This window comes from Antedon bifida, chromosome 6 (assembly GCF_963402885.1).
Source record: "Antedon bifida chromosome 6, ecAntBifi1.1, whole genome shotgun sequence".
Classification (NCBI taxonomy): Eukaryota; Metazoa; Echinodermata; class Crinoidea; order Comatulida; family Antedonidae; genus Antedon; species Antedon bifida.
Genome location: NC_136231.1, coordinates 10,902,247 through 11,046,425, shown reverse-complemented (window position 1 = coordinate 11,046,425; position 144,179 = coordinate 10,902,247). Strand labels below are relative to the sequence as shown.

Here is a 144,179-nt window from a genome sequence, read left to right as displayed (position 1 = left end):
CCTCTGAATTAACTTCTAATGGCTCTTGATCTATAAAAAAATAATTTTATATTTAAAACAGAAAATACAAAATAACTAACTTAAAATAAGCACATAGAATAGAAAGTCACTAATTATTAATTGAGTATTAAGAACAATATAAATAGTGGCCTAGTAGTAGTACTACTATATTATTACAGTGAGTAGCGGTCATGAACTATGTAACCTTACCTAAATAAATTAAGTATTTAGTTTATATTTATTAATATAATAACAACTGTATAAAATATTTAGAAAGGATCCAAATTGATGATATAGATTTATGGTATAATATAATTTTGGCTTAGCCTAGGCCTAGGAAGAGTAGTAGGGCCTGCCCTGGTCTGGGCGAGTAGAGCTAGAGTAGTTAGGCCTAGTTATAATAGGTACCGTAGACTAGTAGTGAGTGACAACAGTAACTTTGCTAGACTTACCCACGACTGTATCATCTTCTGCATCATCTCCAGCTTCATCTTCATCATCTGGGCTTACAATAGATTCTAGAACTCGGACAGGTTGGGCACATGGCCTGTGTCCCCAAATTGCATCGCACAAATCATAATATGGCCAAGTATGCTTTTGCTTCCCAGACCTGTTGTTTTTGTCTTTAATGACATGGTACCTGGCCTTTAACGTTTTCAGTTTGCTTATGTCTTGTTTTTTTGTTCGTTTTACGCCAACCACAGCCAGCTTACAAACAATATTAACGTAAACAGCTCCCGACCTTATTGTCCCATCTGTCTACAAATTTCTTCTTGTCCCCTTATTTCAAGAAGCTCCCTAATCTCGTTATTCCTCCAGTTCGACATTTTGACAATTGAATTGAATCGGCGCCAAAGTGATACACTTGACCGCGCACAAGGTGTCAAAGCCCCGCGACGGGGAATATAACTGCGTTACGCTCTCACGGAATGCCCGTCTCGCATTGCGGGGAATATCCCTAGTAATATTACTAGGTATAAAGCAGGTCATGTCGATGCCAAGACGACCCGTTCTCACACATTCCTGGCACACAGCTCTGTGAGAAAGGGACTTTATAGAGCCATAGCAACTAGTTATGTCAGAAAATAAAAACGTCTACTTTTCGCAAATTTCCCTGTACTATAAAACAGAGATTTTTTAGAAAAATGGGCAAAATTTCTACTTTTTTAAATTCAATAATTATGCCATAATATTGCCACTAATGCACATATTGTGTTAACATGATCTTATAGAGCCATAGCAACTAGTTATGTAAAAAAAAATAAAAGGTTCGAAATTTGGCTATTTTTCGCAAATTTCTCTGTACTATAATACTAAGTACAGAGATTTTTTTTCGAAAAATTGGCAAAATTTCTACTTTTTTTAATTCAATAATTGTGCGATGATATTGTCATTTATGCACATAATATTGCGCTCACATCATCTTATAGAGCCATAATAACTAATTATGTCAAGAAGTGTCGACAATTGGCCATTTTTCGACAAATTTACCAACGGGGGACCAAAGGATTTTTTTTTTGGAAAAATTGGCAAAATTTCTACTGTTTTAAATTAAATAATTACGCGATAATATTGACACTAATGCACATATATTGTGTTAACATTATCTTATAGAGCCATAGTAACTAGTTAAATGTCAAAGAATAAGAGGGTCGAAATTTGGCCATTTTTCGAAAATTTCACTGCGGGGGACCATAGAAATTTTTTTTCGAAAAAAAGCCAAAATTTCCTCTTTTTTAAATTCAATAATTATGCTATAATATTACAATGTATGCACATAAATTGTGTTAACATCATCTTATAGAGCCATAGTAACTAGTTATGTCAAAAAAATAAAAGGGTCATAATTTGGCCAATTTTCGAAAATTTCACTGAGTGGGACCAAAGGAATTTTTTCGAAAAATGCAAAAATTTCCACTTTTTAAAATTCAATAATTAAGCTATGATATTTCCATTTATGCTTTTTTTTTCTCTTTTGTGGCGTTAACCACTATTTATTCATATCATTTCATCAACAGATTAATACAATTATTTCTAATAATAATAATAACTATTCATTGTTATTCTTACTTTTGTTTGGTTTACATATATATATATATATATATTTTTTTTTATTTTTTTAAAAATTTTATCAACGTTACTGTTCTTGGAATCAGAACATTAATATTTCTGTTATCCACCTTTTTTCATAATTTTCTAGTATTTTTTGTTTGTTCTATAATTCTCACCATATAAAATTGTGAACACTTAACTAATAAATGTACTGTAGGAGATACATTTACTAATGTTATATAATTATTTTCGGTAGTATTTTTTGACAGATGATTCATTTATACCCTATATACAGATTATATACATTATTTTAAAATACAAATATAAAAAAAAAACAACAAAAACAAAAATATTAAAAATGCTTTTCTTACTCCTGTGTCTAGTTTTATGTCTCATGGTTATATTTGTTTGCTTATCTTCTCGTGCGTTACTTATGTTGCGTTACGTTTCTTTTTTTGTTTTCAATATTAATTTATACAATTTTTTTTTTAATTCATATTTCATATAAGATAAAATTAAACTGCCTATGTGTATTATACAACATTATTATGTAATATATTTTAAATAATCAGATTCACATCAATACAAATTATAATAGGTGGTTAAGGTAAGATCTTTTGTTTTTTTCCGCCATAAAAAGACGAGACAGTGATCCGGTCCATTTGTTTACATTTTTCAAAGTATGTGCCTTGTAAACGCAGAAGCATCCAATAGAGAACATGTGGTCTACATATTTGTTTCCTGTACCTAGCACAATGTTTCGGTAATTTGCCTCGATCCCAAATTTGTGCATGGTGTAAACGTTAATATATTCCCATAAGGGTTTTACTTCAATGCACTCATAAAAGAAATGGGCATCATCCTCTACTACGTTGCATTGTAGGCAAGTATCTGTGCTTATTTTCCATTTTAACAGCCTTCTTTTGGTAGGTGTTATACAATGCAATAGTTTGATGTTCAACTGTTTAAGTTTATTATCTTTAATATCTTTAATTTTTCTTTTCCATGTTAGAGACCAATCGTTCTTCATGTTAAAATATGTTTCCCATTTTGTTTTACTTTTGGATGGTTCTAGACATTTTTCCTTAATAAAGAAAGAACATATTTGTTTGCTACTCATATTCAAACATCGAACGTGTGTTGTTTTTGAGTGCTTTTGGTTTTTATCTCTTAAAAAGATGTTCTCTTTCCATTCTTTTGGAATTGCGTTTAATACAATTTGCCATTCAGCAATCCAGTTTGATTTATACCTAAGCATATCAAGTAATTCATTTGCGTTAATGAACCTATTCTCAATTACAATATCCTTAATATTTCGCACATCTGACCTTATCCAGTTTCTAAAAAATAATGACATGTCATTGTATAAAATCATTTTGTTATACCAGAGTTGTTGATGCAATATATCATCATAACATAATTGATATTTAGTCATACCACTATTAAGTTTGACTAAAATACAGTCATAGTATAGATTTATAGAAATCGGGTATGGCTTTAAAAATAGCATTTTTCTTATCAATATATGATATGTTTTCAATAATATCTTTTGGGCCTATTCTATTAAAGTACGTGTTTGGCAGACATTTCCACTTTGAATCCTCATTGTTATACAATCTTTTAAGCCAAGATATTTTTAAAGATTTAACCTGTGACCTGAAATCAGGCGCTTTAACACCACAACTTTCATATTCGTTTATAAGAACTACTCTTTTAACCTTTTCTCTTTTTCCATCCCACAAAAAGTCAAAAATTATGTTATCAACACGTTTTAGAACACTTTCAGGCGTGTCTATAATACTTGCAACATAAACAAGTTTCGACAGGCCAAGCGTCTTTAAGATAATTATTTTTCCAAAAATGGTCAGATTTCTTTTTCGCCACGATTTAAGCGTGTTTTGTAACGAATAGATTTTTTCGGACCAATTTTTAGCAAAACAAAATTCTTTGTCATGGCCAATATAAATACCTAAAACTTTATAACCGTCAGAAATCCAATTAATGTCCAATAGGTTGTCCTTTTTCTTCCATTTTCCAAGCCACATGGCATTTGTTTTTTCTTTGTTAAGTCTTAACCCAGATACACTACCAAATTTGATAACAAAGAAGTGAATTGACCTTAGCTGAGCTTACAAATGCACTCAACAAAATGAAAAACAACAAATCACCTGGAACAGACGGCTTTACGTCTGAATTTTTCAAGATTTTTTTGGGGAAACTGGGTGCTCTACTTCTTCGTTCTTTGAAATATGGCTTTAAAACTTGTAACCTTTCAGTCACTCAAAAACAGGGAGCAATCACTCTAATCCCAAAGGCGAATAAATCAAGAAAAGAATTAAAAAATTGGCGTCCTATATCTTTATTAAATGTTGCTTACAAAATTGCTTCATCGGCCATAGCAGAGAGGCTAAAATCTGTCTTTCCAAATATCATTAATGAAAACCAAGCGGGATTTATAAAAGGTAGATATATTGGAGAAAATGTTCGTATTTTATATGATATCCTCTCACTCTATGACGAACAAAACCTACCTGGTCTCGTATTACTGGTAGATTTCGAGAAAGCTTTTGATTCCCTGGCGTTCAAATTTATTGATAAGTGTTTGACCTTCTTTAATTTTGGACCAACTCTTAAGAAATGGTGTAGAAATAAGCAAAATGACTAAAATAAATGTTGAAGAGATAACGGGTAAAATTAGGTCTACTATCAATGTGTGGCGTAAGAGAAATCTTACTGTGTTGGGAAGATTAACTGTGTTAAAATCTCTAATATTATCAAAACTTAATTATATTTTTACAATGTTGCCAAACCCTACTACAGCTTATCTAAGTGAACTTAATAGGATGTTTTTTAATTTTGTCTGGAAGGGAAAGGATAAAATCAAAAGAAAAAAGCTAATTAGAGAGTATAAGGATGGCGGAATTAACATGATTGATATCTTCAGTTACATAAAGGCAGTTAGTTGGATGCGAAGAATTCGTAACAACACTGGAATTCTCAATGTAGTTTTCAACAAAATATGCCATGGTAAAAAAACTGAATCAATCTTTGAATACGGCTCATGCATGATTCAAAGGCTGTCGAAAAATACGAACAATTTGTTCTGGAGAGATGTTCTCCATTCATGGTCCGAGTTTATTGCTATTCATAATTCAACAGCATCTGCAAACTATAACGTACTAAAAGAACCAATATGGTTGAATGATTCGATTCTAATCAATAACTTTCCAATTTTTTACACCAATTATTATGAGTGTGGCGTAAGGTTCATAAATGATTTAATCTCAGATAGAGGAACCTTGCTTAGTTATGAAAACTTCAAAACACACTATAAGGTGAAAAAAAATAATTTCCTTAAATACTATGGATTATTTGATGCAATTATAACTAAATACCCTTCTTTGGGTACAGAAATAAATACTAAATTACAAAACCCAATAAATTTACCCATACTTGAAACCATAACCAAACCCCAAACAGGATGTAAAGCTTTTTATAGTAAGTTTATTCAAAACAAAGACTTTAACTGTAAAGCTAAACAAAAGTGGGGTAAAATCTTAAATGTTGAATTCTCGGAACATGAATGGGAAGGAATTAATTTTGCAATTTTTAATGTGACCGACAACATAAAATTACGATGGTTCCAATACAGACTTAACAACAGTATCCTCACAACTAAAGTCTACCTTAAGATTATTAAGTACATCGACGAAGATAACTGCTCTTTTTGTAACATTAGAAGAGAAACAGTTTATCATTTATTCTGTAAATGTAATATCAGTAGATGGATAAGCAATTTTTTTTTTCAATGGTGTTCTCGAAATCTTGATATTCGCATATGTGTTTCGGAAAGTGAACTGCTTTTTAGTAATACACCATCCAATAGGATTAATTTACTTTTGTCAATACTAAAGTTGTATATATATAAGAGTAAGTTTTCGGGCCTTCTCTCACCCACCGGCCTCATAAGCTTTGTAAAATATTACTTTACAATTAAAAAGTTTAGATGTTTGATTAATAATAGAGCCGAAGAATGGGAAGAGTGGAGTGCCTGGGATAATCTTCTGTAACATAGATTTGTATCACTCTACTGACTTGATGTACACAACTGTATTTATTTTATAAGTAATACACCATCCAATAGGATTAATTTACTTTTGTCAATACTAAAGTTGTATATAAATAAGAGTAAGTTTTCCGGCCTCCTCTCACCCACCGGCCACTTACGCTTTGTAAAATATTACTTTACAATTAAAAAGTTTAGAGGTTGATTAATAATAGAGCCGAAGAATGGGAAGAGTGGAGTGCCTGGGATAATCTTCTGTAACATAGATTTGTATCACTATTTTCTGACTTGATGTGCACAACTGTATTTATTTTATAAGAAGGTGTTTATATAGGAGAATTGATTATGTATAATTTTTCTATTTTTACTCTGTCTGCTTTTTTTTTGTATTCCGATGTATTAAAGAAAGATTGAAAATAAAAAAAATAAAAAATAAAAAAAATAAAAAAATTTGATAACAACATCAATACACTTTTTTATGCGGTTCTCATCTTTCATAAATAAGACCGTGTCGTCTGCAAGTTGTGCAATTTTGACCTCGACAACTGGGTTTGGTAAAAGTTTATCCTGTTTTATCTTTAACGCCATAATTTCAGCGACCAAGATGAACAGAAGTGCGGATAAAAGACAACCTTGTCTTATACCTTTTTATAGCTTTTTGAGCACCATCCATTATTTAAAATAATACATTCTGTTTCAGCATATAGAACTCTGACCCATGCAATAAAAGACGGTCCAAAATTGAAATGGTACAAAGTGTTAACAAGAAAAGTTCTGTCTACTGTGTCAAAAGCTTTTCTAAAGTCTAAACTTAATAATGCCCCTGATAACTTGCTAGTATCCATATATTCAATTACATCTTCGATCAATCTGATGTTTTCACCACCAAAACGACCTCTAATGTACCCTTTTTGATCATTACTCACAATTGTTTTAATAACATTTTGTAGCCTTTTTGTTAAAACAAAGGCGGCAATTTTATAGTCAGTGTTTAAGAGAGTTATGGGTCTCCAATTGTTTAGGTCTTTGTGATCACCTTTTTAAAATAATAAGTTTATTACTCCCCTTTTTTGCGTATTTGATAGTGCTCCATTCTTTAAACATAGATTGAGAGCATTGCAGACTAATACGCCAACCTTGGGCCATAATGTCTGATAGAATTCTACCGTGAGACCATCGGTACCGGGCGCTTTATTTAGTTTCATACTCCGTATCGCTTCTTCGCATACTACGGAGGTTAATTCTCCTTCACATAACCCCTTTTCAAGATGTGTTAACTTTGGAACGTCTATTAAATTTAAATAATTTTGAATATCATTTGCTTGTATGTCCTCTTTTGCATACAACTTTTCAAAGTGTTTGACTTCTTCAATCAGGATATCTTTAGTTTTTGTGGCGCATGTTCCGTCAGATTTTTTTAATCTTTTTATTTGTTTTTTTTTCCCGTTATTTTTTTCCAGACCAAGGAAGTATTTGGAATTCTTTTCTCCTTCTTCTACCCATTTCGCTCTTGGACGAATTTGAGCCCCTTTTGCCTCATAGGCATATATATCCTCTAATTCTTTAGATTTAATTTCAATTTCTGCATTCACATATTCATCTTTATCGTTGTTCATTAGTTTAGCGTTTAGTTGTTTCTTTTTGTAAATTTTCTATATTTCTATTTATATTTTTTTATTTTAGTTTGCCAAAGTTGATTGAAAATTCTTTGATTTTGACTTTAATTAGTTCCCAGATTTCTATATTATTAAGAAAATAGAACTGCTGTGAACAGCTATCTATTATCTGATTAATTTTGTTGAGAAATTGTTCGTCCTGTAAGTAATCGGAATTTAATTTCCATAATCCTGGACCACGAGAGTCTTGAAATATATTTATCTTAATGGAAACTCCTTGGTGATCAGTAGAAATCGCTGGTCTAATATCGCACGAGACAATGTTTCCTGTATCATGCAAACTTTTTGATACAAACCAGTAATCTAGACGTTTAAAAAGGTTGGCCGATTTCCTACACCAAGTAAATTGTGATTTTAATTTGTTTAGAAGTCTCCAACTATCTACTAGTTTCAGTTTATTTATAAGATGTTTAATTTTTAAGACAGATTTATCAGTTTTCATTTTGCTACCTTTTTGATCGAGTAGCTTATCCTGAATACAATTCATATCTTTCCATTTATGCTTTGATGTTTTTGTCTAACCAAAATTCATCGAAATGCATAAAATGGTCTAAAACGTTTCCAAATGCGATTTGAAGCTATTCTAAGCACTTTGGTGTTTTTATGTTAAAAAGTTTTGTCGAAATTCTCAATATGGTCTAAAACGTCTCCAAATGCGATTTGAAGCTATTCTAAGCACTTTGGTGTTTTTATGTTAACAAGTTTTGTCGAAATGCACAAAATGGTAAAAAACTGTTTCAAATGTGATTTGAAGCTATTCTAAGCACTTTGGTGTTTTTGTGTGAAAAGTTTTATCGAAATGCTCAAAATGGTCTAAAACTGTTTCAAATGTGATTTTAAGCAAGGTTTTTGTGTAACCAGGTTTCATCGAAATGCACAAAATTGTCTAAAACGTCTCCAAATGCGATTTGAAGCTATTCGAAGCACTTTGGTGTTTTTGTGTGAAAAGCTTTATCGAAATGCTCAAAATGGTCTAAAACGTCTCCAAATGCGATTTGAACCTATTGTAAGCACTTTGTTGTCTTTGTGTAAAAAGCTTTATCGAAATGCACAAAATGGTCTAAAACGTCTCCAAAAGCGATTTGAAGCTATTCTAAGCACTTTGGTGTTTTTGTGTGAAAAGCTTTATCGAAATGCTCAAAATGGTCTAAAACGGTTTCAAATGTGATTTTAAGCACTTTCATGTTTTTGTGTAAAGGCTGAGTACTGATTGAAGATATTTGGTTCGTTTGAGGTAAAGCAGGATATTTGTTGAATGTTTACAAATCAGTGATATTCTATTTGGGGATATTGTATGTTGGGCTGGGCTGGGAATATCAGTAAGGGGATAAAGACCGAATTGAGACGGTGCTGCGTACAGCGTTATCGTACAGCGTTTTAATAACGGTCTTTTATGTCTTGGTGCAAGGTAATTTCCCATAAAAATTCTCACAATTGGTAATTATTTCGTTATATTAACGTTCTGATTTCGTTATTCTGTTTGACAGACTTTTAGTGTAGTTTTTCATTCGTTATTATAACATTTTGATGCAAACGTTAGAACATTTATTTCTACACAGAAGCGTTTAAAAAACGTGTTTCAAACGTTTTAGAAAAACTGTTAAGTGTTTACTGGGAACAAAATGGTACAGATTCATTGGCATAATTATATGTTTATTTGTTTTACTAATAATCAGTAAGTGATAGATTGTATTAAATGTACTCTACTGTCATCTTTAATGTGCTACTGTTATCAGCTCCGTATCGCTTCTTCGCATACTACGGAGGTTAATTCTCCTTCACATAACCCCTTTTCAAGATGTGTTAACTTTGGAACGTCTATTAAATTTAAATAATTTTGAATATCATTTGCTTGTATGTCCTCTTTTGCATACAACTTTTCAAAGTGTTTGACTTCTTCAATCAGGATATCTTTAGTTTTTGTGGCGCATGTTCCGTCAGATTTTTTTAATCTTTTTATTTGTTTTTTTTTCCCGTTATTTTTTTCCAGACCAAGGAAGTATTTGGAATTCTTTTCTCCTTCTTCTACCCATTTCGCTCTTGGACGAATTTGAGCCCCTTTTGCCTCATAGGCATATATATCCTCTAATTCTTTAGATTTAATTTCAATTTCTGCATTCACATATTCATCTTTATCGTTGTTCATTAGTTTAGCGTTTAGTTGTTTCTTTTTGTAAATTTTCTATATTTCTATTTATATTTTTTTATTTTAGTTTGCCAAAGTTGATTGAAAATTCTTTGATTTTGACTTTAATTAGTTCCCAGATTTCTATATTATTAAGAAAATAGAACTGCTGTGAACAGCTATCTATTATCTGATTAATTTTGTTGAGAAATTGTTCGTCCTGTAAGTAATCGGAATTTAATTTCCATAATCCTGGACCACGAGAGTCTTGAAATATATTTATCTTAATGGAAACTCCTTGGTGATCAGTAGAAATCGCTGGTCTAATATCGCACGAGACAATGTTTCCTGTATCATGCAAACTTTTTGATACAAACCAGTAATCTAGACGTTTAAAAAGGTTGGCCGATTTCCTACACCAAGTAAATTGTGATTTTAATTTGTTTAGAAGTCTCCAACTATCTACTAGTTTCAGTTTATTTATAAGATGTTTAATTTTTAAGACAGATTTATCAGTTTTCATTTTGCTACCTTTTTGATCGAGTAGTAGTTTTTGTGTGAAAAGTTTTATCGAAATGCTCAAAATGGTCTAAAACTGTTTCAAATGTGATTTTAAGCAAGGTTTTTGTGTAACCAGGTTTCATCGAAATGCACAAAATTGTCTAAAACGTCTCCAAATGCGATTTGAAGCTATTCGAAGCACTTTGGTGTTTTTGTGTGAAAAGCTTTATCGAAATGCTCAAAATGGTCTAAAACGTCTCCAAATGCGATTTGAACCTATTGTAAGCACTTTGTTGTCTTTGTGTAAAAAGCTTTATCGAAATGCACAAAATGGTCTAAAACGTCTCCAAAAGCGATTTGAAGCTATTCTAAGCACTTTGGTGTTTTTGTGTGAAAAGCTTTATCGAAATGCTCAAAATGGTCTAAAACGGTTTCAAATGTGATTTTAAGCACTTTCATGTTTTTGTGTAAAGGCTGAGTACTGATTGAAGATATTTGGTTCGTTTGAGGTAAAGCAGGATATTTGTTGAATGTTTACAAATCAGTGATATTCTATTTGGGGATATTGTATGTTGGGCTGGGCTGGGAATATCAGTAAGGGGATAAAGACCGAATTGAGACGGTGCTGCGTACAGCGTTATCGTACAGCGTTTTAATAACGGTCTTTTATGTCTTGGTGCAAGGTAATTTCCCATAAAAATTCTCACAATTGGTAATTATTTCGTTATATTAACGTTCTGATTTCGTTATTCTGTTTGACAGACTTTTAGTGTAGTTTTTCATTCGTTATTATAACATTTTGATGCAAACGTTAGAACATTTATTTCTACACAGAAGCGTTTAAAAAACGTGTTTCAAACGTTTTAGAAAAACTGTTAAGTGTTTACTGGGAACAAAATGGTACAGATTCATTGGCATAATTATATGTTTATTTGTTTTACTAATAATCAGTAAGTGATAGATTGTATTAAATGTACTCTACTGTCATCTTTAATGTGCTACTGTTATCATTAGATAAATTATATTTTTTTTTATTTGTAAACTAACTGGAATAAAAACTAATTTCTTTATATACTTTCTTTATCTATAAATCCGGAATCCACCTAATATCTATATTAGGGAAGAATGCATACAAAATTATATAAAAATAAAGAGTCATAATATATTGTATTAACTTGAAAACTGCAATTAATTCTGCAGTGTGCAGGGCGTAGTTTTTTCCCTTTGTTGCTGAAACATAATGCACTAAACAAAAGAACAAAATCAGTATTTGCACACTAAATTAATAAATGGGACACCCTATTTTCCCATCTTTTTATAATGCTATAGTCCATACAAGTCGAGGTGGCCGAAAACGGCACCTGATAAAACTTTTCAAAATTCATTTCGCAGAGATTGGTCAGAACATAGTTGCAGGCCTGCAATATTCATTTTGAGGCAATAAACTATCTGATTTGATCTGCTTCTTTACGTTGGCAATATATCATATTCGGTTTTTATTTGTCTAGGTACTGAGATAACTGAGAATACTTAGTTAGATACTAACCAGTCTGTGCACCTTAACTGGTAAACAAATCCTTAAAAAATGTCTAGATTTGGTAGCTTTGTAAAGTTTACGGATTAGTTTTCATTGGTTTTTCACAGGCACCTTCAGCATATTGGTGGATAAACGTCTAACAATTCTTACTATATTATTGGTTATCACTTTTTTCATCTCCATTGCAATCAGAACATAGTTTAACTAGTACGTCCAGAATATGTACATACCAACCTCAGTGAATAGATAAATCTGGAACTCATGTACATGTAATGATTTTACATTTTGACTACCCAAACACTAGCCGGTGCACCAGAAGGGCATATTCTTGCATTTCTATCATTAAAATGATTCTAAAAGAGATGATTAACTCTGACTTAGTTGTAGAGCGCACATGTTTCACAACTTCCAGACACTATTCTGTGAAGATTTTGGTCATTTGGTCTAGTTCTGCAAAGCAGTTTTGATTATCTCTATACGTGACCACCAGGATTTGACCACCATGATTGATTTCTTTTTCGAAAAAGGGAAGAGACATAATCATTTACAGTGAACACAATCATTCCAAGCATTGATTTTTTTTATTAGTTGACATTGACTTGGTTCTATTAGTCTCCGACCCTCACCACTGCCAATAATGTTGTTTTCCAATACTATGTAATGTTTTATTATGAATAAGCTTAAATTGAAATGAAAATATCTTACGTTCGTTAGATAGACGCGTAAAGAAGAGAATCAGACGAGTTTATTCTCTCCTGACATCATACTGCTAACTTTGAATAGTATATATGCAACCTTTGGAAAGATGGACCTTATTACATAATGTGTACTACACTATGCACAGGAAAACTATCTGTGGCTCGCAACCATATCGAGACTCATATAGAAATTGTGGTCTGTCTGTGTAGTGAGTTGTGGATTCCAGTTTTTATTAGCCAATAAAAGTAAAATATAAAGCATTATTGACCAAGATTATAGATATGAGTAAATGTGTCGTCAACTAGGGAAACAGGCAATATTCTCTTAATATTTTCAAAAGTGAAAGAAATAAAAGGTAATCATGGAAATATTTGAAACATGCAGTATTTGCAGAACTTGACAATGAAAAGACAAACACATAGTGACGAATCCAAGATCATTAAATAGAAAAAGATGGGATCAGTGAATGGCCAGAGTCCTAGAAATTGTGAATTAAAATTAAAGGTGGGAGGATGTGGGTGGACTGGGCCACCTGGATCTGCCTATGTCCTATCCTGTGGATAAACTGGTATTCTCTGATTCTGATGAATAGTAGTTTACGAATATTGTAGCCCTAATAAATGCAACTGTGTAGTGGCAAATCATTGAAGGTCAGCGTAACATTTTAACATCATAACATTTAACAGTCATCATAATATGAATGGCATTATTTATTTTACAGTTTTATAATACAATTAAAATAATGAGCACTAGAAAAAATATCACTATACCATAACTTCACAAATAACGTGATTACATTTACAATCTCATAGTTTGAATATCTTTGCATTATTTAGTATATCAATATGATTAATGCAAATGTGTAGTGGCAAATCATTGAAGGTCAGCGTAACATTTTAACATCATAACATTTAACAGTCATAATATGAATGGTATTATTTATTTTACAGTATTATAATACAATTAAAATAATGCGCACTAGAAAAAATATCACTATACCATAACTTCACAAATAACGTGATTGCATTTACTTTTATTTTTATTTTTTATTTCAACAATATTTTATGAGGGTGGTCCATCCAGCATCAGCTGATCATTAGGGACCCTCAAACAATACAAACAGTAAATACAAAATAAACTATAAAAACACAAAATTAACAAAGATATAAAAAATATGTTGATGTTGGCAGCCGTCTGTCTCGAGAGACAATAGGTATGCGCCCTCTATCCGTCATTCGGTGCAGGGTCACAGCGCCTGCTGGGACTAAGAAGTCCGATTTTTGAGCGGCATGATTTGTCACATTTTGGGCAGATGTACGACGGCTCCTGGTCGGTTAGAGCAGAGGATGCTCTCTCCTTTCTACGTTTCTTGAGTAGCGTCCATTTCTTGTCGCGTCCACTCTCGCTTGTTTGGACACACATCTTGATAGTGGATCTCCACATATAATACTGCGATCGGAGGCAACAGCAACAAAACAACCCAGAAGGTATTTCACAATCAGATTTGGTATGACCATTTTTACCGCAATTGTAACATTTTAAAGGACCTGTAGAATTTTGATTAAACTTAGGTGGACTAGATATAAATTGGGAACGCTGAATTTCGCTAATTTGTTTCTTTAATGCTTGCAATTCTCGCTTTACTTCTGATAGTTCTGAGGGCCGTTCATTACATTCTACGCCATGTGCACGCGGATTTGTCCTAACAATATCAATTTTATACAACTCAAGAACTTCTTCGCGCATATCAAAAAAAGATTTTCCTCTAAAAGCTAGCTCAATGCGACGTAATTCACGCTTAACTGTAGGATCACGAACACCGTCCACTAAACGCTGCTTTAAAGTAGTATCTTGAAGATGTCTCAAAGCGGATTGCTCAGAGGGGCGAGACGCTTCGACAAGTTGGGAGTACAATTTCATTAAAGAAAGGCTATATTCAGCCAAGGTTTCACCCGGTAACAATTGCCTAGAATAGAATGCTGAACTATATGATGCAACAGAATCCTCCGATTTAAAAGCGAGTTCTAAAATTCTTATAGCCGCTTTCACATTCTTCCCATTTTCACACATGCTCATACTGCATTTAACCTCATCCTTCGCACAGCCACCAAGATGACTAATCAGGGTATCGTATCGATCATCATCGCCCAACGAATAATGATCACAATAAATTCGAAAATCTTCAAGCCATTCTTTTAACGTAAGGTCCCCAGGAGATCTTGGAACACCCTTAAATTTTACTAACTTAATCGGAGGAGCTTTCTGAACCGAAACGCCTTTTAAAACATTAGTTAATGCCGCAATCATATCATTAACGCCATCGCCGCTTGCAGCTGCTTCAGATTTAGATTCGCCTAGCGACATTGCAGAAGGTGAATTTGTGACAATATTATAGTAACTACAAATACTTTAAACACTACTACAATAAACAGAGTTTCAATACAAAAAATAAGTATCGTAAATGTAATACAAAAGTAACAATATTTCATATAAGGTAAGTATAAGCATCAATTCACAACATCATCTTAAATAACAACACACTGGCTGCCATGTCCATCGGAACAAAGATTCTGTAATATATATAAAACCATACACTTTCCGTTCTAAAATTAAATTAAGTTCATAAATCTTATCTGTCCAATACTCCTTGTCTTATGCACGATCCAGGGTTTGGTAAAACAATTGTTGAAAATACACAATGCAATCCTCCTTCAGGAACGCTTGAAACGTTGCATCCATCCTGTCCGTGACGCCAATTTGTCGTGGTTCGGGAATCCTTAATATTGATTTGCTAGGTTTAGACCATTAAGGTTTGGTTTGTGAAGCCATGTATCCCATGCAACAAAACAATACGCAAGATGAGGCTGCATTTACTCTGTATCATTTATTTCTCTAAACAGGAACAAACCCTGTATAAAACAACGTCATAATTATTATTTTTCCAGCAGTGTAATATAATTCAACAATAAAAACAATCACAAGCAAGCTTACTATAATATGGTCACTTCACTAATTATCAATTAGTATTACTGTATATAACATTAGTATTACTGTATATAACATTTAACGAACTTATACCTGGATCCAATACACCAATTTCATACTACTAATCACATCAACCTGGTAAGTTATCCAATTAACTTCAACATGGTATGTGATACAACTAACTTCAACATGTATGCTATCTAATAAGACAAAGCTGTATATCAAAGAGAAATTATAAACAGTGAATTCATTGTCGTTACAAATAATGAACGATAACAACTTAACTCGGTTATGCACATGGAGTAATACTGTAAAACATTATGGTTGTATAGAAAATAATTATCTACTCACAGTATTGGCGAGAATCCACACTTAAAAGAAATACAGTATATAACATGTCTTACTCAGACAACAACTAAAACAACTTCTGCAGAACCAACGCTCACGCAGCCTATTCGATATAATCATTCACCTGATATGCAAATACGCCGCGAATACCAGTAGTGAACAATAGCAATGCAATGCAATATATTGCGCCACCAATAATGTAGGTATAAGAAACTTCGGAAGCTTTCCGATCCATTACAATTTCCCCGCTTGGATGCCCTTTTGACCCAAAAGGAGCGAAACAAACAAATTTATTTTTGAAGAGTGGACATGGGTAAACGATATCGATTTTTGTGAACACCTTTTGTAGAACGAGATGATCGCCTTGGAATTACTCCCGAATCATCACGCTCAACATCTATTTGTTTATCAGAATTCACATCTACAACAATCTTAAAACTTTCAACATCATCGTCAGATTCAGACTCACAACTTTCATCTTTATAGTTTACATCCGCTTCTAGACCATCATACGGCAACCACTCATTCCAATCAAAATGTACCGGTTCTTCCACCACACTCCTAGGATCTGATCGCAATCGTCTGCGGTTAACATAATTCAAAGGACCCCCAACTGCAGAGCGGATACCAAAAACGTCTGCTTCTTTGTTAATAGTCTCAACAATATATGAGTGCTCCTCGAACTTATTAGCCAATTTATGTCTAGTATTAAAATGTCTTCGGCGAAGTAAAACCCGATCACCAATTTCTAATATTTCCTTCGGAGAACAAGACTTATAACGATGCTCTTCTTTAGCTGCTGCTGATTTGATTCTACGTGAAACCACTTCATATGCCCTCTTCATGAGATCAGCTTCTTTAGTCAAATAATCCTCAGACCAATCTTGTTCCGCACCTCCAATAAAGTGATCTAATGGAATTAATGGTTCACGACCAAACATAAGAAGATACGGTGTTACACCTGTAACGGTATGAGGGGTGGAATTATACATAAACACAATATGCTGCAGCAATTCGGGCCATTTGTGTCGATCTTTCGGGCTTAAAGAACGCAATAAACTGCATAAGGTCTTGTTGAAACGTTCGCACTGCCCATTACCTGCAGGCCAATACGCCGTAGTGCGAGATTTTGTCATGCCATAAAGACCACATATACCTCGAATAATTTTACCCTCAAAGGATCTACCTTGATCCGAATGTAACCGTGCTGGCACACCATAATGGGAAAACCAATTATCTCTCAATACACGAGCCACTGTATCAGCCGTCTGATCTTTACATGGGACCGCTAGTGAAAACTTACTAAACACATCAGTCATAACAAGAATGTCCTCATAGCCTCCCTTTCCACGATCCATCTTTAAGAAATCTATAGCAAGAATCTCTTCGGGACGAAAGGCTAGAATATGACGAAGAGGGGGTTTGACCGTTGGTGTAGGGACTTTACTAGATACACAACTAAAACACTTGGAAATATGCGTACGTACATCACCGTTCATACCTGGCCAGAAACATCGACGCTTTAGAAGTTGTATAGTCCGTTGAACTCCTTGATGAGCCCATTTATCATGACATAAATCTATAAAAAGATTGCGCAAATTAGTAGGCACTAACAATTGATGAATTTTACCATGGATATCTTCATTGATCTCTCTATACAGAACTCCACAAATCTCTCTATAACTTGTCCACTGTCTCAACCAGCCCAACATTCTAGAATTATCTGTATTGTAGCGGTCACCAGGACACCATTTTTCCATCCATAATTTCCAGATTTCTCCCAATTCCCTATCTTTCTTCTGACATTCTGCCAACTGCTCATGAGAGTAAGAAGGAAAAATAGACAATGCCTTGTTAATACTACGTGATGATTGATCAATTTCAATACGTGGTTTACACTTATTAATTGAGGGATGAGAATCAACATATATATTAAGACATGAAGCGATAACTCCTAGATCTGACTTAAAATCTGTACACACGCTAATCGGACGACGACTTAAAGTATCGGCACATTTGTTGCTAGAACCTGGCTTATATTTGATTTCAATATCGAACATAGCTAACTGAGAGACCCATCTCATTTCTGTAGCGCCAAGCTTTGCAGTTTTTAAATGCGCTAAAGGATTATGATCAGTAAAAATGGTAACCTTTGAACCCTGAATGTAAGAAGCGAATTTATCCACCACTGCCCATTTTAGCCCCAACAACTCCAACTTAAAACTCGATAAATCAGGGTATCGGCATTCAGCACCACGAAGACTTCTACTTGCATAAGCAATTGGATGAAGAGAACCATTAGAGTCCTGCAACAAGCAAGCACCTAAGAAGGGATATTCCACGATAGTTGTTGTCGCTGCGATCGCCTTTGTTCTTATACAGTGTAACGATGTTTGCGTCATTCATATCCTGGGGCACTGAGCCTTCTTCCCAGCATTGTAGCAGAAGCTCGTGTAGGTTTTGTAGTAGTGTGGAGCTACCAGCCTTAAGGACCTCTGGTGGGTTACCGTCCTTGCCTGGGGCTTTACCGCAAGCCAAGACATCAATGGCCTTGCTTAGTTCCACCAGAGTAGGTGGATTGTCGAGCTCTTCCATTATGGGGAGAGAATCTATGCACTCATTGGCTGAGTCGGTGACAATGTTTTCTCTCAAGTAGAGTTGTTGGTAATGCTCTACTCATCTCTCCATCTGCTTTCCACGATCAGTTATGATGGTACCAGAGGCGGTCTTTAATGGTGCGATCTTCGTTGCACTAGGTGCAAAGGCCTTTTTTATACCAGCGTACATGGCGCCAGTGTTTCCGTGGTCAGCAGAGAGTTGAATATCTTGACAGAGGTTCAACCAGTTGGAACACTGTCGAGCTATCCTTTGAGAGTTATTTCTAGCTTTACGAAGAGCCTCTAGTGTTCTTTCTGAAGGGTCTCTTTTGTAGTCAATTAGCGCTGCACGCTTTGCCTCTAAAGCTGGCTCCATCGCAGAAATTCCTGATTCAAACCAATCGGGGGTTTTCCTCTCTTTCACGCCAAAGATGTCTTTGACGGAGGTATAGATGGCATCACGAATATGAGCCCATCTCGTTTCAAAGTTGGCTGTTGGACAGTCTTTCAGCATTTCATCGATGGTTTGGGCAAAACGAGCGCACAGATCTGGCAGATTGGTCTTAACTGTGTTGATGCGTGGGCGTCCTATGTGCCTGGAGCGATGAATTTTTTTGGTTGGAGACACACTATGCTGCGCACCACAGAGTGATCAGTATCGCAGTCTCCACTATGGTAACTGCGAGTGATGTTTACGTCATTTAAGTAAGATCTTCGAGTGATGACGAGATCGAGTTGGTGCCAGTGGTGAGATCTTAGATGTCGCCAGGACACTTTGTGCTGAGGCTTGGTGGAGAAGAATGTGTTGGTAATGCAGAGGTCATCATAACTGCAAAGCTCTAGAAGCCTCTGGCCATTCTCATTTAGTTTTCCTACACCAAAATGACCAATGCTCCTGGACCAGGAGTGATGGTCAGATCCCACACGGGCGTTGAAGTCGCCAAGCAAATACAGATGTTCTGTGGCTGAGATTCCTCTGATGGCAGAGTCCAGCTCTTGATAAAACTCATCTTTAGACTCGGGTGTTGAGCAAAGAGTTGGTGCATAGATGCTCAAGATGTTTACTGTGCCCGAAGACGTTGATAGGCGGAGTGAGAGGATTCGGGCGGTGCCCTTGGATGGTGGTTCGACTGATGCGAAGAGAGTTACTAACAGCGAACCCCACTCCATGGAGTCGTGGTTGGTCAGGTTCCAACCCCTGCCAAAAGAACGTGTAGTCCCTTTCTCTTATACTGCAATCCGAGGGGAGTCTTGTCTCCTGTAATGCAGCGATATCGATGTTGAGCCTCTTGAGCTCACGGTTGATGATAGCCGTTTTTCTTGAGTCGTTGGTCGTTCGTGGGTCGTTCGAAAAGCCAGGGCACATGGTCCTGACGTTCCAGCTTGCAAATCGCAAAGTAGTATTCTTTAATCTTTTCTTTAATCTTTTGCCTGGTGCAGTAGTTACACTCCGCTTGTCGGAAGAATCCTAAGCTCCAAGCACCTATTGAAGCAGGCAGACTGTGGCGGGTCAGCATCTTACAGGCCGAGGGCTGCTCGGCTTGAGGCGGGCGATAGCTGACCAGTCGGGCTGTGATGGTCCCTCCCACCGTCGTAGACAACCCGTAACGCCTTGACCTACGCCAATTGGTCTTTGCTTATCACTCGAAAACTGCTGTCTCCCGTGTTGATTTTAGCCGTTTTTTACAACAGCACTGAAGTGACCTCTCCAGGGCGCACGCCTGGGCGAAGAAAAGAGCAGAGCAATACGTATGGTACCAGTTTGGCTGCAGAAGCTGCCGGAAGGAGATCGAGTCGATGTTCCAACCACCTTAGGGGCTTCACTCCGGATTTATCCTTGAGGTTTACTCCTGAAGCCTTTTCCATGATGGATATAGCCGCAAGGCAGCGGAGGTTTGAAATCAGAGTTTTCCTTCTCCTAGGTGAACTGCCTATCACGGCTGATGAACTCCACCTGTCCAAGTAAGCTTTTGGTTTTTTAAATTGGAGTCTGATAGTCCCGTCTCCGCCGATTCGCTCGATGACGGTGGTGTAATTCATATATTTTATGCACGGAACCCCCGCCAGGAGATCATCGGCAAAGACGGTAAAATTGGCCCCAGCCACGAACCCTGTGGTTTGGGGTATCCCATGAAGAAAAGGTGTACGTTGTCTTTGATTAAACAAGACATTTTCAACAAGGGAGAACTAATAACGTGAAGTATTAAGGTTAGATTACGGCGACGAAAGTTCAATCCTCCACTACCTACCATTCTGTTTGGAAACTCGCATTCACTTTGTAACAAATTTGATGAATTAGAAGCTTGTGTACGCTATCAAGAAGATTTTAAGAACTCTTCTCTGATCTGTTTCAGCGAAACTTGGTTCAAGGAAACATTTCTGACAGCGATGTGAGTATTGAGGGTTTCTCTTGTGAACGTCTTGATAAGAACATTGACTCAGGAAAAAGTAGAGGTGGCGGTGTATGTGCATATGTCAATAAACGGTGGTGTAATAATGTATCTGTTAAAGAAAAATACTGTTCTTCTGATGTTGAACTAATGCTACTTGGTCTCAGACCCTTTTATTTACTGGTCCCATATCTCATAAACAGGTCCCATATCTCATAACTGTATATTTTTGCCGTTGTGACAATAAAGTCTTATCGTATCGTATCGTAAAAGGTTGTCTACGCCAAGGTTAGTTTTCTACACACTTAAAACTAAAGTTGCAGACCTAAAAACGGTGCTAATTTGCGCCTTTTTCTCATACAATGGCGCAGAGTTTATTTTTGCACCTTTTATGTCAAAAATGCAGACAAGTATAAAAATGTGCAGAACCTCATTACATCAAGAATGATCTACGCTTTATTTCATTTACTTCCTCTACAGTTAAAGTTCTCGAAACCATTATGGGAGAGTTGAAGACAAAAATACAAAATCGATTTGAACCGGTTTGGCTATAGTAAGCAAAAAGTGCAGACAAGTATAAAATTGTGCAGAACCTCACTACATACCAAATACGACGCGTACCACTTCGCGAACACCAGTCGCAGTAAAACATTCGTAATATAAGCGCATCAACGATCGAAACGTACTTACTATAGATTACAGATTACATCCGCGCTTTTCCAGACATATAATATGTGATAAAACTCCTTAATACAAGAATTCAAAATTGCACAGAAATAGCACAGGTCTTGAAATATTATAGGAACACTCTTTTAGGATCCATTGGGGTCTCTGTCTAGGTCTGGGTCTTTGTTACATTTGACATTTTAAAGTTTATTCTCCAAATCAATGATTAGTTGTGAGGAAACAGGTACATTTTGCTGATTTTCTTTGGGTTGAATAGCCTCAAAACCAGACGATAAGAAGTGATACCTTCCCTTCACATGAGTCATTAACTAGGTTTTTATTCCAACTATTACTCTTTTTAAAGTTTACAAATTGGACTATACCTTTCCAACAGGTGCCTAGTATTACTATTATAATGATTTGTTTTCTATATTAATGATTTTGACATTTGGTTAACCTTATAAGGGATGTTACGGAATTCATCCGATTTCCATTCTTTATTAAATCATTATTAATTGCGATCTGAAGTTTAATAACCATCACCTTAAAGTCTGGTGTAATCCATGGCTTTCAGTTTTATAGGGAACATTTTTATCCATTATTGTTATAAAAATTAAACTTTTCATGACAGCTTATTAGGCGGAAAAGCTCCTCCAATTTAACTTTGTTTAGATCCTCTCTAAAAATCTGTTTTCTGTTTTTATTATTAGGCCGCTTATACGATAAGACCACTTATATGACCTTTCATAACGCCCTGTCTATAGCTGTCCGAAACTGACTGATGGAACTATTATTATTTATTTAATAACATTGCTCAAATAATCTGGTCCAATATTAATTCGTGCTTTAAGTGTGATTATGAGTAATTTATATTAAATCCTGCGATGAGCCAGTGAAGAGCTCTAAGAACAGAACATCTGCATTTGCCAAGCAAATACAGGAGGGCTTAATTTAAATCTTATATAATAATCTATGTAATATTCCTGTCAGTCACACAGTTACATATCTCTCAACTTGGAAAAATGAAATATCGGGAAGTATGTTTGCATGTTAACTATTAGAACTATTAAAGGGCGCTATAACATTTTGAAAATCCCATAGAAGGGCGCTATTCAAACAATTTAAAGGCAGAAATGCGACAGAAACACAATATTTCTCTTATTAACTAAATGTGTTACAGATATCTTAAGGACAGATACTAGAATGTTGCAATCTCCCTCCCGTACATTATCGAGATACTTTTTATGTTTTATTAAAAACCTCTGGAGAAACAATTGTATTTTAGCGGGAAAGCGGGAGAATGATACAGAATATCGGGACTGCCACCATTATCTGGAGAGTTGAGAGGTCTGCTGTAACATCCAAGGTTTGAACATGGAGAACGACGAAAGATATAAAATATGAAAGGGTATTTTGTTGAAGAACTTGAAACAAAAACTTATAGCGCATAATAAATCGGTTTATAAAGTTGCATAGAAGAGGATGCTATATTTCTCCAAGTGTTGAGTGCTTTCTTTTCGGATGTATTAAATCTCATTTAAATCCAATTATTATATTATTATTATAATAATTATTATAAAAAAATAAAATTATACACTGAACCCCAAACGTACAACTTTCATCATAATCATGTTGAAATATACATTATTATACATTCTATTATTATAGGCCTACATTTTAATTATTTTCCTTTTAAGTGTTGTGTTAGGTGTTTATCTTGATTTTAAGCGAATTGGTGTCGCTTAACGTTCGTCAGAATAATATCTTCCCAGATCATCTTTGTGCAATAAGGGTTTCTTTCCTTTTTACCCCAGAAGATCCTAGAGAGCCACAACTCTCCCTCTTACCTATACATAAACGATGTCAATTCCTCTCTCGCTGACCGTTTCCAGACAAAAAAAAGCTGATAACTTATCTGATAGGATACGGTATATCGCACAGGCAAACTCACAGGATGATACGTTGTGTTGGTGAGTTAAACGTACTGTACTGTACTACAATGTTGTACTTAGCAACAACATTGGGCCGTAGGATTCACGATATAAAAACATTGTAAACAAAGATAACAAGCACGAATGTGCGATACTCGGGGTACAGAAAAAGAAGCTGTAATGACGTCACATACACATCAATAACCTCGCTACCAAATACGGCAATATTCCGAAAAGTTACGTCACATAACCGGAAATGGCATAATTACGGTAAATTATGAAATCTCAAAGTGATTTGTTGCTATTTCCGGGAGCAGAAGTGACGTCACAATATAATAAATATGTTTATATTCTCATTCTCGAAGTCAAGACCTTTGAAATGACACCAAACACGGCTATATTACGACGAAAATCGGTTGGCACCAAGGTACCATCTTCGAGACGTCATATGGTTGCATCCGGTTTGAAATTTCAAAATCCGTATAGCTTTGAGGACATTTCCCTGTAGTATACCCATGCCAAATCCCAGCTCAATACTACAACGAATAACGAATAAGGGAGTAGTAGTACTTTAAAAATCGCAATTTTTTCGGTTGGTACCATGTTGATGACGTCTTAATTCTGCATCCGATTGAAGTACAAACATTTTCTCTCTATAACTTTGCTTTATATCTATTACCCTAGTATATGCATGCCATGTTTCAGAGCCGTCAGACGACGCTTAAATAACTAGTAGGACTTGAAAGTTGGCTTGAAATAGTCTCCAGAAAAGAGCGAGTCATAGTTACCCGAGTAAAAATAAATAGAAAGACGTAAGACTTGTGCTAAATGCGTTTTATTCACATCATAGCCATCTACAATATGCTTAACATAGGCACAATATTGTCACACACTTTTCATAGGCGTAGCTCAATGTTTTGTCAAACTTACCACACAATATTAACTGCTTTGGTGATAGGTTATCCATAATTTGTCTACAATTGCTTCTAGCAACACGAGGAATACTGAGCTCCGAAGAGCTTCTGTCAACTTTAGCATTTTATGCCACGAAATAATTAAAATAAGAATTTTAATTCTAAATAAACGACTCCAAACTATGTTTGGTGGGAAAAACAAATACAATAAACGCGTACACCAGCAATTTTCTCTAGCGTCAGTTAACAATAATAACTGTTGTCACAAAACATTCTGAAAAATGCAATAATTTGATAAATATTATCATATCTTATATAAAAATATATTGGTGTTATATGAATATATTCAAAATAATCAACAAAATTTATAAATATAAATTGGCACACATCTACGAAAACATATTTTCAGGTGCTATAATATGCAAATTGTACGAGAAGTGGAAGAATTCCGATACTTCTCCCGTTTTGAAAACAATTCAGCCTATAGGCTAACTTTTAATTTGCTTAATGTAAAGACAAATATTTAAACTATTTAAAAAGTTCCGTCTTCTTTCTTAACATTAAATAACAATCGTTCAGCATTTTAAACATTGGTATATAAAGTACATTTTAAACAGCTTTTGACATTGCATTCCCGGTAACCGATGACTTTGGGATATCATCATCTATTTTATTGGCAGCATAAACACTTAAAAGAATTGCTACCACCAAACTGAATACTCAATACTTAACATAGTTTATATTGCAATTTAAGTGTTCGCTTTGGTAGGTTAACTTGAAAATATGTCTCACAATTTTCCTCTGTTACACATTAAGCACATACGTACAACATTATCTATATTTGATTTCGTGATAAACAGGGACTTCAGCAAGATTTTATAGGAAGACGCCGCTGCAGAAACGACCACACTGTCCATCTCTATGCTGCTGTATTCCGTTTGACGTCAACTCTTTCGCAAAACGTTTTGATTTTCAGCAAGAGAAGACACTTCAAAACTGTAAACAGGAACGGTTACACTTCATATTACTAAGCACATCTACAGCTTTGTACAACTAAATCAGTGATTTCTCGTCGAAACAGCAACTCTGTATCGGTGGTATCGTGGTAGAGGATTGATTGAGAAGAGTACGACGACGGTACACAACATGGTGTTAATAATTCTCGATATTCTTTATCTTGTTCTTGCTCAACAAACCGGTACATAAGACTTGTGTGTGCAGTACTTGGTGATGTACCTATTGCACAGCCACCTTTGCAAAAGTTTGCCCAGTATCCACTTGGTTCTATAATCCAATCATCCCATCCAATTTCAGCAAATGAAACATAGAAATCTTGGAGACAACATTGCTTTATCCCAGATTTGCAGTTAATTGATCTAGTTTTGCGACCTGAGCTTGGACTATCAGTCTTTATAAAGAGGAATGGACGTTTGGTACCAGTTAGCAAAATGGGCGATTTCTGTGATTGGCAAGTTTTACAATGCAGCATTAACTCTCGATTTTCGACATCGTGTATTAACCAACGGGCAACAGTTTCTTTAATTTCAATCTGCACCCAACCTTCTCTGTTTGAAGTGCAAACTTGTCCAATGTTCTTTAGGCTCTGATGGGCTACCTGCATAAGAGACAATATTTGTTCATCTTGGTCATTTGGAGATGCAGCGCGGTAAAAGTATAGTTTGGCAGACGTAATTGCCTTATCGTGAACGTCAGATCTAAGAGGAAATCGAAAACAGGCTGATCCTTCTTTTGTTTCACAGAAATTGTCAACTGCAAAGAAAGAACATAGGACTCATAGACGTTTAATTAAAAAAAATACGAATAAATGAGTACCGGTATTAAATTGATTGAAACCATGAAAAAGTTCAACGGTTGCAACAGGGTGTTAGCAGTGAAAACATTTAAAACAAGAAAGCCACTTCGAGAGTGCATACCTCACTTTCGCATTCTCCTACATTTTTCCGGGAATATATATATATATATATATTTGTGTGTGTGTGTGTCTTAATGCTGTGTGTGAACACACAAATATATATATACTAGCAATTATACACGCCCTAGGGCGGATTTCAAAATTAGACGACGCCAGTATCTCTCTATACTCACCAATCTCCACTCCTCTTCAACAACACCCCACACTCTTTTTGAAAAACAAATTCTTCCCAGGACATTCAATTCAAATTTATCTTCAAAATGAGAAGCGTATACATAGCTACGATAAGCCAAATAATGATTTAAGTAAACTGTGTAAATGAATAGGTGTCATATTGGCATATATATAATTCTAATACTGCGGTCCCGCAGCCTTCTTTCTCCCTTCACCATCCCAGCCACACTCAACAAACCTTAACTCCTCCCCTGGACAGTTCAAATGTAGTAACTTTTCCTAGTACAATTCCAATCATGTAACACGTCATTACGCCAATATTTCCGCCCTTTCTCCACCCTCCCAACATATCCCAGATACTGGGTGATGTGTTTAAGACGTTTCCAGACAAATTATGTATGCGATCAGTCCCAACCCATAATCCCTCAGTTGCAGTTTTCAAATGTAGTTTAAAACATTCCCAGTACAGTTTCGGTCATGGTGATAGGCCTACATGCCCGCCCCAAACTCCCATCCCCTTCCCATGGATAATTAAAATACTTTAACAATTTCCTACCACAATTCTGGTCAATTTGATAACATACTACCCCTATCAAAATCCCCACTATCCTCTCAACCCCAACGAACAGACATCAACAGTGGGAATTTTTACCCCTAACTTGGATCCAAGATGGCGGATGATGTTGAAATATACTTTAGAACTTTCCCGGTACAATTGTGTTCATTTTGATACCCCAAATTTTAATTCAACAACTTTAGTGTCTTAATAACAGGGCGATACATAGCTGATAGATAGACTTTGCAAACTATGGAAATGAATAGGTGTTATATTGGCTACTGAATTAAATATCTAATTTGGATACTGCTGAATTACTTCTTCCCAGCCTACATTCTTTCTCCTCTCCCCATCCAACCACAATCAACAAACCTTAACTTCTCCTTGGGACGGTTCAAATTCCAGTACAATTCCAATTATGTTGTACTTCTATAGTTACCTCCAAATTCTAGTATCTACACCCCCACCCCCCACAAACCCCGTTCACGTGTGTGAAGCCATTATATTATTCATTATATTCTCCCAGTACAGATTGAGTCATGTTGAAAGGTCTACGACCCAACCCCAAACTCCCAGCCCCAGAGATAATTAAAATACTTTAATAATGTCCTACTATAATTCTGGTCAATTTAACCTACTATCCCTAGCCCAAGCAGAAATCCCCATCATCCTATCAAACACCCTCCCCCTCCCCCCAAAAACCTCGGACTCGGGGAATTTTTGAAATGTAGTTTAAAACCTTTCCAGTACAATTGCGGCTTTTTTTTATACCCCATATGTTGTATGGTTACATGAAGAAACAGAAATTTGAATAACGAACAAACATCGAAAGTGGGCATTTTTTACCCCATCTTGGCCCTCTAACTTGGATCATAGATTGCGGATGATGTAAACAATATAGTTTAGAACTTTCCCGGTACAATTGCGGTCATAGCTCATCACATTTAATAGAGTGCATCTCCACTTATCCATATTCCATCCCCGCGCCCCATTTTGTTTATATTGTCTAGGTCAATCAATTATTTTTCGCATGATTTACCATTTTTTAAATTGTGATGACGTCATCATGTTCAAAAGCGTGAATAACTTGGGTCACTTATTTTCATCATTCCATTAAATTTAAATATGTTATAGCTCCTCAGAATAAAAAGTGATACTCATGATTAAAACGTTTTCTGGAAGCAAATTTTGGGCATCGGCTGTTGTTACGTCATCATACGGCCAGTTGAATTATAAATGTCGTATTTTCATATTTTGCGTCATAGTTTAAAGAGCGCGCATCCATATTCTACGTATCCAAATTTGTTCAACACGGTAATATGTTGTTGCTCAGATAATTTCCTTCCAAAATTGCTATCTAGGTGTTTCATTTTGATGACGTCATCATGTTAAAAATTTTAATAAAAGGCGTGTCCCGTAATTTCACCTATGCTACACTGTATGTAATATGTATACAATATCTACTGTATACTTTATATACTACTTGATAGAGAATAGACAGAATTCAGCAATAGCAACATATTCTTCAGATGCCATAACCTATTTTTGTGTGTAAAATTCCAACGTATGGCATGCACGTGGCGTTTGTCGTGTGGATAACTAACTCGTCAAGGTGACGAGATCAAATCTAGTATATCCTTTTTTTTTGTCTTGTGTGAGTTCTTCTCACGTTTATTTAAATTCTCATTGATGAATATATTATATACATATAAATACATTTGTGATAATTAAAAGTAAGTGTTTAAAGTAGTTAAAATACAGGTATATTTACATAATAAGATGCCAGAATTCAGTATTAACCATATTTTTCTCATTTAAAATTTTAGATACGATGTTAATTAAAATGTAGAAAAAAAAAAGGCGGTAAAATACATGATTAAAATTTTCTTGTTAAACTATCTTATTTGTGGTCTTATTTTTATTATAAATCTAGTATATCCTTGTTATTGTACGGGATAATCTTTTTTTTTTCTGTATTATTAGTTATCCGCTTAGTAGACAATAATAACAAGGAGTTATCGGCTACTAAGCGGATAACTCCTTATTATTGTCTTGATTTTTTTTATATGTTATTAGTTATCCGCACTCAGCGGATAACTCCTCCTTGTTATTGCATGAAATCATCTTTTTTTTCTGTATTATTCTTTCTTTTCAATTTTGTGTCTCGCGTATCTCTAAAACGTGTAAACATAACATTTTATAACTTTGTCAACATATGGGCATTTACGTGAAGTTGTGCACCTCCCATTTTTGAATGACGTCAGAGCTGCGCGCGCAACATGACTTACGCGCGATTTTATGAATTTCTCGAATTTAGCATAGATCGAAAACCATATAACAATTCAAATTGAAACTTAGCAAAGTGTAATTTAAATCTTGCACTAACTTTATGTGAAAAAAGAATGGCATGTTTAAATTAAAGTTACGCGCACACGCGCTTTTCAAAATTTAAAAATGCGAAAAATCAATTTATAATCAACTTTCTATGCGTTTCATATCATTAACAATTACCACGGACGAGCATTTTTTTACGCGCGCGGTGGCAAGGAACGTTAAAAACATCTTTTTCGCGTGAATTATATTTTTCCTGCCTTTTCTAGTAATTTTTCCAACTTCTAAACAATTAAGACTTAAAATCACGTCATACGAGCACGTCGAATTGGACAATTCGCGCGCGTTTTTGATGAAAAAGTTCAAAAATTCATCAAAAATATTTACAGTCATAGTTTCTAAAGGTGAAGTTTATTTTTATTACATATTCTGGAAGTTGATGAATATTAGATATCGGATCATGCAACAATATGGCTAACCGGACATTGTGACGTCATCGTATGGCCACTCGAATATAAAATATTGGATTTTTGTCTCTTTCGTTATTGCTCATCACATTCAATAGAGCGCATCACGCTTATCCGTATTCTATTTCCCACGAGATTCTAATATTGTCTAGGTTAATCAACTATCTTTCGCATGAGTTAAAAATTTTAATTTTTATGACGTCATCGTGTCTAAAAATTTAAATAGCGTGGGTCACTTATTGTCATCTTTACAGTTAATTTCAATCTATTATAGCTCGTCAGAATAAAATGTGATAATCATGATTAAAACGTTTTCTGGAAGCTATTGGATTGTAGATACGAATTCATATGAATATTTTGCCAATCAGATGATGTGACGTCATCATATGGCCAGTTGAAAAAAAAAAGTCGTATTTTCACCTTTTGCGTCATAGTTCATCACATTTAAAAGAGTGCGCATCTATATTTTACGTATTCAAATTTCTTCTACACGTTAATATGTTGTTGCTGAGATAATTTCCTTCCGAAATTGCTATCTTCGTGATTCATTTTCATACCGTCACCATGTTAAAAATTTGAATAAATGGCGGGTCCCGTAATTTCACCTAATCTCCACTGTATGTAATATGTATACAGATTGTACTGTGTATACTGTATACACTATATTATGACACAAAATAGAAACAATTTTCACGCGCGCGAAATTTGTTACGCGTAAGGTGCGCACGGAGTATAAAACATATGTTTTTTTCCCTTGAATTATATTTTTCAAGCCTTTTTCAACTTTAAAATAAAGCCTTACGAACACGTTGAGTTCGACAATTCGCGCGCGTTTTTGATGAAAAAGTTCAAAATTTCGACAAACAAACAGTCGTAGTTTCTAAACTAAAAGTGAAAGTTATTTGTATTATATATTCTGGAAATTGATGAGTTGTAGATATCGGATCATGCATTAATATGGCTAACCGGACATTTTGACATCATAGTATGGCCACCCGAATATAAAATATAGGAATTTTTCATCACATTTAATAGAACGCATCTCCACTTATTTGTTTTCACCCCGGTTTTGATATTGTCTGGGTCAATCAACTATCTTTCGCATGAGTTAAAAATATTTTATGGCGTCATCATGTCTAAAAATGTAAATAACGTGGGTCACTTATATTCATCATTACAGTAAATTTCTATCTGTGATAGCTCGTCAGAATAAAAAGCGATAATTATGATTAAAACGTTTTTTATCAGATTGTAGATACGAATTCATGTGAACATTTTGCCAATCAGATGTTTTGACGTCATCATGTCCAGTTGAATAAAAAAAAAATGATTTTCATCTTTTGCATCATAGTTCATTTAAAAGAGCACATGCGCATTTAACATTTCAAAATGCGCAAAATTAATTTATACGCGCATTTTGCGCATGTCAAAAATTCCCGCGCGCACGAACAATTTTACGCGTACATCAAAATAATGTGTTTTCTCTTGAATATTGTGATTTTCCAGCATTTCCTAGTCATTTTTAAAAACATAGTGAGCTGTAATTGAATTCAATTCAAATTCAAATGACGTCATACGAACACGTTGATTTAGATCATTTGCGTTCGTTTTAGTTGAAAAAGTTACAAAATATTGTCAAAATTAGGCCTATTTTTAATCTATTATAGCTCCTCAAGAACAACGGCGACTCCCAATTTGTAAACAGATATGTTGTACATATGAATTCATGCAGAATCTTTACCTCTCGGATGTTGTGACGTCATCGTATGGCCACACGAATGTAAAATATAGGAATTTGTCTCTTTTGTCGAAATAACGACGCACGTGCACGTTAAACTTTCATAATCGTGTGCTAAAGAATAGGTAATTTAATGCTAATTTGTGCAAAAATATACCTATTTTTAATCAGTTATAGCTCCTCAGGATGGCCGGTTACCCCAATTTTTTGTATTATGGAAGCTAATGAGTAGATATCAATTCCTGTACAATTTGTACCTACAGGATGTTCTGACGTCACGCCACTCGAATTTAAAAAATTGATTTTCTTTCTCTTTTGTACTAGTTAATCCCATTTAATAGAGCGCATCGCGCTAATGCGTCATCATATGGCCAGTTGAATTTAAAAAGTCTGATTTTCATTTCTTTCGTAAAAAAAACTCATCGTGTTTTAAAAAGAGCGCATCTAACATCTACGTGCCCAACATTCTTCACATTTTCATTAAGGTAATTATTTAGATAATTATCTTTTAAAATAGTTATCTTTATGTCAATTTGATGTTCGTCATCGTGTTAATAATTGGATTTAAAAGATGGGTCTCGTAATCTCATCTATGCTACACGGTATATGTCATATACAGTGTATTCTGTAAATAATACTGTAATATGCTGTATGATACAAACTAGGTACACTTCAGCAAAGTAAAAATATTTAATTGACGTCATAGGATGGCATAATAATTGTCGACGTTTATATAGTTTAACGTATGCGCATGTTGCATTTCCGCGGATAAGCCGAACTCGCCAAAGTGACGAGTTAAAATCTAGTCTTATTTGTTGTGCTTTGCTATATTTGTTTTTATCTGTATATATGATGGCCTATGAGTTAAATTATATCAAATATATTGTTGGTTTGAACTGCATGCATTTATAGGCCTACTGGGTATATTAAACTGTTCAACAAGGGTGATACACTTTTAATTGAAACATCTTAACATCAGTTGTTTGTTTACATATGTGTTTCTCGGAAAGGTCACATCCAAAGCTATATATTTATTTTCCATCAATTTGACAAAATATTAGCAGCGTGATAACCTGAGTTGGCCTACAGTATGATTAACTGTATTGTAGTCTTACATTTGTTTGCCTTTATATAATCTGTTTTAAACAAAAATGTAATGATTTGTATTTAGTTTAATCAAACATTTGCTAAGATGCATAGATGAAATTGTAATAAGACTGATTGAATTGTGTAATATTTTATCTTATTAGCGTCAGAAAATAGGCCATACATGTGAACTTATCTGACCACCTGTGCAGTCGGAGTAATTGATGTTTGCTACATTATTACGTAAGAATCAAGAATATATATATATATATAATATATTATAATGGAGATACAAAAAATGCGAAAAGCTAAATCAAAACGATAAAGTAAAACAGCCAGAAAAGTTAGCAGAGCTTTCGGGCAACACTAGCCCTTCATCAGTGCAAGTGAAGGAATTTGGATAAAGTCATAGCATAATAACTGGCAAGTGCTGCCTGGGTGGATAGGAATAACAGCAATACAACAAAGGAGACAGGGTGGTGAATGGAGGGTGGAAACTGAATAAGAGTAGAAAGCAAAGCGCAAAGACAAGAAACCACTGGGAATTACTACTTAAAACCACAAAACCTTTTGGACTTAACATTAGGAACTATACTCCCAGATTGGTAAAATTACTCCATTGACTACCAAAATGTAAGTTTCAATATTACCACCATTCGTTCTGATGTGTTTATATATATAAACACATATATAAACAAATCAGGCAAAGAACATTAATTCTAAACCGCCCGGTGATATACTGAAATTTAATTAATTAATTTGAAACGATAAAGATGAGGAAATCTGTGAGAATGAGAAAAAGTCGCCCCAACCGAGACTCGAACTCGGACTGTCTGCTTGATATGCAGATGTCCTAACCATTATATCACTGGGGCTTTCATGGTATTGTTGAAACTCGATTCGATAGCGACTCTTTAACATTCTCGGCGTGGTACGGCGGAACAGCACTAGTCCCTCAGTTGTACGCACGAGCAAGATCAAATAAGTTAAAACTGCCTCAATATAAGTTTATTTATTTATAGCCCATCATCAGGTGAAGAGAATTGTAACAAAGGATACCATATAATAATAAGTCACAAAATTACATAATAAAACATATCAGCCAATCAAAGATGTTAACAAACAAAAGGCATAGTTATAAAGGCACGCCTCCAAAAGCTTTGGGGTACAAAGCAGAAATGGTTGCTTATAAAGCAGGAAATTTAAAACAAAGACAAAAACTTCAAGTTTAAATAATAGTTAATGGAGGTTAAAGAGATTTCACCAAAAAAAATAGATACGATCTGCCAAATATAGTCTAGAATTATATAAAAGTTTCGTGGTTTCACACTCGACTTGCCATTAATACTTTAAAACAAACATGATATTTAGGCCCCAGAACCAAGATCTTAGAGTCCGCCCTCAAACTCAAGACTACGTTGTTAAATTTAATAGATCATAACTTGATGAATACAATATTCATTTTTCCTCTCCAACGCATGTATAAGTTACACGCATACAATCGCTTATTATGTACCGAGACCAATTTGGGAAATATTAGATCTTTCGATCTGATTCAACGGGTCCCGTAAAATATCATATACAGTACTTCATTAATTAAAGTAGTGAATTAAACTATTTAGATTAAGGTAGGGCCTATCCTTTCTAACAAAATAATACATATTTTAGTATACAAATTAAAAAAACAGCACTGTATAATAGGGATTTCCGTAATGTTGTAAATACCTTTTAAAATCAGTGATTGAGAATTTAATTAAGCGTCTTAATACCACCCTCACTGACCTTGGTTCACAATAAGCAAATTAATACTGTACCGAAAAACCAGGGTCGGTAAATTGCAGCATGCAGCTACAGTAACTGCATCGCAGAAAATTATCAAGACGGATGATAATCAATGATGTCATGATTATCGTTACCTGCACTTTAGTACTACTATTAATATTATTGCAATGATTGTTCTATAGCCACAAATATGTATATACTTTGGAAGTTTTACGCATTTATAAGCATGATCATGATCGCATCTCCGCCGACCGTTATTGAGTAACAATTGTTCAGTTAAATTTCCTAGAGGTTAAACAAATAAACACCTACCTTCTTCTGAAAATATTATAACTTCAGTTAATTTGCCGTAATAATTGTCCTCAATGTCTACTGGTGGCGGTGGCTGGTCACTTTGCATGTCACCTACAAGTGAACGCTCGGAGAAGGCAAGGGGCTCCGGTAGCCGCGTCCGTTTCCCTGTCATTTTTGGTGGAGCATCTAGGCGAAGTTTATCCAATATTTGCTGTTTGATCATCTCTAACCTTAATTTTCGTTCCGTCTGTGGGTCGCTTTCATTGAGACTAGACATTTTCTGATGATGTATTGTTAATGATGATTGTTCGGGCACGTCTGAATTTTCTTGCGAACTGTGTAGATCTTCTTGGTCTCCGTAATCGAATTTTGACCTATTTTGGTTGTGTGTCTTGCGATGATGTTTAACATTATTTTGTTTAGAGGTCCCAACAATAGCCCCATAAGTGGTTTCCAATCGTATGCTTTCTGTGACAGGTGTCCCATTCCTAGTGGATTTCCTTGTCTGTGGTGTTTCCAAGCTGTCGACCGACCGTTCCTTCATTTTCAATACAGCTGCACTATCAACAGTTGAGATAATAATGTAAAATAATGTAAACGGTAAAAACAGTATACACCTCATGTTTACTGATTACGCTTCGGTTCCATGGAATGAATAACTACTTGTGCGTAGAACCACAGACAAGGCCAAAAAGAAATCGCAAAAATAGGTACTTGGCTTAATCCTTCACAGCTGACTTTGTCAACCAATCAGAAACAAGTATTGGTATTGGAACGGTACCTCAACTTGGGCTTAACTTATATCTACACGGCACACAGTAGTTCAAACCGATTAATATATGAAACTCCGCCTACAATTCAGAGAATAAACATGCAACCGGTCTTGTGGAAATTTGACACGCGCCAATCTGATATACATACTAATGAACTTGGAGAATAAACTACCTGTTGGAATAGTGCTGATATTGACTAGAAATTCAGATTTTTTAATTGGTTTAAATTGTTATTGTACAACAAATCTATTGTTAGTAACACTGCTGCTTAAAGATGCACTGCATATAGTATGAATTATCTTTAGGCCTACATAATTTAGTATTTTGCCTTTGGATATATATATCACCGGGCGGTTTAGAATTAATGTCCTTTGCCTCTTGTGTTTATATATATATATATATATCTCCAATCTGCAGACATAAATTAATCATACTGTAAATTATAGAAACAGTGCTCATATTCGGAACATGATTTACGATTTATACTGCTAACTTTTCTAGCTGTTTTACTTTATCGTTTTGATTTAGCTTTTCACTTTTTATTTTTGTATCCCCATTGAGATCCAGCCACTGATACCGACAGCATTGTCATTTTTTCAGTAATTTGCCTTTGGGTTTATATATACATATATATTATATATATACACAACAGGCAAAGAACATTAATTATAAATTCAAAGGCAAATTACCGAAAAAATGACAATGCTGTGGGTATTAGTGGCTGGATCTCAATGGAGATACAAAAAAAAAGCGAAAAGCTAAATCAAAACGATAAAGTAAAACAGCCAAAAAAGTTAGCAGAGCTTTCGGGCAACACTATTATTGCTTGTAAAAAGGTGTAATTGTGTATTAACAACATATCAATTTGAAAAGAAGGAGATTGAGTAGATGTTCGCTTTGATTGAACTGATCGATGCTGAGTTATGTAAATAAAAGTTGACAAACCAAGACATTCTTGTTCAGATAGATTCAATCAGCATGCATGTTTGTACAGTATTATGTAAACATAGGTTCTACACAAAAGATTAACCCGATAAATATAAGTTACACAAACTGAATTCAGATAACTTGTCAATCAACAGCACGCGCAAGATGATCTGTAATCCATTGCAAAGTACAGTACTGTAAATATATTTGCTTGTACTGTATACTTTTCAACGACTGGATTGATGCCACGCTGTCAGTTGTTGACAGGTCTAATCAAAGAATCCAATTAAGCCATGTGATCCCTTAAATCATAGACTCGGTCCTCTCTTCAACATTTTATTAATGATGTTTAAATGCAGAGGCAAACTAGAGGACAAACTAGAGATACTATTTTCAATAGAACATAAATCCATTCATATGAATTGTGTGACCTTTGACCCTACACTTTCAACACTCCATGAGTTATACTATTGATCAAGAGTTTCAGCTCGATCGGATTTTGAGATTTGAACTTGACCTATGGCCTTGACGACATAACTCGTTTTTCCGTATACCGAGTTGTACCCGCCCACCCACCAAGTTAGAAGACTGTACTAAACCCTTGATTTACAAAAAAATCTATAATTCCCAGGGGAGTGAGTTAGCATAAAAATCAACCAAATTAGCCTACTTCCCGACCTCCGATCAAAACCCCACGAACAAGATATGGATGGGAAGATAAGCAAGTTAGACCATATGGCGTTTGTAAAATATCGCGTCTGAAACTAGGAGGCTTTTTCGCGATTGTCGGAAGGAAAGAAGGAATCAAAGTTTTGTTTATGAAACAGAATTGTTATATATAAAATATTAAAAATAAAAAGAATGTAATCTAATCTATTAAATACGTGCCTCACTCACTGTGTATTAAAAACATTTATTTAGTTGCATCCCTAAATTTAAAATCGCATATTCAATTTCTGTAATGTTTACTGTCCATTGGTCCATTGTTTGACTTCGATCGCGGAGGCGAAATACATTCGCCCAATAAAATCAAATCGCGAACATTTAGGGCCGGGAAAATGTTGGGCATTACGTATCAGTATTTATTGGTCGCCTAGAGATTCCAGAAACTATAGTTGGAAACTGCCGTTAATATGCTCGAACCTAACTCAGTATGCGATGTCGAGTGGAAAAAGGAAGCCGGCACAAAGTAGAAACATTGCACAATGGTTGCATTTTGATCCATGCATAATCATGATTCTAACGATATTAAATTGAAATAGATCCTCTATTTTTTAGCATGGAAAGGATGGATGTGAAGAAGAATTGCAAACAGCTTCATTCCAGTGAATAATAACGATTTTTTTGTTGCTATAAATATAAAAAAAAGAAAAAAGAAGAGAAAATAGTGAAAATATTAATAATTCTATGGAATTTAAAATAAGAGTAATGATATGATTAAATTTCATATATATAATTATATATATAGCTCTGCTAACTTTTCTGGCTGTTTACTTTATCGTTTTGATTTAGCTTTTCGCTTTTTTTTTGTATCTCCATTGAGATCCAGCCACTAATACCCACAGCATTGTCATTTTTTTCAGTAATTTGCCTTTGGGTATATGTATATATATATATACATATATAAATCCAAAGGCAGCACAATTGATTTATATATATATATGTTCCGCCGTACCACGCTGTCGTTAATGCATAAGTTATGTGTAAAGATCTGGCAGACATTGCCATTCACTGCCATTCTATGTTGCTAGAACACCACCAATACTGATATTCGATGTATCTACTGAAAGACTGAGATGTGCCTTGGAAATCGGGTTACTGAGTTATAGTACTTGAAGTTATACATTTAACTCAATATTTATAAGAGTTATTTAAAAATGATAGATCTGTACAGTACAGCATATGACATTTTACCACGTTGACAGTAGTAGTAGTTTTAGTGTTAACATGTAAAAGAAATAAAAATTATCTTAAAAGTTCCTTGTATTGCAGTTATTTTTGCAATCGCATTGAATAGGTAGGTAGAAGTTTTGTGTCTCATAGCAGAGGCCTATGAAGCGCAAACAAACTTACTGTCCCTGTTTGCCGGACTGTCAGATATCGTAACAGCTCCATCCCATACATAATTAGGCAGTGGAACCACAAATGATTTTACTACTGTATTGAAAATAATTGTATTCCCCTGTATAATACATGTTTGAAGTAATAAGAATAAAAAATAATATGTTAGGTAATTTTTTCAATTCACTTGGTCATTTAGATTTTTACTAGTTTTGATGTTGTGCTTGTTTATTTTTTATTGGTTTTTTTTATGTATTGTGTGTTTCTCAACTTTTTGATGTTTTTTTATTTTATTTTATGCTATCTTTTTTACACATTTTAAATATTTTAATTACCTTTTAATAATGTAAAAAATGATGATGATGATTTTAATAAATATACCATTATGAATGAATTATGAATGCATGAATAACCTTTAGAAGAGAATCAGGAGCTGATGGTAAATCTTCTTTGAGTTTGAGTGTTCAAGACGATCCTTAGACGAGTTTAAGAAAGTGAATAAGTTCATATATCTTGGGTTGACAATCAAAGAAGAGGGCTCAAGAACAGAAGTAATTGCAAGAATGGCGAGAGGTTGTGTGGTCGATCGCGTGTGTGTTTCTAAAGTGTGATTTGTGGAATTACATCTCTTTATAGTGAAAGTATAGAGACTAAAATGATGTCTCTACCTAGAGTAGTTATGGTGATACGTAAATTCTGCGTGAAAGCATAGTCAATGGAATTATAGACTATGGTGAAATTTACCTTAATCCTTTAAAAATAAGGTCAAATACGGCACTTACGGTCATTTATTGGACAAAATGTTCCATAAGAACAATTTGGAAAAAAAAATTTAACTCTATAACTAGCGGTTGGCGTTCTATTGGCGTTCTATCTATACCCTATATTTTAACCATTAATTTGCATGTTTCAGATAATTCGCATGTTCCAAAGGTGTGACCGAGGTATGATTTGTAGATTTCCTTTCCCTCATCACATGTCAAAGTGTATAGAATAAAATGAAGTTACTTACGTATAATATATGTTTTTATTCATTCATATACAAAGTAAAACCTGATTGGATCGACGGACTGGATGGCTCAGTGGGCTTGTATTGAGGCTGGGTTGCTGGATCAATTCTCTACTTGACAATTTTTTAAAATATTTTTTTAGTTTGAGAGAGATTATTTAGAAGGGTTAGGTTTTTAATATTTAGTTTTATTATTATGTTTTTCATAGTTGTTAAAACTAAGCCGATAGATGCACTATTAGACTAAACAACGATGCCACATACATGGCCAATGTGAGTACAGACACTATCCCAACATTCACTTCCAACATCAACATGCATTCCGCGTTCCTCTCACCACCAGAATCCTTCATCAACAACAGTCATCCTCCAAACACAAGAACATAACACACAAGTATGGGCGCTAGTTCCGTTTCGCACCTGTATTTATTTCGACTTCCTTTCGACTATCGTGAATACCACACCTTAGAATTTTGCCTCATAAGTACTTTTATGAGGGCGAATCACATAAAAACTCCTTTAAATTTTACAGAAGTTTTTCAAGCATACTCGAATTTCAATATTTTCGTTTCTATGGAGCTTCAAAAGAGCAACTATAACACTAATACTAATAGAGGGTTAAAAACTCAGTGGAATGCGTCTACTTTAAATGCATCTATTGAAATACACGTTTAATTTCAATATATTTTGTAAATAAAAATGCTGTAACATGTTACTGCTGATAATGTGCTTATTTCAAAGGATATCAACCGACCCTAAATCTGCATTACTACATAGTCTAGCCTAGGGATATTATTTAGATGATTGAGGTATAAACCTACAGTACATATGATGATGACTTTGTCGATTTTTATTTTTAAAAGTTAACGAAACCCTGTACAGTATCAACAGTAACATTTCAGTTGTATTATCATTGACAAAATATATTGAAATTGAACGTAATTTTCACCAATAAGTGCATTAAATATACGCATTCCGCTGAGTTTTTAGCCACCTATTATAGTTGCTCTTTTTGCGCTCCATAGAAACGACAATATTGCACAAGGAGTATGCGAAATTCACGAACGGTGTACGAAAAACACGCCTGTAAATTCATCAATTAAAAGGATTTATGTGTTACCTTTTCTGTGATTCTCCTTCGTAAAAGTGAATATCCGTAAAAGTACTAGTAAGGCCTAATTCTAAGGGGTGTCACGAAACCTAAGACCCCCCTAAGTCCTACAGATCACGAAACCTAAGACCCAAGACCTACGATTACCAATAGTTCTCTTTCGCACCTGCCTTGTATTTTAACTCTAAATTTGTTAACCAACTTTAACCTGAATACCACATCTTAGAATTAGTTGAAGACGAATCAAATAAAGAATCAATAAAATAACAATAAATTCTTTAAATACATTGATGATTTTACCAGGGAAGAGTTAACTCTTGATTTTACAGACGATTTTCTCATGCGAATTTCGCATACTCTATGTTCAATATCTCGTTTTTATGGAACGCCAAAAGAGCAACATTAATAGTGGCTAAAAACTATGTGGAATCCATCTATTTAACTAATTTTTTGGTAAAAATCATATTGAATTAAATATATATTGTCACTGTCAATACAAATAAAAAGTTACTGTTGATACTTTACACGGTTTCGTCAACGTTAATAATAAAATCGACAAATTCACCATATCCCCTGAGGTCGCCCTTATCACTAGGCCTAGGGTAAGTAGTGATGCTGATTTTAAGATCGATTAATATTCTTTGAAAATAGATAGTATCAGCAGTAACATATTACAGCATTTTTATTGATAAAATATATTGAAATTAAACGTGCATTTCACTAATAAATGCATTAAGTGTAGACGCATTCCATCAAGTTTTAACCCTCTATTACTGTTGCTCTTTTAGCGCTCCATAGAAACGAAAATATTGAAAGTTGAGTATGCGAAAGAGTGTGCGAGAAACACGTCTGTAAAATCACCAATTTTTATTTATAAATAAAACCAAGTATTTATTTGTTACTTTTTATGTGAATCTCTTTCATAAAAGTACTTACGAGGCCTAATTCTAAAGTTGAATTAATTTGGAGTCAAAAAAATACAATGCAGGTACGAAAGGGGAACAACCCCTGAAACCAACGAAATGGAGTAATTATATATCAACAAACAAACCGTCAAGTTTGTTTGTTGTGAAACTCAATGGGCGAAAATATTGTGAGTTTATTTATGTTTGTGATAAGTATTTAATTAAATTTATGGTAAAAAGCATTAATAAATGAAACATACTATGTTTAAAATTGTGTATAGATAAACAATTATTGTTTTTAAGCTGTCGTATATCTTACAATTTGTAATCTCAGGTCTTTGGTCATTGGTTTCGTGATCTTAGGTAGGGGTCATAGATTTCGTGATCTTAGGTTTCGTAGGTGTAGTATTCACGATAAGTTACTTAACAAATTTGGAGTTGAAATAAATAAAAGACAGGTGCGAAACGGAACCACCTAGCGCCAAAGTATGTTCAACATCAAAACAGTTCAAGACATACATTGAAACGGCCGCCAACATTTTCTATGACGCCAATACCGCCGCAGCTACACAACAAGCCAATGCAGTATTATGAACGTACTATGAAACCAACCAATATAATGTTTAAGAATAAAATCAAAAAATAAACGTATTTTTTTATTTTATGTTTTTATTGAAATAATGCTTATTATAATCATTCACCATTCTAAGCGCAATATAAATTTATTTAAAGTATTATTATTACAAATACGGTACGTCAATTCAATTATTGTAAAAAGAGGCAAAACAAATACGAATGTACTGTAATAATATTAATATGTTATGTAGTAAAGCTATTTATATTGTTATTCAATAGGTCCATAGTGGTAACGGGACGATTCGGCCCTGAGACGATTCGGCCCGGGACGATTCGGCCCTGGGACGATTCGGCCCGGGACTATTCGGCCCGGGACGATTCGGCCCTGAGACGATTCGGCACACTTAAATTTATCGGCTTTGATATGCATTTTATAAGCATAAAATAAACTTTATTTCCAGAGAGACTATGGGGTAGTACTACTAGGGATAAAGATGCAATAAAGCAAATATTTTGAAAACATTGTCGAAAATTTTTAGTCACGCGAACGATGTAAACAAGTTACGCCCTTTGTTGGCCGCTTGGCGAATGCACGAAATAAACAAGGTTTTCGAAGTAATAAATTGAATATAAAATTACGTTTTTTTAGTAATTTATTATATATATTATATCAAAATTGTCAATATCAATAAAATACGGATTGTTAAACACCTTTAAAAACTTGATAAACACTCAAAAAAATGAATATGAATTTGGTCTAAAGTGAGACGTTTCGGCCCACAAAGTGGGATGTTTCGGCCCAAGAGTGGGCCGAATCGTCCCACCAAAAGTGGGCCGAATAGTCCCGGGCCGAATCGTCTCAAGGCCGAATCGTCCCTGAACCCGCCTAGTCACATTGTGGAGTCATCTAACATTTACATAAAGACAATAATCTAATATTTGCATGCCACGCACTTTTTGGTTCTTGTGTTCCGTTAAAATGGAATTTTTTCCAAGTGAACATTAGTTTGTATCAAATAATCAACATGAACGCTTGCATTGAATGTCAACAACCTGTTATCGAGAATCAAGAAGGACTGCTATGTGAAGAGGGTGAAGAGTGTGGTAGATGGCAACATCGCGAGTGTGATATTGGAGTGACGCGAGCAGAGTATTTAAGAGGAGTGGAAAATGGTAGTATTGAATGGAGTTGCCGACAATGTTCTGAAAATGATCAACCGATACCAGAAGAAATCGACGTATTTGCCGCCGATTTGAGACAGATTGTTGAGCCAGAAGTACATCAGGAAGTCGAGATGGAGAATTCCTATCCACAACCGAATCCTTGGCAGGAAATGACGACGTGGATGACAAATCCAGTACGTAGTGGAGGAAGGTACATCGGCGTAAGGAAAGATAAGGGTGTATTTTATATAGCTACAGTATTTTCATAATTTATTTTGTTATTAACAGAAATACTTCTCTGTCTAGGTTTGAAAATAAATAGATATAATTTACATTCGTAGGCCTATTGTTTATTTATACTAATTATGTACCGTATTAGATAGTGTTTGTTTCACAGTGCTTATACATTCTTATTTTATAATTATAAAGTTCTGTTGTACGGATGTTGCCGGAAAACAACGTAAAAACATGTAAAACAATGATTGTATTGAACGTCGTTTTGATTGTACGTTGTATGGCAAACGGCACACGCGGCGTTTCATACATTCAATTGTGTTTCAATTTTGACGGCCGTTCCATTTCGGCTGTAAAAACCGCAATTATCACTCCATGTTATGGACTGATTTGAAAGACTAAAGAACATAAATATTTCCTAACAATAACATTCAATCAACGTTATTATTGAAGTAATAGACCTCTACTAGGTAAGCCTAAGCTAAACTCCAATGACAGTTGACACTATATTTTAAGGGCTAGGCCTAGGCTAGATTAGAGGTAACTATAGCGGGATAGCGATAGGCCGGTTCAGGGACGATTCGGCCCTGAGACGATTCGGCCCGGGACTATTCGGCCCACTTTTGGTGGGACGATTCGGCCCACTTTTGGTGGGACGATTCGGCCCACTTTTGGGCCGAAACATCCCACTTTGTGGGCCGAAACGTCTCACTTTAGACCAAATTCATATTCATTTTTTTTTTATTTATCAAGTTTTTAAAGGTGTTTAACAATCCGTATTTTATTGATATTGACAAAGTTGATATAGGCCTAATATATATAATAAATTACTAAAAAAACGTAATTTTATATTCAATTTATTACTTTGAAAACCTTGTTTATTTCGTGCATTCGCCAAGCGGCCAACAGAGGGCGTAACTTGTTTACATCGTTCGCGTGACTAAAAAATGATTATTTTCGACAATGTTTTCAAAATGTTTGTTTTATTGCATCTTTATCCCTAGTAGTGCTACCATATAGTCTCTCTGAAAATAAAGTTTGGGGAAAAAAGCTTTATGCTTATAAATGCATATCAAAGCCGCTAAATGTAAGTGTGCCGAATCGTCTCAGGGCCGAATCGTCCCGGGCCGAATAGTCCCGGGCCGAATAGTCCCGGGCCGAATCGTCTCAGGGCCGAATCGTCCCGTTACCCGATAGGCCTAGCTAGGCTAGCTAGGCCTAAGCCTAGTACCTACTACCCTAGGCCTACTAGCTAGAGCTTAGGCATCCATAATCCGCAGGACTAGACTAGTAGGCCTAGCAGCAGGGTTGGCATTATCAATATTTGCTTATATTTTTGCTTAAAGCTGGAATAATAGGCAGTTCTTAACCAATTCACCCCAATCATGGATTAAGGAATAGAAGGATATGCATCAGTTTGAGATCAAAGCTTCCATGACTCTAACTAACAGAGCGCAGACAGCCCACAATGTTACAAAATAAACACAGTTTAATTAACCGTCGTTAACAACGAAATGGTCGCATACCTAATATAAAGTAATATATTATTGTTTACTTCGCACGCTCTTACTTGGTGGCATGATTAATATGGATGCTAGTCAAGTCGCCCCATCGCAAAGTCACCCAATACAAAGTCGCCCCGATACAGTCGCCCCATCGCAAAGTCGCCTCATCGCAAAGTCGCCCCAACGCAAAGTCGCCCCATCGCAAAGTCGCCCCAAAACAAAGTCGCCCCATCGCAAAGTCGCCCCAAAACGTTAAAATAGTGCGTAAAATGTAGCAATGATACATAAAATAACACGGAACGTGTAGGAATAAAAAGGGGAAGCCCCGCCATGTAGTCTCAGGTCACACGATCAGCACGCTCCCATAAAATAAAAGGAAGCCCCGACTAAACACTCCGTGGTCATCAGAGGAAAACCCCTGTTGTCGCACTACAACGCACCATCTGATTCTGAAGAAGGGGAAACCCCGCCGGATTCACTCCGGTCGCGTTCGAAATCGGTCGCGTTTATTTTAGTCGCGATAAAATGATGATCTAGATTATTTTTACTTTGGTCGATGAATATTTATTATTATATTAGGCCTAATAATTGATTTATTTATTATACAGATCTATGAGAAAGATGTGTGCCTTAAATAATGACAATTTTTAAAAATAGTTTAAGATTATAGTATTATTCGGCATAATGTACATACTTTAAACGTTAAACGTGAAATATTTTATAGGGAACGTAGGCTATGTGTGTATTTTATACGCAACAAATTACGTAAAACAATTTATTTATAAGCATTCAGTTTACTATTAGTATTACAATGAACATTTGATTATAAGCCTGGAAAGGCAATCCCATCATTATTCATTATAAATTGCATAATATCACCACTATATGTCGTAAATGATGACACCCGATATGAGGATATTTATTAGGTATGATAATTAGAATGTTCTATGACCAAAAGGGTTGAAAGGAATTTCTTTAATTAAAATGATCATTGTGCTCTTGATTAAAAGGCGACTCACAATCTGAAACCAATCTGTTTCCTCACAGCTGCTACGTCTTTCTGCTGACTGGCGGGGATTCCCCTTTTTTAAAAACATGCACACGATACTGTACGATGGTTTTTCCATGGTAAAAATGTAGCGTTTTAATTGTACTAAAATACCTGCATGTAAAACGATCATATCAGCGATAAAATCCTTTTTTTTTTAGTATTTTTTATTTCTTCATTTTGAAAAGTCATAATAAAATTAAATAACAATAGACATATATAACTTGTCAATAAATGCAAAATGATCAATAAGTAGCCTATAAGTATAACACTCATTGTCTACAACGCTGTTTGTTAATCTAGGCCTATACGAAGGCCTACTACACATTTATACATGTATATGACTGTTATATGATCCTAAAAAAATGAGCTGGTATCCACTTGTAGGTTGAAGAAAGATGTGGCTCTGGTAACTAATTTTAGAATCATACTATGTTAACATTTTCGAAACTATAAATCAGTGATAAACTTTTTAGAACTTTCAAACCGTGAACTATTTTTTTAAATGATTTTCAAAAAGAAACCTGTAAAATAAAAATTAAAACACAAATTATGTATATAATAGGATACATTATAATGTATATGACATTTAGCGCGACCAAAGTAACAACGCGATCGATATCAAATGCAACCGATATGATTAAAACAACGTACTACTAGTGGCGGTGCTTCATACCGAAATAAAACCGTGGGCGACTTTGCGATGGGGCAACTTTGTGTTGGAGCGACTTTGCGATTGGGCGACTTTGAGTCAGGGCGACTTTGCAATTGGTTGACTTTGCGATGTGGCGACTGTGTCGGGGCGACTTTGCGATGGGGCGACTTTGTACTGGGCGACTTTACGATGGGGCGACTTGACTGAATCCCGATTAATATTTGGGTGTCTAGAAAACTCAGATCTAGAAAACTCAGATCACTATCTGGGTTTTCTAGTTCCAGAATGGAACTAGAAAACTCAGATCATCAAATGATTGGTTGGTAGGTCATTTGGATCATTCCATTATTAATCAGAAGGTAGGTCATTTGAAATACTAGAGTATTATTAAAACTGATTACTGTGTATGTTTTCTTACTAATATTGTAACATGTAGAAGTGCACGTTACCGTTAAAATGAAGGTTTAAAAATTAGGTATGTACGAGTTGGTGTGGGTACGAATTGGTTGAGGTACGAGTTAACCAAGTTGGGAACAGGTACGAGTTATATTGGGTATGAGTTGACCACTTCTAGCCTAGTAGGGCCAGGTCTACTCTTCGCAATACATCGCTGTAGCGGCCACACGTTGAGCCTTGAATTGAGTCAGCTAGGCTAGGCCTAAATGCTAAGCCTACATTTTAAAAGGTATACTGTATTAACGGTAACCTTGAATTCTGATGAACTGTATCACTTTTAAAAGTAGACATATTTTGAATCATTTTCACAATTTGTTAGACATTTTCGTGCGCAACCTGTCATGTTTTACATGCTCGTAGAATGCCATTTCAAGTTTGGAAAATGAATAAAACAGCGTAAAATTTTTAACCGAAGTTTGAAAAACACTATTTATGTAAAAGAAAAGCTCTGGTGCGCACTCGTAAAAGTGTGCGCACCAGTGGGAATTTTTAAACGCTTAAAATGACCTGAAACATGCTCTAAGATTTTCAGAAAATCGCGCGTAACTTACGCTACGTGGCTCTGACATAGTCAAAAAGCTTTGCTGCACAACTTCAATGTCGAAATGCTGAACAAGTTACAACATTATGTTTACACGTTGAAACAGCGTGCACAAAATCTGAAAAAGAAAGAAGATTAAAACATTTCAAACACCCTTTACGCGCGCACTTTCCAATGTTACAAATTTCGGTAGCGATAAAAAAAGTTAACAATTGATGTGAAGCAAACCTTGCTGAAAGTTACGTTAAAAAATATTTTTCTGTTTCGAAGTTATGATCAATTTAAGATTTTCAAAAAATCGCGCGTAACTTACGCTACCCGGATCTGACATCGTCAAAAAGCTTGGCTGCACATCTTTAGTTAAATGTCTATATGTTGACCAAGTTACAACATGTTATGTTAACATGTTGAAGAGAAAAAGCGTGCACAAAATCTGAGAAAGAAAGAAGAATAAAAAAAAGAAACACTACAATTACAAGAGGTTATCCACTTGAGGCGGATAACTAATAAAACATTTTACAGTTTTCTAAAATCCCCTGAATGCTATGTTATTTTTGTTTTTTACGATGGGCTGGTCATGTTTGTCTGCAGCGTGCAAATGTTTTTAAATTGGGTATGCTCAAGAGGTGCGAAAGTGCAGTACCGCTGGCCTAGGCCTACAAAATTATGGACGACGGTACGTCGTATGCTAACAATATTGAGGAAAATTCCTAGCAAACGAACACTTGTATCGTTGTTGAGCGTACAGATAATATAGGCCAAAGCACAGCGTACTACGTCCCTCAGTCAGGCTGCGCCGAAGACAGAAGCCGGCGGCTGGCCCTGCTGTATATAATAGTCCGCAATAAATGCATGTGTGCGTTTAGCTGAAATCCCTGTTGGACTCTATCATTTCCCGAATGTGGTTTTGATTACTCTACTAAAGCACGAGGAAGTTTATTAAGGGTAATATATGAAACTACATTAAATTGGCAGAGTCTAAAATGCATTTAACGCATAAATGTTTGATTTCGATAAGATTAAGACATCATTCATTGAAGATACTATAATATTTCTTTATAATCTGAAAAGTACACCCCTATCATAAAATAGACGATCCCAGTATATAGCCGACCGTCGTTGCACAACACATGGTAGTTTGGGTAGACTTTATCATCCATGTGTCGTGTAATGTCTGTCTCTCTGCAGTCTACCTCTGCTATCTCCATCATATTGAAATAACAAAGAGACGCCTGGTACAACGAAACAAGTTGACGAAAAATGGAGCTTGAAGTAAACAACATGAGAACGAACAAAATAAATGCTTGGATATCGACAAATGGATTGTTAAAATGATTATTTAATTATCTATTTTATTATATGTTATCGCCAAAATGGCTGAAGCAGCCGTTTTATTTTTCGCCAATCTTGAAACGTTTTCGCCCATGGCGACTTGGCAATCGGCCAGTGCGAGCCCAGAAATCAGCAAGGATACTAGCTCCCAGGCCTTGTAGGCTTACTTAATACTAGTAAACCCTATGACTTGCCGACATTGATATAGGCCTAGGTAGGCCTATTGGTATGTATCGCAACTATACATAGCCAGCCAATCCCGAGTCAGGGATTGCAGTTTTCATTCGATTAGGCCTGGTGATTGAATGTGATGTGATGTTGATGACATAATACCCACTATCCAATCACCAGGCACTACAATTTAAATATAATCACATCGATAATTAAGGAGATTTATGAAGAAACCACTGCTTAGCCATATATTAAAAACACGTTTGTTGTACTTGAAACCACAAGACTCGGTAACAACATACATGTTCAAATGCATAATTTAATATTCTATAGATTAACAAAATTTTTAATGACAGGAGGTGGCAGGCCGAAATAATAATTCAAATATAAAAATTGCATATTTTATTAATATTACCATTAATTTGATTTCTTAATAATAATATAATGGATGTGGCTTTGATGACATCATTATATTGTGAAATTATATTTTTCTCATGTTAGGTGGTAATTTGTACATGTCATAAGCTATAATTTGCTACCAAACTTGACATATTTATGTAATATATATTTTTCTATTTTTACATACTGTAGCTACATAATATATTTAAAATGGGCGTGGTGCTTTTGTCACAATGTGCACAATATGGCCAAGAGCTGGACCCCACATAATGTCAAATTTGTGGTTGCTGCTGGCTTGAGATTTCCCAATTATAACTTCAACCCCATGTCGCCAACCATTCTTTGGATTAAATTGGGACAAAACGAGTTGAATTTCATGTTGTTTTTTAATAAGATCAGAATTTTGAAGTTTTCAAATAATTTGAGAAACAAATGAGATTGGATGAAAAAGAGTGATATTTGTGGTGCATGGCGTTGAGGGCTTGAGGTAGGCCAAATAGCGTGAGCTTGACTTGACATGCTTTCAAAACAGATCTGTACCATTGAATGTATTGATAGAAGAGAGATCTGATTGTAACTGATATTTAATGTTCTATCTAGAGACAATGTGTGGAATTTCCTGTGTAATCGGTTCTTCGCTGGAAACACTGTCATTGGAGGTATTTATTTTTTGTTTGTATACTATTATTTTTGTTAACCACATAATCATGAAACTTCTGGCTACTTGTAGTGATATGGAAGTTTTATTACAATCAGAATTTTAGTAACATTTTAACTTTAGATGAAATTAAGTTAATTGATAGTTCATTATAAATCAGGGTGGGGAAGCTCATTTAATATCTGTATATAAATGTACGTAAGGGCAAAATTCGGTAAATTGCGAGTTACAGTACTATTCAGAGGTTCAGGGACGATTCGGCCCTGAGACGATTCGGCCCGGGACTATTCGGCCCACTTTTGGTGGGACGATTCGGCCCACTTTTGGGCCGAAACATCCCACTTTGTGGGCCGAAACGTCTCACTTTAGACCAAATTCATATTCATTTTTTTTTTATTTATCAAGTTTTTAAAGGTGTTTAACAATCCGTATTTTATTGATATTGACAAAGTTGATATAATATATATAATAAATTACTAAAAAAACGTAATTTTATATTCAATTTATTACTTCGAAAACCTTGTTTATTTCGTGCATTCGCCAAGCGGCCAACAGAGGGCGTAACTTGTTTACATCGTTCGCGTGACTAAAAAATGATTATTTTCGACAATGTTTTCAAAATGTTTGCTTTATTGCATCTTTATCCCTAGTAGTGCTACCCCATAGTCTCTCTGAAAATAAAGTTTGGGGAAAAAAGCTTATTTTATGCTTATAAATGCTTATCAAAGCCGATAAATGTAAGTGTGCCGAATCGTCTCAGGGCCGAATCGTCCCGGGCCGAATAGTCCCGGGCCGAATCGTCCCAGGGCCGAATCGTCCCGGGCCGAATCGTCTCAGGGCCGAATCGTCCCGTTACCCTATTCAGAGGACTTTCGACATTCCTTGTGTTTTGAACGAGTGGTGACCGAGCGTTTTTCTAGTATTGTTAGCGATATTCACAAGCGTAGCTATCCTCGAGTAATACATTAAGGTCACAATCCATGCATAAACGGTTTTATCCCGATGTCCTTGTCTTTCGTGTTCCACATTATTAATTAGCGTGAAAAACTAGGCCGTTGTCAGCGATAATAATTTATTTCAGAAATAGCAAATGTCAATCAACAATTCATCGATGGATGTCTCATCACGGTGATTAACACTTTAACCAAGCTCATAATATATGATTTTCGTTCGTTCAGTCGCGACCAGCCGAGCGTAAAAAATAACATCGTTTTCAGGGTATTTCACCATGTTAATTAAAAAATCGTACTGCCTGAAATAGTATGGTTCATTATGTCATAAATTTAGTCGCTAGCTCGATATTTGTGCCAAAATAGATTTTTTTGTTTCATTTTGTTAATTAAAACATGATGAATCCCAAAAACTAACTTCATCCGCCATTTTGAATTTCAAAATGGCCGCATTTTTAAAGACATTATTGATAATAAGATATAAAATCCAGTATAATATTGCATAAAATAATACAAAAGTTTATTTTTATAACCTTCCTCACCATCGGTGATGCATGGGACGCCTTTTCAATAGTGTGAGGGAGGGAATAACTCCCCCAGGGGCAATTGACTTAATTTTCCGAATATTACTGTAAATACCGTAGGTAATTCATGTGTGCCAGTACGCATGTACACCCAGTGTTTAAAGGTCTAGTTCTTTGTTACACTTATAAATGCATGTGGCGGTATAGAATGTTAATGACCTACGCCAGCAGTAAGTGACACTGCATTTACCTACATACAATTTAGATTGAAAGGGTAATTTATTAGTCAAAAGAAGAAGCATGGGAACATCATAATTATGAATAATTCATATTAATCGAACTACTATATAAGACATCTTCATCCCAATTTATCATGACTACTGAAGAAACCTCTACATCTAAAAAGAAAACAGGAAAGTGTATCATATGCATAAATGTTTGCGCGCCAAAGTCTTTGACGCTAAAGCATTCAAGAGAAAGTCTACAAAAGTTTAGGGAGTATGCCAATAAACGGGCATCATTTGGGAAAACAAACTTTTCACACCTCTGTGAAAGAATCCGAAATCTTACAGAGGAAGATTTTTTTGATTCAGTTTACCATCCTGGGTGTTACAAAACGATTATGCAAAATGAGAAATTGAAAAGGGCTGAAAAAAGATTTCGAGAATGTTTAACATCGTCGAAGACGGTAGTTCCACCAAAAAGGGGACGTCCATCAAAATCTGCTGCACCGTCAAGCAGTTCAATGGTCAGGATCTAGATTAGAACGATGTGGCAATATTACACACATAAAAAGATGTGTCTTTCAGCATTCACCACTAGAAATAGGGGGGCCCAGACCAGACACTAACTACATGAGCCAAAGGACCTCCCCCCCCCCCCCCCCCCCCCCCTTGATGAAAGCTGTATATTGTATTGCAAATTTTGGTATTAATGACCATCCTAGATGTTCGGAAACATAATTTCATGATAAATGGCACCTCAAATTTCCCACATTACCATTTACCAAAATAAAAATAATACCAATTACAGATTGCCGATTTACGAGAATTATTGAAGAGGAGAGGTCCTGATTATTCTTCAGAAAAATGCATCAATTTATCTGCAGAGTCACTACATGCTATCTTTTTTGGGTGTGTACTTCATTTTAGAGGCAAATTAACAGCACAACCATTGCAAGATTTGCATCAAAATGTCCTCCTATGGAATGGTGAAATATTTGCAGGAATCAAGGTAAAACAATCAAAATTTAGTTTATATTTACTATGGTTGTTTTTTTAAGTTTGTTACACATGTTTCATAGGCAAAACAAAACTTAAATTTGAAAATTTTCCATAAAAAAAAATCTTCTGAATTCATCATGCTGATGACACTGCCTGGCATACAGACCACATTTTCTGTGTGGTGGAGATCTATGTCAAATTGTCAATTCAATCTACTGAATTCAACCTACTATAGTATTACACTGGAGTCAAAATACAATACATATTCTTTATTGACAAATTGAAGTTTAACAATTATACATGTTGATGAAAACACACACAAAAAATACAACAATATTGAGATATGGCTATATAAAAAAATAAGAAATATTTCTTACAAAAAACGCAGCTCGACATTTTAAAATTAATCATTGTTCTTTTGATTAATTTATGATTAATTATTAAAAAGATGTCCTTTAATCGCAAAGATACATAAAAATCACAGATAGTTCTTTAATTATGAATCACATGCCCATTTTTTCACTAGTTAATTGTATACACAGCATTTGAAAGAAGACATGTGTACCTTTCCAACAATGTATTATTTGCCAACAAATATTAATCTACTAATTCAAAAATGGCATTTAAAAATGATCAATTTTGAACTTTAATGTGCTGTAGCCTGTTTGTGACCTCAACCTGAACTGTAGGCATGCAACTGAATACCCTCTAGAGACAACGTGACTTCAAGTTGGTACAAGTGGAAATTCTTCCACAATCTGTTGATTCGCGTCAACCAATCAAAGGGCAAGAATCCAAAATCGTTCAACCGTGAGCCCTCATAGACTCTTTTCCTAGACGTTTTTTGGGTCCAGCAGCTGGGACCTATAAATTATAGTCGCGTATGCATTTTAGCAAAAACGTCAGTCTCTAGTACTATAACTGCTGCTTGCTTTCAGCTTATAAATGAGTCATCTCTTGTGATGTATCGGGCTAGAGCAGCAGCGTGATGAATATAAAAAATAAGAAACATGGCAGTTTCCTTTGAAAATTCCACAGTTGGTGATAAATTTTGTTGCTCTCTCAGTTTAGAGTGTAAACTGGTTTAATACAGTAGCCTTTCAATATTTTAACTGAACTGTGCTAAAAGCATCTGGTAACCAAACCAAGAATGTTAATTGTCACTGTGGCTGTACTGTACAGTACCCTGTTGAACCCACAAATGTGAAAACAACCACAAATGTGAAAACGTATCACCCACCAATGTGAAAACGACCACAAATGTGAAAACACATCACCCACAATGTGAAAACAACCACAAATGTGAAAATGCATCACCCACAAATGTAATAAACAGCGCCCACAAATGTGAAAACGATCATCGCCCACAAATGTGATAACGCCCACAAATGTAAAAAAAAAGAGAGACTTTTTCGCCCACAAATGTAAAAAAAAAAATCAAATCAAATTTAGTGCAAGACTCAACAAAATTTTTTCGAGTTAATATATCATGATTATAATTGAGTTGTTGCAATACTCGCGTGTTCATGATACGTCTGTTAGGGTCGTAGTTATCGCGTTGGATTATTACTATTTTGCTGCTTGTGCGCGCGATATTTGCATTGTTAACATTGTCAACTCGTTGGTTTAATGTACGTAATAGTTCAAGACGATATTTTTTATTTGCTGCACGCGTGCACGATACTTCAAGATCAAGGCAATATTATATCATTGTTGCTTGTAGTGTGTAGTTGTTAACTCGTTGGCTTACTGTTATGTACATATAGTTCCAAGTCGATGTCCGATGTCTTTTGCGCGCGATACTACAAGGTCAAGGTCATATTTTCTATTGCTACTTGTAGTGTGTGGTTGTTAACTCGTTGGTTTACTGTTATGTACGTATAGTTCCAAGTCGATGTTCGATGTTTTTTGCACGCGCACACGATGCTAAAAGGTCAAGGCCATAATTATTATATTATTGTTGCTTGTGGTGTGTAGTTGTTAACTCGTTGGCTTACTGTTATGTACGTATAGTTCCAAGTCGATGTTCGATGTTTTCTGCACGCGCACACGATACTACAAGGTCAAGGCTATATACCATTGCTACTTGTAGTATTTGGTTGTTAACTCGTTGGCTAACTGTTCCGCCCCTACACCGGAATATGCAAAGTAAAATTATACGTTTGTTCTATACATCAGTAAGCCATAGACTTTGTTCTGAAGTAAAAGTAGATTGTTTGATTCAACTAATTGATTGATAAGCTAGTTAAAAAAATATCATATAATGGCAACAGAAAAATATAAAACTATTAAATAAATTCACCTGGTTCCGAATATAATTAACTGGAAAATTATTACTTTTCGTTAACCAAAAAATACATACACAAACTAAAGGTATTTATACTAATTGTGTATGTATTTTTTTGGTTCAACAACATACAACTAATAGTTTTCCAGTTGATAATTAAAACTGTTACGTCAAAAGAGTCGAGCGGTGTTTTTTGTAAGAAAAATTTCTTGTTTAAACCTAAACCTAAACTTCTGTAAAATGATGGTGTTTAATAGCATAAATTAACTTCAATTTTAAAACTGTATTGATTACCGACAGAACTGTAAGTATGTAGTCGATTAACTAAGATATCTCTATTTAAAACTAAGATATCTCTATTTAAAACTAAGATATCTCTATTTAAAACTAAGATATCTCTATTTAAAACTAAAATATCTCTATTTAAAACTAAGATAGCTCTATTTAAAACTAAGATATCTCTATTTAAAACTAAGATATCTCTATTTAAAACTAAGATATCTTGTTAATGATTAAATGTACATCGAATCGAACATCAACTTGGAACTATAACGTACATAACAGTAAGGCAACGAGTTACAACCAAACACTACAAGTAGCAATGGTATATATGACCTTGACCTTGTAGTAAGTGCACGCACAAAAAACATCGAACATCGACTTGGAACTATACGTACATAACAGTAAGTCAACGAGTTAACAACCAAACACTACAAACAAGTAGCAATAGAAAATATGATCTTCACCTTGTAGTATCGTGCGCAAAAAACATCGAATCGAACATCGACTTGGAACTATACGTACATAGCAGTAGCCAACGAGTTACCAACCAAACACTACTAGTAGCAATGGTATATATAGCCTTGACCTTGTAGTATCGTGTGCGCGCGCAAAAAACATCGAACATCGACTTGGAACTATACGTACATAACAGTAAACCAACGAGTTAACAACAAAATACTACATACAAGCAGCAATAGTATATATGACCTTGACCTTGTAGTATCGTGCGCAAAAAACATCGAATCGAACATCGACTTGGAACTATACGTACATATTACAACGAGTTAACAACTACACACTACAAGCAACAATTATATAATATGGCCTTGATCTTGGAGTATCGTGCACGCGCACAGCAAATAACAAATATCGTCTTGAACAATTACTTACATTAAACGAGTTACATGTAAATATCGCACGAACGAGCAGCAAATGGTAATAATCCAACGCATTAACGACGACCCTAACAGACGTATCGTGAATACAAAATTATTGAAACAACTCAATATAATGCATATAAATACATTAACATTAACTCGATCAAATTTGTTTGGGTCTAGCAATAAATTTGATTTGAATTTTTTTTACATTTGTGGGCGAAAAAATCTCTCTTTTTTTTACATTTGTGGGCGTTATCACATTTTTGGGCGATGATCGTTTTCACATTTATGGGCGCTGTTTTCACATTTGTGGGTGATGCGTTTTTACATTTGTGGTTGTTTTCACATTGTGGGTGATGCATTTTCACATTTGTGGGTGATGCGTTTTCACATTTGTGAGCGTTTTCACATTTGTGGGTTCAACATACCCCAATATAGGTCACTAGCAGCCCAAATGGGATTAACAGTAACAAATAAATAACCTGTTTACTATAAGTTCTGGATAATTATATTGGTTTACAGTGGGCCAAATGTCTTTTTTTTTAATTATTATTTTAATTTACTTTACAATTTTTGTATTCCATTCAACTCATAACTACAGTTGTTTCAAGCATCTATAATCAAAAGATATATACAGTAGTAAACCAATATACTGTATCTCTCAGATGTTGATCCCTATAAAGCAAACTTCTGCCCATCTGATTAGCTACTGATGTAAAAAAAACGGTGTCAGTTTCATTAATAATAGGACATCCAGTAGAACTTTTCATTCACTATTTTCTCTTTTTTTATACACAAGGGAGCAGTTAAAATAATAGGTTTGACCCCAAAGGTGACTGGAAACAGGCACTTTCCATCAATCAATACAGTGTCCCTTTGGAAAAACCGATAGTGGGACTGGAGCTAGTATTTTATGGGCGGCCATTAGGGCCAAAATAGACAAAGTTGTCGTACGAACAATTCCGCTCCCGTAAGGCAAACTAATTGCGTTAAAGACATAATTCCTCGAGTGACAAACAAAATTGCCGTACGGACACACAAACACATTGCCATATGAACAAATTGCCGTATGGTTAAATTGGCGTAAGGACAAACATTGGCGTAAGGACAAACATTGGCGTAAGGACAAAAATTGCCGAAAGGACAAAAATTGCCGAAAGGACAAAATTTCTGAAAGGACAAAAATTGGCGTAAGGACATATAAAATATAAACGTTGAGGGCAGCATAGTATTTTAAAACCACGTGACTGAAACCACTCTGTGTCCAGTCCTGTTGGTAAATAAAAACATAATCATGGAAGGCTTGTTTATCTTTTAAATCTGAGTGTAACTCAATTACAATTTTTAATATTATAGTGAAATTCGATCAATCAATCAATCCGCCGTTTTCTCACAAATACAGTATAAAATTCAAAAGATAAATGCTGAGTAAACGGGACCAGAGCTCCTACTCTAACTTAAACTGGACGACCAAGGAGGTGCCCTAGTATAATCCCACCAAGTAACTCCCAGGAGCAATCCGCCGTTTTTTCACAAATACAGTATCAAATTTCACTATATATAAAAAAACGTAATTGAGTTACACTCAGATTTAAAAGATAAATGCCGAGTAAACGGGACCAGCGGTCCTACTCTAACTTATACTGAACGACTAAGGAGGTACCCTAGTATAATCCCACCAAGTGACTCCCAGGAGCAATCCGCCGTTTTCTCACAAATATTTAATTTCTAATACCATAAAAACCATAAGTAACACTGAAAATGTAAAAAATACACAAACGATGTTTCATAGTTATTGTTGGCTGGAAAAAATAAAAGTGGGCTGGCTATTGTCGGCTGGCCTATTGTTGGCTAGCTTGACACAAGCCTTCCATGATTATGTTTTTATTCCCCAGCAGGACGACTGGACACAGAGTGGTTTCAGTCACGTGGTTTTAAAATACTATGCTGCCCTCAACGTTTATATTTAGTTAGACTGTACACCATTTGTCCTTACGCCAGTTTTTGTCCTTTCGGCAATTTTGTCCTTTCGGCAATTTTTGTCCTTACGCCAATTTTTGTCCTTACGCCAATGTTTGTCCTTACGCCAATTTAACCATACGGCAATTTGTTCATATGGCAATGTGTTTGTGTGTCCGTACGGCAATATTAATTTTGTTTGTCACTCGAGGAATTATGTCTTTAATGCCATTAGTTTGCCTTACGGGAGCGGAATTGTTCGTACGGCAACGTTTGTCTATTTTGGCCCATAGTATTTGATGTGGAACTTGGGGGGAAGTAACTCATTTAATCTATGGGATGGGTATTTTAATTTGATAAAGTCATTCTTGCAAGAGAGATTCTTGGAGAGTTTGAGTAAACCAGTGTCATGGCCTGATGATAGCTACACCTAGGGAGGATAATATGCAGCGTCCTATGCTGAATTTGTTTAGAGGTTCAGGATTGTTTACCTGTGACTGAGAGACCCACACTGAGAGAGCATACTAAATAACAGAGCGGATAACACTCACATAAATACATAGTCAATTGATAAATATCTACCCCGGGTCTACAAAGTTGCTTTAAAAAAAAAATGGTGACAATTCTAGATAATCCTATGATAGCATACCGGTAGATTTGTACACATTTCATTCCATGATTCCACCTGAAAAAAGTAAATACAATTTTCAAATATAACAAAGATTGGCCATATACAGAGAAACATCAACTATTACAAAAAAAGAGAGAAGCCTACTGCAAATAATGTCAAAGTGAGCAATTATTAAAGATTCATACCCATACTGTACTGCCAACAGTGTTTATAATACAATTATGAGAATCATAACATTCAATGACACCATATGAATAAGTTCTACTACTGATATCATTCTTTATAGATATCATTAGATGTAACAAAAAACAGGACAGGAAAAGGAATTCTCAATGAACTATTGTATTGTATTTCTAGGTAAAAAATGATGAGAATGATGGAAATGTGCTTTTAAAGTTACTTGAACAATGCTCTTCTGATTTGGAAATCACCAGTCAGTTATCCCAGATTCAAGGCCCCTGCTCACTAATTTACTGGCAGGTATGTTCTTGGAAAGATATTAAATGCATGTTAAGATTTACTACTTTGCACCACTCCTACAATTACAATTAATGTATTGGGATTTTACTTTTGATCCTAAAATATGGTATGTAAATTGTTGGTCCAATAGGAAGTAGAGCATTGTCGTATGATTGGAACTTGATCACCATGTAGATGTTTGTATTCTTAAAAGTAAAAAATAGTAACTAGTATTGAAAGCCTATTAATAATGTGTTTGGCTGTTTCTATTAAGTAATTCCAAAACAACAGATAACATATTCAAAATATAATTTAATATAGTATTCTGCCAAGTTTGTGCTTTAAAAAAAACCCATCAATTGCCAATGCAATGCGCTCAGATGGTCAAAATTCCAATTATGAAAAATGGGGCAAACATTACAGTAAACACCATGTTATAGTGAGGGAATTATATTATTATATTTTTTACTTTAAAAACAGGCTAGCAGAAAACGTTTATGGTTTGGACGTGATGCAGTTGGTAGGAGAAGCTTACTATGGGGTAATAAGAACAATCACTTTCTGCTATCATCAGTTTCTAAAAGACCTCTTAATGACTCTGACACTGTAAGTATTAAACTGATCATTTATGTCTATTCTCAACTGTGATGTCTTTTTTTGGGTCAAAATTGTTCATTGATATTAAATTCTAGGCAGGTGTAAGTTTCTTTTGACCCCTGACTTCAGATTATTCTCAAGACACATGTGAGTGGGCGAAATCAAGATTGTGTGCAATATTGTAATTTGAAAAAAATAATTTGATTTTAATGATGTGTCAATCTATATTATAATTTGAGTAAGGGAAAAATGAGTTGTTATTTTAAAACCCATTAGTGGGTGAACAAACGGCCAAATAAATATCACTGTTAAGTGTATTACATGTAGTAGTAAATGAATATTTTTGATTTCGTTTTGAAAGCGGTTTTAATTTCCTGATAAAATAAATTTTACAATAACACACACTGTACATTCCTGCTGTGGAGCGAGACGACAATAATGCTCTCTGCCCATGCCTGGCATCGTCACGTGATAAGCAGATACAGTATAAATGAACGATTTACAGTATTTGATAGAAGGTCGACTCGACCTACCGGAATGGTATAGATGATATAGCTTGAATGAGAGAGTTGGAATATTTGTAAACATAAGTATTGCTAATTTTAACAAGTGTAGCCTATAGTAAAACGCCTTGTAGTGTCAATTCGCATAGGGTCTACTACACTAGCTAGCTCAATTTTTAACTGGGCCGGATCGGCTAGGTCTCCTTCCTACTACTAGGTCTACTTGCTTGATGCAGTATCCGCTTTTTTGGAGAGTAAACTATTTTAGGCCTACTTAGACGATTGGGACACCAAACGTGCGGACGGCGATCGGACCTTGTTTTGCCTCAATATATACAGCCGATTTTGTAGAACGTTTTAGGTTTAGATTGTTTAGGAGTTTGGTTGATAGGATGGGTTTGGAATCCACTGAGTTTTGTTATTTATGGGCCAATCGTCTAGTAGGCTAGCTAGGCCCATGGGCCCCAATGTTTTAACATAGCCATCATGGCATATACTATGAGGTATAAAAATAGTATAATTTATGACTCCATGATCTGAACTAAATTTTGTATTTCATTAAATGTCAAATAAATATATGCTACTACTGTTATTATTACACTTTAGGCCTAGGCTTAGAAATCTACAAAAAAATGTATTTCACTATGATCGGGTGGTCGTCGTTTGACAGGGGAGAGAGATGTAAATTAGTTGACAAACACAACGTACAGGACGTCGTGAGTTTGGAATCCACTGATGACGTGATTTTGTGAATATCTCATGAATATTAATGAGCTTCCCTAAGCTGCTGAAAAACAGATTTTCCATGAATTTACCCTAAAATGTATATGAAATTTAATTTTTTTAATTTCTTGTTATTACTTCTTCATTCTGACATGTCTACCGTATATTGTTATCATATTTTTTATTTAATAAATAAACGATATTTAAAAGCAATTTTAAACCCAGAATCCCCCTTTGAGTTATTTATTTTATATGGGAATCAAAAGTGGTTATCTACTATTATTATACAGTTAAACCTCCACCCTCTGGACCGGGAAAGTGGCCGCTTAGGGGAGGTGACCGCTTATGGGAGGTTCTGCCAACAGAGGGCCAAAATCAAGTGTTATGGCTATGCATAGTATTTTTCGCCATTCTTAAAGTCCCATTCCCTACATTTTTTAGATCTAATTGAAGGTCACAAACTACATTTAATGTAAAAATAAAAACTATATGGTCCTATTGAGATAACTTTTTTCATCTTTAAACAGTCTAATAAATTTATTAGTCCAAAAGGAAATTTGTTTCGTTGACAAGCTCTCAAACAATTAAATATAAATATAAAAAAGTCATGAATACAAAAATACAAGGATACTATATCGTAACATATAAAAAAATAAAAAAAATAAAAAAAATATATATATATACAGCTAGCATACGATGTTCGTACATTACCGTTGTTTACCAGATAGGCCTACAAAACTAAGCCTAGCTAGGCTAGGCCTAAAGACCGTCCACGAGAAGACATTCACCACGAGCTGCTTTGTAGTACATTAATTGTTTCTCTCTTTTTATCATAATTTACCATAAAACGGAAATTTAAGACGAGGAATGACCTAGTTTAATGTTTTTAAAGTAATAATATGCATTATTTTATTTAATACGAAAAAGAGACCTTTTTCATTGTACATTTAAAAAAAATTTATATGTACATAATTGGAAAATTATGACAAAAAAACAAAGGAAAATCGAATAGATATTAGTAAAACTATTCAGAATAAAAAAAAAGCTATCCAAGATACCAAACAGTAAAGTATTTGAGAAAATTAAATGTTGACCTTTTGACCTTTATTGGTCATGTGACTTGTTTTATTGTTAAATAACTATGCATTTTTTGATATGGATGTAATGGGATAAAATGATCAGTATTACATTCCCTTTCCGATGATACCATGGATGCAAAAACTAACTTTATTTTAATTCAGCAACTCAAGAATAAAAAGCAATGTGGAAGCCTCCCGGCATTATTTGTTTCCCATTAGGTTAAGGCAGAAATAAATAATTCATGAACCTAATTATTTCTATGATAAAGAATTTAATACAAGATAGCTAAATATTACTTAACTTAACCCTCTAAATAATCTCTCTTTACTATTAAAAAAAAATATGGATGATGTTGATGAGCATCGAATCCAAAGTGCCAGACCATTAGTCTGAGGCCTATGCCTATTAACCAACTGTTTGGCATGGCAAATTCAGTTGACACAAGGTATTTGATGCAAATGTATAGTGACCCCTATGATGTCCATAATTAATCTAATGATTTCTGCCTTATCTTCATAGGAGAAAAAATAATGTAGCCCGGCCGGCCATCCATCAGTGCGTTATTTGCTAATGGAGTCAGTCAGTAAACACATGGTCTGCCGTGGTGCTGCGACTCACACACAGCCAGGCTCTCATTTGAGTTGGTTTGAACTTTGTGCAGAAAGAACAATAAAACGCTGCGTTAATGGTTTCTGGTAAAAATGTTAAAACTATTGAAACTAAATTAAATGAAGACAAAAATAAATGTAGTGTCCATGGAAAACTTAAATTTCTCTTTAGAAATAGAAAATATCTAACGCCAAAATCTTTAAAATTGCTTGCCTCCTCATTTATTCAATGTTATTATGACTATGGTTGCTGTGTATGGTTTTCCCCCTTATTAGAAATCTTAAAAACAAACTCCAAACGTCCCAAAATAAGGATCAGATGTGTTTTAGGACTGGATCCTCGAACTCTTATTGGCTGCCAGTGTTGACTAGAGTTTCAGAACGGAAATCTATTCAGATTTACAAAATAATAAATGGTTTATATCCTGAGTATTTAAAAACAGATTTTATGTTTACAAACCAAATTCATAATTATAGAACTAGATTTTCTACGACAAGAAAGTCTATCTATAAACCAAAATCAGGTATACATAGTAGATTATCATTTATAGATACCGCTAATGATGAGTGGAATAAGTTGCCTAATTATGGTCAATCTCTTAACTTTTTTGAATTTGTTTTAAAGAAGCATTATAAATCGGTACCACGGATGAGATTCCTCCTTGGATCCGCGGATTTCTGTGTTTTTAAGTATTATTTTGAACCTCTCGATAGTATTTCAAATCCGAAAAGTTTTTTAGGGAGGGTTAGACACAGTCAAATGATCGATTTTCGCGATCTAGATTTTTAAATATAAATGAGATTTTTTTTTCTAGCAAACCATTGGGATTGTTTGTTGAGCTATTTACTGTATATTAACACGGCGATCGTTTTGTTTTTCGTAGGTATTTAGTAACTGATGTGACCCGATCTGGCAAAACCCTACTTTTGTCGGAAATTTTCATTTTGTATTTTTTTTATATATTATTTATATTAGGATTGTTTAAATCATAATTAAAAAATCATTACTTAAAAAGTTATTACATTTCATAAACTTAAAAATCATTCAATTAGTTTAAAAACCACATTTGAAGTTTGCGATGAAATTCTTTTTGATATGCGCTGAATACTCACCCTGTAGCAACGCGGTATTTTAGTCTATTCACGATGAAGTCATACCAGGAAGTGGGTTCGTTATTTAGCAGCATGGACATGATGGAAAGTGAACCTACGTTTATAAACGTGGAAGATTCGCCATGAATTTAATGTGTTAGGCTTGAATCAAATGTTTGAACGAAAATGTAACATGAATTGAAATGACTGGACATTTATATTAAATCAATAATCAAGAGCCAATTGGATATATAAAATGAATAATAATTGAAATTTAACTACTAATGACAATAGGCCTACCGTATTGTTTCTAATAAGCCCCTAATAAACGCCCCCTCTGTTTTTAGTAAGGGAAACTATTTATTTCACAATGATGTACCCAAATAGCGATGTTTGTAAAACACCTTATACTCTACTTTTTATTATCGACCAAACTAGGCTAATTGTAAACCAGGCCATACACAGCAGTATCGGTTCTACTTTGTTTAATTCCGCTCCGCCTTGTTTCGCGGGAAAGATTGCTGCTTCAGCACACAATACGCTCAACGAATCCTGCTCGACTAGTTTTTCAACCACCGTACAGCTAGAATGTTGGTAAACAAAGCTTATTAAATTTCTTTGGTACATTTCTATCTAACATAGTTACATTGTTATACTTCTGTTTATAAACCCTCCACAAATTTAAATCACCGGTAAAGTTGTTAAATTGACTTTTAAATCTGTAATAATTCTATGATAAATTAAACCAACTATGAATTAAATTGTCCGACAGTTACACCACTTCCTAGAGATGCACGCATATCTCTAATTCTAGCCAACATATTGTATAACTTTGTCATAAGATTGAACTGTAGCTGTAGATTTGCAGGAAACTTTGTTATATGACTTTAGAGCTGCGCAGCATAAGTTACGCGCGATTTTATGAATTTCGCGTATTTAACATAGATCGAAAACAATATAACAATTTAAATTGAAACTCATTGTGTGTAATTTATATAATGTGCTAGAAAAAAAATTAAATTTTAAAATTTCGCAAATGTTTACGCATGCGGTCCGCACGTAGTGCTAAAAACATCTTTTTTTTCGCTCTAATTTTGTTTTTCCAGCCTTTTCTAGTAATTTTACCAACTTTTAAATAATTTCGTCTTAAAATTACGTCATACGAGCACGTCGAATTCAAATCTAGTTTTATCTTATTCTTTCCACAAATTTTGTTTGTTTTTGTTTGTATCTCTAATTCTTGTCAACATAAGATTTTATAACCTTTGTCAGAAGATTGACCTCTAACTGTAGATGTGCAGGAAACTTCGTTATATGGCATTAGATTTGCGCAGAATTTTTATGGTTGATCAGAAATTCTGAACAAAATCCATTTTTCAATGAAACTTTACAAAAGTGTACTTCATAATATGGAGCAATTAAAAAAAAAAATATTAATTATTATGGAAGCCGATGAGTGAGTAGATATCAATTCATGTAAAATGTATATCTACCGGATGTTTTGACGTCACCATATTTTTTAATTAATTAACATAATTAACTTTACACTAGGTGTGTTTATAAAATCGAAATAAATATAATATTTAAAAAAACCAAATAAATGTTACTGTTTCAATGTGAATCAAATGTGCCTACCTTTATTCAATCTGATTCAAATGACAGCATTCATTATTTGTATAATATCAATACTATTTATTGATTATAATGGAATATATTGATTTAAATCAAGTTTGATGGAAATTTATATGACGACAAAATGTAAATGATAAGCATTTTTAATATCAATTGCTAGACATAGGCTCTGCATATTTTGATCTTTTCATGACCATATAATAGACAAAAATCAATGTTTTTCACTAAAAAATGATTGCCTCCTGAGCCTCCTAAAAGAAATCAAATAAAAAGATTCACCTAATAAGTAAACATAAAAAAATCGTGTTGTTACTCCATGCCACTCCATATGTTATTGTGTATTTTTTTATTAATAAATTCAATTACCCAATCAAAATACTTTTACAAATTTGCCTTTAAAGGGTCACAAACCTGTTTTGTATTATAGAATTAAAGAAAAACAACTTGTAGCTGGTTATCTACTGGGCTGCTCAAGAGTGCTGTAAAAGTAATCTCATTTGAACTAAAAGAACTTTACTGCCTTCCTTATTTCACTGGCAAAATAATGCATAACAAATTTCAAATAATATTATGAATAGGAAATACTTTAAAGTCTTGACACCTGTATGTTCTCTATGCATGTATGCACCACAATAAACAGCCTACACACTTTAGTAGTAGTACTGTCCATCATGACAAGTTGTCCAGTCGTAATTCAATTTTACTTATTTCCTCTTCATGAGGTGTTTGTTTTTTTTAATTGAATCTATTTTTAAGTACAGTAGATCCTATAGAATTCTATGGAATGGGATACACTCACTACAAATCAGCTGTTGAGTTATATTTAAGCTCCCTGGCCAAAATTGTGCTCTTTTCTCGTAGTAACAAAAAAGAATTCTACAAAATGTACTCTCATGTATTTAATAGACTTTCCTATTTCTAATTTTTCAGCTACTTTATCATGTAAGTAATTTAGCAAGTGAACATTGAAAAGAATCATAAACTGCGTCTTTCATTAGATCTCTTATAGATCTCAATTTGTGGCTGAGGTTTTATTAGTCTGGACCAAGTCAAATAAGGAAGGTACTATAGCTGTTATATTTTTTAGATATGTTTAATTGAAGTTTTATTGAAAATTTTCACTAAAAAGGTCATTTAAATATATGAACCTATGCAAAAAAAAAATATGAAAGTCTGCAATGTTTAATTAAAAGGGTGATTTGAAGCATGGAATATTTTGGGATCATCAAACTAATAACTGGATGTAAATAAGGTTGTACAGCTAATGGTGAAATGTCCATTTCTAATTGATTTTGAAATATGACCTGAAGGCTTTCTATCCCATGAATAAATGCAGTGCTTTAGAAAATAAAATGAACTAGATTTAATTCGTCACTGATGAATTAAAGGTTATATGCATTGATTTAAATAGGATAATTGATTTTTTAAAAGATATATTGATTTTGTCATGATATTTAATTATTTATAATGTATGAAAGATAAGATCTGGGTAGCACAAATACAATAGCCGGTATCACTGTACAACAACCCAATCAAAGGTCCCTCCGTATATATGTCATAAACCACACTTGTTACATAATAATAAAGACAAAAGTTTCTCTAGATTTCTACCTTCAGTTTTAGTCTTAACCAGTTTTTGTTTAAGCTACACTTTTAATACCAATCACAAAAATAGGATACCTGTATTTCTGACGTCATTTGCCATTGCTATTTATCTTTATCTCACTGTAACATCAACAAAACCCAGGTGTTAAACACTCATTGATTATTCAATGCAAGAACAAGGAGACCGCTGAAGACACCTGTAGCTGGAAGCTAAAAAGCATGAACCAATGCATGTCAAAAATAAACATCTGCTGAAAAGTTTGATCATTAAGTAAAGTCGGAATAGATGAATCATGATAATAATAAACTAGTCATACATTCCTCAGTATATAAATAAAGACTATTAAATATAACAGAAGCCATTAGTTTTATATATCATTCTTCATATTATTTGTAAAATCATTCAATGGATTGATGGAAAATTATCTGTACGATAATTTGTGGAAAATGGAAATCATGATAAATTAGCATCCCGCAATCTTTTTATTTCGTAGTGTAAAATATAGTTTCCAGGGCCACGATGCGGCCTAGTTTATGTTCCCATTTTCGAGTAATAATTTAGATAGGAATTTCCAACTAAAAATGATTAACTAGAGACACGAACAGCCAATGAACCTCAGTGAACTGGACATAGAGACTGTTCGGACAGAACAACTTTACACGTGTAATGGTCGCGTGTGGTGTAAATTTTGAGATAAACTTGCTGTTTCAAAAATCCACTTTATGAGGTGGATTTTTCAATTACACCTTAAACCGCAAGCTGATTAACCGCAAGATAAGGAGCAATTTGACCTTAATAGTGTAAAGAGATGCATGAAATATGAGTTTACACGTGTAAATTTGTCATCGTCCAAACGATCACAGATTACACATGTAAAGTTACACATGTAACTGATTTTACCGAACACAGCCTAACTTCTAAATATTAGTGAATTTTTAGACGATTCATACCAAATCCCTGCCCTGCCCTACCTATTTTAGTACCTTACAGTATATTATGCTACAGATTCTGATTAGGTGATCATTTAGAATAAAATGATCACCTTTGTTATTGTATTTGTATGAAATCTTTATTATTATTAGTTAGCGGATAACTCTTTGTAACTGTCCTGTTTCTTTTTTTTTTATTAGTTATCCGCTCCTAGGAACTGTCCTGTTTCATCATCATCTTTTTTGTTGTTGTATTCTTCTTTCCACGAATTTTGTTCGCAGCGTACAGTATCTCTAATTCTTGTTTCTTGATTGTATAACTTTGTCAGAAGATTTAACTCTATCTGTAGATGTGCAAGAAACTTTGTTATATGACTTTATAGTCGCGCAGCGTAAGTTACACACGATTTTATGAATTTCGCGTATTTAACATAGATCGAAAACCATATAACAATTTAAATTGAAACTTAGCAAAAGTGTAATTTATATCATGCGCTAAATTTCTGTGGAAAGAAAATGGCATTTTTCACAGAAAGTTATGTTTTTCCAGAGCATTTTCAAGTAATTGTACCAACTTTTAAACAATTTTGACTACACATCCACATCAAATAGCAATAGTGGGAAATTATGTCTGACTTCCGTGTTTTATAGGCTGTCTAAATTTCCTTTTTAACTCGTTTATATTAAATTATATTGCTGTTTAATTGATTTCTGTGTATTAGGAACATTTATATTAAACAAAAACCACAACAATACCAATTTTAATTGATTATGGATTAATTCGAATTCTAAGATAAACGTCTAAGCCAAGTGTAAGCGTAAACAAAGCGAGTCATACAACGAAAACAAGAAAGTGAAAACTAACTAATTTGTTAAAATAGTATTTTTACAAATAAAAAAACAAAATTTTTAATAGAATTTTTAAATGAACTACTGAAAACGCTATAATATAGTCTTATATGTATTTTCTAAGATTTCCAAAAATAAGCTTGGTGGTGTTTATAAGGAGTTGAATATATAGGTGTGTTTTAAGCAAAAGCATGGTACGCGTAGGCCTAGGACGACGCGCCAGGCTGGAATAATCGTTTTCTTAGGCGAAGAGAATGGCCCCTCGATTGCAATTCTTGTTAAGTGGCTGATTCATAATCTTAAAATATGAGGACACAGGGCTTATAAATTTTGAAATAAAGTGCAGAACTTTCATTTTTCTTAAAATTATTAAGAATTGGGTGAAGTGGGGACTCTCTGCAGGCTATGGCCTGGACTGTTTAATTGGTAAGATACTGAAAAATCAATACATTTTTGGGCTATTTAATTAATGAAATTTCACTATTCTCTTGTTTTTATTATAATAATGGATCAATAAATGAAATACACGCCATTTAAACTAGGCCTAGACTATATTGATTTTTAAATAAAAGAGGCTTTGTAATGTTTTATGATTAAAAACAGCTTTCCTATAATATAATGTTCTTATTATTTTAAAAAGCAACATTTTTAATCTTATGGTGTAAAAAATGATTTTAGCTACAACCATGTGTTCCATTTTCAACAGTACAATACCCAAGAAAGCACATGTTTAAGCAGCCATAAAAAAAAAACTAGTCACTTCGGGTTATCCGCGCAAATGCAACACGCACCACATATATTATATGAACGCCGACAATTATTTTGCCATCCTATATGACATGAATTAAATATGTTTACAGTGTTGAATTGTACCTATTTTGTGTCATAAAACGAGTTTTTTATTTATTAATACTATTGAAAAATCAAATATCCAGAAAATATAAAACCCACCTTCTCAAAAAATTAGGTTGTTTTATTACAATAAAAAAACATGCTGTCTCGTGTGCAAAAACGATTCACTGCCGATAGAGGGCTCACTAATTTTTTTTCCTGGTGAATTGAATGTGACTAAAAATCATGTCATACGAGCACTTTGAATTGGACAATTCGCAGGCGTTTTTGATAAAAAATTTCAAAAATTTGTCAAAATAATGCCTTTTTTAAACTTTCGTAGTTTCTATATCGGATCATGCATCAATATGGCTAACCAGACATTGTGACGTCAGCATATGGCCACTCGAATATAAAATATAGGATTTTTGTCTCATTCGTCATAGCTCATCACATTTAATAGAGCGCATCTCCACTTATCCATATTCCATTTTCCCCCCATATTTTGATATTGTTAGGTCAATAATTTGCATGATTTACCATTTAAAAAAAATTTTAATGAGGTCACCATGTTCAAAAGCATGAATTACTTGGGTAACTTATTTTCATCATTACAGTAATTTTCAATATGCTATAGCTCCTCAGAATGAAAAGTGATACTCATGATTATAACGTTTTCTGGAAGCTGTTGAATTGTAGATACGAATTAATGTACAAATTATGAGCATCAGATGGTGTGATGTCATCATATGGCCAGTTCAATTATAGTCGTATTTTCATATTTTGCGTCATAGTTCATGACATTTAAAGGAGCACGATTCCATATTCTATGTATCCAAATTTCTTCAACACGATATGTTGTTGCTCAGATAATTCCCTTCCAAAATTGTTATCTGCTTGTTTCATTTTCATGTTAAAAATTGGATAAAAAGGTGGGTCCCGTTATTTTCACCTATTCTGCACTGTATGTAGTACGTATACAGTGTATACTGTATATACTTAGACGTGACACAAAATAGAGAGCACACTAACATTTTCAATGACATAATCGTTTAATATATCGTTTTATAACGTGCACGTGGCGGATAACCTAACTCGTCCATAATGACGAGTTCAAATCTAGTTCTGCTTCTTTCTTTCTCCCCCATTTTTGTGTCTCGCTTATCTCAAAAACTTGTAAACATAACATTTCATAACTTTGTCTGCATATGGACATTTACGTGTAATTGTGCACCTCCTATTTTTTAAAGACGTCAGAGTTGCGCAACATGACTTGCGCGCGTTTTTATGATTTTTTATGATTAATCATAGAATAAAAACCAAGCGTAATTTTGTTTTGACACTTTGTGAACATTTAAGTCATATCAAAGGCAAACTTTCTGTCGATTACAAATGGCATGTTTTACAAGAAGTTACGCGCGCATGTGCATTTAAAATTAAAAAATGCGCAAAATTATTTTCTTATCAACTTTCCTGTGCGTGCGAAAAATTTTACATTATGATTTTCCACACTTTCCTAGTCATTTTAAAAAAGATTGACATCATTTCAAATTAAATTGACGTCATATGAACATGTTGATTTAGACCATTTGCGTGCGTTTTAGTTTAAAAAGTTATAAAATATTGTCAAAATAATGCCTATTTTGAATCTCTTCAGGATCAAAGGTGACCCTCCATTTTTCAATCTAATATGTAAGCAGATATGTTGTAGATATGAATTCATACAGAATCTTTACCACTCGGATGTTGTGATGTCATCCTATTGCCACACAAATGTAAAATATAGGATATTGTCTCTTTCGTTATTGCTCATCACATTCAGTAGAGCGCAACTCGCTTATCCGTATTCCATTTCCCCCGAGATTTTAATATATATAACTTATTACATGCATGTGGCGTTTGTCGTGCGGATAACTAACTCGTCAAAGTGACAAGTTCATGTCTACTTCTTTCTTTCTACAAATTTTGTTGCATGCATATCTCTCATTCTTGTCAACATAAGATTGTATAACTTAAATAAAAATGACCTGTAGCTGTACAAGAAACTTCGTTTTATGACGTCAGAGTAGCACAGCTTGATTTTATGAAATTTTATGGTTGATCATAAATTCTGAACTAAAAATTTTTTTGAAATGAAACTTTACCAAAGTAGCGACAACAACAACAAATTATGCACAAACACGCATTTAAAATTTCAAAATACGCAAAATTAGTTTCTAATCAATTTCGCTTACATTTCAGGTTATTTTGAGCATTTCAACATTTTATAATTTTTTTGTATTTTGCGCACGAACTTGTGCACACTGTTCGTACAAAGCGTAGAAAAATGGTTTTTGCAATTGATTTTTGTTTTTCATACCTTCTGTAGTAGATATCATTCATTTTGATGAACTTTAATTGCAAAATAACGACGCATGTGCACGTTAAACTTTAATAATCGTGTGCTAAAGAATAGGTAATTTAATGCAAATTTGTGCAAAAATATACCTATTTTTAATCAGTTATAGCTCCTCAAGATGGCCGGTTACCCCTATTTTTTAAAATGTATTATAGAAGCTAATGAGTTGTAGATATCAATTCATTTACAATTTTTACCCACATGATCTTCTGACATCATCATATGGCCACTCAAATTTTTAAAATAGAAGATTTTTTTTCTCTTTTGTACTAGTTAATCACATTTAATAGAGCGCATCGCAATCCAATTTTCTTTCACATGAGTTAAAAACATTTTATTTTTTATTAAGACATCATATTAAAAAAAAGATAACGTGAGCTACTTAATTTCATCTATACAGTATATTTTAATCTGTTACATCTCATCGGAATGATAAGTGATCACTCATGTGATTAAAACTTATTATGGAAGTTGTTGAATTGTAGATATGATTCATATAGGCCTACAATTTTTTTTAAGAGAGAGCGCATCTCACTTTTACGTGGCCAAAATTCTTCAAATTTTCATTAATGTAATTATTTAGATAATTATCTTCTAAAATAGTTATCTTTATATGTCAGTTTGATGACGTCATCGTGTAAATAATTGGATTTAAAAGATGGGTCTCGTAATTTCATCTATGCTATGCTGTATATAACATATACAGTGTATTCTGTAAATAATATAATGCTGTATGACACAAAATAGGTACAATTAAGCACTGTAAACATATTTAATTCATGTTGTAGGATGGCATAATAATTGTAGTTTAACGTATTTGCATGTTGCGTTGTGTGCGGTTAAAGTGACGAGTTGAAATCTAGTTCTATGTTTTTCTACTTTCTTTCTGTCAGTTTTTTGTGACTCGCGTATCTCTAAAATGTGTTAACACAACATTTCATAACTTTGTCAACATATGGACATTTATATGAAGTTGTGCAGCAAGACTTCAGAGGTGCGCAACATGACTTACGCGCGATTTTATGAATTTCAACCAAACATTATTTGTTTATGAAACTTTGTGAAAATTTATGTCATATCAGGGGCAAACTTTCTGTATATTAAAAATGGCATGTTTTACAAGAAGTTATGTGCGCACACGCATTTAAAATTAATTTGTAATCCACTTTCTATGCGAATCATGACATTTTTTGCATGTCAAAAATTTGTTTTTTTCTCTTGAATTTTGTTTTTCCAGCCTTTACTAGTCATTTTAAAAAAGATTGAGATCATTTAAACTTTAAATTACGCCATATGAACACATTTGTGCGCATTTTTCAGAATTTCTTCAACATTTTAATATGTTGTTGCTAAAACAATTATCTTCCGAAACTGTTACCTTCATATGTCATATTGGTGACATCATCATGTTTGAATTTGAAGGTAGGTCTGTTGAACCCACAAATGTGAAAACAACTACAAATGTGAAAACGTATCACCCACAAATGTGAAAACAACCACAAATGTGAAAACGCATCACCCACAAATGTAATAAACAGCGCCCACAAATGTAAAAAAATCAAATCAAATTTAGTGATAGACAATTTTGATCAAGTTATTATCATGATTATGAGTTGTTTCAATACTTGTGTGTTCACGATACCTCTGTTAACGTGTTGGATTATCAATATTTTGCTGCTCGTGCACGCGATATTTGCATTGTTAACTCGTTGGTTTAATTATGTACGTAATAGTTCAAGACAATATTTATTATTTGCTGCGCGCACACACGATACTACAAGATCATGGTCATATATACCATTGCTACTTGTAGTGTTTGGTCGTTAACTCGTTGGCTTACTGTTATGTACGTATTAGTTCCAAGTTGATTTGATGTTTTTTGCGCACGATACTACAAGGTCAAGGCCATATATACTATTGCTACTTGTAGTGTGTGGTTGTTAACTCGTTGGCTTACTGTTATGTACGTTATAGTTCCAAGTCGATGTTTGATGTTTTTTGCGCGCACATACGATACTACAAGGTCAAGGCCATATATACTATTGCTACTTGTAGTGTTTGGTTGTTAACTTGTTGTCTTACTGTTATGTACGTATAGTTTCGATTCAATGTTTTTTGAGTGCGCACACAATACCACAAGGTCATGGTCATATATACCATTGCTAGTTGTAGTGTTTGGTTGTTCTCGTTGGTTTACTATTATACTGTATGTACGTATAGTTCCAAATCGATGTTCGATTCGATGTATACCATTGCTACTTGTGGTGTGTGGTTGTTAGCTTACTGTTAGGCCAAATAAAAAAACATACTTGTTAAGCGTCACCGCCCGCTCCTGATTATCCAGCCGCCTCTCTTTTTTTTTCCTTTTTTTTTTCCCATTCGCAGAAAAGTTCCGCGGCCCGGCCAAGCTCCAGAGCAGGGCTCGAAAATCATGCGAGCAAACTAGCATTTTACTAGTAGATTCTTGATAATTGCTAGTTGAAAATTGTTTGCTAGGCTAGTGTAATTTTTGAAAAATACATACTTTTTAGCTTAGCCACGCTAGCCGCCGATCTCTATGTCGACATCGGCTAATAGGAACCAAGATGGTGAAAACAGTTTCATTTACACGCCGCCGATTTACGTCAAGGAAACGCGAATAGCACCGTGAATCATGTAATGTGGTAAACAGCAAGCTTTTTCCCAACACATTAAATCACGTGCATTTAGTACGTTGCTGAGGATTACATCAGTCACATGATTACAGAATATGCGATTATCAATTTAGGGATTTAACGAAATAAATATTTTGCCTACACAGTGGTCGAAGCGCGTTTTTAATAGGTTCGTAAACAGTAAACACCCTATACATAATGGACTCTACCAATTTTGTTTACGATGATCTCGCTCTCAAGAAGAACGTCTCCTCGGCACACCACAAGGTCCTGTTGGATTGGGCGATGGGTTTCTTTGCCTATGGTTTACCTGTAGAATAATTACACACACTTTTCGCATCACAACTTTAATTACTGATTTACACAGCAATGGGCAAAGGATTCATCAAAGAAATGCCGTAAGCTGTTTTCAAACTATTAATCAGCCCACTATTTAGTATTGTTGAGACCAACATCATGCTTCTCGCGATAGGGAATTTCCTTGATAGATGAGTCGAGCGAGAGACGGCGGACCATGGCCGATGAGTGAGGCGGGTTAAGGCCCTACAATTTCGCTTGGTGGCAATTAAATTTAATGTTTTAATTACGTCTGAATATAAAAAATATAAATTCAGTTTTGTCATCGGCAATAATATTTTATACATAGTCAATTTTGTTTGACATTTCGTCCTAAAAAAAAAGTGGGCCATCGTCCATCGCGCAAAAATATACCTCCATAAAAGGTTAAAAAAAGAAACAAAAACCGCCCTCCCTTCCCTGAAAATTCATGAGGATGTGACGCTTAACAAGTATGTTTTTTTATTTGGCCTTATGTACATCTAGTTCCCAGTCGATGTTCAATGTTTTTTGCGCGCGTACACGATACTACAAGGTCAAGGTTATATAGTGTCGGCAGCTGTATAACGAAAGTTTTGGGAAATTAGACATTTTGTTTACAAGAATGTTGGGGTCTGTAGGTCACTACGACATTAAGGAATAACGCCCCTACACCGGAATATGCAAAGTACAATAGTTTAGTCTAAAATTATACTTTTATTCTATACATCAGTAAGCCATGGACTTTGTTCTGAAATAAAAGTAGATTGTTTGATTCAATTAATTGATTGATAAAGGCTAATTTAATGACGAAAGAACAATAATTAAAACTATTAAATAAATTCATCTGGTTCCGAATATAATTAACTGGAAAATTATTAACCAAAAAATACATACACAAACTAAAGGTATTTATACCAATTGTGTATGTATTTTTTTGGTACAACATAAAAGTAATAATTTTCCAGTTAATAATTAAAACTGCCACGTCAAAAAAGGCGAGCGGCGTTTTTTGTAAAAAAATATTTCTTGTTTAATCCTAAACCTAAACTTCTGTAAAATTATGGTATTTAATAACATAAATTAACATCAATTTTAAAACTAGTTAATTACCGACGAAATTGAAGTAGGTAGTCGATTAACTAAAATATCTCTATTTAAAACTAAGATATCTCTATTTAAAACTAAGATATCTCTATTTAAAACTAAGATACCTCTATTTAAAACGCACACAAAAAACATTGAATCGAACATCGACTTGGAACTATAACAGTAAGCCAACGAGTTAACAACCAAACACTACAAGCAGCAATAGTATATATGACCTTGACCTTGTAGTATCGTGTGTGCGCGCAAAAAACATCGAACATCAACTTGGAACTATACATACATAACAGTAAGCCAACGAGTTAACAACCAAACACTACAAGTAGCAATGGTATATATAGCCTTGACCTTGTAGTATCGTGTGCGCGCGCAAAAAAACATCGAAAATCGGCTTGGAACTATACGTACATAACAGATAAGCCAACTAGTTAACAACCAAACACTATACATACAAGTAGCAATTTAACCTTGATCTTGTAGTATCGTGTGTGCGCGCAAAAAAATGTATCGAACATCGACTTGGAACTATATGTACATAATAGTAAGCCAATGAGTTAACAACTACACACTACAAGTAACAATGATATAATATGGCCTTGATCTTGAAGTATCGTGCATGCGCGCAGCAAATAACAAATATCGTCTTGAAATATTACAAGTTAACATGCAAATATAGCGCACACGAGCAGCAAAATGCTAATAATCCAACGTGTTAACGACTACCCTTACCGACGTATCGTGAACACACAACTATTGAAACAACTTAATACAATGTATATAAATACATTAACATTAACTCGATCAAAATTTCCTAGCAATAAATTTGATTTGAATTTTTTTTTACATTTGTGGGCGATGATCGTTTTCACATTTGTGAGCGCTGTTTTCACAATTGTGGATGATGTGTTTTTAAATTTGTGGTTGTTTTTACATTTGTGGGTGATGCGTTTTCACATTTGTGGTTGAGTATACAGTATTAAATACAGTATACTGTATATATATACTATGGGGACAAAATAGACTTCAGGTCATAATGGCGTTTTTTTTTGGGTTTTTTTCGCATTTTCTTTCTAGTGTACGTGACGTTTGTCGTGCAGATAACTAACTCGTCAATTTGACGAGTTCTTCTTTCTTTCACGATTTTTGTTGCAGCTATATCTGAAATGTTTGAGGATATTTTATGGTTGATCATAAATTCTGAAAAAAAAATTATTTTTCTATGAAACTTTACGAAAGTGTATTTTATAATATGGAGCAACTTTTGAAATGATGTAAATGGCGTGCTACCAAAAAAATTATGTGTGTATTTGAAATTTCAAAATCAATTTCATGTACATTTTTTAGGCCATTTTGAGCATTTCAAAACTTTCTAATTTTTTGCATTTTGCGCACAGAAAAATGTTTTTTGCAATTGATTTTTGTTTTTCATACCTTTTGTAGTAAATATCATTCATTTTATGAACTTTAATGTCGCATGTGCATGTTAAACTTAATAATCGTGTGCTATAAAATGGGTAATTTAATGGAAATTTGTGAATATACCTATTTTTAATCGGTTATAGCTCTTTAGGATGGCAGGTCCCCCCCCCCCCCCCCCCCATTTTTAAAATTTTATTATGGAAGCCGATGAGTTGTAGATACCAATTCATGTAAAATTCAGGATGTTTTGACGTCACCATATGGCCACTCAAAGTTTAAAAATAGGATTTTTTTCGCTTTAGTACTAGTTAATCACATTTCATAGAGCGCATTGCGCTTATGCTTACCCAATTTCGTCCTAGATTTTAATAAATTCTTAATCAATAGTCTTTCACAAAAAATTTTAATTTTTATTACGTCATCATACAAAAAAAATAGAATAACATGACTTTGTATGTTACATTGCCTCACATTCTAGTTATGATTACACGATAACTCTCTGGTATATACAGCACCCGCCGCGATTCCAGACAGTCTCCCATCCAGATTGCAACCGGGCCCAACATTGCTTAACTTCGATGATTTGACGAGAACCGGTGTTTCAATGTTGTATGGCCTTCAGATACAGGTTTTCTGTAGCCAGCATAGGACCGTTTAGTAATTCCCAAAATCAGGCCTTTTTCACGCACCTTGAAAGTATGCAAATTAGTAATACAAGTTATAAGTTAATAAAAAAATTGCAAAAAAAATGACAGAAAGTACAACATTTGACCCTTGACCCAATCTCAATATTTGCATTTATGTGGCTAAAATACCTGCAGAGATTTAGTTTTTCCTCAAATGAATCGGATACAGTTTTCCAAAAGCCAGAATAGGACCGCTTTGTAATTCCCAAAATCACACCTTTAACACTTTGTAATTTTACCTTAATTGGCATATTTAAGCTAATTTGCATATATCATGATGAGTAACAGAGGTGTGATGCTCAAATTTTGATCTCATCATATGTGACCATTTAAAAAAAGAAAATCTCTGTTTACAGTTTGTTTCACTTTGGGCTGTTTTTTAGATATATTGCCTAGCCTATGTAGAAAAAATGTTTTTGCAATTGATTTATGTTTTTCATACATTTTGTAGTAGATTTCATTCATTTTGATGAACTTTAATTGCAAAATAATGATGCACGTGCATGTTAAACTTTAATAATCGTGAACTAAAAAATGGGTAATTTAATGCAAATTTGTGAAAAAATATACCTACCTGTCTCAATGTTAGTACAGGTAATAAATTGATTTAAATTTTGTATTTGTTTTGTTGATGACAACATTTTACTATAATATTGTTTAACCTAACTGACCTGCTAAACCAGCATTCCGCAACCTTTTTTGATGGCGGCCCATTATTCTATTTTGAAAATTCTCGCGACCAAACATTGTATATTTGAGCTTACAGCAAACTCCACATGGTGGGGCCTGTGGCAAAGCGAAGTTTATTAAATGACACCCCAAGATGGCTGGAAATTGTATTCTCACACATAAAAATCATGATAAATGACATCTCTAGTTGGCCGGAAATGACACTAATAATAGCATGCTCGCAATTGGCCTACTTTTTCCGCCGGTAAAGAAATTCAAGGGGTTCTCCCGAACCATACAGATTTCCCCGGGCTAGGGCCTGAAAAACATCACTATGAGTGTAATTTGGGATGGACCGGTTTATATTGTTCTTTCTAATGTTCATTTCCCAACACCGGTACATCAAAGTTCGCAGTTTTTCAGTCAAGTTACACACTTCTTTGCAAACTACAGAAAAATAGCGTCGTAGAACCAGTTGGTAGGTTATTTAATCCATGTCCTAAACAGGGATTTTCCACTTGAAAATTAACAACGAACTATGCGTCAAAAGCATTGCCCCGTCTTCGATTCCCAATTGTGTGTACGCGCGCGTCAACATACTGTAGGAAAAACTGTAGATGTAAAATGTAATCAGTGTTGTAGATTCTACAAAACTGAGAACATTTCACATAACTGTAGATCAGTGTATAATTGATAAAAAGTTCAGTATCGGAAACAATTTCGCGACCCATTAATTTTTTTTTGGTTGCGGAATGGCATGCTAAACGACATGAATAAAACAAGTTGTCAACAACAGTAGTTTGTCTAAGGATTTAATTTTGACATCTTTATATATTGAAATCTTATCAACTCAAATTGACACACTTTGTCAATTATTAATAGGGAATGCTGACCTTGACATTGAACTTTTAAATAGTATTTTTTTCTCTATGTATGACTAGAGAAAGGCTGTGACAGTTTGTGAAGCAGAGGCTCCATTAATGCTTTTAAAATCTCTGTGCTAATTACTTTGTGTTTAAACATCAATCATTCATTTATGTTTTAGATGCACCTGCTCTAGTGATTCTTTAGATATACACATTTTAAACTTTTGAAATAATTGGTTATCCGCACAAAGGCAGATCCAGGGTAATTAAAGAAAAAATGTTCCACTAAAGTGTCATAATCCTTTTTTTCTTAGGTCCTTTTTCTGTTGCGAAAAATATAACCAGTTTTAATTGTGTGAATAAATTAACCACAATTTCTTCAAAAACAGCCTGAAAATAATGGTTAAAAACATTAAATTGATTTAGTGTTCGAATGCCACTTAACTGACTAGCTGCAATGCAAAATAGTGGTTACCGTATATTTCGGTGTATAAGTCGCACCTGTGTACAAGACGCACCCCCTAAACTGAGAGTAAAATATCTGTATTTTTTATTTCGTCGATGCATAAGACGCACTTTATATTTCATCAAAACAATGTTTTTTAAATTGTAATCAATATTATTGTAATAATATATTTTGTTATATTTACAACGGCGTCCTTTATTTAGGTTTTTTATTACCGAGGCTCGGCCGCGCCCAGCCTCAACAAGTTCTTTCTAACTTGTTATTCATGAGTTTCGCACCCACAACATCAAGTGCATGACCGTGTGTGTAACACGCACGTGTGTGGGCTAGCCTTGCTCGATCATTTCGAGAGGGCGCACGTTTTCAAGGACAATCGTATTCGATAAGTGTGCAAGCTAGGTCCATGCTAGAATCAACTGGAGAATATACTAGTCGAATACCATACACCATGTGGCCGCCAAGAAGGGCTTGCGCTGGGGGTACGGCGGTCGGCGATCGTGCGTATAACTATAAATAAATACTATTCCAATCGTAAACGTTTACAAATGAAATGTTATCGGAGCGCCTAAAACAGCTCCATAATGAACAAATCTTTTCATCATATTTAGTATAACATCATGCTAAAATGCCTTGAAAACTAGGCAGAAGCAGGTTGCCGTTACGTTACACTGTAGCTAGGCCTAGCCTACTCAGGCCTAGCCAACGAGGTGACGATATGTACAATCTGTGTGGTGAGGCATTTATGTTCGGTGTATTAGAGGTCAAATTTGCGTGTCAAAAGTGCGACTTATACACCGAAATATACAGTATTTGATTGATAGCCGCTGTCCTTGAGTCAACTACACTGTAGTAATGTTTGAATTAACCACCAAAGCTCATTGTATTTGTATGGCGCGCCAAGCTGTCATTTATTCAAGCAATAGAGATATCTTAGTTTTTAATAGAGATATTTTAGTTTTAAATAGAGATATCTTAGTTTTAAATAGAGATATCATAGTTTTAAATAGAGATATCTCTATTTAAAACTAAGATATTTATTAAAAACTAAGATATCTCTATTTAAAACTAAGATATCTTAGTTTTAAATAGAGATATCTCTACATTTTGCATAAATATTTTGAAAAATATATATAATATTTCGCACTATAGTTCCTTTTGATGATTCTGATATATTTCTGAATATTTGAAAAACAAATTATTTATTTGTAGGTAAATTGCAAAACAAGGAAAATGCAATTATCAACATACACCCAGAGTGGTAAAATTATTCCATTGACTACTTAAATTTAGGTTTCAATATTAACCACCTTTTGAGTTGGTTTTTAGATCCATTCCAAAATCTTCTTTGTTTTCCACTCTTACTCCTTTGTTTTTATTTCTTTTATTCCAGTCCACTCAGGCAGCACTTGTCTGCTTATACTATCTACTTTGTCTAAGTACTCTTGCACTGATGAAGGGCTAGTGTTGCCCGAAAGCTCTGATAATTTTTCTGGCTGTTTTACTTTATCGTTTTGATTTAGCTTTTTCCTTATTTTATTTGGTATCTCCATTGAGATCCGGCCACTAATACCCACAGCATTGTCATTTTTTTCAGTAATTTGCCTTTGGATTTCTAAGTATATCCTATTTTGTATAATTTACTTTATAATGGTAGGGCCCTGGTTATAATTGATAGGACTTAGTTAGGCTTGGTATTTAGGAAGACCTATAAAACAGTAGCAAAAAATTGTACAACCAAAAAGCGCACACATTCCCTCTCTATCTCTTATAATATAGGGCCTGTTTCTGCTGCAAATGACTCAAAATACGGTAAAAAATAGGGTATATTTTATTATACTGTATTTGACCTACCTGTTTCTGCTAAAAGTACTAATTCTTGGGTTAATTTTGTTAAAATAGTTACCTTCTTTACCAAAACTGCCATTCCTGAGCTGGAAGTTTGATGTTTTCTGAACATTATTCTTAAAGATATATTATCCCCCAAAACATGAAGAATGAAGATCAAATTTTTAATAGACCATTTTGTAGTTATAATAAAGTTGTTCACTTTCGCCGAAAAAAAATCCGAAAAAATTATTAATTTCACTTAGAAAAAAGCAAAATAAGTTCATAATAATCATTTTTCCTAACTCGTCAGCTCAAAAATTAGGCCAGTAGAGCTAACTCATACATATGCATGATATGTTAATGAGCATCCACAAAGCTGAGATCTGGTCTAATAACAACAAACATGTAGATAGATGCTAGTCCGTTTGTTGTACAGAGATCGACGCGATTGACTGCGGTTTCCCCTGATCGTGTAAAGCTGAGCTGTTAATTTATCGGTAAGTAGGCCTAGACGGTTATTTTAAATATAATAATATATAATGCAAACTAGACAGACGTTTGTAATAACAGGAAGGTTAATTAATTAACTTAGCCTGGGATTTTTTCAGGGCTAGGCCTAGAATAATACATGCATAGTACCAGGCAGACTGGGACAATCGGGTCCCTGCAGAAGATGCCAGCTAGGCCCTATACATTGTACTCTTCAGAGATTTGCCTAGGCTAGGCCATCAGTCTTAGCAACATTCTGAAAATATTACAGCCAGCCTGCTGTACCATATAAACTGGGGCGGATCCAGACATTTTTCAGAGGGGGGGTCCGCCGATAAAAAGGGCACATCAGATATTGAGTATTTGAGCCAAATTTTGTTACAGGACACACTTAGATGGCCGGAAATGGTACTATCGCACGCAAAATCCAAGATAAATGGCACCTTTCTAGTTCGCCGGAAATGACACTTTATTAGCGCGCTAGCTAGCAAACAGCAAAGTGAGCATAGCCTAAGCCTAAGCACGCGGCGACTAACAATAGATACATCCTTTTTTGTTGCGATCAATGCAAACGTCGGGGGAAGTCCCAGATGAACATACTTCCGATACGGTCATAAATGATAATAATTCATTATTATTATCAATTGATGATGCATGTAATTGTAATCTTTTATCATTCGACATTGTTTTCATGTTGAATTTATTTGATTTAAATGAGCAGTTTTTCCGTTTCTAATTTGATAAACACAAAATTAAGAATTCAGACAATACCTGTCGTAAAGTATACGGTAAAACTTTATAAGTTTTCAAGTAGTGTATTACCACCACGAACATTTAACATTATTTACAATACATTTGTTAACCCAGTGTGCGTCTGGGGGGCCTAGAGAGGTAGAGGTAACCCATACCCTCACTCCAGATTACTGTTATTCTGGCTCACCACCACGAACATTTAAAATTATTTACAATACATTTGTTAACTCAGTGTGCATCTGGGGGGCCTAGAGAGGTAGAGGTAACCCATCATTATTACAGACTTCAGCGGGCGGGTAAAAAAATAGGTGGTCCAGAGGTATCTAGCTGCTCATCATTATTACTAGTATGTAACAACCAGCCACCTAGTTTGACACAATGTTTGGCTTGTTCTGCCAAATCTTGCTGTTTGCGCTTTCTCCCTCTCTCCTTACGAGGCATCTTGAAAATAGCGCGAAAAAAGTTTACATTCGCCCTCTGTAGTATGTGAAACGATCTATTTTTAGAAGTTTACTGTAAGTAGAGATCATCACGCGTCACCACCTCTCACGATGCTCTTTGATCGGCCGCCGTAACTTAACATCGCGCGCATTGTGATAAATTTCTGTTTTTATTTTTTGGGTTAGTGTAGCCTACTCTGTGCATACTAATATACACACAAATATGTCACACAAATAAAATATTGAACCTCTAAAAAAAGGGCACCCTTAAAATGTAGGGGGAGGGGGGGGGGGTCCGTGGACCCATACCCCCCCCCCCCCCCTGGATCCACCCCAGATACATTTACAATACAGTTGAAGCTTGTTTACCTAGATTTTTTGATAAAAATAAAACAAACATTTTTCAGGGAAAATGATTACAATACAAGCTGCACTGTGAGTGTTGCCAAAGTGTGAGTCAACAAGGCACGCAATGCATGCAATCCATGACGGTAATTCAACAGAAAAAATACCAACAAGTGCGAGCCTTCGAATAATAAGCCTTCGTTAATATGTGTGTACAATTCATAAACATTTATGAATCACCTACCGTTAATGTAATTATGTTAACAATTTCGAATATCCAGATGCGACTTCGATGTTTGCAGTTAGTGGTTAGTTAGGTGGTGCCTGGTCACCGTCTAAGAAGCCTAGCTAGCTAGCCTAGGCCCTATAGTATACTGTAGCCTGCCCGCCAGAGTAGAGATGGCTATTCGCTGTATGCCTAGTACGGTCTAGGCCTAGCAGTAGCTTCTTTATCAACGCTGTCAATGGACAAATAAAGTAGATTACAGTAGTAGTAGGGTATGTTTAGAACAACATAACATAAAATAATGATTTTATTTTATAATTACTCCTCTCTAATGTTTCATATGAACATACTAATTTATATTAAATTATTTAATATGTTTTATGGTGCCTCACACTTTTGGTACAATAGTGCAGTTACACTTCGTACTGACTCGCTTGAATTGCAATTAACATGGTCACGTGGGACGTTGACTCCACTGACTCCAATGAATCCATGGCTTGCAGTTTGTCAATACCCCTGCACTGTAAGTAGACAGAGGGGAAAAGCCAGCTTAGCCATTTATGTGAGATACCAATAAAAAGGATACAACACAAACAAATGTTCTTCACTATTAGACTGGGTGCCCAGAGAATTTATTCATGTGAAAAGCCACAAAAAGTTTGATGGGCTGATTCTGTAGATATATGGCTAAGATTCAATAATCAATATTGCTGCCGGGTCATATCCTGTAAATTTTCCCTGGGGACACCAAATAGGAGGAGGAGGAGGAGGAGTAAAAAATGGATTTAATCATGTGAAAAGCCACACGGATAAAAGTTGTTGGACATTGTCCGCATATGCACTGTATAGAATGTTAAAACAGCAATGACAGCAACTTTATCCTGTAAGTTGCTGGAGACAGTAGCCCCAAGTGACCACTAAAAATTGGTGTTATTCATGTCAAGAGCCACACAGCTAATTCCTTTTGCATTGTAACTGTTACACATTGGGATTCACAAAAATACCATTGACAGCAACTTTATCCTGTAAGTTGCCTCAGACATTAGCCCAATAATGCCCGTTGGGCCATACAAGATTTAATCATGCGAAGAGCCACACGGCTAATTTCTTTTGCATTGTTACACATTGGGATGTACAAAAATACCATTGACAGCAACTTTATCCTGTAAGTTTCCACAGACATATAAAGATATTAATTGGACAACACAGAGTATATCATCAAACTGAAGACCGACGGACTTGGCGATCCATCATTGTATTTTCGAGGAGTCGTCAGGCATTCAATTCAATTCAATTCAAGAAACATTTATTGACCATATTATAGCATAACATTAACAATGGTTGGCATATAATATATATATATGCCAATCATGGATGACATATCGATATATTTTGCAAAGAAAAGATGTTTACCATGAGAAGAAGCCCAGTGTGCTTCTTTTCGAGATTTTTAAAACATCAATGGTTTCAAAATACAGAATAGATTTTAAAAACAAAAAATAACTAGAATTTAATCGTCACTTTGACGAAGTATAAGTGATTCTGTGCTTGCAAATTTAACATACTATACAGCAAATATTGATATTTTCCACTCAAGTGAGTTTGCCTTTGTAATCAAGAAAATTCAGAAACTAACAGGATAAAGTTGTAGCTGTCATGAGTGTATCCGAATGTGTACAGTTCCAATAAAAAAGAATTAGCCATGTTAGCCCTTCACATGATGAAATCTTGTCTATGAGCTCTGTCTGGGCCAACTTATAGAGATTGAAGTTGCTGTCATGAGTATTTTCGTATTGTTAAAGTGGAATTAGTTGTCTCTTCACGTGCTTAAATCTTAGTATTATAGTATGTTTGGTTACAGTCTGGGAGAAAAATTGCTGCTGGCTCACATATATTTTTTAAATCTCAATGGTATTTTTGTATACTGTATCACAAGGGTAATAATTACAATGCAAAAAAAAAAAAATAGCCGTGTGGTTAAATCGTGTAGTGGCTGGGGAATTTATAGACTACTGTCTTGAGCAACATACAGAATAAAGTTGCCATCACTTTTATGTTGGTTCGGTGTTTTTTTTTTTAGGTTTGCAGGGTTTAGCAATCATTTTTCACAAAAAAATGATGTTTTACCCCAAAAATAAGTAGTTACATTAGAAATTTAATATTTTATATTTACATGGATATACCCAGTGGGTCACTACATGATTCAATCACTTTTATGTTGGTTCGGTTGGGTTTGCTATGTTTTTTTGGAGGTTTGTGGGGTTTAGCAATACCCCATACGAAGCTTTTGAAAAGACGATTCTACAGGTGAAAAATTTCTTTCAAAATGTATTTTTTTAATTGTTTTAGTTGAAAAATTAAAAAAAATAACAAACAGTATGATTCTAGAATACATAAAGGTTAGATTTAATCGATAAATTAGTTTTGATTTTTTTTTTTGTCATAGTGATTTTACCTATTCTAGGCTGTACCTCAGTTCGCGGATTACCGACAAGCGACTGGTTTGGCTTGCCTGTGCCACAAATGGTAAAGTGTATGCTTTTTTCCATGTCATTTCTATAAAACATAACAATCTGGGTGTGGACTACTACTGTTAACGGGATACTTTATCTTTTCGAAAAGGCTTGACACCCCATTTAATCTTTGACTTCTCTATTCAATTCAATAGTGTTGGAATAACATCTGTGTTTGATTATCACAGCATCTATTTTTATAACATCAAAGCGCTTCGTTGATAAACAAATGTATTGAACCCTCAAGATATATGAACAAAATATATTGTGTGACGTACAAACTAGGAATGAATGACGTAAAATCAATGACTTCACGGAAAAATATATCATATCAAAGTTAAGATTTAGAATTCATTAGTAAGAAATGTAATTTAACTTGTAATAACATAGTCAGTTTTTATTAACTAGTGACAATTTAGACTTGTAAGGGCAATTCCCCATTTATACCATAGATCATTTTTAACTTAATTAAAGTATAAACACAGTCAATATTTATGCCATTATTTACTTTGTTGCGGAAGTCTGTCAGGATAGGGTTGTAAGTGCTATATGAAACTCCTAGGAAATAAAAATTATACATTTCAGAGACTAAATTTACATTACAAAAATATCTTACTGTTTTTACATGTATTTTATCAATACTTATAGAAGCATAACAAATGAGCAACAATATAAATTGTATGAATGTTTTCCAAGTATCATGAACTATTAATAATGCATAGTGATGTACAGTATGCAACAAATATTAACAGCATTATAACCACATTTTGTAAGTTACACAGAACACATTAAATGTTAATTATACACTTTAATTATCTACTGAAAGAAATAAATATTAATAGAGATACCAAGAAACCACAATGAATGCTTCTAGAGTAGGATGTTAACATGTGGTTTGTTTGCACTTTTGAGTTGGTGATATGCCAACATTTATATTAATTCTGCAGACTAGACTTAATCTAAATTAAACTGATAATTTTATACAGTATTGAGCAGTTGAACAGAAAGATACAGAGGAGTTAAATAGACACAACTACATCTGTGGAATCCCCCATATGAAACCTTGTTTGAGTAACCAACCTTTAATGCACCTCGGCGGAAACATGATGTTTTTGTAGGGCAGGAGGCGCCTGAGTCCGGGATGACCAAGACAAAACTGGTGCTGACCGGGGTTCAATTAGACCGATCCCTGGTTAGCGACGAAGGCGTATCCCCTTACTGCGGTTTGGGGTTGTTTTTTTTTTGTTTTTTTTTTTGGTTGGATTTCCCTTTTTTCTTATTTTTTTTATGTACAGCGCTTAGAGGTTTCACAACATTAGGTGCTATATAAATCCAGGATATTATTATTATGTGTCCTGAAGGCACTTAATTTCTTTTGTTGCATTTTTCACCCTAACATTGATTTCCCCTAATGCAGCATATATTTATATTGATAAATAATAAAAGTGGTACTTATTTTCGGAGTACTTATATTAATACTGCCTGTTCAATAGAGATATTTAGGTCAACTCATTCAATATCTTAGTTGAAATAAAACAATATAATGATTAAAATGAGTTTTAGGCCCTGTTTCTTCTGCTGCCAAATAAATACCGTATTTTTTGAATACCATATATATGGTATATTTTTGGCAGTGGAAACGGCACTCATAAAAAATATACCGTGTTTTGTATACCATATTTTCCCCACCAAATTTGTGGATAAAATACGGTATTTATAAATTGATACCGTATTTTGGGTACCCGTTTCTACTGCCAATAAAAAATACCGTATATTTTGATTTTCTGTAAGATTTTTACACATGGATGGATAATCTATAGTCAACGAAAGTAAGGAACAACATCACAACATTTGCACATAATCTGTTGAGGAAACAAATATTTCGGGAAAATTAAATTATGTGGTGTACAAACTTGTTGTTGAAACAAGTCAATAACAAAACAAACAGAGACTGTGAAAGCAGAGGCTACACCATCACCAAAGATAACAAATTCTAATTCTCATTTGGTCAAGGATGAAATAACTTGTCGTCATTTTGGGGGATCGCCATGATGACCACTCAAGATAGTACTTGCAGAAATGGGATACTAACAAATATGGTATAACATATACCATATTTTATACCATATTTTTAGGATATGCAGCAGAAACATGCCCTTACATGACCGTGACAAATTGTCTTTACTGACATTAAATACATTTCAACTAAATTGCAGCTATGAAGCTTATGTTCATTAAAGTTTATACAAGTTATTAATTAGTAATTTGTGCCTTTTATCAGTGAGGTAACATTACTTCCAAAGTATACAATGCATTGTAGGCCTTGATGAAGAAGCTTCACATAATGAAAGTTTGATGAATTGTTCATGTTGAGGCATTCTGAAACCCACAAACAAGGTTTTTATTTTATGCCACTTATTTTTTAATTAAATTATATGAAAGCAAAAACAAATTAATTGGATGGATGCAACCCCAATCTCCTCTTTCTGGGCTCGCACTGGCCGATCGCCAAGTCGCCATGGGTGAAAACGTTTCCAGATTGGCGAAAAATAAAACGGCTACTTTAGCCATTTTGGCGAAAGCATAAAGTCCAACTAAAAGGTCCATTTGTCGATCTTCAAGCATTTATTTTGTTCGTTATCATGTTGTTTACTACTTCAAGCTCCATTTTCGTCAACTTGTTTCGTTGTACCAGGCGTCTCTTTGTTATTTCAATATGATGGAGATAGCAAAGGTAGACTGCACAGAGAGACAGACGTTACACGACACATGGATGATGGAGTCTACCCAAACTATCACGTGTTGCGCTGCACAAACGATCGACAGCCGACGGTCGGCTATTTACCGGGATTGTCTATTTTTCGATAAGGGTGTTCTTTTCAGATTAAAAAAAACATAGTATCTTCAATTAAAGATCTTATCGAAATCAATATTTATGCGTTATGCATTTTAGGCTCCAATAATGTAGTTTCATATTTTACTTTTTTTAATAAAGTTTCCTCGTGCGTGCAGTGCGTCAGTAGAGGTCTAACGGGGATTTAGCTAAACACACGTCACACGTGCATTTATTGCGGACTATATAAACAGCAAGGCCGGCCGCCGGCTTCTGTGTTGTTGGGTAATAAATAATCGAGCCGGGATGGTATAAATTTCTCCCCCGACAGAAACGCCTTTTCCCTGTGCTTTGGCCTATATTATCTGCACGTTCAACAACGATACGAGTGTTCGTTTGCTAGAAATATTTTTAGCATAGGCCTACGACGTACCGTCGTACATAATTTTGTAGGCTAGGGGCCTAGGCCTGCGCTACTGCACTTTCGCACCTCTTGAGCATACCCAATTTAAAAACATTCACCCGCTGCGCGGCGGTGACGATGTGTGACCGTGAAAGTCTTAGGACACAATTTTTCGCGTGGTACGGAAGCCACCAGCCAAGCGTAAAAAACAAAAATAACATAGCGTTCAGGGGATTTCAGAAAACTGTAAAATGTTTCTTATTAAATTGATAGCTGTATGAATGCTGTATGATTAAAAACAATTTGAACAATTGTTTTGATCATATAAAATACAACAATTATTTTTTAAAATCAAATATACAGTATAGTGATTTAGGCATGGCTCTCTTTCCCCAAATGCCTTACAAAAACGTTCAGGGAAAAGTGTATAGACCTATTGACATAGATAAATTAACTAAAACGTTTTTACCATTATATTTCAACAATTTTTAATTTTGGCTAATGACCGATTCATTTGGCTAAATAAAAAAATTGGACTTTAGCCATTTTGGCTATAGATAAACTGATTTGACTAAAAAAAATATTTTGACTTTCGCCAAATGGCTAAACAAAATGAAATGTTAGTGCTACCCCAGTCTTTCACCCATGATTAAGAAACTGCAGCCTTGCAGAGTACCCACCTCAATGCCTCTAGGAATACCCACCTCAATGCATCCTATCTGAATAGACTTCAGAGACCAAATTGCATTTTGCTTTGGGCCACTGCATCTAAATGCCTCCCCGAGTACCCCACCTCAATGTGTCTTGGAGCACCCTATGTGAATGTTCCTCAGAGACCCAATCTGATTTTGCTTCAGGCCACCCCATATAAATGCCTCGCCAGGATACCCCACCTCAATGTGTCTTGGAGCACCCTATCTGAATGTATCTCAGAGACCCAATTTGATTATGCTTCAGGCCACCCATCTAAATGCCTCTCAAACTACCCTACCTCAATGTGTCGTCGAGCACCCTATCTGAATGAACCTCAGAGACCCAATCTGAATGTGCTTCAGGCCACCCCATATTAATTCCTCTTATAGTTCCCAACCTTCATGTCTCTTGGATTACCCTTTCTGAATGGACCTCAGAGACCTAATCTGATTGCGCCTCACACATCACCATCTGAATGAGTTTGAAGATATTTTACTATTTTTCTATAAACTCTGTAAACATCCTGTTGTGAACCTCAAAACAATCTAAAGTTTATTGGCAATCAAAAGACTAACGATAATTTACTTCCTTCCTATTTAAAGAGTGCACTCAATCAAGGTCTGAATAATATATACATAAATAAAATTCTGATATCATATGTTTCAATCTTTACCATTAGGTATGGTCAGAGGTACCAGCCAATGGAATTTATTGTCTGGATTGCCAACACTGGCCAAGCACAAATGAAGACAAATTCAAAATTAACCTGTTTCCATGGCAAAATGTTCCACTCATTAGTATACCCAGCACAGATTGCTTAGGCTACCAAACTGATAATGTTGCTGTTGAAATTGATAACTTTGGAAGTGAATGTTTACAAACAGTGCCAAGTGAGAGAAAAGATTTGGTAGTGAATCATATTGAATCTTCTAAAAGCCACCACCTGCATGTAACTAACCATATTTGTTTAAACATTAGTAATATACATATTCAGACTTTTATTCCAAATTTAACAAAAGACTTGCCAACCATGGAACAATTAATGAAGTATAACTTGACAGAAGAATTTAAGAAGGAAATGAAAGAATTATCACCTAACCTGGAAAACAAACAAGATTTAAATAATTTATCTTCTGAACAAACTTTCAAGTTTTTAAATCATCTACTTCAGTCTGATGTAGAAAGTAAATCAATTGCATTGAGTTTTATTGAAGTGTTAGGAGATGCTGTGCGAAGAAGAGTTTTTAATGTCCCACGTGATGTTGTTATGGATTACTGCCCAAAAACAATTAACCATTCTTCAAAAAAAGAAACCATTTCAGATGATGAAAAAACTATGAAATATTCCGTTGTACATGCCAGTCTAAACAAAGACTCATTGAATACTGCCATAGTATCTGGAAGTGCTCTTCAATCTCGTGGTGCTGTTAAATGTTCTACAACATTAGAGGACAATTGTTTTGAGAAATTTAAATATTCTGAAGTTAAATGCTCTAACACAACCCAGTGTACAAAAACTGAAGATTTTGCAGAATATTCTGGAACCGACCAGAGTGCTAAAGTTGCTATTTTATTTTCTGGAGGAATTGATTCTATGGTGATTGCAGCCTTAGCAGATAGGTAATGTATCAATTTTATTAAAATTTGTTGCATATTTCCCTTCTGTTCACTAATTGTGTGATTATGAAGCAGCACTATACAATAGTTTTTTTCACATAGCATCAATAGGCAAAGGGTTTTGCCCAATCGTGGTGTTGTGTTTCTTTGAAGCAATATCACTATGATGTAATTGTAGAACAAATGATTTTCATTTTGTTAGGTTTCTTAAATGTCAGGTACATTTGTACAGTGGCCTGTAAGTGTCACAGCAATTTTTTAAAAGCCACAGCAATTTACCAAAAAAAAAAACAACATGGCAATTGCACCTGCTGCAATAAAAGAGCTAGCTAGGATCATAAATATTTGAAAGAATACGGCATGCTTACCCACAGTAAAAAATCAAAAATTTCAAAGGCTTCACTTCCGCTGTGGCATTCTATACTTTGCCGTGGAGTTTCATTTTTAATTTGCTGTGGTGTTTCATTTGATTTTCCGTGGTGTTTCATTTTTTAGTTGCTGTTGTATTTTTTGTTAAATAGCTGTGATGTTTTATTTACCTCCGCCAAGTAGGTATATGTAGTCGATCGCGTGTGTAATACCCCTTTTACACCGCCAGTAAAAATGCGGAGTTGATCCGGAATTGTATAACCCGAGTCGTACCCGGGACGCAAAAATGCGGAAATGTAGACCGGTGTAAACGGCGTAAAAAGTTACCCGGGTCGCTGAACTACCCGGGTAAGTGATGCAGAATGTATTCAGCGTCAAGTCAACCCGGGACGCACCCGGGATGAACCTGTGTTTTCGGTGTAAAACGCTCAGCGTATCTTTACCCGTTTGTTTACTATCCTCGCTCACTATAGTATTTAATTTACATAAAATTAGGATAAGATTGATTTTGTTTATTCGCTTATTTAATAAATAAAACTTATGGTTATTTGTTATTCATTTTTATTTCAAGATATTATTCTTCCCGAGTAGACTTAATTTTTGTGTGTATTGCCATAAAACAAAATTGTGGGAGGTATAATGAGCAGACCGTTACTATGGTGTCTCTTCATGCATGAGAGGGCGATATTTCGATTGATCTAGAACATTTACACGGGTTGGTATTTTGCAGTGTAAATACACGCAACCCGTGTTATTCCCGGGTTGATGAATCTGATGTGAAAAGGAAATTTATCCGGACACGACACGGGTTTGTTATAAACTCGGCGGTGTAAAAGGGGTATCTGTCTGTTTGTTATCAGGATTACTCAAATAGTTATTGCAAGATCTTTACCAAAATGAAAATACAGATAAACATGTGGTCAAGGACCACTCTATTAAATTTTGGAGGCAATCCGGACCACGCTTCCAATTCTGCAAGAAATTGCATTTTCTCTTTTCTAAAAAAAAATAAATAAAAAATGATGCAATTTAAAATACCCGCAACTGAGTTATTTTCAAAACACACGCACTCCTCCTACCACCAGCGTCACCTTGTCTAGCACCACCAGCGTCACCTTGTCTAGCACCACCAGCGTCACCTTGTCTAGCACCACCAGCGTCACCTTGTCTAACCCTCCCGTGTGAATGCTGACGTCATCACTCTCCAAAAATACACCATTTTCCATTTCAGTTAATTACCACCCTGGTCCATGTGTGCACGTGTTAGCATGGTATTCTTATTTACACCCCTGTACAGAGTGGAGGGTATAATATCGTGAACTTTTTTATCACGTTTTTTTTTTCGCATTTTATTGATTTTATGTTATAGACATGGCGATTACTGCAATCATTGTATACTAAATTACATTGAGTATTTCACCTGGCCGGGGGTATATATCTGAGGTTAGCAGACAACCAAAACACACGTGCACCATATCAAGGCATTTTCAGGGTACTGCATGATCAAATATTCATTTCGTTTGGAAAAGATCTGTACAGTATTTAGGAAGGATCTATAATATAAATTTACGTAAGGGTGAAAATTTGGTAAATCATGTGTTACTTCTAGAATGTTTACTCGATGGTATATAAAGTTGGTTCATACTTTCGGTACTGATTTTAACCACCTGTTGTAACTCTGTTTACTAATTAAATTGAGTTATATAATTAGTTATTGACAATTAAAACGAATTTATTTACTTCATTCGTGGCTAAAAACGATTATTTTTCGGTGATGTTTTGGACCCTATATTTTGAAAACTACAAGTCAGATTTTCATAATTCTTTCTTTATTTTAATATTGATACAAAATATTATCAGGCAATGTATGCTATTAACTTTTAATGTTGCATCGTTATCCCTAGGTAGTACCGTATATTTCGGTGTATAAGTCGCACCTGTGTATAAGAGGCACCCCCTAACTGAGAGTAAAATATCGGTATTTTTTATATCGTCGATGTATAAGACGCACTTTATATTTCATCAAAACAATGTTTTTTTAAATTATAATCATATTGTAATAATATATTTTGTTATATCTACAACGGCGTCCCTAATTAAGTTTTTTTCTTACCTAGGCTTGGCCGCGCCCAGCCTCAACAAGTTCTTTTTAACTTGTTATTCATGAGTTTCGCACCCGCAACATCGAGTGCATGACCGTGTGTGTAACACGCATGTGTGTGGGCTAGCCTCGCTCGAGAGGGCGCACGTTTTCACGGACAATCGTATTCGATTAGTATCTATGTATCCGAGAAGTGTGTACGCTAGGTCCATGCTATAATCAACTGGAGAATATACTAGTCGAATACCGTACACCATTTGGCCGCCAAGAAGGGCGATCGTGCGTATAACTATAAATAAATACTATTCCAATCGTAAACGTTTACAAATGAAATTTTATCGGAGCGCCCAAAAGAGCTCCATAATGAACAAATATTTTCATCATATTTAGTATAACATCACGCTAAAATACCTTGAAAACTAGGCAGAAGCAGGTTGCTGTTACGTTAGTATACTGTAGCTAGGCCTAGCCTACTCAGGCCTAGCCAACGAGGTGACGATATGTACAATCTGTGTGGTAAGGCATTTATGTTCGGTGTATAAGACGCACCCTTAATTTAGAGGTCAAATTTGCGTGTCAAAAGTGCGACTTATACACCAAAATATACGGTATACTACTATTTGGGCCGGGTAATTAGGAAGTAATTAATGCTCCTACCAGTGGAATATGTACATATAAACTGTTGTATTTAGTTTATGTTTATATTTTTGTTTTATACAGTAGGCCAAACTATATTTACGCAAAATGTTTACTACTAAAAAAATAATTGATATAATAAATCATTACAATGATTAAAACTGTTCGTCAAAGAGTCAAGAAATATTTCTTGTTTTAATATGAGTAAAACTGTATTTTAATAAAAACAAAACCATTCCTACACTACACTATTACTACGAATAAAATTGTATAGGGTGTACATATAGCCAGAGTCTTGCAGCACGGTGGTGTGACGGCCCGCAAGAACACACAACTGGGAGTTCCCCTGTTCACTGAACAAATGTTACTACTGTACTACTACATTATACCTCATTATAATCTTTCTATCTTTTTTTGTCTTTTGGTGTTATTCTTTCTGTTTTTGAAAGGAACAACAAAACCGTCAAGAAGATATTTACCATCTATTTTCCTAATTTGTACCATTGGTTTGATATGAAGACGCTAGACGTGGATTCTACATACCTGACGAAGACAATTTTGTGGAAATCTCACTCCCCATGTGAAAACTGATGTAACCACTCTCCAAAAATACACCATTTTCCAATTCAGTTAATTACCGCCCTGTTCTGTGTGCACATGTTAGCGTAGTATTCTTATATTTACACTCTTGTGTAGAGTGGAGTGTAAATATCGGAACTTTTTTATCACTTACGAAGGTTTTTTATATAATTAATGCTATACAGTATAAATTAAAAATAATACGAGAAACATGAAATGTCTGCAAGGCCGAAAGTGTGTGGCGTATTTGGCATTTTATTACGGTGGCCTATAAGTGTCACGGCAACTTTCAAAAAATATCACGGCAAATTTTTCAAAAAAAGCCACGGCAATTTGAATAAAGCCACAGCAATTTGAAAAAAGCCACGGCAATTTGAAAAAAGCCACGGCAATTTGAAAAAAGCCACGGCAATTTGAAAAAAGCCACGGCAATTTGAAAAAAAGCCACGGCAAATTAAAAATAAAACATCGCGGCAATTTAACAAAAATACCACGGCAACTTAAAAATGAAACACCACGGTAAAATAGTATTGAAACACCACAGCAAATTAATAATGAAACACCACGGCAAATTACAGAATGCCACGGCGGAAGTGAGTTACCACGGCGGAAGTGAAACCTTTGGAATCTTCGATTTTTTCTGAGGTAAGTAATTATTTGTGCATTGATGTAAATATTATATTAATTTATTTAACTGCAGCAGTTTACGTGTTTATTGCACGCTTCTTGAACTTTCTAGGCCGGGCTCTAAACCATAGGCCTTATTACAAGGTAGGCATAGGCCCTATAACATTCTACAATGTTTTAATATATTTACAATAATCTGTTTTTTATATAACAAGTTTTTTTTACAGTAGACCTAGCTACTCTGTAGGCCTAAGGCCTAGGCCTTAGGCTAGTAGTAGGCATAGCTAGGCCTAGTGCAATAAACACGTAAATGCTGCAGTTAAATAAATTAATATAATAATATTTACTTCAATGCACAAATAATTACTTACCTCAGAACAAATCGAAGATTCCTAAGGTTTCACTTCCGCCGTGGTAACTCACTTCCGCCGTGGCATTCTGTAATTTGCCGTGGTGTTTCATTACTAATTTGCCGTGGTGTTTCAATACTAATTTGCCGTGGTGTTTCATTTTTAAGTTGCCGTGGTATTTTTGTTAAATTGCCGCGATGTTTTATTTTTAATTTGCCGTGATGTCTTATTTTTAATTTGCCGTGGCTTTTTTCAAATTGCTGTGGCTTTTTTCAAATTGCCGTGGCTTTTTTTGAAAGTTGCCGTGATATTTTTTGAAAGTTGCAGTGACACTTATAGGCCACCGTATTTTATTGATTTTGTGTTATAGACACGGCAATCACTGCAACCATTGTATAGTAAATTGCAGTTCCGCAACCTATGGGTCGGACCCAATGTTTTGGTCGCGAACAAAAATGTTATGGGTTGTGAAATTGTTTCCGATACTGAAACTTTTTATCAATTATACACTGATTTAGTAATGTGAAATGTTCTCAGTTTTCCCCTTTGGATTTAATAACCTACCAACTGGTTCTACGACGCTTTTCTGTAGTTTGGAAATTAGTGTGTAACTTGACTGGAAAATTGTGAACTTTGATGTACCGGCGGTGGGAACTTTTACAATGAACATTCAAGAGAAACAGGTCCATCCCAAATTACACTCATGTTGTTCAGGCCCTAGCCAGGGGAACTTTTTAGCATTGAATTCAAATGTCTTTACTGTTTTTCTGTTTTCTAGCTCTATGGGGACGTGTCATTTCCTAGGAATTTGAGGTGCCATTTATTAATTTTACCATTTCCAGCCATCTGTGAGTGTCATTTAACAAAATTTGCTTCACCAGTGGGGCCTGTGGCTCAACTCAAATACTCGGTGTTGAAATCATTCCCCATCCTTGTTGTATCCTGGCTAAGGCCATGAATGTACAGTTTTTGGACAGCAAAGCATATTTTTAGGCCTTGTATAAAAAAACTTCAGCTGTCAGATTAAACTAGGTTCCATCCAGCTAATTATGTTATGAACTACTAAGGTTTTTGGTTGAAGCAGGTGTTCCTATATTGTACATTAATGGGCTACGTTTTGGAATGCTGTGGTTTGACTTTTGTGTCCTGTCCAACTCAAAAAAAGAGAGTAATGGGCAATACAGTAGCAAGTTGATCATAAATTATTGTATGAATACATATTTGCAGCCATGTCATAGTTTTACCTTTTAGGAACTATATAAGGAGAGAGTGATATTTTCACTCTACAGTACTTTTTATAAATATATAGTATTGAGTATTCTAAAATATGACAGATAAAAACACAAATGGTTGATTTTTTACAGCACATTTATAAATAATCATAACTATAAGGTTATTTTGTAGTTCATAAAAATGATTGGAATTGTTCATGTAAGGTATGAAGAACAAATATGAAGAACCAAAATCAAGTAGGCCTCCATGGTGTTTCTATTACATGCATATTAACTTTTAAATGTTTGTATGCGTGGAAATAATTGTTCTGCACACTAGGATGTGAAGGTTCATGGAAAATGTCTTTTGATTTTGAATTTATAATCAATCTTAGAATTGCATAAAGTTGTGCATATTTATAGCTAAGCGATTGTATTTGAATAAAAGGCAGGTGCACAATTACATATATATATATATATATAAATCAAAGAGCTGCATAGGCAGGATATAGAAAAAAATCAAGATCAAATAAGTTAAAACTGCCTCAATATAAGTTTATTTTTACGACATGTTTCGGGCATAGCCCATCATCAGGTGAAGAGAATTGTAACAAAGGATAACATATAGGTATTTGGGGTACAAAGCAGAAATGGTTGCTTATAAAGCAGGAAATTTAAAACAGAGACAACAGCTTCAAGTATGAATAATTGTTAATATTTGAATGTCTCTGGCAAAATTAATGTTTAAAAGATCTAAATTGTACATTTATGCCGGTAGGGGCAATATAGTGCCAAGCTTTACAATTATTCTTTCTTCTATAATTCTACGAGATGTCTCAGAACCATTACATATACCTTAACACCAGAAATTGTAATATCCGAAAGGGAATGCTCATTATTACAAAAATGGGTGGCTACAGGTAATTTCTGCTTTGTACCCCAAAGCTTTTGGAGACGTGCCTTTATAACTATGCCTTTTGTTTGTTAACATCTTTGATTGGCTGATTTGTTTTATTATGTAATTTTGTGACTTATATATGTTATCCTTTGTTACAATTCTCTTCACCTGATGATGGGCTATGTCCGAAACATGTCGTATATATATATATTAGAATTAATGTTCTTTGCCTGTTGTGTTTATATATATTCAAATTAATTAATTAAATTTCAGTATATCACCGGGCGGTTTAGAATTAATGTTCTTTGCCTGATTTGTTTATATATATATATATATATATATATACAAATCAGGCAAAGAACATTAATTCTAAACTGCCCGGTGATATATAAATCCAAAGGCAAATTACTGAAAAAATGACAATGCTGTGGGTATCAGTGGCTGGATCTCAATGGAGATACAAAAAAAAAAGCGAAAATCTAAATCAAAACGATAAAGTAAAACAGCCAGGAAAGTTAGCAGAGCTTTCGGGCAACACTAGCCCTTCATCAGTGCAAGTGAAGGAATTTGGATAATGTCATAGTATAAGTGCTGCCTGGGTGAACAGGAATAAAAGAAACAAAAGGAGACAGGGTGGAGTCTGAATAAGAGTAGAAAACAAGGAAGGTAGATTGGTAGAGATATAAAAATATATATGTATATCTTATATAATATAATTTACAGGCATAGAAGAATGTACACCTGTCAGCTGTACAAAAATATTGCTTAGTACATTTTACAGAACTTGCACACAAAAAAAAAATTGAAGGAAAGAGGAAGAGAAAAGCGATCCTATCAATAACAATAGGCGATTTACATAGTTCGAATCACCTACTGTAATAATGCAAAATCTTTCTGAAGCTAGGACACTGCCAAAACAGAATTTGGAAAAAAGATCTTACTTTTTTTAGGTTGAATAAATCTTTAATATGACAGGGAGGACATTTATCACACCATTCAAACCAGCTGAGAATTGAGCATTCCATCACCTTCTTTCAACACATTCTATCACACAGCATTCTAAGGTTTTTACAATTATTGGTTAAAAAATGGTTTAATGACTTGAGACTGGTCAACCTTTGTACATGTATACCTGTAAAGAACAAAACCTACTGAAATACTAATATTCACCTGCCTCATATTCTGATATGTTGTTGACAGGTTGTGCCTTTTTTTCATGAAATACTTTATAAAACATTTTTAATAACAAAACTGTTGCCAACTATTTGAAATTTACATTGTTATAGATAGGATTGATCGATCTGTTGATAAAATCTGGGATATTCAATTACTGGAACGCTTCCAATTAATTGATCACATGTATAAAATTGAATGTGCATAAATGGGATCTCTGGCAATTTTATTTATCATCGATCTAGATACTTAATCATGTGTGGTGAGATAGTTTCCACTGACCTTAATTGCTCAACATAACATTCAGTTTAGTGGACTCAGTGTTTCTTTCATATGTTTTTTATGTGTACTTGAATACATTTGTAAGAATAAGGAGATAGAACATGTGATTAGTAAGTGCATCCAGAAATATAAATCATTCCTAATTGTTAGAAATAATATTAATTGATATAAAATAGCAGATATAAATCAAATACTTTTAGTTAATTGAGCTAATCAATGACCTTGAGCTATAGTATTAGATGGCACTAGGTAAAAGTCATCTCCCAATAAATGTGTAGGCTATTACCAGTTAAATCAGACTATCATTAAATGTGCCATGTTCACTATTAGTATTGATACACCTAACACAGCCTAATTAATATTAATGAACTTACAGTCAATTAAAGTGTATCATCAATGATGTTTCAATTTGGTTTTATTTTCAACTACAAACATATAGCTATCCTATTGACCTAAATATGATGACCCTTGAATTATACTACAGCATTCTAATTTCTAAAACACTGCAGGGAGCTTTTTTAGAAACATCAATTTAAAATTTACTTACTACTCATTTACTTTTGAAAGTATTGTTTAGAAATATTTTTTAAGATGTTACAATTTTTTTTCTCGAACAAAAAAACAGCAAAAAAGGGTTAATTTGAAATTACGATATAATTTCTTGCACAATTTAAACACAAAATAACATGGAATGTAGTAGGCAGAAAAGGGGAAGCTCTGCAACTTTCATCATAACCACCTATCCACATGACGGAAAGGCCTAATTTTGTCATCAAATTTCTTGTTTAAAACTTAAATCATTTTATTCTTTTAGGCCTAGGCCTATATTTATAACATTTTATTTATAAATGTATTCATTAGATTTTAGGCCTATCAAACTTTGGTTTATTAAATAGCCCTACTGAAAATACCTTGCACAGTTTGAAATTTTCTGTGCAATTTGAATTTCATATTTTCATTCAAATTGCACAAGAAAATTTTTGCGCAATTTGAAATAGTGTAATCGTTCAAATTGCACATAGTGCGGGCATTATACATTTTTTTGTGTTATATTATACACATTGATAATTTTTTACAGTTACTTTATAGATAATATAAACATAAAATATTTCTTACAAAAAACGCCACTCGACTTTTGACGTAATAGTTTAATTATTGTTCTTCAGAAATAATTATTTACTAGCAGTAACCCTTTTTCTGCTTTAATATGTGGTTATATACTTTGCATGGGTGAGTATAATAAAAACGCATTCTAATAAAAGTACTGTACTTTGACAAATTATTAAAATAAAAACAACTATTATTATACTACTGTATTTACGGCACGGCCATTGATTTGTTATACACTATCCCTTCACTTTAAAATATATGTAGGCTAAACAATGAAAGCAATAGTGAATATGGAACTTTAGACTTTACTGTTCAAACTTAAAGACGCTAAAGAAAAATTGTGCTGTGTGAATTAGATGATGCGCGCGCAAACACTAATGAAAGTATAAAATGCCAAACTATATTATTTTGGGTTTTTTTTTCTTGGATTAGATTATCAATTATTTATATTTTTATATCAGTAGTAGTACTACTACTAGTGAACATTTTGTGTAATTATATTCATAAACTATAATAATTATTTATTATCAATTATTTATATTTTTATATCAGTAGTACTACTACTACTAGTAAACATTTTGTGTAATTATATTCATAAACTATAATAATTATTTATTATCAATTATTATAATTGTCCAGTGCACTCTTCTGCCATTATTCTGCATTCTTAAATTAAACCATTGCAAAATCTATGCCAAAGTTTATTAACTATACATTTAATTGTCACTGTGGGAATTTAAAAATATGTACTTTTTTAACATATTATTCAGGACACTTTCACCTTTCTGTCCAAAAGTGTGGCAGTACTCAGTATGTTTGCCAAGCACATCTAGTAAATAAATGCTTGAAATAATTGAGGGAAATAAAAATGTGTTAGTAAAGTTTTCATTAAGTCAATAATGAAGGAATTGCACATATTAATTGATACATGTTTTGTATTCTGGTCTAAACTATTAACAAAAGACTTTCTCAGGATTTGTGTTGGCTGCATCAGTTGAAATTGATGGTTTTAAGCTACATTCACACTTTCAAAGTTTTGCAGAGATACAAAAAACTCTCCTCTCCATTGAAGATTATGTTTGACGTATTTAAAGCTTTCTTTTTTCCAGTCAAATTTGTTTAGTTAGTTTGACCAAAAATGTGTGGTGTAACAGAAACATTACATATACAATTTTACAAAATTGTAATTCTGTTATTTTAATTGAAAGCACAGTATTTGGGGATTTCCATGTTCCTAGTTTTTGGATAGTTTTTTTTGTAATGACACATGTTACCAATTTGAAAAAAAAAAAATTAGTATTAAATTGCAAAGGCACTATGTATGGAAGGCAATCGCCGCCAAAAGTACAAAAGTAAAACAAACAAGTACTTTCACAAACGAACGAACTAATGCAAATAAAACAATGTACTTTCACAAACATACTTTTACGTGAACAACATATTTTTTACAAACGGACAACATACATTGATAAACGCTTTACCAAAAAATGTAGATTGCCGAATAAACTAAGGACTCGTCCATTTTTTAAGTCAAAGCGAGCAGCCTCTGTATCTTGGATCTATTTAGTATACAGTATTATTACTCCCTCTAACTGACTCTACCATACTGCTCAGATACAGATACGTGTGTTGTTATGGCGACGGTCTTGCTAGGCATTCCCATAATATTAGTACGTGATGGCCAACCATTGAAGACTAGACCTTATACAATATTAAAATAAATAAATAAATACAATAACGTAGTAAGTCAACACATTATTAAAGATGGCCACCAATAACTCACACAACCTGGGGAGTCATTATTTGTTTATAGGTAATACAAATGTGAGCAGTGGTTTTGGAGGAGATACGTAAAATATGCGAATAATTTAATAGCATTATTAATATATAGATTATCAATTAATTAAGGACTTAACATAAATAATATATATTATTTGTAATTATTAGTCACTGGTTGGAGGTACACACCTAATTGGTGACAATGGCTTAGGCTGCTTTTGTGCTTTCCTGGCAGCTAGTGACTATGATTTTATATTTTCTTTTGCGTTGTGTTTGTTTAATTTGTTGATTTGTATTATATTTTGTAAAATGTATCTTTTGCCTGAATAAATAATAATAATAATAATAATAAAAACACATTTCGAGGGTGTTTTTATTTGTGCTATGATTTTATGTTTTGTTGGGCCTGTTGAATGTTTACAGTTTTAAAATTAATTGTGTAGTTTTTGGAGTTTTGTCAGGATGAGTTTTGTTTACAAAAGCAGAGGCTACTCGCTTTGAGCGCCCTCTACAGCATATACTCTTATCAGAATTTTTGCAATTACCCGCCTTAAAAAAATGGACTTAGATCAATCGGCAATCTACATTGTTTGGTAAAGCATGTTATATCGTTTATCAATGTATGTTATCCATTTGTAAAATATACATTGTTCGCGTAAAAGTAGGTTGTTCGTTTGTGAAAGTACATGGTTTGTTTTACATTAGTTCGTTCGTTTGTGAAAGTAGGCTGTTCGTTTGTGAAAGTACGTTCTTTGATTTAATTTAGATCGTTCGATTGCCTTCGATAACTATGGCTACTATTGAACTTGTGAACCATATACAGTACCTACAATTAGAAATAAAAAATGAAGTCCTAACCACAAAATTTGCACCACTTTTCATTTAATACAAGCCATTTAGGCCAAGTAACAAAAATTACATGTTTCTCATCCCCGCCCGCCTCCTTTTTTTTGTTATTTGTTATTTTTAAAATTTCCATAGAAAATCCCAGTCAATACTATATTTCATAACCCAGCCATGTGGAAATACTAAGAGCACAGTAAACCATGTGCCAGCCAGTCATCCATGCATTGTTAAAATTGGAAGCTTCTTCACAGCACACATTAAACCCAGTGTATTTAATAAACCTGATTAGTCAAATGGTCAGTCACATGATTTCAGATTACGCGATTGCCTGTTTAGGGAGGTAGCAAATGATACTTTGTTGTCATTTTTATTTTTTTTGTATAATGTACACACTATGTTGATGTTTGCTGATTTTGGTCGAAATAAATGATTTGAATTGAAAAAAAATAAAATAAAAAATAAAAAACACAGTGGTGTAATAATTGATCAAAAGAAAAAACACCCCCGTAATTATTGGACTCTACTAGACGGACTCTTGGTGCCAGAATCTCTCATGGAACCATGGAGAACACATGAGGTGATGTAGTATTTTAGGTACGTGGATTAGGTGATATGAACGGAAAATCTATTAGCCTTATAAGTTATCGCCTTAATAGATATAGCTCTATAACTATCTGAGCAAGTACTAATAAGTAGATTTCAGGTAGTTCCTAACAGGTTTTACCTCATTAGCATAATTCAAAACCCTCACTAATAGTATTAAATAGATTTTTTACTATTTTTAATCTCTGAGTAACACAGTTGTATACATCTATCTATTGTCTACTTATAATAGCTATACAAGGGGCTACCAGCAACCTATTAATAGACATAAACAAACTGATAATAGCCAGTAACTGTTAATAAACTATCTATTTTATACAATAGATAGATATGGACTTACCATACCTATTAGAAATCTCTGAGTGTCATATCTGTCTACTTATTATAGCTACCAATAACCTATCAATAGACTATAAACACACTGATAATAGCTAGTTAAATATTAATCAACTATCTATTTTATATAGCTGGGAAGTAGTCATTCCATCGTTGACTCATTTAGTTAAAATCCTTAGTAGGCGAGATAAAAAGGTCTACTAAAAAACTATTAGGGCTACTAAAAATAGAGCTATTTCTACTTAAGCCTACTTAAATCTACTAATTTTTTTGGCTATGGGCTATTACTACTATTACTACTGTTACTACTACTATACTACTGAATGATTGTTGAGCTTTCTTATATCATGTGTTCTGTTTGGCATACATTTTAGCTTCCCTGGTTTAATGTTTAATTTTATGCCTGGACAAAATAGAAAACATGGTGTTTTTTTTATGTACCTAAGGGTAGGCTAGATCGGTTTTTGTTTAGGCCTATATTAAATAATCAAAAAGTAATTTGAACAACTCATGAAATTCCAACAGGATAGCAAGCCTACACTTTTCTTAATAAATAATTTATAAAAATAATATGAATACTTTGTGAGCATGACCTTTTATGAAAATAGCTAGGCCTAGGCATATATAAATCTGGTGAATAAAGAAAAGAAAATACAATATAAAATCATGTGACATTGTATTGTCAGTGTCACTTACGTTATTTTATTAATGTATTGTGCAATACGTGGAAAAATAGCAAAAATAAAAATAACAAAAACATAAAAAATAATAAATAAAAAGTGCCTCCTCCTTTCTTTTTTGAGAAGCATGTATATTTTATTATTTGGCCTTAATTTGTTTTGCAATGACTTCAAAGTAAAAAGTCTATTATAATTTCTTAAGAACAGAACATCTTAATTAACATACTACTGTACAATTGAAAGATGTTTTCAATTACTGAATAAAGAAGAAATAAATGTAAATATGTTTGTGAATACTGTACTGTACAGCTCTAAATAATATTGGAATCAACACCTGTTGATGAGATTTAATTGACACATTTGTTATCATCATTGTAAAGATGACAAATGCACCTGTTCTGTTTTTTAAATAGGACCCTGGGCAAACTTTACCTGCAGTTGAACCAATGAAATAGTACTTTGAGTACCATTGATCTTAAAAGCCAAAGGTATGGATTCCAAAGATAATTAATTAAAGCTAAAAAAGCATGCAACTCATGGAAAGGTCCCATTCTACATTTGTCAGCAAATCTAGTAGTTTAAATATGCCATTTTGAAACCTGGCTATCCTTCACAGTCATGCATGTGTACCCAACAATTTTGAGTGTTATATGCACTTTATTTCATCAGATGGTTTCCCTACTCTACTATGTGGGGGGTGGGGAAGTAGAACAAACATTTTAGAAAAGTAATTCTCAGGTAGGACTCGAACCTACGACCTCCAGAGCACTAGCATGGCACTCGTACCTATAGACCGCCAAGTTGCACTAATATCTAGGGTTAGATTCAAGCCCAAAGAATCAGCGGGTACTACATCAACATGATGATAATTTAATAAATGCACTTTGAGGTAGCTTTGCTTCAGTTAATTGTTCAGATGTTTGCCCTATTTACAGTGATATGTAGTAATTTTTAATTTGAGAATACTTTGTAAAAACCTTTTAAAATTAGAAGCCATTTTATACAAAATGAATGGGTCGGTATGATTCCAGGTTCTCATGTGCAACTCATTCATTGTTACTTGTATTGTACTGTAGTCCAGTCAAAAATCACCCTCACCGAGGCATAAGCTCATACCTTAAAGACCCCTTCCCTACAATTTGTGACGTTTTGTAAAAATAATACATATATATTACTTTAAAAACATTAAACCAGGTCATTCCTTGTCTTAAATGTACGTTTTATGGTAAATTATGATAAAAAGTGAGAAACAATGCACTACCTAAGTAGCTTGCGGTGAATGACCGCTCATGGACGGGCTAGCTAGGCTTAGTTTTGTAGGCCTAGCTGGTAAACATCGGTAACGTATGAACATTGTACACTAGCTATATACCTAGCCTATAGTTGCTGCATTAATTGTCTTTCTATTTTTGCAAATGCATATAAAATATTTGTTCCTGACTGTACTTTCTTGTACCAAATGAGAACTTTCAAAGACTTTTTCGTTATTTGGATACGTAGAATATATGGATGCGCGCTCTTTTAAATGTCATGAACTACGACGCAAAATATGAAAATACAAATTTTATAATTCAACTGGCCATATGATGACGTCACAACAGCTGATGTGCAAAATTTGTACATGAATTCGTCTACAATTCAACAGCTTCCAGACAACGTTTTATGCTCTAGTAGCTAGATCAACTTTCGTATGCACTTTGAGGTCCAGAGAATTTGACTTCAGAAATTGGTTTAGGGTGGTCAAATAATCAATTTTGGCTTGGTTACACATTTTGAAAATGTGGCAAAAGGTCAAAAGGTCAGGGTGAAAGGTTATAACACCAAACACCAACATGTCCTTAAATCTCGACAACCACTGGTCACAGCAAGTTAATTTTGGTCTCAAATTGATCAAAAGGTATACATTTATATTCAGTCTAATGGGACATTTTAGTAAAAAATGACCGGAAATGCCATTTCTGACCTTTGACCCACAACCCAGGGCCTGTATGTATCTCCGTAACTACTGGTCGTAGACACTTGAATTTGGTCTTAAACTGTTCGAAATATAGATTTTGTTATTTGTTACACATTTTGAAAAATGTTACAAAAGGTCAAAGAGTCAGGGTCAAGGGTTATATGAACAAATATAAATAGCTACTTGTATCTCGGCAAGTCAATGTTGGACTCAAAATGTTCAGAAGGCATGCATTCATATTCAGTCTAATGGGGCATTTTAGTCAAAAATGATCAGAAATGCGCTTTCTGACCTTTGACCCACATACCAGGGCATCTTTATATCTCTGTAAGTACTGGTCGTAGAAACTTAAATTTGGTATCAAATTGTTCGAAATATACATATTTACATTCATTCTAATAGAAAAATTTGCTTAAAAGATGACCAGAAATACTATTAATTACTAATGTTATTGTTTCAAACAAATAACATATCTCTACACAACTTATCCTTGGACAGTAATGTTATGCAATAACTTATGCTTAAAATTGTTTCATTATAGGATTTAAAACAAATCCTTTACTGTTTGTAATTGTATTTTTGCTTATAATAATGCTAGAAAGTATTGTTGACCCCCGAGGATGATCAAACATTTTGATAGAAACGTCGAGCCCAACAGAATTCTTTTCAGAATGCTAGAAGTAACTTACCGAATTCATCCTAATAAACGCCCCGGGAATTTATTTTTCAGAAGGGTTTTTTTTCGTTTTTGTTAGTGTAATATGGTAACATGTATAATCAAATAAATACTACCTACAGCAGAAAAAAAAAATTAAATTAATATCAAAAAGAGATACAAAAATGCTTGGTAAATTGTAGATTATGGTAGTCATTGAAATGTGTTGTGATACAATTATTAATCGTGTGCAACGCAACTCTACAGCTCACTATGTCGGTCGGTAAACACTAACGAAAATTTTAGCACGCGACTGCAGCCATATATATGGCCTTGTTGTGTATATGCATGTGGCGGGGCGTTTAAATCGAAGAGAGGGGTGAGCGTTTATTTAAAATGTTTTTGTCTTTTAGAATAAAAGTGACACTGTCACAGGCTCCATTTAACGAATCCTCTCCAGGTGCCAGTATAATGATATAAAACAATGACACATCATTATCCTGGGACACTATATGAGACACGATTACACAATTTTTCATATGGATCTTCATTCTATCATCTGTTTGTTTGTGACTAAAATTTGTCAACAATCAACACTGTCTTTTGCATATATATGCCAATACATAGTTTCATTACTATTGTACAATATGTCCAGCTTTCCTGAAAACACCCTTGTGTACTGTAGTGTGTTGTAGTAGGTAACGGGACGATTCGGCCCTGAGACGATTCGGCCCGGGACGATTTGGCCCTGGGACGATTTGGCCCGGGACTGTTCGGCCCGGGACGATTCGGCCCTGAGACGATTCGGCACACTTAAATTTATCGGCTTTGATATGCATTTTATAAGCATAAAATAAGCTTTTTCCCCAAACTTTATTTCCAGAGAAACTATGGGGTAGTACTACTAGGGATAAAGATGCAATAAAGCAAACATTTTGAAAACATTGTCGAAAATGATCAATTTTTAGTCACGCGAACGATGTAAACAAGTTACGCCCTCTGTTGGCCGCTTGGCGAATGCACGAAATATACAAGGTTTTCGAAGTAATAAATTGAATATAAAATTACGTTTTTTTAGTAATTTATTATATATATTATATCAAAATTGTCAATATCAATAAAATACGGATTGTTAAACACCTTTAAAAACTTGATAAATACTCAAAAAAATGAATATGAATTTGGTCTAAAGTGAGACGTTTCGTCCCACAAAGTGGGATGTTTCGGCCCAAAAGTGGGCCGAATCGTCCAACCAAAAGTGGGCCGAATAGTCCCGGGCCGAATCGTCTCAGGGCCGAATCGTCCCTGAACCTTGTAGTATGATTTTATCATGATCTATAACATGATTTTAAAATACAATTCTGATGCTTTAATTGTCAATGCATTTAGTACTTAAAAAATTTTAAAAAAACCTAGTGGTATTCATGATAATAAATCTCCAGAAATATATTGTTTTATTATGTACACTGGGAACAGACGTGTATATGTATACTTTGTCGGTGACATTCAAAAACATTATACAACAGTGTTATACAGAATGATGACAATGAATTGGTCTATTATAGTTGTCTCCGATACCTTTTAAATATCATGATTGTACTTGCACCCGGATGAAGGAGGTTTAATCCAGTTATTCTTATTACGATATTAATTGTGTTGTATTTTTACTCTACAGGTCACTATGTCGGTCGGTTGGTTGGTCAGTAGACACTAACATGAGCACGCGACTGCAGCCATCTATATGGCCTTGTTTTATATCTAGGGTGTATTTATTTGATTATACATATATTTTTACCATATTACACCAAAAAACAAAACAAAAATGCCTCCACCGAATAAACATCCCTACCCCTAAACACCCCTCTGAACAATAAATGCCCGATGCACAAAATTTTCTAGCATTATTATAAGCAAAAGTACAATTACAAACAGTAAAGGATTTATTGTAATTCCTATAATGAAACCATTTAAAGCATCAGTTATTGCATAACATTTATATAAGAATAAGTTGTGTAGAGGTATGTTTTTTGTTTGAAACATTAGTAATTAATAGCATTTCTGATCATCTTTTCACCAAATTTTCTGTTAGAATGAATGTAAATATGTATATTTCCAACAATTTGATACCAAATTTAAGTTTGTACGACCAGTACTTACATAGATATAAAGATGCCCTTGTATGTGGGTCAAAGGTCAGAAATGGCATTTCTGATCATTTTTCACTAAAATGTCCCATTAGACTGAATATGAATACATGCCTTCTCAACATTTTGAGACTAAAATTGACTTGCTGCGACCAGTAGTTGCCAAGATACAAGTACCTATTTGTGTTTGTTCATATAACCCTTGACCCTGACCCTTTGACCTTTTGTAACATTTTTCAAAATGTGCAACAAATAACAAAATGTATATTGCGAAGACCCAATTCAAGTGTCTATGACCAGAACTTACGGAGATACATACATGCCCTGTGTAGTGGGTCAAAGGTCAGAAATGGCATTTCCGGTCATTTTTGACTAAAATGTCCCATTAGACTGAATATAAATATATACCTTCTGATCAATTTGAGACCAAAATTACCTTGCTGTGACCAGTGGTTGTCGAGATTTAAGGACTTATTGGTGTTTGCTATTATAACCTTTCACCTGACCTTTTGACCTTTCGCCACATTTTCAAAATGTGTAACCAAGCCAAAAATAATTTTTTGACCATCCAATTTCTGAAGACGTGAAATAAAATGAAACGTGTAGAAATTGATTTTGAGCATTTTAACCTTTCTAAGCGCGCATACTCGCAAAAATACTATTGTTCACAATTTTGCTGATGATACAGGAAGATGACCCTTGACATGAAGCATACGTGTACGTGTCAATTAAAAAATATCTATTGGTTTTTAATTCATAGTCAATCTAAGAATTTCAGGAAATTGCGCGTAGTTACGCTACGCGACCATATTTTCATTAAACCAAAGTCTGTTGCACAACTACATATATACGTGCATCTGCTGGCCAAGATACAACATAACTGCTACCGCCGTTTTTGAGATCTGCTGCGGACAAAAAATAACAATAACATTAAATTAATTATATAAAGAAAAAAAAGAAACAGGACGATTACAAGGAGGTATCCGCCGGGTGCGGATAACTAATAAGATAGAAAAAAAAAAAAAAAACATCCTGACAATGACAAAGGGTTATCCGCCAAATGCGGATAACCAATAAAGAAAAAAAATAGAAACACGACAATTACAAATAATAACTAAAAAGGAATCAAATTGTATGTTGAAATTACTACTAGAATGTTGAAATATGCTTTTTTTGGTTTATGTTTTCTGTGAAAATGGATCTGTACATAATCTAATTCAGTTTAATTGAGTGCATGATCTTTCTTGGCCAACCAACTATCATATTATTGTGTTTACAGCAGACTTATTTTGTGCTGATTGAATTTCCAGCACAGTAAATTTTGTTTCCAATTCAAATTATTGGACTTGGTCTGGAATATTAATCAGAACAGTTGGTAATTTAAATGACAGACAAGAATTACCAATAATTTCTTTTCCTTAATATGCACTATGAAGAATGATAGAAATAATTTGTTTTTATCAACTTAACAGCAATTTATCTATCAATTACAAGAAATAGCAAGACAAACAATCTATATTTTTAATATTAGGTTATATGCATTAATGCATATAACCTCTTGATTCTGTCAGGATCTTTATTTATTTATTTATTTATTTATTTATTCTTTCCTTAGCACTATTTTGTCTGTGAATTATCTTGGCATCAGTTTCATCTAGCTAAGTCAATTTTTCAGAGTATATTCCTTATGGCCAGGAATCGATGTGGTTATGTTTTCACGGTGCGCAATCAATCATTACGCGGTCTACGCGCGATTTAACTAAATCACGTTTGTAATCATATCTTCACAAGCATGAATCACAATTAAACAAAATTTGGTACTTATAAATGTCAGATCATATTTCATCATATGGCAATACAATTACGTGCGTAGCGCATATAACGCTTGCGTACGCGCACTTAAAATGTTCAAAATTGTCAACATTTATTTTCGATGAAATTAGAGTACGTTTCAGGCAATTTTAGGCGTTTAAAAAATTGCCATGAGTGCGCAGATTTTTGCACGCGCACTGCGCGTTAAACGTTAATGCGCACTCTTTTTGCCCGATTTCTGTTTTACAGTCTTTCTTTAATAATATCATCATATTTGATTCACTTTTCAACTCGAAATTGCGTTATACGAGCACGTCAAAAGTGACAGGCTACGCACGTATAAGTTAACAAAATGGTGAAAATATGCTAAATTTTTAAATTAATATATATCGTCAGAATGCTGGGGAACACCTATTTTTTATTTCATTTTCTTGAAGTGTATGTATCATATGTATGATTTATTATCAAATTAAGAGAACAAAAGTTGATTAAGTCTTCATTAATTGCATATTAAATTTTAAAAAAATAATTTCTACAATCAAACAAATAATGACATTTTCTTAGGCCGAAATAACAAACTTAACATTAACTTTCTTTCTTAAGAAGTTCATATATTAAAGTTAAAAGTATATAGTTTGACAGTGCATCATTTTTTTACATTTTTAAAGATGTCATCATAGTAAAAAATTATAATTCATTGCGGTATGTAATAATCTATTTGCACCAAAGTGGTTAACCTGCATAGTGAATACACTGAGGAATTTTTCTACAGCTTTTAGTCAGTTGTGTATGGCTCGATGGTCTGTGCTCGTGTCTATGGCATTCAAGGTACCGAGATCGAGTCTCACCTTGGGAAACAAAATAAGATTTTTTTTATTATCCGTATTGTTTGTTCAAATTTATTTCTTAGTATATAGATTATACACATGATTTATAATGAAATCTAGATAAAAATTAACTTATGTCTTTATTATTATGTAACAACAAATGTGGTTTATGATATTATACGCATATGGATCTTTGATCGGATTGTGATACCGGCTATGGTGTTCGCGTTAGCAAGGTCCTACAGTATCATATATTATAAATAATTAAAGATTCTGAGAAAATCAATCAATCAATATATCTTTTAAAAATCAATTATCTTTATTTAAATCAATGCATATAACCTATAATTCGTCATAGTGACGAATTAAATCTAGTTTTATTTACTTCTCTTTAATTAACATATTGTGTGTTCGGAGAATGCGAGTACTTTTTTTTAATATGCCTGTATTATAGGCCTGAATACATTTTCCTATATTAAAATATTAGGTAATTTATAATAAAATCTTATAAAACCGTTATATTTTCTGGGTAATGAAAATTTTACTATAATATACTTACATCTTTCCGCATACATGGAGACCAATATATTGTATTTAGAATAACAAGGTCAATTTACATACATCATACAGTGTACACATTTTATTTATAGCATAAAATTGTAAAAACATTTGGAAAATTCACAGTAATATGTAAAACAAACATAATTCATAGAAAATCTGATGTTTATCACATTCAAGTGTTCCAATGATATGTGACCTAATTTTGGTAAATCTTGATGATAAAATTGAAATATACTACAATTGAAATCACATACACCCCTCAACAATGTTTGACAAGAAGAGATTCTCAGATATAGTTCAAACCAGTAATTTGCTTTTAGTATAGTTATCTCCATTCATTACTCTAGTATCCGTATATTTTCTGGTTCAACCTTTCCAAATGGTTTTGGTATCTTTCTTAGAGTTCTTGGTTCAGCCCTTCTAAGTGGTGATGGTGATTTTGATATACTGATTCTGTTTGTTTTTTTAAACTTATACAGTCAACTCTCCCAAAACCGACCGCCCAGAAAACCGGTTTTCACGCTATACCGGCCGTTTGTGAAAGTCCTAAAAAATTGCCTATTCTTACTGTACAAAAATCCATTCCGAAAACAGACTCTCTCAATTCCGAATATCGACCAAATTATTCAGTCAAGAACAATAGAATTACCTTATAAACCGAACGCCCAGTTAAAATAAACGATGTATTGAACTTAAGTTTACCGAAAATAACAACACCGATGACTCAATTAACACCTATCAATCAGAAAACAAAGCCATTCAGTTCGTTAGCATTACCGCATGTCCGACTCTGATCTGACCTTCCACCCTGGATCGTGTGTGACACGCTGAAAGCACCGAAAGCTTTGATTTGGGCGTTGTTTTTTTTACTGTTTTAATAAAAGAAACAAAAACGGTCTTGCTTTTATTTGTTGGTTGTTTAATAAATGGCATCTTTTTATCTTGTGTCTTTGTGTATTTTTTTTAATTCAATTCTTTTTATAAAAATCGTGTCTCATTGCAAACTTTTATCATTATGGCAACCAAACGGAAACGAACCAAAATTGATGTAGCGACTAAACTTAGATTAATTAATGATGTAGAAAGCGGTATGAAACGAATTGACGTAGCAAAGAAATATGGTGTGGGAAAGACAACATTTAAAGCAAAAGACAAATGGAAATCGAAAATGGAGGAGAACACAGGCGCAAAATTCCAAGTTGTGAAAATCAGATTCAATGATTTAAATCAGTTAATGTTGGTGTGGTTTAGGACGGCCAGAGATAAGAACATTCCTATTAGCGGGCCATTGATAAAAGCAAAGGCTACTCAATTTGCAGAGCAATTGAACATAACTATAACTTTGGAGCATCTGATGGATGGTTGACAAAATGGAAAAAACGAAATGAGATCAAGCAAGTGACGGTTTTTGGTGAACGTGGAGATGTAGACCAGAACGTTGTGATTGAATGGAAGAGTAAAATCGCTGATTTATGTGTTGGGTCCTGAAGATATCTTCAATTGTGATGAAACAGGTCTCTATTTCAGAGCACTACCAGATCGAACACTTGCCGAAAAGCAGAACGATGTTACCGGAGTAAAGAATTCAAAAGAGCGGATTACAGTAATGTTTACATGCAGCATGACTGGTGAAAAGGTAAGCTAAAGATTTATCTCTTTATTTTTCTTAAATTCTCTGTTAAATTTTAATTAGTCGAAAATGTTAATGAGTAGTTTAAGTAAAAATGTCATTTTTAATGTAAATTGTAATAAAGGTTGTAAAGTTTCTTTATTTCAAATCAGGTCAATTCATGTAATCAATTCATTTTATGTTCGTTTCTTTTGTGTTTAATAAATTTCTGAAATAAGTTTTGTTTAAATTCTCTTATCATCGTTCGCCGCCAAGGTACGTAGAAAGAACTGAGCAATTAGATTTTCATTTATCGTTTTCTATTGGTTGATACATGATTAGGGAGGTGTGGCCTATGCATCTCTACACAAAAAAAAAAAAAATGACGTCGTCGTGCGTGTGACCTGTGTGTGGTGGATGTGACCCAAAAAAACCAAATGTATTGATAATACTGAATACTTTCTAGCTAGGCCTAGTTAGAGGGGGCCTAGCCTAATTCTCAACCCAATGTGAGGTGTATAAGGTATGTAAACAAACACCATCTATAAACCATACCATCCAGAAAACCGGTCAAAGTGGTCAGTCCGGAGGGTGGTCGGAATTGGAAGAGTTGACTGTATAATATATCATCATTATATCACTTTCTGGTACCACACCATAATTTTCAGTACTCATTTGGACATTTTTTTCTGCTGATTTCACCTTTATCTGACCCCATTAAATGTAGTTCAATGAGGTGGCAGCAAGATATTGTTTTACATCAAATTCAAAGTGTCAAAAGAAAACTGTCCATAATTGAATTTGATTGCTTTATCAAGAACATCAATCATATTTAGTTTATTATTGAAAAAGCAGGTTATACATTTACATTGAGGGCTCACTATACAGATTGTATTTATACTTGATCGCATTCTACTGTACTGCTGTACAAAACTTGCTTTGAAATTTTATATTATATTAATTCTTTCAATCTTTTGTGATTGTTTAATTACCTTCCTCTAGGAGGTTATATTTGTCTTGAGGTTTTTGTGTGAGTTAAATGATAAACGATAAACTTTATTTAACAAACGATTTTGTATCAGTGGCACACGTTTATAATATAAATCCAAAGGCAAATAACTGAAAAAATGACAATGCTGTGGGTATCAGTGGCTGGATCTCAATGGAGATACAAAAAAAAAAGCAAAAAGCTAAATCAAAACGATAAAGTAAAACAGCCAAAAAAGTTAGCAGAGCTTACGGGCAACACTAGCCCTTCATCAGTGCAAGCAAGTGAAGGAATTTCTATATTTAATATATATATATATTTATTATTGAATTAGATAAATGGTAAAATAAAGGTTCGTAGATAATATGGTGGGCGGTAAATATTTATATATAGTATATAGTTAGCAGGATAAAAACGTCAAAACTAAATAAAAACTATAAGACGCCACTTTATCACAATTTTTTATCTTTTTACTCCTGGCGGAAGTTGCAACTCTCTGATTGCTCTTGTTTTGCTCTGTGTATGTTACAGTATTGAGATTTTCATGTTTTTCTATCCTTTTCTATATTTGTATAAATTGTGTAGGACTGAAATATTGTCTGCATCAGTACAGAGTATATGTATTTGTTTTTTGTTAGATATGTTCCTATATCTGAAACTATTGACCTTATAAATGTCGCTTTTCAACAACAAATAAAATCAGACAATGCTGAGAGACAAACGTAAGTTTACTTCTTTTTTTTAGTTAATATACACTGGAGATGTGTATGTATACAAATGTTCGAGCATTTGGATTATTGTACAATTAAACATGCAATTAATGTGCCATAAGGTGTATTTGCGTTTAAAAGAAAGGAACACCCTGGGCTAAATGTGCCACTGTGCTTATAGATAAATGTAATAAAAACATGATTACAATGGTTCAAGGTACAATAGTAAGCAAATTAGTTAAAAAATAGACTCTTAAACGACAACATATCGGAAATTGAACAGCGCCATTTTGACAGGTTAAGAGCAATTATGTGACGTCAGATTAGGTGGACGCATTCAAGCAAATCCAAGCATCCATCGTCTTAGTACAGTATTTCAATATGGAAGTGCGGGATATAACCATAAATAAAATCAATTAAATAGCCTAACATACCTAATATTTTCGGAATATGGCTTGGAGTTTTTATAATTCAGAAAATTTGGAACCAGAATATACAGAAAGAGAGTTAGTTTTGCGTCGTGCTGATGAGGAAAAAAGAAGAGAAGAAGAACATTCTCGAGCATAACAAGCCGTCGAAGAATGGTGTACTTGCGGCCAGTGTATCTGTACTGTATGCCTTACTAGGCCTAGAACTCGTGTTGAACGAAAATAAAGTAGACACTGCATCGTCAACTAACAGCCTCCGTTTGGAAGGTTTGCCAGTTAATTCCCCTACCAAATCCCGTTTGAAACAGCTAGGCAATAAAAGTAACAATAGATTAACAATAGCTGAAAGATTTACGAATTGGCTTGCAGAAGAAAAGATCGATCGAAGGTTTGTTTACCAAGCCAGCGCATGCTCATACCGTGTCATCGCCCTCCTGCATGACCGCATGTTGCGTTATTAGCCAATCATATTAGCGGATTCGCTTAGCCAATAGAAGCGCCGAATGCAACCGCGAATCTTAAAATTTTCGTCGGCCGTATCTGACGTCACAAACAGGCTGCCATGAGCACAAGATGGCGATTTTCAAATGTCTTGAAAACAGCTTTAAAATCCTGTTTACTAGAAAACTACAAATCCGATTTAAACATAAATTGTTCTGAATATTAAGTTGGTAGGGTTACTTTTATAATAGTTAGGTAAAATATTAGGTTGTTCCTTTCCTTTAATAGCCTTTCTCAAAGCAAATTTTATATATAATCACCTACTTTTGTAAATATAGTTGTTTAAGTTTTCATTATACTGTTTAACTATTGATGAAATTTTGTTTGAATTTGATTTAGGAGTTCATTTGATGTGCCAGACAGGATAACCGGTCTTGCTGGCCTACAAGAATTACAAAATCTGAATCCAGACAGACATTGGAACTTTTTAGAGGTACTAAATTATTGTTAAATATTCATATTAGAACACAAAAACTGCAGAGCATGTCTTAAAATCAATCATGCATCACAAAAAATAATATGTTTTTACAAGGGTAATTGCATTTCCTCAAGGCTTAATTATGTAGATGTATAATTTTTTCCAAAAATATTGCATATGCCAATTAATATCAATTTATGAAGAAACTAATCTAGTTGGCTATAGGTGCCCCAGAATCCTTCATTACAAAAGAGAGCAAAAACAAACAATTAGATACAATTTCTTGTGACCTATTTTCCTGAATTACAGCACCTAGCAATGTTATGTGGTTGACATGTTCAATGAAAGTTAATGATCACATGGCATTTAGGCAACATACTATTTTGTCTCATGAATCCGATTATGCATGCTATGCCTTAAGTAGCTTTGGTCCAATTTTTGTTTTATGTAGTCTCCATTTAGGAAGCTACGGTGTCCTGCCTTCTTTGGTTTAAATTTCTGTAGTATCCTCTAAACTTGTCAGGCTTTCAAAAACAAAAAGAATGTTTCTCCTTAATATCATACACATTTTCATTGTATTTTGACGAAATCTTAGTGTGAAGAAATCGGCATTGTAATAAGATTCTTATGTTTTTCATTCATTTTAATGTTTTTTCATCTGTGAAGATTTCTTTAAATTCATGTGTACATTAGTAGCAAAATGCGGGAAATAACCACCTAGATGTACAGCTACACTATTACTATATGCACACCAAAAATACAGCAAATACACAACATAAAAATGTTGACAATATTTTTATTTTTTTAGGTGAATGTTACATATGAAGAACTTCAATCAATGAGGTATGTTGGTTGTAAAGAATTGAATCAAATCTCAGTGTTTCTTCAGATTTATGATTTCATACCATACATGAAATATGTCAGAACTAGAACAGATTAGTTGAAACCACTTAATACAATACTGATGTCATTGTTTACTTACAATGTTTAAGGTGCCAGCGATATCTATATGAACTAGATTTGAACTCGTCACTATGGACAAGTTAGGTTATCCGCCGCACAAATGCCATGTGCACGTCAAAACTATTGAATATTGTGCACAGAAAAACGATTATGCTATTGTGTTGCGATCTGAAGAAAATAAAATGTTTGTGTGCCCTCTATTTTGGTTGTAAGTATATATACAGTATACACTGTATACATACTGCATACAGTGCAGCATAAGCGAAAATAATGGGACCCACCCTTTATTCTAATTGTTAACATGATGTCATCAAAATGAAACACATAGATAGCAATTTTAGAAGGGAATTATCTGAGCAACAACATATTAACGTGTTGAAGAAATTTGGGTACATAGAATATGGATGCAAGCTCTTCTAAATGTCATGAACTATGCCGCAAAATATGAAAATTATAATTCAACTGGCCATATGATGATGTCACAACATCCAATGCGCAAAATTTATACATGAATTTGTATCTACTGTAAAATTCAGCTTCCAGAAAACGTTTTAATCATGAAAATCACTGAGCTATAACATATTGAAATTTACTGTAAAGATGAAAATAAGTGACCAAAGTTATTCAAGCTTTTGAACATGATGATGTCATCAAAATTTATAAAATGGTAAATCATGCGAAAGACAATTGATTGGCTAAGACCCCATTTACACTTACGATTTAGGCCGGCCCTGGGTCGGCTCTGGGTCAGCAATTGATAAGTGTAAATACTCCAAAATGTTAGGCCGGCCATAAGTGGAGATGCACTCTATTAAATGTGATGAGCTATGACGAAGAGACAAAAATCCTATATTTTATATTTGAGTGGCCATATGATGACGTCACAATGTCCGGTTAGCCATAATGATGCATGATCCCATATCTACAACTCATCACCTTCCATGTAATAAATATAAATGTCACCATTTACTTTAGAATCTGTGACTGTTTAAAAAAAGACATAAATTTTACGAATTTTTCAACTTTTTCATAAAAAACACGCGTAAAGCTTGGCTTCACATCTACACATCAATGTCAATCTTATACAAATTTATTTTCACAATTATTAGATATAGGCTGTCTACAAAAATCGTGGAAAGAAACAAGAATAACAAAGAAGAAGAGTTTGAGTTATCCGCGCAAACGCCACATGCACATACATTAAAATATTATTATGCTATCCTATGACATGGATTAAATATGTTTACAGGGCTGAATTTTACCAATTTGGTGTCATAAAGCATAACAGTATTTACGGAATACACTGTATATGTTATATACAGTGTAGCATAGAAGAAATTACGAGACCCATCTTTTAATCCAATTTTTAACATAATAACATCATTGAAATGTAAAATAAAGATAGCAATTTTAGAAGATAATTATCTGAATAATTACATTAATGAAAATTTGAAGAATTTTAGACACGAAAAAGCGAGATGCATGCTATTGCGATGAATTGTTACGAAAGAGATGTAAATCTTACTTTTTAAATTCAACTGGCCATATGATGATGTCATGACATCAGATAGACAACATTTTTATAGGAATTCATCTACAATTGAACAGCTTCCATAATAAGTTTTAATTATGCGGGTCACTAATTATTCTGAGGAGCTATAACAGAGTGAAATATACTGTATAGACGAAATTAAGTAACTCTCGTAATTTGTTAATATGATGACGTAATAAAAATTAAAATGTTTTTAACGCATGTGAAAGAGAATTGATTGAGAAAGAACATATTAAAATCTAGGGCGATGGCAATGCGCTCCATTAAATTGAATTAACTAGTATTATTATTGTACATTTAAATTGCTTCCAATATTTCAATGCTTATTGTTTTTTATTTTGTAATCTAATTCACATTGTGATAGTCTTTTAAATATTTTATAATTAAATGAATCCTTTTGGCTGTAAACCTCTGATATTGCCATTTTACATGTCTACCATTTTGGTAAATACATCTATTATTGTTTATTATGGTATTGAATCATCAAATGCAATTTTTCTTTATTGCAGATCATCTAGAATAAGTGATCTAGTTTATCCCCACAATACTGTTCTTGATGACAGTATAGGTTGTGCAATTTGGTTTGCAGCCAGGGGTCAAGACAAGAATTTTTATACAAGTCCATCTAAAGTAAGAACCTCATTATTATGGTTTTTTTATTTTGTTTATGGTCATCTTTAAACTCTTGCCAAACATTGAATTCAGGTAAGTAATGTTCAAGTTGTACAAAACGATGTGTAATGTCTCTGCTAGTTGCAAATCATCAACCGTCGGAATAAGGTCTCCAGATAACTCATTCATGATGCCATTGGATTTAAGTTTGATTTTTGCTTGCATTAATCTTGTCTTCAGGTTTAAAAGTTGAGCAATCACTATCTTTAACATTGTCCATTTAGAGAACTTCTTAATTATTCTACCAATCACATCGGTCGGACTTGCAGTTACGGCTGTAACAGCAAACAAGCGTTTAAATTCTGTGGAAACAAGATTTGTTGCTTCTTCGTCGACGGCATCTTGCCTTGAACATTTTAATTCACTATCTTGTTCCAGAAAATCAGGTCCACTCGTCCACTTTGATGTCGTGAGTAATTAGAGAGTTGTCAGTCCTCGGCTTGCTTCATCACTTTGGTTATCTAAAGAATTGATGTAGAGCCAATCATCAACATTAGGTAGTACAACTTTACTATCAGTCCAAAAGTAATCCTTTATTGGTACTTTAATATCCATCTCGTTCTTCAGGATATGACTCACTCGTGCTGATACCACCACTTCCATTCAACTCAAGACGAGGTATCGTAATCTTATTAGCAGGGAGTTACTCTGGCCTTGCCAAGCAAACAGGAGGCAACTGCCTTCCCATCTCCATCAATCAATCGCAAGTAGGAGCATTGACCATACACAGTTTCACTCACACCAGAAAAGTGATGACATTCTTCAGACACTGCTTTAAATTTGATTGGTTTGTAACAGCGTGGTATGCTTAGTATATTCAAGTTCTTTATCTACCATTTCTCCCATTTGCGCTGCTCTTCGGGACCCAACTTATCTTCCTAATCAAGATTCTGTGCGCAGACACTTTGAAGAACCGTCTTTGTAACAATGAGGACGGGAGCGATAAATCCTAATGGATCATAAATAGAGCATATGGTCTTGAGAACATTTCTTGTGGTAGAGAGATAAGCATTTAGTTGTACTCTAAATTTGAACTCATCACTTTCGATGCACCAAGAGATACACCTAACACTCTTTCAATAGATAGAATGTCAGACTTCATATTGATATTATATAATAGTACAGGAAAACTATGAAATATGGTTAAAAAAGTTGCAACAGAATTTATTTCCCCACAATGCATTTCTATAGGGGCCTATATGAACATACTAAAAGTCTAGAAAATCCAGGTAGGAGAAATAGGTTTTTAAAACAAAATGGCCACAAATGGCGAAAATTCCTAAAAAACATAAATTATATATCTAATAACCACTTTATAACAGTTTTTACAGCTTTATATATTTCTTCACAGTTTCAAAGATCTCAACTACAATACACACGTTTAATCAGAAAATGGCCGTAAACACACATGTTTATCTAGATATATCCCTATTGTTATAATATAGGACAACGCAATTCTATGCTTAATGCATAGGTCTATGGTGTCTAATAAATCAGTTCATTTACATATACACTGTCATACCAATATACTACAACTACTGGTGTTGGCTAGGCCCAGCCTAGCGATTGTTGATACTAAATATTAATAAAAATGTTTTGTTTCCATTTCGTTGTATGGGCATGGTGGTCAATTTAATGTCAACCTGGATTTTACGAATCCCATGTTTTACGTATGCCTTTTATTGGTCCCGTACCGTATGTAAAATGAAGGAGGTTCTACTGTAGTACAATATACCACTTGTGACAGGTGTCATATGAGTATAGTTATAATAGCAGTACTACTACTGATACAAGTTGGCTTAATTATTGATAAGATAGATTAAAATTACTATATAATAAATTAGAAAGAATAAGAAATCTTGTGTTGAGTTTATACTCCTATATCACTTAGTATGCTAGCAAGTGTGGAAGGAAAGATATATCAGCACAGCCAACTTGTTTAACTCTAAGCAATTTGGTTGTCGGAAAGTTTGTCAACTTCTCACTACCTGATTAACCTGATAAATTCAAGCCACAAAATTTCAATGTCATGCATGTCCTCCCAGTTATTATAAAGAATTATTTTCAGCCAGAGTATACTTGGGTTTTGGGGACCAGAGAACTACCAACAAAATGGGCTCATTGTTCCATAAATTAAACAGTTTTTTTTTATTTTGTATGTGGTCGATTTATCTCTTTGTTGGTTTATTGCAGGTGGTACTTGTTGGCATGGGAGCAGATGAGCAACTGGCCGGCTACTCAAGGCACAGAACTCGCTTTAGGTACATGTAAAAGCCTTAATTGTGTTAAAATATAGAAACATTACTATTGATTAATCTCTCTCATCAGAGCATTGAGGGTAATAACAAAGTGCTAGGCAGGAAGTCAATGAAATCGATGTAGCCTAGGCCTAGTACGGCCCTGAGACGAAAACACTTGATTTACAAAACAAAATTCACACAATAGTCCAGTAAAAGTATAGTTAAACCTAGAACAAATTGTAACAGAATAATAATTTGTGTCTGTGTGGTTGATCCAATCATATCCAAAGTTTACCAAAATCAAGAAGGGGGAGTTAATTAGCATAAATTCAAAATGGCCGCTATTTACTAGAGTTGAACCTCTGTGAGCGGCCACCTCAAAAGCCTGTTTGTTTTTCCTATCTAATTAGTGCATTTGGTACCTCTGGTAAGCGGCCACCTCCCATAATTTTTACTAAAAATTAGATTTTTTTAGCAGTCCCTTAATAGAGGTGGTGGTCCTTTAAAAGAGGTCGTCACTTACGAGAGGTGGGGTTGTTAAGAGAGGTGGTCCTTTAAAAGAGTCGTCACTGATGATTATGAGAAGCGGTCCTTTAATAGAGAGAAAGAGGTCGTGGTCTCTTAAAAGAGGTGGTCACTTACGAGAGGTGTGGTCTTTAAGAAAGGTGGTCGTTTACGAGAGGTGGTCAATTATGAGAAGTGGCCCCTTATGAGAGGAGGTGATCCCTTACGAGAGGTGGTCGATTATGAGAAGCGGTGCCTTAACAGAGATGGTTGCTTACGATGTGTGGTCGTTTTAGAAAGTTGGTTGCTTATGAGAGGTGGAAAGACTGATAGCTAAGTAAAGATCGATGCATTTGCACATGAATGAGACATTTTTGTAAAATATATAACATATAGCTGGCGATAGTAACTACATAAGCTGGGAGGCAATTTTCGTTACTACATAAGCTGTTGACTGTTTCTACATTAGCTGGTGTTGATTTTTGTTTACTACATAAGCTGTTTCTACATAAGCTGGAGGTTTTACTACATAAGCGGTGGGTTGTTCTACATTAACGGTTGTTTCGACATTAGCTGGCGTTTTCTACATTAACGGTTGTAACAAGCACCTTTTTGTCTGAATTTTGCTGTCAATTTTAAAATATATTCAAAGAAACTTGTGTTTTTTCTTTTCAGGTGGTAAAATAGAGCCAATAAATGGTAAATTTGGTTACTGACTTTTATGTTCACAAGTATCCTTGAACATGTGTCTCCAAAAGAAGTAATCTGAAAGCAGATGGGGACAGATATAGGGACAGATATAATATATGTCGTGCTTTGTTTAATCCATAGAGCTGATGGATGGCAAGGTCTTGTTCAAGAACTTGAAATGGAACTTAATCGGATACCACAACGAAACTTGGCTAGAGATGACAGGTAAATATAATAAGGAATAGAAAGATTACCGTTTGAAAGTGAAATGAAAATGGGTCTGAGCCAAAGGTATTGCAGCCATCTAACAGCACAAAGGTTGCTATGGAACTTCTTGCTGTGTTAAGAACTGATGATTTGACCCAATTAGTGTCTATATGACTTGACATAATTGCTTCAATTTTTTATGTACACCTTGTACTGCTTTTTGGTTGCTGGGCACTGTAATGAATTGTCTACTTAAATACTAATAAATACTCACACGATATTGTAACAATCTTGATATGCTCTTTATTCACTAACGATAGCGAAGTGTACATGTAGTGTCTCGATACCCCACGCTTACGTAGTAATAACATTATTCAAAAGTGTAATCAGTTTCAATCAAAAAACAGTTTTATCAAAATCCAAAATTTTATATTGTTATTATGTAGCATAGAGATAATATGACAATATAACATTAATATAAGATTCAGAGGTTATTGCAAATTATCTGTTCATGTCATATTTGTTATACCAAGATGTCCTTCATGAATTCTGTGCAACATGTCTTTTCGCATTGCTTTAGGGATAATTAAACATTCACCCTTCAAAATTATGCCGTTCTCAACCGATATTTCCTCTCTACAGGAATGGTAGTTTCTAATACATTTCGGAACTTTTTTAGGAACATTCGGCCATCCGTCAATTGCTATTTTCGCTAATAACGCAAGTTCCTCATCCAGCGAAGTTTTCAGTTGTATCTCTTTGTCTCTTTCCTTAGAGAAAGTGACCATATGTATAGTCTGTTCTAAATCGATTGAACAACATGTCCGCAAGCATCATTCCTTTACCTGGTCGGTATACTACTTTACAATCATATGGCTACATACATAACTTTAGTTGCTGCAACCTCGGTGGTGTGTTTGCCAAGTCCTTATACTGAATGTTTTCAAGCGGTTTATGATCCGACTCAATGGGCGCGTTTATACAACACGCTATTACACGCATATTCAACACGCCTACAAGAAGTGTGTTGTATAACATCGAAGAGATTCCGTGTAATGAGATTTTAATTGCAAAAAAGGCTACTTGGCATGAATTCTAAAATTTTGTGGATTCCCGGTTGCTGTTGGCATGTTGGAAGTGTCCTCAGGGTATTGTTTTGACCTCTCATTAAATAAAAGTATGTGCTGTGAAAATGTTGACCAAATCTAGTAGATAATTGTGCTTTTTTTGCATATTTTAACTGATTTAGCACTTAACATTAACGCTATTAATGTTGGCATAATTTGGCAAAATGTAGCATAGTTTTATCCTAATTCTAAAACATTTTTTTTTTAATTTCAAAGGCAGATTTAAAAGATCAATAACTGAATAAACTAAATTTTAAACGAAATCATCTGTTTTATTAAAATCCTTAATAAACTAATATTAATTTATAATGCATGCGAGTATATATACAACTTAGGATTATGAACTATGGTATAACACGGTATTACGATTTAATGTATAACTGCAAGGTTTTTGTGGGGTTGACCTCGGCCCGTGCAACACGCTAAAAATTAACGACGTGTTCAAATTTAGGGTGTTGTATAAACACAGCCATAGACAAAATATTTGCCGTACAAGAATTTGTGAAAACATTTCTCTTTCAATGTTCGTGTAGCGCCTCTCCATGTCATTTGCTTGCGCATGCAATAGGTTTGCCGTTTTGCAATAATACTGCGCCTAAACCAGCCTGGGACACATCAACTTGAATTATGGTCGGTTTTTCTGTGTTGTAATATGTTAGAGTGATATCGCTTGATGTGCAGTCTTTTAAAGCATTAAACGCTTGCTCATGACTCGCATTCCACTCGAACACACTATCTTTGTGTGTCAGTAATCGCGGCATCTCTGTCTTGTCGGACAGTTTAGGAATAAATGGCGACATGTACTGAACCACAGAAAAAAAAGAAACGAATGTAGCTCAGTAATGTTACAGGGTGACCGTAGGATCTTTATCACATCGACTTTCTTAGGGTTTGGATGTACCCCTTCTCTATCATAGTAACACCCAAAAAAATATATCCTTTCCACACCTATGTCACATTTGTCCGGATTAAACACAAGTCCGTATTTGCGCGCAGCTAACATTAATTCATTCAAATTTTCATTATGGTCTGTATTGTTACTACTATAAACGATTACGTCATCTGCGATCCCGATCGCGCCTTATCATTCAGCGAGGATTGTGTCCATTTTCTCCTGAAAAATATCCTGAGAAACAATAAGACCAAATGGCAACCTATTATATCTGTACCTCCCTATTGGAGAATTAAATGTTTTTAGTTTACTTGACTCATCGTTTAATACGACACTCCAGTAGTCATGTACTGAACATAGTTGCATTGTTAAGCTTATGAGTAATCTCTTCTACAGTAGTATACCCTGTCTTTTGATAGATTTAATATACGTTTATACAAACGTATTGCTTGGCAATGAATGGAACATTCCAATCTCTAATCCCTCAGGCATTGTAATAACACAAAGGCAAGTACACTCATAACAGAAATTCAATCCATTTTGTTCAATCTGTGACTGCAGAGGTGGGATATTATGGAATGCCGTTTAAGCAACATTTGGATGATATGAATTTATGACGTGATTGTGAATGAAATGCATCGATATGAATAAATTAATTAATGTGCACATTTTGTCATTTTTAACCTGCTCGTATAGCGTTATTGTAAGTTGGATTAGACTCAAATTTGGTGAATGTACTAAGGATGGTGAGGAGAATGTGATTTATACAAAATATTCGTAATTTTTACATTTCTTAAGTATCGCAATTTTTTAAAACATGCAAATTGCCTAATTATGTTTTTGATCAAAACATAATTTTGAGCTTTTTAAATTTGTAACGCGCGATTTCACGCGCATAACCCTATGTGCTCGTACTTTTTTATTTGCTAATATTTTTACCCTTGACATGAAGTTTATGTATAGTGAATTTTATTGACATGTGATTACAAGTTATAGAGATATGATCGATAACATCATTTCACAATATGGCGTATAAATTACGTCACGGATGAGTGATCAGGCTGGAAAGATTATTATATTATTTTCTATCTGGAGAGCATGAAGATTTGCCAGCTTCAAACCGCGGTCTTTTCGCAGAACTCCAAGAAGATTTGTTTATTGACGACCACATCTGCTTGATTGGCGGCATCCAAAAACTGCAAATGACAGAGCCCGGTAGCAGGAGATGATTCCTTCATTCTGAGGACGTGGCCAAACATTGACCACTGTGATTGAGACATTCGCTCAGATAATGGGTTTAAACTGGTAATGGTATAAAGATCACTGTTCTTTATGATGGTATCTCTTGATACGTCGATGTGCGATGTCAATATCATCTAGTATGCTTTTAGGAAGGGACCAGCTACTACAATTGTATAGCATGACACAGACTACCTGGGCTTCATAGACTATTATACGTCTCTGAAGGGAAATGCTTCTTCTCCGCATCCATACTTTGTTGTATCCCATTGATGACGCTAGACGCTAGAATCAAGGAAAGATCCAAGTAGTTTACTTGAGCGCCACGCTTCATTATCTTTCAGGGTCTTGTTATTGCTGTTGAGATCGGATATATTAGCCATGTGGTCCAATCCAATGTAGGGTTATGAGAGATAACATTTTTCTATCTGCATTAGATAGTGTAGAGGGCGTAGGTTTTTTAGAGGCCCTTTTGGCTTGTTTGGCTTTTGCAAAGGGGTAATAATACCTTCATCAATGCAATCCAAAAAAGTGTTACTTTCAAAACAGGTGTTGATTATAGTAGCAAATTTATTGTAAAAGGCTTGTCCAGCGTATTTCAAAAGTTCATTGGGAATTAAATCTGGCCCCGTGGCACGTCTGTTGTTTAGGCAACTGGTGGCTTTTTTAACTTCAATTGATGTAAGTGGAATATCTAAAGGGCTAGGCTCACCATCAAATGGTTCCAATGGCAGTTCTCCTTCTTTATTGAATTGTGTAAAGAACCAGTTTCGGATCACTTCTGCTTTAGCTGCGCTTAAAATGATGTTATTGCCATCACCATCATGCACACACACTTGGTGTTTTTATTTCATTCACTGACATGCGAACAGCTGTCATACATCTCGACTTTCATTTGTAGAAGTTATAGTTTGAGCAAGACCTTCAGCTCTCATTTCCTCTAGGTGTTAAGACGCTTTTCTATCCGATTTTTAGTGGAGTTGATTTTATGACGCATAATGTAGGCCACTATGTAATTTCGTGTCATTTTTTTGTTAAAAGCAAAATTCCAGCTGATTTAGTTTCTTTAGGATGTAAAGTAATGAAAAAAATATGTTGCCATTTTTTTTAAAAAGCGTAAGGGTGTCAAATCCAAGATGGCCACCAATATGTAAAATATCCAATAAATGTACCATATTGGACAAAGTAACACCCATTATGAATAATATTTTAAGTTCATATGGGCTCCCTGCTATATAAGAATTATTATAAACCTATATTCATTAGTATTCTGACATTTTGAATTTCAAAATGGCCGCCATTTTTTTTTAATGGATGAAATTTCTTATTAAAATATGTGCTAGTTATGACGTTGATTGAAATAACATAAAAATGATAGGCCTATGGCAACAACATTGGTGATTAACACAAAATGGCGACCAATTTGAATTTCAAAATGGCCGCCATTTTTTTTAAATGGGTTAAATTTCTTATTAAAACGTGTGTAAGTTAAATAAAATTAGATTGAATTACACAAAATGATATGCTTATGACAACAACATGGTGATTAACACAAAATGTTGACCATCAGGAGGTCCTACACATCTTCATATTAAAACATCTCATAAACTTCTTCAGTTAAATGACAATTAACTCTGCCAAAGTCCTTCAATGAAATATTTCTAATCTTGAATGTGATACATTAAGTTGACCTTCCTTCATTCTCTACTACTGTATCCATCAAACTTCCACAGACTGATCTGCGATCCCAACAAGCTTGTTTGGAAACAAATTGGCAAAAGCATTTCACCGCTAAATACTCATACTTTCCTATATTCATTCATTCATTTATTCGGTCAAGATTAACATACAATACATGATTACATAACAATGTTACAATACAGAAAGTTAAAACTTGAGAATAAAAGTAAGTATAAAAGGATATTTAAAATTGTTTAGAATGTTTTAAAGATAAAACTATGAGGAAAAAAAAATTAAAGAGGACCAATTATAGACAATTCAGAACAACTATACTCACAATAAAAAGGATAAAATGTTAAGAAAAATGTAAAACAATGCAAATGTCCAAAATGATTGTTTAAAAATGGCTTAAAAATGGTTTATAAAATGGCATAAAGAACAGTATTTAAATAGAATACCGTTCAGTACCATAGTTAAAAAACCCATTAAAAATACAAGTTATTTAAAAGAACAAGCACAATGGAATATTAAAAAGCGTTCAGTTAAAAAGTAAGCATAGCAGAATAAAGTTATGAACATTAGGAATAAAACAGTTGATTTCGACCAGGATAGCCCATTAAAAGCAATTACCTAGGTTTATTTCCGTTGGGTCCTGTAGTATTGTATTGTGATTTTAAATTATTTTATTCTATATATTTACCGGTTTTCTCTTTTGTTCGCTAAGTATTCTTTAACCAGTTTTCTAAATATCCCAACACTCATGGTGTTTTTTATGTCGTTTGGTAATTTGTTCCAGTCATTAATGGCTGTAGCATAAAACGTTCCATCGATAGCTTTAGATGCTTTTTGCGGAATGAAGTTGAATTCACTTTGTCGTGTGCCATGGCTATGTTGGTCACACACCTTATCAAATTATTTAAATACGAGGGAGCGGAATTATTTAAAATCTTATGCACTTTATTTGAGTAACTCTGTCTTCGACATTTAATAATCCTAGTTTATTCAACTCTTTCTGTCCAATTAATTTCTAACCATATTGTTTTGCATGACTTATTTTTACATTTCTTTGTACAGTACTGTACCGGCTGACTATGTGATACGACAAAGAATCTCTACAGGAGTCCTCTTTTACTTTGATAAGTTTGTCACCTGTATTCACCGTCATATATATTTTTGGCCAATATTCATCCTTTCCTTAGGATCCCATATAGACAGTTTGCCTTCTACAAGACTTTTACCAATGCCTCAAACATTTTCTGTCCAATGTCATCATGCCATGGCCAACAAACACCTTTGTGCGAATTGCAGTATTCTTCATTAATCGGGATATCATCTCTCTTTAAATGTTGGCTTTCAAACTCATCAACTAGATTTGCCAGCTCTGATGAAATCATTAATTTGTGTTATTCCAATGATACCACGCTCAATGACCTTGATCAATTGATGTAAATCCAGCAAGTCCCATACATACATGTCCTCTCATTTAGATTTCGTCGACTCTCTGTATTCAAGTTAATATCTTTATGATAAGCGTCTTTCAAACAAAATGATACCCGTCACTTAGAATCTCTTTCTCTGTCTGCATTTTTTCTAGAAAAATGTCAGAAGTTGTAGAGAGAAAGCAGAATTAATGTGCTTCTGTCCTTTAGAGATGTTTTCCATTTAAGATATTTGTGTCACTGGTTGTATAGGTAATACAAGTTCAGTTTCAACAAAAGCACTGGCCTCAACACTATTTTCACAATGCTACATGTCCAAAAGCGATAGTTCACCGGGTCGAAATAAGAATTGCTTCTTGATGTCATCTCTGTCCACCTCCACTTATATCGGACAAGAGTCATCACCAGGCATTCTTGTCTTTCCCTGGTACATGAATTTTTATACCACAACCATGTGCACTCATCAAACCAGTGTATAATGGTGGTCCATCTGTAGGGGGCACATATCTAATGAAATCGGTTGAGATTGTAGAAGATGAGAAGTGGGAGTTAATGCTGCCTATGAATCTTGTGAATGAGCTGCATCTTTATTTCCTTCAAGCTTCTGCCAAAAGTTGACAGGTTGAAAACTTACCAACCATACTGGTGACTATGGCCCTGAAGGTTCAGACATTGAATTACATGGCAATTTATTATTTAACATCATATTTATACAGGATTTCACAATAAGGTATAAATACACTTGCTTTATATTGTGGTCCTGTCTGAGATACAAAAATTGAAATACAAGTTTCAGTTTTATGAAAAGAAATGAGATCTGTAATTTAGAATTAGAAGTAATTGTTGTTGAATATTTGATATCAATTGGTAAGTTGTTCCATATTTTTGCAACTTTGAACGATTACCGATAGTTAATTTAAATAATAATAACTGGTACTTGATATAGCGCATTATGCTGGAAGCCTCAATGCCCTTTACAAAGACAGAAAATTTAGAAAAATTACAAAGTAAAAAGGTGGGTTTTGAGGAGAGATTTGAAGACACTGGTGGAAGTAGCCTGACGGATTTCAATAGGCAACGCATTCCATAGAGAAACGGATGCCGAAGAAAATGAACGATTTCCATAAAACTTAGTGGAAGGATGAAATAAGAGTCATTTAAGAGTCATAGTGGGGTATTATAATACCCCACTGGGCTATGACTCTTAAATTAACTACCGGTAATCGTAATATATAATATAGAGAACATTGACAACTTTAGACAGCCTATTTAGACAATCCTATGAGAAGTGACTATTTTAGAACATTGTGTACAAACAACAATTTATGCACACACATTTAAAAAAATTATTTAAAGAATTTAATTTTTAGTGGTGGCCATTTTGAAAACGACAGGTTATCGTTTACATAGTTAATATTGTATAATGGGTAATACCATCAAAACGGACTTGTTCCACATTCATAATTTGTGTTATTGGTGATATTCTGATTTTGAATAGGGTTATTTGAATGTTGGCGGCCATCTTGAATTTGGTCCTTTAAATGTCTTTAGAAAAAATGGCAACATATTTTTTTTCATTCCTTATATTATCAAGATATGAAATAAAGTCAAAGTTTGCTTTTAACAAAAAATTTACACGACATTCATATAAACGACATACCAGCCTACACTAGCAGTTCTGTTCGATTCATTGCTGCTGTAAAGTATCGAAATGAATTTGTGGTGGTCTTTTGATAATCTAACAACTTCGGGATCGTTATAAAGTAAGTTATTATGAGATGACTTGACAGTTCCAACAACAGTTTTGGCGGCATTTCTCAGGCAATCAATACACTTCTTGATAATGTCATTCTGGTTGATCTTGTCTGAAGGTGTCATGATACCAATTGATTGCGCTACCAATGATTGATATTCCATTTGCGACTCCTTACATGTTGATAAACGGGCACTATTAATAATTGGGGTATGGGTATTAGGTTTGAAAGTTAGGTGAATATTTTTTTAATTAAATCGAACAAACAATCTTGTGATCACTGTAAACTTTAGCCCAATTTTGCGGGAAAAAAATATAGGAAATTTTTTTTTTTTTTCTGATAGAGTATACCATATAGAATGTCAGACCCATCCCAGGGTCTTCGGGGAAATTGTTTACGGCACTTTTAAATTTTGGCCTATATAACACACACAAATGCCTATTAACACACACAAATACCTATATATAGGGGATAGGGAAAACCAATTCACGTTTTTTGTTACTTGGAGTTGTGTTATGATGATTAAAATTAGCTGAGGCTTTCTTTAATAACTACTTCTCATAGTAGTTGATAAATCGAGTCGATAACAATGACATTATCATGCCAGAATCCAATAGGGGTCCAATTTGGCCGAAAAAACAGGGTATTGCTAAACCCCCGCAAACCTCCAAAAAAACATAGCAAACCCCACCGAACCAACATAAAAGTGATTGAATCATGTAGTGTACAACCCACTGGGTATATCCATGTAAAAAAAAATTAAATTTCTACTGTTATCTACTTATTTTTGGGGTAAAACATAATTTTTTTGTCAAAAATGATTGCTAAACCCTGCAAACCTCCAAAAAAATATAGCAAATCCCACCGAACCAACATAATGAAAGTGATTGAATCATGTAGTGTACGACCCACTGGGTATATCCATGTAAAAAAAAAATTAAATTTCTATTTCTATTCTACTACTTATTTTGGGGGTAAAACATCATGCTAATTTTTAACCAAAAAATGATGTTTTATCCCCAAAATAAGTAGTTAACAGTAGAAATTTAATATTTTTTTTACATGGACATACCCAGTGGGTCGTACACTCCATGATTCAATCACTTTTATGTTGGTTCGGTGGGGTTTGCTATGTTTTTTTGGAGGTTTGCGGGGTTTAGCCTGTTTTTTACGCCAAATTGGACGCCATATTGGATTCTGGCATGATGATGTCATCGTATCGACTTGATTCATCAACTACTATGAGAAGTAGTTATTAAAGTAAGCCTCTACTAATTTTAATCATTAAAAAACAACTGCAAGTAACAAAAACTGTTAATTGATTTTCCTTATTCCCTATATATAGGTATTTGTGTGTGTTAATAGGAATTTGTGTGTGTTATATAGGCCAAAATTTAAAAGTGGCATAAACAATTTTCCCCAAGACCCTGGGATGGGGATTTTTTTTTTTTGACATTCTATATGGTATACTCTATCAGAAAAACCAAAAAAAAATTTTCTTATACTTTTTTCCCGCAAATGTGTATATTAATTGTTCTGCACCCAGGCTAAACCATAAGACAGGTGCATCAGTTTTTTTGTGTTTTTTTTTTACCATATTTAATGAGGGTGATCCATCCAGCAATTGCTGATCATTACATATACACAAGATGCTCTACATAAACAAAGTCTTTGGGTGTGGAGTTGTAATTTTGTCCTTAGAAAAAATCCTGACATGTGACGAGACTTGAACTCAGGACCCTTGGATTGGTGGGTCCATATCCATTTACAACTCTGCAATGAGTGTTGTATTCCGGTTTGGAATTACAAGATCGTCATAAGCAACGTTAAGGCACTTTACGTATGACAGAATTCTCTTGTTAACAAGCAACCCTATTCCTCTATGGGAAGACTTATTCTGTGGGCATATGAATAGTTTGTTTTTTTACTGGAAAGTAAGTTCTTCTGTTTGATTGCATTTTGTCTCTTAAATGGCTATAATATCAAGATTATTATAGCGGGATGAGTCATATATAGTCCAGTTGAATACGTTTATTTAGAGATTTAGTAAGACCTCTCACATTAAACGTAGCAAACGTTAGGCAAGAAAATATAGACATTTTGTATATGAAACAAAGCGTAACGTTGTAAAGATACTTGATACAAGTAGTAAAGAAAGATTATTAGGATTAATTTATATTCCTTACAATGTGGTAAATGATATAATATTGGTTGCTGGTGGTACCTACAATATACAAGGTAGGCTGTCTGGTAATTAGTCTGTTGTTACCCATTTGGTATTGTATGAACTCAACTCACTCATAAAATGTCTGTCGTTTGTGAATTTGGTATGAGGATGTCAATGGGCATCTCATGGTGGTGAAATTAGGTGCTCTCTCATCTAACTGGTACCGCTTTGTTAGCACATTTCCGCCACATCTATAGGCAGCCATTTTTATTGAAATTATATTGAAAACCCTCTACACCAGCATATAGTACCTAGTTCATCTAACCAAATGTGCTGAGTGGAATTTCTGACAGAGAATTAGGAAATAAAATTGTGTACATATCATCCTTACCCTTACACTGCTGACACGTATGTGTTCTGCGCGCTGAATTAAATCACATAAAAATGTCCAATTAGATTTTCCTATCTTCATTTTGTTTAAAATTCAAAATGTTAATTACAAATGTTAAAAATGTTATTTATACATGATTACCAGCGTTAGTTAAATTCAGCACAGCTCTTGTAGCATAGATGCCAATAGTAAATTTTTTCACTGTCTCAATAAATATTTATTGTTTACATTTTCACTGTCTGTTTTTTTTTTTACTCTTAGAATAATAGCAGATCATGGCAGAGAAGCTAGATTTCCATTTTTAGATGAAAATGTCATCACATTTCTGAACCGTTTACCAATATGGATAAAGGTATAGACAATTTTTGTTTGGTAAATAATCATTATTTACCTCCGCCAAGGAGGTATATGTAATTGATCGCGTGGGTTTGTATGTTTGTTTGTTTGTTAGCAGGATTACTCAAAAAGTAATTACAAGATCTTTAGCAAAATGAATATACAGATAGATATGTGGTCAAGGACCATTCCATTAAATTTTGGGACCATGGTCCCAATTCTGGACCACTTTTTAGTATACTTTTTCAGACCTGCTAGTGTTAAAAGATAAGACAGCATTTTTGTATATGGATGTACTATCCGAAATAAATTAAATGAATAAACATTGGTGCTAATTATGCATTCATTCAAAAGACTACTTTTTATAATAGATAATTTCAACAATAACATACTTGTGTTTTTATGAATGAATTTTATATTTTTTTATTGTTGATATAATTATATTGAAGTATTATATTTTATCTTCATGTGCTAGTAACTGTGTAAGAGGGAAACACAGACTTCTTGCCATTGGTATAAGTTCCCTTTTGTGTTTCCTTCCAACTTATACTTTGTATGTTACACTTTTCAACTACATACTCCCCTAAGGATCACCTTATGTCGGGCTGCCAACTACTGCACTATTTCGTCTGTCCACGACAGTGGCTGTGTGAGCTAGTACACCTAGGTAACCCCTACTCGTATCGAAGAATGTACTAGGTTTTATAGTGCACATGAGCATTTTGTGTACACTCAACGGTTTATAGTCATTATCCAAGAAGACTTGTTACACCATAGAGCAAGTGAGCTATGGATTACAGTTTCACTTTCTTAGCTGCTCATCCACTTTTTTTTGTATATATTTTTATTGTAGGTTAACTTAACTCTACCCCGTGGAATTGGTGAGAAACTGCTGCTTCGATTGGCAGCTGTAGAAATGGGATTAGGACTATCAGCAACACTTCCAAAGAGAGCAATTCAATTTGGGTCAAGAATTGCAAAGATGGAACAGAGAAAAGAGAAGGCTTCAGATGTCTGCAGTCGTCTTTCTGTTAAATGAGAAGTATTGAATATTTTTTGAAGATTGTTAAAAGAGTTTTTTTTTTTCATACTGTCCTAAAGTCAAATGTTATATGAATTCTTCATTATTCAATTTTGGTTATCACAAAAAAAAAATACCTGCCATTATCAGTAGTTATTAAGCAGTAAGTAAGATATTACTGTAAATAATTGAAATTTTCCTTTTTTTTATATGTAACCGTATTAGCATCTAAAGTGATTTCTATGGACGTATATCTTCGATCAGAATGTGTGATGCGTAAATATAGACAATATTCTAACATCCTTTAGAGAAAACTGTGCCCCATCACCAATGGCACGAGTATTATTAAAGTGTTTTAGAAGTAGATAAGAATGCCACTACTGCCAATATATAATAGCCCTTCAACAGTGCAAGTGAGAGTACTTGGACAAAGTAGATAGTATTAAGCCTGAGTGAACTGGAATAAAAGAAATAAGAACAAAAAGAGGCACAGGCTGGTGAATAGAGGGTGGAGAGAGTAACGGTAGAAAACAAAAAAGATAGCTTGGTAGATATAAACAATTTTGGAATAGAACTTTTTAAATAACAGCTTAAATGGTGGTTAATATTGAGACTTAAATTTAGGTAGTCAATGGAATAATTTTACCGATCTGTGAGTATGTTCCTAATGTTAAGTTTTGTGGTTTTAAGTAGTAATTCCAAGTGGTTTTCTTTGTCTTTGCGAGTTTTTTCACTCCATTTGACATCGTAGTCTATTGCAATAACTCTGAAATTTGCAATCGAGTGACCTGCTGAATTTTAATGTTCGGCTACAGGTTGATCAAGCTTTAATGTTTTGATAGCTAATTTGTGTTGTGTCATTCTCATACGGAGCGTGTTTTTTGTTTCCCCGACGTACTGTTTACCACAAATATTACAGTATATATATATATACACACACACACACAACAGGCAAAGAACATTATTCTAAACCGCCCGGTGATATAATGAAATTTAATTAATTTGAAACGATAAGTTGAGGAAATCTGTGAGAATGAGAAAAAGTCGCCCCAACCGAGACTCGAACCTGGACCTTCTGCTTGATATGCAGCTGTCCTAACCATTAGACCACTGGGGCTTTCATGGTATTGTTCAAACTCGATCGGATAGCGACTCTTTAACATTCTCGGCGTGATTATATATATCCAATATATATATATAAGTATCCAAGTACACTCATTTGCACTGATGAAGGGTTAGTGTTGCCCGAAAGCTCTGCTAACTTTTCTGCCTGTTTTACTTTATCATTTTGATTGAGCTTTTAGCTTTTTTTTTTGTATCTCCAGCCACTGATACCCACAGCATTGTCATTTTCTCAGTAATTTGCCTTTGGATTTATATATATAACGGTTTTTTTAGGTCATAGGGCGACTACGGTGGCCTATAAGTGTCACGGCAACTTTCAAAAAATATCACGGCAACTTTCAAAAAAGCCACGGCAATTTGAAAAATGTCATGGCAATTTGAAAAAAGCCACGGCAAATTAAAAATAAAACATCACGGCAAATTAAAAATAAAACATCGCAGCAAATTAAAAATAAAACATCGCGGCAATTTAACAAAAATACCACGGCAACTTAAAAATGAAACACCACAGCAAATTAGTAATGAAACACCACGGCAAATTACAGAATGCCACGGAGGAAGTGAGTTACCACGGTGGAAGTGAAACCTTTGGAATCTTCGATTTTTTCTGAGGTAATAAAATAATAACTTACCGTCTGTTACAAATTACTATATTACCCAATGAAATTAATATACTGCGTACAAAATACCGATGTTGCGTACAAAATCCCGTACTTTTACAAACAAAATCCCGCCAATCCTGATGTTGCATACAAAATCCCGTAGTCTACAAACACAATCCTGTCGATCCTGATCTTGCATACAAAATCCCGTAATTTTATAAACAAAATCCCGCCAATCCCAATGTTGCGTACAAAATCCCGATCTTGCGTACAAAATCCCGTAATTTTATAAACAAAATCCCACCAATCCCGATGTTGCGTACAAAATCCCGTAGTCTAAAAACACGATCCCGATATTGCGTACAAAATCCCGCAATTCTTATAAAAATCCCGATATTGCGAAAAAAATTCCCAAGTTCGTCCCGGTGGGATCGTCTAATCCCACCGGGATCGGCCCATCCCGGTGGGATTCCACCGCATCCTGCTCGGGATCCCGATCTCATTTTTTATGGGGGAAGCATTTCCAAAAACAAAATCTTCATTTAACTTAAGGACATCTAGGAATTTGTCAACTTCTGAAGCATTTGTATCTCTTTCTTGTTCAAGATGAGTGCCTTTGATAATCAAGCATGCTCTTCTAATCAAGTAGTATAAACCAGAATTCAGACCAGCTTTTAAAGATGTAGTTATTTTGTCGGTAACGGTACTCGTCGATTGCCTCAACTAGGGAGGTAAAGTGCTTTCTTTTAAACATGTAACTAATGTCACCTTTTAGATCGCATTGGGTTTTATTAACTAGATGTTTTTTAAAGAAGTTATATAATGTTGCCAACCTCATGTCAGACATAACGGATTTCCGACCCTCTAGCTTGTCTTTTTTGTTTTTCTTGTTATCCCAAAATTTTGTTCGCGATAATGTTAAATCGGTTCTGCAAACCTCACCAACTTCATCGGTCCTAAAACAATTAAGAATTTCTATGTTGAAGCCAGACAGATCACAACTAATTCCGCTCATCGGAATGTGGTCGCAGTTAGCACTATTTCTACGCCGACACTTAAACACTGTTTAGCTGTCTCGTCTTATGTGACAAAAAACTGATGTTTTTGTTTTTACAACATGATGATGTCATATCACTGATATATTTAGGTATATCACTACTATTGAGCATATCATACTTTTTTTGTCAAACTAGTTTGATAGTGTAGACTGAGCTTTATTTTAAACCATGAAGCGTAAAGTATTGTACAACACAATTGGCATTCCTGACATTTTTTAATTCTACTTGATTTTAATTTTATTATATCCGTTGATATTTTTCACAAAGCAACACGTTAATAATTATCTCAATGCATTTACTAAAATAAATCAATAGTTTGAAGAACAAAAATAATATTCAATAGACTATGAAATAAATGAAAATATCGAATAGTTCGTCCGTGTAAATTATAATATTTATATTTTACTATTATTTACTATTATTATTGAGGACTTGTTGAATTATACATTCACAGTTGACCTTCCATTATCGATAATACCATTATGAATGAATGATATGCCGAACACTAATCACTCAGATCTAAATCAATTTCGTCTTCTCTGTAGTCTTCAATTTCATCTGTAATTACAAATTTTAAAAGAAATGATCAATGTAAGCCCCAACATGAATAAACTTTATCTTACGTCACCCGTAAAACATTATAACACTATGTTATTGTTGCACCTGTGTGTATTTTTTGTTTACTTTGGGTTATAAAACCAATAATCAATGTTTTAATACATTGATTGAAGACTCGTTAAAGTTGAAACTCGATTCCGCCTCTTTAAATAGAACAGTCAATCTTTCAAATCATGAAATGTCTTACCATAAGCATTCAATTATTTTTTTAATAAATTAAGCGATGGCAATTAGGACATTAACATGAATTGTAAAATTAAAACATACTGTATAATTCTTCAATATCTTCTATTGCTTCGTCTTCATCCGTAACACCTCTTTCATTCATTTCTTGCTGTGTTTGTTTGGCAAACTCATCCTTTCTTAACAGAGTTGGCCTTAACTCCCCTTCATCTATAGTATCGTCAATAACTATACAGTTTCTGTTCAAATTCACAATGCTCTTGACCGCTACATTTGTGTTGGAAATATAAAACAAAATGTTGCTTTAAAGATATGAATTAAGTTGATTAAATCATACATTTTGAATTATTGGGCTGTACTATTACTGTCAGCAATGAATTAAGCGAATATAGCAATAGAAGGCCGAGACCGGTCTGTTTAGAGGCTAATAAGCGCTTTATAAGATGGTGAAAAAGTAATATAGTACAAATAATACTATTATTACGAATAAAGTAAATGAACGATTATAACTATAAATAATTAAAAGAAGAATATATGAAAAAGGTCAGACATTTGTACTCCAACATGGATAATAATAATCTATATATAAATTATGGTTAATTCTGACATAGGCGAGCACAATGCAAAAACTTCAGTACAAATCTCCGCCATGGATACCTACCTTATCTATCTCAGATGTACCGCGAAACTAAAATAAATAATTAAAAGAAGAATATATGAAAAAGGTCAGACATTTGTACTCCAACATGGATAATAATAATCTATATATAAATTATGGTTAATTCTGACATAGGCGAGCACAATGCAAAAACTTCAGTACAAATCTCCGCCATGGATACCTACCTTATCTATCTCAGATGTACCGCGAAACGTAGATTTGATAACATTAGTTTTCACATCGACGCTATTGTTCCACTTTTGTCTTTTACAACGACAAAATTTAGCGTTACCTATCGAAATTTGTGGATATCACAGGGTTATTTTCACACACTCGCGCTGTTGTTCAACTGGCTTCCGGGTCCGTCACTTCCGGCAAAATGGCCGTTGGTGGCGCCATTCAATATTAAATAAAAAAAATATTTTAGTGGTTCAACGTATCGTGAACTACTGAAATTAATTTGTTTTAGATATTCAGCTAATCAATTATATTGATTAAAGGCATTTACTTTACGTGAACTACAATTTGTTTTAGTAATTTAACTTTTATTGAAGGCCTTTACTTTTATGTGAACTACAATGTGATTTTAGTGATTCAACTGAATCATGAACTACAATTTTTGTTTTAGATATTCAAATATCAATTATAAAGGCCTTTACTTTACTGTACGTGAAATACAATTTGTTTTAGTAATTTAACTAATTATTTAACATTTTTTTAACTCTAATTTGCTACATTACCCTGGAAGCGATATTTTTGGCGTACCTAATTTATGGACCACCATGAAACATCACAAAATAAACATACATTACTCATCAGTCATATGCATAGGTGTCACCTGGGCTTCAATTTCCAGAGGCGTTGGTCATGTTTTTGAGGACCATTCGGGTACACCCACTAGAGGGTGCGCAAGTGAAGCGAGCGAACCCTCTAAACTATAAGCAAAAATAAAGGTAAAGGCTTGAATAAAACTATACTATTGTCTGCTACCCATGATGGAGTCAAAACATCTTTCCTTTTAAAGCATTAAGCATATTTGTCTTTTAATGTAGGTTAGGGTTCATTGTAAAATTTAGTTCAAATAAAGAATGTATTAAATGTGTCTCTTAAATATGTAATTTAGTTGGGATTTACATAATGAAAAAAAATACAATACAGATTCAAAAGGGAAAAGGATTTTCGTTGTGTTATTAAATAATTCACGAAAAATAACAATTATTTCGTATAAATATTAAAGAATACCACGGTACCTTTTTCTCATAGCTTTTTTTTCCAAGGGCCTCTGCACATTTCCTACACCAAACGGATGTTGATTTTATGTTGCGACCGGCATAGTCCTTTAGCAGATTGTGGTAAACAGCAACATTGTCCTCAAATGTGGTGGAATGAGTATTTGAAGTGGCAATATTGTGTTGCGATGCCACCCTTAATGCCTCTGTCAGTGGTAATCGACAATAAACCATGGCTTCGACATCCTTGTAAGAATCGCTGCATTCGATGTTTTTTAAGGCACGGAGTAGGTGATTTCCTCCTAAATTCACAAAAGTACAATTACCAATATTTCCCTTCTGATAGTCATCGATATCTTTTTCCTCAAGAACTACCGGAATGATTGTGGTAATTACTCCATCTTTTTGAAGTTTGGATTCAATTGTCTTAACAAAAGACGGATCAATCTTTCGAAGAAGAAGCTCTTTAGGCGGTTCTTTTATGCTGCTTCTTGCAATTTTCACTATGCCTGAGAATATACAAAATAAGCCACATAAGCCAAGCAATAAGACTCAAAAAGTAATTACAAGATCTTTTCAAAAATGGAAATTCAGATATATATGTTGTCAATGACCACTCCATTTTGGAGGCAATCTGAACGACGGTCCCAATTCTGGACCACTTTATAGAATTATTTTCAGACCTATTATTAAAAGATAGGATATACAGTAATTTTCAAAAGCCGGCGAGCAGTCATAAAGTAAAAAGTAAACTGAAATTGCAAGTGTCAAGAGTGATTTGTAATTTTAATACATAATTAGATTTAATGTACAGGCTTTTTAATGCGAGTAAATTCACCCGTTTTTGGCGTTGTTGTTCTATTGTTAGTCAACTGAAACTATTGTTAATTGAAAGGCTGGTTAC

The 144,179-nt window shown here is 34.2% G+C and overlaps 3 protein-coding genes across 5 annotated transcripts in view; 1 reads left to right on the top strand and 2 right to left on the bottom strand.

The window, feature by feature from the left end:
* LOC144845167 (uncharacterized) overlaps positions 1-990 on the bottom strand; it is a 2,012-nt gene extending 1,022 nt beyond the window's left edge. Inside the window, exons 1-3 of the mRNA XM_078702320.1 lie at positions 919-990; positions 453-759; positions 1-30 (exon numbers count right to left, since the gene is read on the bottom strand). The exon at positions 1-30 is cut by the window's left edge and continues 1,022 nt beyond it. Coding sequence (XP_078558446.1) covers positions 1-30; positions 453-759; positions 919-990 — 409 coding nt within the window. The remainder of the gene's footprint in view (positions 31-452; positions 760-918) is intronic.
* Positions 991-24,390: 23,400 nt separating this feature from the next.
* On the bottom strand, positions 24,391-35,528 carry LOC144845553 (growth/differentiation factor 8-like). Its single transcript, XM_078702966.1, has 2 exons — positions 34,867-35,528; positions 24,391-26,257 (listed from the first exon to the last, which is right to left on the bottom strand). The coding sequence occupies exons 1-2, from the start codon at positions 35,468-35,470 to the stop codon at positions 25,515-25,517; spliced, it is 1,347 nt and encodes a 448-aa protein (XP_078559092.1). The 5' UTR covers positions 35,471-35,528; the 3' UTR covers positions 24,391-25,514.
* Positions 35,529-43,942: 8,414 nt separating this feature from the next.
* LOC144845547 (asparagine synthetase domain-containing protein 1-like) lies at positions 43,943-138,256 on the top strand. 3 transcript variants are annotated; one of them, XM_078702957.1, is made up of 14 exons: positions 43,943-44,078; positions 50,316-50,374; positions 52,880-53,080; positions 59,468-59,590; positions 60,050-60,175; positions 91,801-92,741; positions 117,510-117,593; positions 118,850-118,943; positions 119,737-119,771; positions 121,953-122,073; positions 124,309-124,376; positions 125,691-125,774; positions 136,707-136,797; positions 137,635-138,255. In XM_078702957.1, exons 2-14 carry the CDS (start codon positions 50,321-50,323, stop codon positions 137,818-137,820), a joined length of 2,208 nt encoding a protein of 735 aa, XP_078559083.1. In that variant the 5' UTR covers positions 43,943-44,078; positions 50,316-50,320; the 3' UTR covers positions 137,821-138,255. The 3 variants fall into 3 exon arrangements, with proteins under 3 accessions (XP_078559083.1, XP_078559082.1, XP_078559084.1); XM_078702956.1 differs by lacking the exon at positions 43,943-44,078 and having other exon boundaries at positions 50,053-50,374; positions 137,635-138,256; XM_078702958.1 differs by lacking the exons at positions 43,943-44,078; positions 124,309-124,376; positions 125,691-125,774; positions 136,707-136,797; positions 137,635-138,255 and adding an exon at positions 122,340-122,716 and having other exon boundaries at positions 50,053-50,374.
* Positions 138,257-144,179: the final 5,923 nt, after the last annotated feature.

Excerpts from the sequence above, each read along its gene's own strand:
- LOC144845553 (XM_078702966.1), bottom strand. The coding sequence starts at position 35,470 with ATGAGGTGTATACTGTTTTTACCGTTTACATTATTTTACATTATTATC. Across the intron at positions 26,258-34,866 it reads TATAATATTTTCAGAAGAAG|TTGACAATTTCTGTGAAACA; the intron begins GTAGGTGTTTAT and ends CTTTCTTTGCAG.
- LOC144845547 (XM_078702956.1), top strand. The coding sequence starts at position 50,303 with ATGTTCTATCTAGAGACAATGTGTGGAATTTCCTGTGTAATCGGTTCT. Across the intron at positions 60,176-91,800 it reads CTCTTAATGACTCTGACACT|GTATGGTCAGAGGTACCAGC; the intron begins GTAAGTATTAAA and ends CTTTACCATTAG. Across the intron at positions 118,944-119,736 it reads GACATTGGAACTTTTTAGAG|GTGAATGTTACATATGAAGA; the intron begins GTACTAAATTAT and ends TTATTTTTTTAG.